Below are 144179 nucleotides of genomic sequence, written 5' to 3'. Positions count from 1 at the left end.
TAGGAATTAGAGTAACATGGCATAAGGGTAGATGGACATTACTATAACTGAGTTAATAATTATATTTTCATTCCTTATTACCAGACAATATAGGTCATGTATCTTTAACATTTATTTCAAAGCAGAGTTTGCATGCTCAGGTTATTCCTCTCGGCATGGGTGTGGGATGCCTGCTTTTGGTTGATTAGGAATGCAGCCCTGAGAGCTTTGGATGAATAGGAGGGGAAGATACAGAGACCATCTGTTGCTATTCCTGTAAAGGTAATTTCAACATGCATTCAGTCATCATCACGATAATAATAGTGCTTCATACATAGCCTTTTACATCATCAAATGTTTGTCTTTGTATTCCCTTCCATCCCAACCAGAGAGTAAGCATCACTCTCATACCACGCTGAATGCTTCCTTCACCATTTCCTTCGTCCAGAGTATACTTTCCTCTCCTCATAACTTAAGAAAGCTCCTGTGTTGAGGCTCTGTGAATAAGGAGGCATAAAACAGTCAAGTTCTGCTTGCCATGGAATAAGACAATGTAACAGAATTTATTACCCTGTATGTTGCTTTCTCCTATCTGCTGGTGGACTTCATCTTCTCCAAAGGTGATCACCGATGCAGCAACAAGAATTAGGAGCACCAACTGTAAAGGAAACTGGCCACAAAACAGAAGCTGTAAGATGCTGTATAAGAAACATGGTGCCCAGTGCATTTCTAGGGAAGACAAAGGTCTGCCCCCTAGAGGAATAAATATGCTAGGAACAAATCCATCAAAGACCCAGAGAGCACAAAAGTAATGGGCCAGAGGGGCTCAGGTACCAGGCTACACAGGTAGGAAACGGCAGGGCAAATACTGGCTGTTGGTTAGAGAGTGTCATTCATTCCACTTCTTGCATCAGGATACATGTAACCACACCGCACCACGGAGGGTACTAACTGATCACAACAGCAACGCATGTCAGTGAAAGTTTGCTCATGGTGAATGTTGTAGCATTAGTGTTATTGTCACCATCATCACCCCTTCCCATCCTCTTTCTTCCACACATATGGAGAAACACTGTGCCAGAGTTAAGATTAGCATAATGTTGGAGCTATCAAAAGCAGCTGAGCAGTTCCTGACAGACCACTTTCCTTGCTTTATTTAGAAGGGAAATAAGAAAGACATATACCACGACTTTATTGCAGAAGGATGAAAGATGCATATGGAGTGCCCCAAGGGAGGGTCCTATCCTTTCAAATGTTTCCCTTCACCCCTGATCTGCAGACAGAACTATTAATATCCATGGGAAGCCCCGAGCCCGCTCGTCCAGCCCAAGCAGCATCACCGTGTCCCTGGGAGCTGGGCTCTCACAACCTGGCTATGAAGGCAAAGAGCAAAACTCAGTGAGCATTAACACCAAAGGCTGCAGCACTATTTCCAACAGCTTAACCGACAGACCTTGGGATACTAACGCAAAAGACATCTTACAGATGCAAAATGAAGGATACAGATGATGGCACTATATAGCCTGCCTCCCACACAGAGTATCTTTCCTTCACATATTCCCGGAAACTCATCTGTATGTTTTTTAAAATGCTGGCTGTCCTATCATCACATATGCTTTTAGCAACTCTAATGCTTTGGATTTTACAGACCTTTCATTTTTTCCAGGTCTTCCAGAGGAAAGTTTTCACATGGCCAATTTTGATAGTTTAGAATGGAAGAGAACTGCTGTGTACTTGAGACTTAAATGAAATAATTACTCTTTTCTGTATTATTTTCAGTACAAAAAGACATATGTATTAATCTGAAGCCTTCCTCTAAATTAGGAATTTCTAATACCTACTCCTAGTTAATCTACTGAGTAAGTTTGAAGGTATGGAAAAAAAGTAAACTGGTTAAAACACCAGACACTTTGCAAGGTAAATACAGTGGCTTTTTTTTTTTTTTAAACTGTACCTAAATGACGATGCAATGAGTTCTTTACTCAGGCATAGCATCATGCTGATCATATTCGAGTGAGGCAAACTTGCCATCTAACACGTGTCAAATATCCCAGCTTCCACTGTTAATTACAACATGAGATTCAGTAACTTCAGGGAAAAAATGTCAACGCAACTTTGGATGGGGGCAGGGGGAGCAAAGCACCATGCGCGGTCACTAAACATCAGAACCTACACACTGCTTATGCAAGACAAAAGTTCCACTAGCTGCTGTCCAAAAAATACTTGCTCTCAGAAGTATCTGTGGATAAGTATTATAAAACCTATTAACAGAGCCAACTTTGAAGTTCTATTTTTTAATGTCAGCGCCTCTTCTAAACCAAGAAAATGTGGCTGCTCTAAGAAAAATAGTTGATCATTTCACACAATGAAATATTAATTCTTTACTTATAGATCCTCTTAACTTTCACTTACAAACTGTTTTAATGTAGAATTGTCAGGAATTTGTGAAAATAATGTGTAGTGACAGGTCTAGGATTAAGCTCTTCTCACATGGTTAGAATGGCTAAATTTGACTGTAAATTGCTTTTAAAGAGCAAAGCATATACTCTAAGCCCTCTCATGCCTCCTACAAACTGACATCAACAAGGCAGCTGGGACAAGTGTATGCTAGTAATTCATCTTAATTATTTGTCAGCAAAGCTGTCCTAATAGGATGTGTCTTTCATTCTGATTAAAATGACCCTCTGAAATCTGGTCCTCATAGAAAGCTGACAAGCAGAGGTAAAAGTTGAACCTTCTGGCACTTCTAATTTTGTCTCTGGAAACTGAAAGAGTGCTTCTGAATAGTCTTACAAAACCATTTCTTCTGTTTGTATTGTTTGTATTTCTCAACTTATGCATCATGAAGAACCTGTTGATACCTCTTCAGTGATCAACAATGATACATATTAAACTTTGTTCCCTGTGACATTCATTTTACTTTTGATTTTATGTCCCCCATAGCATGGTATCTTCTATTACTTGAATCTGTCAATAATTCAGTACTGTAGTTAGATAAATTATTATTATATATATTTTTACATATAGCTATGAATATGACAAACACTTCTCATGACATCTGGTAGGTTTTAATCTTGTGCATTTTGTAAGGTATGAACTGATAGGGTATATCATGTTGTCCCAAGACTTAGGTACACTACACTCTTGAATACAAGTTTTTAATCATGCTGCACTGCCATGAGATTTCTTTAGAACTCTCATTTTTTAAATGTCCTAGGACTTATCATTTGATGGGATGAGTACATAAACAAAGCTGACATTTACTGATAGGATACAACATCACAGATTTGATATTAAAGTTGTTAGACAGCATTTTAGAAGTCTTTTAATTGAGATTTTCTCCTAAGACTATAACATTTCACTTTATGATACCAGTTACACATGAAATGCAATTTCAGCATTACAGTTCCAGATGAAGTTGTACGTGCAATTAGAAGACCTGGACAGTATCTTCAGGGCTTTTATATTAGGTATCAGATACACTAAAAGGTGCATCAAGGAAAGAAAGAACCCCAAATTGGAGAGGCAGCTGGGGAAGGGGCCACTGTCAGTAGGAAGACAATAACTGAGCAAATATTAACACTACCTGGAAAATATGCAACAATGAATTTCCTGCTTTTCAGCTAGCTCTCCCAGATTGTTACAGAGGAAAAGTAGGTTGTAGCACTTCAGTTAGCTCAGATGAAAAAAGAAAGAAAATACACAAATATTTTGGTGGTTTATCCAAAGTTGTTTCTCTATTTTTTGGGGGGGAATGGGAGGGTAATTTCACTTCTGCTCCACTTAAAACAATGGGAGAGTTGGGGGATGCTCCAAGACAATGCGATACATATCCCTGTCAGCATCCACCTTAAAAATAAAAATGATTAGATAAAATACAATGCCTTAGATTTTAACTGTCTTGGCACACAGAGGATAATGATTAGTAAGGTTTTGAATACCAATTCACTACTGGGTGTGGGGAGATATGGGTGCGAAAAGTCAAAAAAGAAAGCTCAGGTATCAGCCTACATAGAATTGGGCTTCTGAGATAGATCAGTTAAAGACTGTTTCAAATGTTTATTCCCCCCTTCCTATTTCTGTGCTAAGAAGTTCTGCTGTTTTCTCTAATGTTCAAGACAGTTCCCTGACCAGTGTGTCAACTTTGAGTCAGTCAGATAGAAGTGCTCCGTGAATATCAAATACCAAAAGGCCTCAGACTCATCTCCATGTTAGATACTGATGCGCGGAACCCCTCAGAATCCGACTCTGTATGCCTTGACCCCACACAGGCAATAGTAATATCTTGCCACTCTTTCACATTAGTGCAGCTTTCCCTGAAAAAGAACTGAGCTCTAAGGCTGTAGTTTTACATACACTGTGCAGCACAAACTGGGATTACTGCCAGAAAGCAAAGGAAGAAATAAATCCTTCCCTCTCCTCCAGCTACATGTTCCAGTCCCCATTCTGCCCCCTCCCTTGTGGCCAGCACAAGCCTTTTATGATCTGAGCTGAAATACTGCAAAAATAAAAACAAACAGTTTTAAGTAGGAAAAAGGGTGTTCAACTACTTTTGGTCAGAGATGCACCAATGAAGGGAAAAGGCTGGGAACACGCAGCCAAGGTGGAAGCAAAAGTGGTGCTACAACCTTCAACACAAACAACACACAAAACTGTGAAGCAGAGCACATGAAGAATCAAGCAGAAAGGTGTATGAAACTTCCTCTTCTGTATTTTTAATAAAGGCAGTATTCTGATATTATGCTGGATTTACATATCTGTTTGCATTTTTCCAGTCCTTAATGAGCACTAGGAACAGGTTTTGGATGATAAGAAGGGCGTGCAATGAAATGCTCTAACCCTGCATAACTTCCACTTATTTTGTCTGGCATCGGACATCAAAAACGATCCTGAATACTGTGCAATATGTTCATTGTCATAAATCACACCCAGACGCTTGGAGCAGTAAATCAATACTGTTCCTGTCTCCTGCAGAAGGGACAGGAGGCTTACATAACCTGCAGAGCGAAAGGGGAAACCTGCCAGCCTACTCTAAGCAGGTCTTCCAAACATGAGAGTAACGATCCCTGCAAGGGTCTGCACTCAGAAGGGGGGGTGGGTGGGAGAAAAAGAAAAAAAAGCTACTGCTCCTGACACCTCCCCCCTCCACAAAAATTTATTGTTTGTGGTATATAGCCGTCTTAGCACTGGCATCAACATCTTTGTTTCAAAGAAAAAGACAGGCAGCAGAAAGAAGTAGACCACAAAAGGGGCTTAGCAGAAGCCAGCATGTCCTACTCCAAAAGGCAAATGAAAAAAGAAAGAAAAAAGATTCTTTCCACCTCCACAGATAAACTCAAAAATAATTTGGGAAGAGCGCTTGTTCTTGGTAGCACAGTGACTCTGCAGAAATCAAGATCTACAAGGAGGGAAGAGACAAAGCAGGAAGGTCGACATTCTCTGAAGTACCCAGTCTGCCAAGAACCTTGCCAGTAAGCTACGTTTGTGCAAATTTGTTTTTCACACCAAGCTTTTCAAAAAAAGAAAAAAAAAACAGAACCCCCCCCCATCCCAGGTGATATTTAGCAACACTGAGGCAATTTTCAATTTAATTTTAATGTCAAATTACTTGGGGGAGGAGCCCCAAAAAACATAAAAGCTCAATTGTTTCTGTCAACACTTTTTAAATGCTTTATCATCATTGCTACTGATTTTTTTTGAATGTTTCTTCATTTTTATTAAAAAAAAAGAGACTTTCAAATATTAAAAATTGGCCAAAGGATAAGTGAAACAATTTAGTAAAGGTCTCACTTAACCCTGCTCCCCACCCCCAAATAAGCAAGATTGACTTCAAAATTGCCCAAGAGATTAAAAATCCATCATTATCCCGGCTCCAGCACAGATAGGCTGACATAACTTTCTTTCACCTTCCCGTCACAGAACAGCCCTAGGAACATCAATCTCTGACTTGTGTTAGCAAGAAAGAGGTAGGTGCCTAACACCAGAAATACAAAAACAAAAATGTCCTTAGCATTTGGAGACCTGAATTTTAGGAGAAATATTAGTTCCCAGAGCTTAGCATATGAGGGCCAGAGACATTTCGTGTTTACTTCAGAACAAAAGATGATAAAGCACGAAGAGGACAAGAAGACCTTTTCATCAAATAGAATGAGCCACACTGGAGTTAGAAAATCAGTTTTCTGTCCTTGGCTCTACCACTCAAGCATCCTGGGAATTTGGGCAAGTTGTTTGAATTTCTGTTTGCTTCTGTTTCCCCACTCCCCCTCCCCACCACCAAAAAAAAAAAAAAAAAAAAAAAAGAGAGAGACAGACATGATACTTACCTCCCTGGACAAAATGATTCAAGATGAACAGATGAAAAACTCTGTAAAAGGTATTATAAGATTTTCTGCATTTTGCCTAAGATCCAGAGTCTTAAAACCTTCTGTAATTCACAGCTCAGTGAATTATTCTGAAACATAAAAGTCTGGATGAAAATATTTGCATTTAGATACATTTAACCTTACATTAAAACCAAAAGATGAATAATACTTTAATGCTCCTGTCATATTTATTAGCTCTGCTCAAGGTGAGTGAAAGCTCTTGGGAACAGCAGTGCCAGACCTTCTCCCCTTCCCCCATTCACTTTTTTTTTTCCTCTTCTTAAACTGCAGGAGTTCAGTTCTAGCACTATTTTTTCATACTACTTTTTTTTCTTTCCCTCCTGGCACAAAAATCAGAATGCAGCAAAGACATAAGGGATGAAGGAAGAAAGAAATAAGACTGACTACTAAATTAACTGTATAAAGAGTGAAAGGGACACAAAACTGGTAGTTTGAAGATATATTGTGATCTATTCTGCCATAAGCCTCTATGTCATTTCAATCCAAAGCTTCACCCCTGGAATTCAGGCTAACCATTGCTTATATTTCTGTTTTGATGGTATATAAAGCAGATCAGGTACTTTTCAGAGACATAAATATTGAAGGGACAATCAATTGTCCCTTTGGCCTTAAGAATCAAAAAAAAGAAAAGAGAGCGCGCGCGTGCTGACTAACCAACATTTTGCAGAGCATGAATTACAATACCGTGCAAGAAAACGTACAGTGCTGCCGCATCAGAATTCTTCCTGGACACTGGTGGAGACACGTGTGACAAGTGATTCCACCAGCTCCAAGAATCTCAGAATGAAAAAGTGTCTCCGTCTCAGTCTAATACTGCAGTATTATACTAGTTATCACTGCTAAACTCTTTCTGCAGTAAAGAAACCAAATATCTGTGTGATATCAACATCCAGACAAACATTTCTGTTGGGAATTGTGCATGTTTGCTGATACAGCAAATGAAAATACTTGAAACTGGAACCCACTTGCTCACATTGCTGAATATCCATGTACAGGATGTTGGCAATCCATCTCTGTATTTCTGCTGGTACAGGTACAAGCTGTATATATAATTTTCTGAATGTTGAAAGGAAGCTTACGTATCTTAAAAAAGCTATATCATAAAAGGCACTGAAAAACAACCTATAGAGAAGTAGACAGGTATGTAGGTTGACTTTATTTGCCTTCATAGGTCTCAGAAAATATTCTAAGAAAAACAGTCTGCTTATTCCATAAGACTTAACTGAATCTTCATCCAGGTTTTCTGCACGTCAGTACGACAGAAGGGAAGGAGAAAGAGCAAGAGAAACATTTAGGAGATTATATGACATTGCCTCATTTGTCGGTGACAGCCCTATTAAGGAGAAGGGGGTAGAAGTATAGAAGAGAAACATCATCAAGACAGGGAAGAAGGGAAGCAAAAAGAGAAAGAACTGTGGAGGGAGAGGAAGGAATAGCACACTGCATCAGCATGGGAAAAGAGCAAAGAAAACGCACCAGCAGCACAGATTGTCTCCGTTGGCTGCAGTCTGTCCAGGTCTTACACCTCATTTACCTTCTAAAATGCCTTTGTAATGGATATTTCCTTTTCTTCTATAGCTCCATGATGACAGATGCAGAGTACTGCTAAGACAATGTCTACACTAAAATACATGGTTATTACAAAAGATCTTTTAGGAGAAACGCAGCTATGAGAGGTTTTCTGCTGGTAGGTGATAACAGCATACTCATTTTAAATGAAGCGTTGCCTGCCTGTAACTTAAGTATTCCTCATTCTTTCGTCATGTTCCTCTCCTGTTTACTCTATTAGAGACATTCTTAGTTTCACAGCATGAATCATACCATGAAAGCGATTTTCCTGGGGTCCCATTCCTGACTGCACAGAACATACAGCCTTCCACTGAAAATTTCTCTGACCACCAACTATAATGTACTAACATCCATTAAGAGTAATTTATATGCTTGTATTAGTATCGTAATCAAGGCTAACCCAGCCAGTAATTTTACTACTGCTATTGCTAATCTACCTAACAGCCTGGAGTACTACCTTTCATCAAAAAGTACCCTCTGCCTCCAGTCTATTATCAAAAATGACTAATGACCAAATGCCTAACACTTACTATTGAGATGCACTCTTAAATGTTGCTCATCACCAGCAGACTTTCCTCAGGCTGCTCATCATCCTTCCTGAATCCTTCCCACCATCTCCCTTGGTGGAAGGTATATCTTCCCCAGATCTGTCAGTACAACCTCACCCAGAGTCACTTCTTAACATGATTGTTCCAGAATTACTTAGAGTTTTTCTAATCTGAATCATTTTGAGAAAATCATGTTAGAGAACAATTATCTGTTCAGTCATGGAAGCAGATCCGACAGGGCAAAATCCTCTTAACCTGCCTAAAATGAAGCCAGAGCCTCATGTCCAACTGCGGCCTCACTAACCGTAGTAACCTTCTACATGAACTCACCCTTGTCCTCTGCAGGACAAGGTGAAAAAAGACTCTTGTACTAGCAGGTATTTTTGTATGATGGACAACAGGCATTTAACTTATGTACCCACATTAGGAGCCTGGGTTCCCTATGAAATCTGTAGAGCTCTCATAGGACAATTCAGGAGCAATTGTCTGTATAGGAAACCTAACTTCAGCGTCTGATACTCTAGTACGAGTACCCACTATAATACACATTTTAGTAGCAGCATGATTTCACCTTAAAACTTAAGCAGTAGACAGTAAGTGTTGTATTGAACCAGAATTGGTATGGAAAAAAATGATGACAATTAAAATGATACTGGATTTTATAAATCATACAAACATAACAAAACATTTGTCATAGAGCTTAACCTTGACTATACGCATTCAAAGCTGTTAAGGAGCATAAACAAAATTTATCATTGCAACTGTGCTGCACATCTATTGTTTAATGCAGCAGAATTCAGAGCTTACTGTTTAGTGGGAACATTTGTTTGGACAGCTTCCCGAACTACATCTCAGTGAAGAGTCACATTTGAAGGAAATACATTCCTGGAAAAATTTTAAGGTTCATTTCTTTTCTGGACAAAAAACCCAGAAGTTTAAAAAATCACCAAGATGATCAAAAATCACTCTGAGGTGTGAAACCTTTTTCAGCTCAGAACGCTATTTATATTTAAAAGCCTCTGCTGCAATGGCATGTGCAAATAAAACAAAACAGGTGAGGCTTGGCAGGTGAGATTCACTTTGGCTGTTATGTAATAAATAGCTACTCTGCTCTCAGTTATGCTGCTTGAAAACCAGATCAACTCAATAGACCAACAATGCTTCAGGCCAGTACATGCATCCTGGCATGTACTGGTACAACAGGAACGGGGAGGAGAAAGAGCAAAAAGAGATACAGAGAGATGGCCAAATGACATCAAATGACTCAATGCCAGTTCTGTCCCTCCTCCACTGAGCAAATTGCTAGCAGGAAGCCAACTGCACAAGTTGTCTTAGCCAATTTCTCTAGCATAGTGTTCGTTATAGTTAAGAGTTTCTTGAAATACAAAATGGAAGACATTTAAGCCCCTTTTTCTATAGGAAGCAGCTCTGTCAAACATATCACAAGGAAAACCCTGCCCTGAGTACTCCAGAATGACTTATTCCAAGTTTGCCTACCCCAATCTTACATATCATTTATTCCATCTGTATTTCAAGGAGTGAGACAAAAAAAACCAAAACCTAAAAACCTAAAAAGTGGACCAAAAACCCTTCAGAGGTTACCACCCCTTCCCATATCCTTTTTAAGAGGATGAAACATATCTGTCAGTTTTATTACCGCTTCCTTTAAATATAATACAGTTCTACATTTTGAGTTACATTATCCTTGATTTCAAGGGTGAGGACGTCAGGGTTTCTTTTTACATTTTAAAATCTACACATGGACATCTCTGTGAATCCAGCTAACATAAAGATGGATTTTCGGGGAAGAGAAATCAATCTTATACTTTTAAAAATCTTAGAGATCCACCAAATATTTTGCAGCACAACATTCTCATTTACATCCGAGACATAATACATAAGCAGGATCCAAAAAAACATTGAGGCCTTATATGTGATCTTCTTCTCTTGAGCAGAGGCCATTTTTTCACGGTATTTTTGTACCCTTGAAGGTTACCTTTTACAGATGCTAAAAGGTAGGGAAAAGGAGAAGGGTTTCCTTCCCCCCCCCCCAAAAAAAAAAACCAAAAAACCCTTACACCTCTTGCCTCTGTTCCCTGAAGGGTGTGAATAAGAAAAAAGTCCAATAACAAGAAGGAGCAGAATTTACAGAGAGGATGTAATGACAATGAAGAGGCTGCTAAGAGGGTCAAAGGTTATGTGCACAGCAACCCTTAAAAATAATGGGTATTAAAATCTTCAGATATTAATCCAACCTGTGACCCTTGTCACCAGTTAAAATATCAGAAGGTATTGCAACATTAACCACCAGACATTTCAGAACAGTTCAAACAGCCCATGCGAGTCTCATTAAACCTGCCCCCAAATCTGTCACCCAGTACAGAAAAATAAGATGGGAAAATTCAGCATGACTCAAAAGTAAAAGGTAGGTGGGATGAGAATACTTACACTGGCATTTATTATGGAAGAAGATTATTATAATCAGACCCAGCAAACAATCATCTCTCAATCTGTATAGGGATGAGCTTTCATTTTCAGCATGCTAAACTTCTACTGCCAAGAAAGCCTCACAGCCTGAAGGGTATTTCATGGCCTTTTTGTTTCAAGTGCCATCAGCAATGGGTGTACGTATGCACTCTCCCCTGTGATTTGGTTCTAGTTGCTTTGTGTTTTGTTGTTCTCCTTGTCTAAACTGAAGGTCTCAGACTGTTTGTATAAAGAAACGAACATCAACAAAGAGCTAGTTAATTTGAACAGAAACCATCAAACACCTGTGCTTATTTACAGTTACACAGGCAGAGTACACAGCCCTTGCATTGCTTTACTCATGAGTCATTCGGAGAAAGATTGTAAGAAGTGAGAACAATACTGGCATAAATTAGACACCAATGTATTAAACAGGGCCAGTGTCAGCAGTTTTTTTAGAATTCAAAGCAGTAATCCCAGCCAGAAGCAGATACTACAAGACCATGCCCTGCACTGAGTTGCAAGCTGATTATCAGACTTCCAACATGATAAGCAGAATACTTGAACTACACTAAAGAAGGTGCCACAGCCCTACCCAATTCACACAGATACTATAGAAATACTGACCTGCTGAAAGAGAAAGAAAGCAAATAAGCTGCAGGTTATGCTAGCCTTCCTCCCAGCGCTCCTATACTTTCTTTTTTTTTATTAGTCTCCTCCTCTTACACAGCTACCTTCGTGCTAGCTTTGTAGTACTGAATACTGATGACACAATATCCAGTGCATCTCCAATCTTTCCCTTTTATTTGGGTACTTAATGTCTGATACATACCCTTCCAAGATTAGTTCATTTTTGGACAAACTAGGTATTTCAGCCTTGGCTTTGCTCTTCTCTGATATTAAATAATAATGTGTGCAGTTCCATTTGGGAGTACAAAGATGTTAGCAGCTATACTTTACCATTCAGAGTTCATGAATGCAGAAAAATAATATAACAAATGACTGAAACTGGACAAGTTGCTCCAAAAGGCTCCAAAAGTTATAATGAATGTGTTACAGAACAAGTTTTGCAACAAAACTAGTCTTCAAATTACAGCATTTGTCTTGAAAATTGTATTTCTTTGATGGGAGAAAATTATTCCAAAAATTACTCTTCTAAAAGTATGATGTTTAAAAAAAAAAAAAAGTGGCACTTAAATATTTTTCCTTGTAAATCCTGGCCCCGTTCAATTTCCTAATGGATAGTATCTTTGTGTCATTGGTTTCAATGACAGCAGCAGGCCATTACAGTGCTAAAAGAAAATGCCTATAGTCCTCATACTGACCTTCAGCACTTATCTTCTTCACTCATGCTTATGAGCTCTTACAGGCTAGAATATCTTCTTTTAAAGATGAACATTTCTTTAAGTCAGGAAATACTGTTAACTACTACCTCTTGACTTTCTCCCTTTGAGGAAGACAAAATTAAATCTCTCCAAATGCACGGAACTGTCCTTCCTGTTAAGTTTATTTGATTACTAGGAAACCTTAGATCCAAAGGATGTAAAAGAGATGAAAAGCAACATTAGCTGATGTGTATCAAATCCACTCCACTTATATCAAGCAGTTCTGAAAAGTTATTAGTGCTCTGCTGTGGAAAGAATACAGGCTGCTTCTACAACATCCTTTCATTATTCACTGACAAAATTCATGCCTTTACAGTGTAATATAGTCCAGGCACAGACAAAACAAATATTGGGGGGGTAGATATTTTTTAGACAGAATGTAATTTAAGCAGTGACACCAATTTAGTATTGACTGCTTCTGATTGAACTTAGTCACTTCATTACTAAAATAAAGGAGCTACTATACTTAAAAAAAACCAGATATATTTCACAAGAAAAATGTGAAAAAACTTACCGAGACTGGCTCTTCTAACGAGATTTTAAAATGCGACAGGAAATTCATTTAAATTAAGATATAATGATTCTGAAGCTGCCACTGCTCCATAAAAGAGACATCTATCATAAGGAAGGGATCTTTTTGGTTAACTAATGCAATCTCAGAGTCTAGCATCAGGGAGTCCACATAATACTTTCCATACTGCTAAATTTTGACACCTGCTGAGCTTGCCACAGTACCTCATTAGATAAACTCTGCTACTGTCTGACTGTCCATAATATCAAAAAGTATTTCCTAAGCTGAACTTGATCTCTTTTAAACTCAACCAATGGTTCCTCAGTGTATTTTTAGTATCAGGTTTAACATACTTTTGTCGTTTGTTAGGTTTTTGCCTTCCAGTTGTTTTTATGCAGATATATAAGTCCCTCCTTTACAAAACTGAAGGGCACTTCCAGCTTTCAGCCAGAGATGAGAAGTGCTGCGTTCTCACCTCCTGGCCTAATCGGAAGTGGAACTGGTAGGCACACAAGATTGGCTGTAAGTGCCTATATATCGTGCACCATCTTTATCCATGCTTCTCCTCAATACTCCCATCAGTCAGATCAGTTAGTAGTTCTGCTATACTTTGGCCTACAAATACACATAGCAATCCCTTAGAAAATTTTAAGGGAACATTGATTCGACTGAAGGAATTCACTGTGCCACTTACTGTAAGTTCTCCTTCTGGCACACGCCCTTGCAACTTTTCCCGCTGTTTTGCTCCTTTCTGCACCATTCAGCAAAGAAGCTCCAACTGAGACTGTGCCAGGTGATGCAATACCTATAGTGGAAGAAGCAGGTAGCTGTATGACTGTATCTTAGGAACTCTCAGCTATGCAGGGACCAAGACAGTCCTGGCAAAGATTTAAACAGTCCAGGAAGCTGTCTCTGATGGGCAGCTCCTCAATCCACATCCCAGAAGGTTCCAGTGATGGAGCACAAACTCCACTGAGCACACAGCACCAGTGCATTTCAGATCCCAATACTCATGAAGTGTCATGGATGAGGCACCGCACTCTGCTGCCTTTGCAGTGCTAGTCCTAGCATGGGCTCATCTCGCAATGGATTGAAAAAATGCTCCTGCTACCTAAAATGTTACCCTGTTCAGATGAACACCTTCATGGGTTTCTCTGCACTTTATATCACAAAATATACTACACGTCTTCTGCTAACTGCCAGATCTACACATCCAGCCTAGGATTTGAAAGTCAAAGCATGTTAATCGGCAATACTAAGGTACTTTAAATAGGGCTAGACTGCCACCTGGAAACCTGACTGCTTTCAATGGCAACCCTGAAGAGACTAGTAAATGTTCAGTTGATCATGTGTGACACAGAACCAAATCCAAGTCCCCTCCTCACCTCCGCCCCAAGCCAGGACTCCAAACACTCCCCAGAAAAAGTACTATTGAACCACCATGCAAATTTCATAGTTCACTTCTACATGCTCTCTAAATACTGCTGAGACTCAAGTTACCGTGTCGCTTAATGAACCCTGTACTTGAAGCACTGACTGTGCTACAGAGCATGCTCTCTGCACCAACACCTGATCACGTCAGTCAGCGCCCGACCTGGGCCAAACCGCCACGTGCCAGCGCCCGGGTAATTCCTGCATTTCACCACATCCACTAACAGCTGAGAGGTACAATTCTAATTTCTAAAACTGCTACTAAGCTTTAATTAACAGAAAATTGGAGTCTTCATATTTCAGGTGCTATGGAAATGTCTAAAAGGTCAAGTAAAAGCTTTACCTCTTCATTTGCTTGGATGAAATCTAAGCAAGAAAAAGGATTATCAAATTAAAAAATTAGTAACTATCAAAATAGTGTTATTTTCTATAGACTAGGGACTCAATTTTTTTTTTATGGTGGCAGATAAAACACATACAAGATTGGTTTACTATGCTATCTGGTAATATATGGAAATTTAATTCATCTGTTGTAATTGCTCTTTCACTTTACTATATATTTAGCTGTCCTATTCATTTATAAGCTGATGAAATATTATCCAAACATAGAATGCTACTTTGGTAGATGTTTTGGCTAAATAGCTAAGGATATTGTAGCACAGAAACATATCATATATCCTGTTTACTACAGCAGAAAGACAAAATTACTGGTCCTGGAATTTCAGTTAGCTGGAATTCCTGTGTTCAGGAATTTTCCCATGGCTGTTTCTAACACGGAGGGAGGTTTGAAAGACAGCCTTCAGCAAGCTAGCCATACGTTCTTCTGCTCTTTGTTCCTCTCAAGTCTGAGACTTTGGCACAAGAGGTTAAAGTATCTCCACAGTACTACTGCAAAGATGAAACTTGAAGGGAAATGCAAGAATCAAAAATAGAACACACTGATTTCACGAATTTGAGAAAATGCAAATTCTTCACTGACTTGCCCAGTATTTAGTTGGCAGTTCTATGCCTTCAGCCATGTTCTTTAAGAACAGCTGTTAATGGCATGCACACAGGGATACTGCAGAAAATTAATAAGAATCAACCAAAGAAGCAAATGTGAAGTGGCAAAGTGGCTTTTTTTTTTTTCTAAATGGCATCAAACTAATGTGTGAACTCTCTCATTCAGAATTAAAGTAGCTTTAATCCACTTCCAAATTTCAACTAAATTCTGAGGAAAGTGCATGCACATGAATTTATTAGAAGTTTAATAACCCAATTGCACCCTCACACTATTTGGTAATTTGCCTAAGCAAATTAATGCAGTCAAGACCAACGATTCGCAATCTTCCCTCACTTGCTGGATATGGCATTCTTCAAGCTCTCGCAAACTCAGGTTCAAATACATTCAGTGCTGTGCTCAAAGTTACACACTGCAGGCAGAAGCCAAAGTCTGTTCTGAGACACTCCAGACAGAATAGTATCAATTCTTTGTAATAACAATTCTCTGAAACCACAAATAAGACTTAGCCAGGCAAGAAGATGGCACTTCTTTAACATATTTTTCTCCCTTGCATGCTTTCATTATGGACCAGCTGTGGTGCGTGATCTTTCTGAAGTATTTCATACATGCAATGTAGTTCACCTTTTTCAGGAACTGTACAGCTATTAATGCTGAGGCCAGCAACAGAGAAATAGAAATCAGGTGCGCACTTCACCCTGTGGGTCAAGCCAAATCTAGAGCATGCAGAGTCCGCAAAACAACAGTTTCATTGATTCTAAATTATCTGTATTCTAGAATTTCAAACACAGTTGTCTAATTCTAAAGTAAAATAGTCATTCTTAGAATAAAACAAATCTTAGTTGCTTAGCTTATGCACTATACATTGATTTTGAAACCAAATAATAGCATATTTTGAGTCATACTCTCTAAAAACAGGACTGAATATGAGGTCATAATTCTTAAAAAGATTCATAATTTGCAATCTGCATATTCAGATCAGATACTACAACACTGAAATGGGCAAGAAAACTGGAAATAGTTAGGGATCTAAAGACACAGCATCAACTGTTTCGCCCACAAAGTAATGGTGAATGCAACATCTATTCAGCTCAAAATTTAGTTACTCTGTAAGTCATATAATAAATGACTCTGTTCTTTAAGAAAGCAACAAACTAAAAGATCTAAGGTGAACCAAGTCCCATTCCTAACTACCTAGCTATACAGTTTGGTACTTCCCACAGGATAAGTTTGGGATCATGATACATCCAAGCCTCCCAAGGAGCTGTGCATTGACACACAACCTGAAGCAGGGAACATTGTAGAAAACTGGACTATTTTCAGTCTGTTATATTCTTATACTGCTAAGGAACTCTGTTCATGGACAAAGAGCCCAATATGCTAGATATTGCACAAACAAGATTTTTATTTTTATTTTTTTAAGAAAGTACAATCTAAGAGAAGACAAGAAGCAGATGATCAGGGGAGATCAGTAAGACAACTAAATGCTTAGTTTAATAAGCAGCGCTCTCAGCTCACTAAGAAAATGGTGCTTTTTTTTGTAGGCATCCTGACAGAGAACTTAAGATTGGATTTAAAGTGTGATAATGAGGTAGCTTTGCAGCTAATTATAGGGAGTATCTTCCAAGCATAACAGGCACCCTGGGAGAAAACATAAAGGTGCTTGTTTAAAAATGAAGTGAAAATAGAAACTAGCAGCACCAGCCAACAGGATCATTCAAAACTGAATGAAATATGGTAGGCAGAAAAGTAGACAGCCTGAAGGGCCTTCAAAGGGACAACTAACTTGTATGCAATGAAATTCAGCTGGGGGAGGGAATCAGGAAGAAGATTCAGGAAGGTTGGTACCACCAAGAAAATAAAGGAATTGTTTCAGCTGTGCAAAATTCCCCCAAAGTACTGTGTAACTTTTCCCTCCACATGTATCTCTTCTTAAAGAAGCTTACAAAGGAGAGAGAATCATGAGTCACTCACTCTATCTGAGTCAAATCTTTATGATATAAGATAGAGATAAACGGATGAAGGTAGAAAGCAAAGAATTCTCTTCCTGCCGCTAATGATGTTTGTTAGGATCCTGGAACAGTTCATGGAGCTGCAGACTCCAAAACGCACTTCTACACTCTCCTGGTTTGACAGGATATGTTTAAAAGAAGAAAAAAAAAAAAGTGAGAAAACTTAGTCAGACATTAATTCCTCCAAATTTCTATAGCAGCTGAAAGCCAAGACAATAGCAATAGCCGTAGTTTTCATTCCTGTAGCACTTCTGTTGCAACAAGAACAATATATCGATATATTGTAGTAGAAAATTTGTGTGTTGAGTTGCAATGTGAACTGCAAGAGTAAGGAACCTGAGCTAAAGGCATGTGGTAAAGAGCTCCTTACAAAAGAAGTGCTACAAGCTGAGACCTTAACAATTAATACCTTATCCAAATTCCAACTAAGGTGTAGCCTAAGTCTACACTGGGACAATATCTAGCACTCAAAATCTTCAAAAACACCAAATTGTCCTCAAGTAATCAATTAACTTACTTAGGGCTTGGGGGAAGGTTGTTGAGTTTGTGTGGGGGGGGGTTGGTTTTTTTTTTTTTTGCATCATTCAAATTAATTGAAACTACTATTTTAATTAGTTTCCATTACTATTTTTATGTTTTGCTTTCCCCAAGCCCTGTGGAACTGATGTAAGAAATACTCAGGGTACCAAGGGCAGACACAACCCTGATCCACATGAAGGGGTAGAGGGCAGAGATTACATCTGCAATCACATCATGGGACAGGGCAGTCTGCGCCCACTTCCCAAGAAATTCATGTCTGAGGAAAAATATTTAAAAAACAACAACAAAAAACACTATTCTCTCTGGATCTTGCCTCTGCAAGAATGATTGCTCAGATTACCTTTGGTTTTTCCAGCCAAGAAACTGGACACGGACTACCTAAAAACTTTCAATGGATGGACAGTGATAAGATAAGGAAAAATAACACCAAAACAAACTACATTAACAATCATATTTTACATTACCCTTGGCAAATCGTCTAGGAGCCATGCCTCCAGATGAGAAAAAACAAAAAAGTCTTATTAATTAATGTTATCAGTAGAACATTCTTATCTTAATGCCAGAAGATTTCAGGACATGATATTTTTAAAAGAAATTAATTACTCCTTAAGCACCCAGAGGAAATTAAGAGGTACCAAGAATTTCAGTCCTGCCAGCCTGGTGAAAAATCAATGGCCACAGTATTATCTCTAGCTTATCAACTCTCAGGAAAACACTCACAGGGGTACTTTTTTCTCATATGTTGATCCACAGTTTCTAAATGTAACCAGTCTGAAAGTACCTATGCTGGAGTCTTAATTGCTTTGCTTCAAAACTGACAAAAGATCTGGAAGCTTCCTGTTCCTAAAATTTTGCCAGAAATTCTTTGGCAGTGATGGGCTGGACGAGAAGTGAACGACTGATCGCCATTATTGCTAAAATAAAAAAGTGCTATTTTTATATTTAAGCTAATTTTTAACCTAATCTCTCTTTGGTGGACTTCCAAATTCTTAACAATTTCATTTTGGATTTTATATTCAGTTTATTCTCATGATGCTTTATTTTACTCTCAACTTTCTAGAAGAAGAGCTAAAAACCACAAACACCCTGAAACTTTGGAAAATACACATTCAAATACATGTGCAATTATTAATCCATGAAGTAAATGTGTAATCAGGGTTGTGCTTTGTTAAACTCTATCCATTTTAACAGGGTAACGAGGACACTTGCAAGTGAAAAGCCCAAAATAGAGAAAGGGAGCTTTTAGAAGGTATTTACTCTCTAGGGTTTAGCTAGTTAAGCCTATAGGGAATAATCCCAAACACTCAAGATAGTGCTAAACTGCCCTCTGGAACAGCCTCCTTCTCTCAACACTGATTACAGATGCTTATAGAGTGGGGCAGGTGAATAATCCCAACTGTGCCAATTTTTCCATATGTAATTCCTGAGCCAGAGGTGTTTTGAGTTGGACATTCACATTTCTCTATTTCCATGTTGAAGATATGCTTCTATGACTAAAATAATTTGGATTTAATGAGAGCATCTAAATTCACCTCCTATCTGTGCTGGAAGTGATTATCTTCAAACACATGTAATAAACCATAACTAAACATAGAGAGACTGACTTATAGCTTTGTTGACATTCCTTTTCTTTGTCACCCAAGATGAAGATGAAGGCATGGCCCATCTTTGTGTGGTTCTTTGCACAGTTTTCTGCTACTTCTGCATTGCTGCAAAATGCACACTATGAGTTTCAAATATCTTTGTTTTCTCCATTATAGAATCTCAGCAGTTAGGAAAATACAACAGAACCACTGAATACTTCCCATTCTGCTTCTTGGACACATTCTAGCTGCTTTGCATTGTTGTAACTTGCAACTCATAACGGGACCGCCTGAAATTTCCTCTTTTGTAGGGAGAATCTTTCAGTGGTAGAAAGTTACTGTTGGCAATAGACATCTAGGGTTGCGCAAATAATGGATTTTTTATTTCACAGCCAGTGGGGAAACATATATAAAGTAGATATCCACATATTTCATTCTTCTAGATTCCAGCTGGGTCCCACTTAATACATGTTTCTGTGAAGCAGCATGACTTGGGAGCCTCCACTGATGCAATTACCTTATTGCCTGGGGATAGGGCATTTTCCACAGCAGTAAAGGATGTAAACACAAATTCTCTCAAGACAGATGAAAGAATTCAACTTGTTTTCTGGCTGCATGTTTTATCCGCTGGATACACAAAGGGCAGCACTGTCATTGGGCACTTTCTCCAAGGACTGTTGTCGCGTGAAAGGGAGGGACGGAAGGCCCTTCCTTATCTTTATAATTTACGTTTGCCTGCCAGAGCCCCCCTGTTTGAGGACTTACCCTGAGACAGTTTCGCAAAGTAAAAAGAATAAGATTTTATCAAAGCGACAGATACAACAGTTTCGGAATTGCCATTGATAAATGCACTTGCTGCTACAAATTTTCTTTCTATGAGCTCAAACTAACAATTAAGCGCTTTCAGTAATAATATATTTTCCCGGGTAATGTCCAACGTTTGTCGGAGGCACAAGTCTTACCAAAGAGGCGTCCCTGTTTGGGGGAGGGGAGAAGGAGGCTTGTTCGTCAGCAATCTCCAGTGAACAGGTCGGCGGTTCAATTTTCTTCCCTTCCAAAAACTTTAGTGAGCTGTCCTCTCTTTTCTAGTTGCTGAAGGTGGGATGTGGAAGTGCGGCAGTCATACTTCATTGGCCAGATTGCCATTTGCGCAGTTGTTGGGGGTATGCCCCCCCCCTTATTTACATATTGTTATGCAGCAAAGGGCATGATTTTTAATATGGTAAGCAGGGATAATGAGGCTAGGGGTACTACAGGTCAACAGTTAGTCTGTGAGCAGCAATTATTTTTTGGGATGCAACCCTTTGTGGTCACGGGTGGACCGTGATACCTCCATACCGTTCCCTCCTCCGCCGTGCAGCTGGAACAAACTGTCTGGCCTTCACCAGCTAGTTCGTTACTCATGTTGCAAAAGGGTGGTGTGCTCTGGCTGCCACGTACTGTTTTTCCCTTGTGCCCCCTTATCTTTCTCCCTGAATTCTCTCTTGTTCCCACAACTGTCCACTGAAGCTCTTCAGGTTTGCAAACAAATGGCCTACCCTGAACTTACAGCTGTACTAGTACAATAGTACAAGACAACAACATGAGAAACAGCCAAATCTTCCTCATATCAAAGAGAAAGTAACATCCATGCAGAAGGTCAGCCCTGACCTGCGGCTACACTAGCGAGATAACCTGAGAAATGGTGGAAGAAAGAAACATTATATAAAAAACAGAAGAACAGTACTAGCTTAATGGAATTGTTGGCCATGGTAAAAATTACCTGGGCAATCATTTCACAACACCAAATAAAGGTGTAAAATCATTATTTTGGAGGGGGTGAGGGCAGTAAAGGGGAAGAACTTGGGAGGGGAAAAAGTGAATATAATGGGTAGTAAATTCACACAGCCAGAATTGATCAGGATACCTGTCAAACAGTCGTGTGCTTGATCACCATGGCTTGGACAGGTCAATAAACTCGCTGCTTCCACCATACCTGCCTTTGACTTACTTCCATGGTCACAAGTGACCTGGCATGTTTTCCCCAGCATCAATGAGGGAATACTTGAAGCACTCTAACATCAACATGAGAATGCCTGGAGGGAACTACCTAATAACATAACCATCACCTCACCTTTCCTCTCTTAACAGAAAGTATTTGCAAAATTTGACAAAACCAGGTCAAATTCACCATGCTGCAAAAATTCCAGACCATGTTTTTAGCAAGCTTACTGTTCAACAGAAATAAAAACTGAACTGCTCTTCATACACTGGTCCTTTTATAATCCTCAGTGCATGGACCTTCTACTGGAAATACATAAGCTCTGTTATATAGAAAGTTCAGAAAGCTTACAAAAAGGATATTGTTTGCTACATTCCATAAAAAGAGAAGTACTTATGATGAGGGAGAAGAAATGGAGTGCCAATTACATGCTTAGCAGCAGGCCTGTCACAGACAACAGCACTGTTCTCAAAATATTGACACCAACTCCATCTCAAAAGGAAACATTTTCTACTAGGATAAGCACTCAGAAAAACCTAGAGACTTATCTAAATGTGACTATAACATTCAAAATGCCTGGGATCCACAAAAAGCAGGCTTTTAAATCTCAACTTGCTCTCCCATATGACCTTATTGCTTTCTTGGTTGGAGAAAATCTTTTGTCAAAATGATTTGATCTTTGCTGATTCTATATCTTTCTGATTTTAGCTAATAATTCTTTTTTTTTTCCTTCCAACAAGATAGTTTCCAGTTTGATGCACACTTTAGACTCATGTAAGTTTTGAAGTGCTTAAGTCAACGCTGTCAGCAAAAGCACTACCCGCAGCCTTTTGCATCTCCCTGTACAACTCCCTCTCTTCTTCTGGCACAAGCACTCAGAGAACAGGATCTAGAAGCTATTCTGGGGTAGTCTAAGTCAGTTAAGACATTCACCAGGTTATTTTTTAAATTCAGATCCATTGCTAGATCTCATCCATTGCACAGCCACACAAGTTCGTTCTTTATGCACAACGGAGGCGGCAGCACAGAGGTCCTTCTACTGCAGTGCCAGTTTATTATGTCAATCTGTGGGACATGAGAAGTTAAGAACTGAGAACTGCCCTAACTGTAAGACATTAGAAAAACAACAACAACAACCACCAACTGAATTGCTCTCAGAATTACACTCTATTTGAAACCTACTTTTATAGATTAAAGTGGTTTGTAGTAGTGATGCTTGGACAAAAGATTGAACTGCTTGTGACTGTTTGCTTAGTCTGCAGTTCTCTCTCCATTATAAAAGCCTTTTTTGCATGCAGATTTGCACAAAAGTCAGCAATGGCAAGTTTGCACCAATTCATTGCTGGTTACTTCTGACTGAGTAGCTGAATTTACTCCACTTTCAAGCTGAAATAATCTTAACTAAGGACAAATAGAAGCTTTCACTGCCTATATTAAAGTTTTGCATTAGTATAGCTACACCAGTGGCCAAAGCCAAAGCAAAGGGATGTTCAAGACATACACTTTAACTCAAACTGAAATCTGTTTTCTCTGTTAATCAAAGGCATTTCCGGCTTTTCTATTTATATTGCATCTAGGGATCTTTTCGACCTGATTTTTAAAGGTTTGGCAGGTGCAGTTTTACAGGGAAAAAGTGAACAGTACTTCAGGGGAAAGAACCAATCCTTGGAAACTCAGTTTCTTTCTAGAGATCTAAGTTTCACCTCAACTGTATCATCCTCACTTAGGAATAGTTTACAATAGAACCACTTTTAAAATTAAAAAAAAAATACAGCTTGGTTACATAATCAAACCAGAGGCTAAGCATTTTCTCAGCAAAGACGATGCAATTTGAATATATGACCTACTTCTTTATTTCAAATAGCTTAATCATATAGCGTACAAAAGAAAACACACACACAAAAAAGAATCCTCATAGCAGACTAAAACTCCAAAAGAATTTTTAAATGCTTTTATATTTTCTACTGTATCATGAAGAATATTACATGGAGAGACCATAAATGGTAGATTTCAGTTTATACAAACTTGCTCCAAAAGCTACAGATGATAACATTTTAAATGATCACAGATGAACAGAAGACCTCACCACTGGAATGTGTGTCAGGAAATATGGGAAGAATGCACAAGAATTTCCCATAGTACCTCTCTCTGGAAGATATGCTTCCTTATCTGATAAATATGTCTTAACAGTAGGGTAAACTTAATGAAATGCAATGCCATTTGCACAAACGAGTCTAGAAATCTCACTCCAAATGTGTGGGGTGAGTTTCCAGATCCCAGGCTTTGTGCAGCCTTTGCCATAAATCACAGCAGACCTGCAACCACGCTCATGTATGCACAGCTGCTATGTATACTTTGCACATGCTATGTGGACCTTTGGCTTTTTTCCTCTTTCAGTTGCTAGATACCATCTACAAGAACACTTATTTGAAAAGGAAATCGTTGTTCTTCAGATTCAGAGGCCTTATGGCTTCTTTCTCAGAGAAACAAAAAGGGTCCATCTCTCTGAACAGAAATAACAGTAACACTGCTCTGAGTAGGAGATGTCAACAGAGGAAAGACTTAAAATAAAAGGACAATTACTCAAGGGTGTAAAGAGAGGTGAGGGAAATATTCAATTAAATCCTGAGAGAGGACTTGGAACAGGCCGAATGTTAAGCACCTTAGTACTCCTCATCTGTGGTGGATCATGACACATTCATAAGAGTAGCCTCCCTTTTTATCACTGTACAAGATACACAGTCACAGGCATTTTCGTGCTCTACCACTACATCAGCAAAAATTCAAAGTATATGACTCCTTATGGAAGTATTAAAAATACAAAATCCCTCAAACACAACACTCCTTCTGTACTGTCAAACCACAGTTAAAACAAAGCTTATTCATCTGATTTTTTACAACAAAATAACTTTACAGAAAAAGATGCTATTTCATATATAGTGAAAAGGTTACTTTCCAATACCTTTAACTAAGGCATCATCTCTTCTAAGGCACCAACAGCATTGTGTATTAGAGCAGTGCAATGCCCCTCTTAACTTTTCGTCAAAAATGGTTATTAAATTTCTATTTTCAATCAAATACAGTTTTGACAGGTTTTTAGAATTTGCTTGTAGGCACTAACCTAAAGGAAGAAGTTTGCCTCCCACTCGAAGCAAATGCTGCAGCCTTTTACTAGCACGAATAAATGTTCTACTGAATAATGTCAACCATGACTCAGACTTGCTTCCTCCAAACAGAGATTTTAAGATTTGGTATTTGGGAAGCCAAGCTTTTCTCTGCAGTCATTAAGTTGGAAATTTCCTTCTTTTCCCCCTTCTTTCTTCCCCTCTGTTTGAAAGTTGAAAACCAATACTCTCACATCATCATTTCAGAAGGAGCTGGGCCTTTAAGAAAAAGATCAACTAAGACATACAATAAGGAAAAAAGGAAAAAAAGAAAGAGAAACACTAGCTGGCAGAAAACAAACCACAAGCTAGACAGCATTGTTTCTGTGACTAATATTTAAGCTCTGTTGCAGCTTTACAAAGCACAGTAACAACAAACCTGCAAGAATTACAGTATTAGTAACCTCAAAGAAGACATTGTTCATTGTGGAAGCATTACAGCAAGCTCTAGCCTTCGCAGCAAAACACTGCCAGTTCTGCCACGCTGAGCTGAAAGGGATTTCCATATTTTAAAAGACCCACGCGTGGAAAGTAAGCTATAATATTTGTTTGCCCTTTAAAGAACAAACATGCACACAGAAGAACAGGTTACATTAACACAGAAATAACCCAAAGGTTTACTTCCTAATTTTGGAATGCTTACTGGTCACACTTTTCCAACTGGAAACTAAAGTAGGGAAAGACACCTAAGAATCTGCCTAGAAAAGAAAAAAAGCCAATTTTCAGTCCTAGAGTTAGGAGTTCAAGTAGAGATAAGATATCAGTAATTCTAACTACTTGTTCAGTGCAAATCACATAAAAAGTCCACTGATTAGCTTTAGTTAGAATTAAAGCACCTTGCAGATGCAAAAATAAATACAGAAGAGCCCTTTTTTGCAGGTTCAGAATGCTGTTCCTCCAGGTGGGCTGGACTCAGCCCAGCTGACAGTATTGCTCAGTGTCATTAAAGAGATTATTTTCATTGGATCTTGGAAATGTAGGACAATCCACATAGTAGTGTCAGCTCTCTTAATCAAGGCCTTTCCAGAGAGTTGTCTGACACTATATATTTGCATCAGGTCAAAGCTCTCTCATATGCATGTTAGACAAAGTAAAGAGCATGCTGCACTTTCCCATCTTCTCTCAAAGTTTGAAAGGAAGCATTAAGAACCAGCCTAAGAGCCCTTTATCTGTCAAATAAAGATCAAAGATAGTTAAGGGCCTCTGGCACATAAAGATCAAGAATAGATAAGGTTCCCTGGCAAGGCTGATGGTGCTGTCTGTCCCCATCCAGCTCTAAAAAGGACTGCTATTAAAAAAAAAAAAAACTTGGAAAAGTTTGAATTCATTCCCTTTAAGATCCAGGAAGTTCACTATCTGTTTTTCCTGTCAATGATAACTTCTGCTCTTTCTTTTCTCTTATATTCTCTAATACTTGAATGAAAACATCCCTGCTGACTGTTCAGTAGCAGGCTACCAGCTTACATTAATAACAACGCTGCTCCCTCTGAAATTGTTGTATTCCTGTTAATTAAAAAACAAGCAGCTAAATGAAATAAGCAGGCAGACAAAACTCTAAATTATGTTTGCAGCCTGATCAAAACTCAGACTCACAGTCTGAATGTGTTTAGAGCTGATGTTTGAATCCATCTCCATGTGTGTGGATAACTGAGACCTGATCATAAATAAAGGAGTTGATCATAGGGAAACAAACAAACAAACAAAAGGCCCAACAAAAACAAAACCAGAAAACTTTAATTTCTACTGAACATTTGGACGACACTAGGAAAGAAACTGGAATGTCTCTAGAGACTGCAGTTTGCGGACTCTCTATTATAGTCTGCGATACCTAAACAGATGACATTGCTAGGCTGATTAGAAGTTACCCAGCTGAACATTTTGCTGTCAGAAAATGTGATTAGTGAAAAGTGAAATACAGTATAATTGACAATTTTTTTTCTAGGAAAAAATACTAGAAAAATGTTTTGTTTCATGCTAGAAAACGAGATTTATAAATGAAGTATTTAAGAGTAAAACATTTTGATTAACCCCCAGAAGTATGTTTAAGAATTGCATTCACAGAATTTTTTTTTCTATTATTCTATTTCAGAATAGAAAAAAAAACATGCGTTTTGATTATAAGGAAAAGTTTCATTCCTTCCCATACGAATACATCTCTCAATAACTAATATAGTATCCTCCTGTTTCTCATCCTTTAACAGGTGTTTTGGGAATCCCCAGATTCGCTGCCTCTTAAGAGATGTAGCTCCATGGAGCAATGAGAACTACTGAGCCTGCCAAGCCTCCAACAAGGACTGTATTTCAGATCTAAGACTCTCCATTTCAATGAATATTTTAAGTGGGGGGAAAAAAATAATCCATCAGTATCCAGACACTTGTGAAATACCTCATTTCACCATTTTTATGCTAATGAAAAGCACAGAGCAATTTCAGATCAGACTTGTTTCTTTATATAGAGCCAAGCACAAAATACAGGTGGTCTCCACCTAACTACATTTGGACAATTCTTCATTCCAAAACAGGAAAGTCACCTTCATTTGAAAGTATTATAGCTGTTGCTCAAAAAATGGATTAAAACCCACTCAACAACCAGTCTATATCAAAGTTGTGACTAACAGTGGTCCTCAGCACAGTGAAACAGTGCACAGAACTGATGATACCAGGCTAGGGGAGAAGAAAATTTAACTCCATTAATGAATTCCATTAAAGCTGATTGTAGTATCTGTTACTAACATCACCAAGACATCTACCACTGCTTTTCACTAAAGATGTTTCCTCGTTAAGTTTTAGCACTTCTAGCAAAAACTGTCTCTCACAGTACACTGAATGTTTGTCATTCCTCGAAGTTTCTTCTTTGGAAATAAATCATAGAAATCATTATATACTGCAAGACACATTGGCATCTGGACAACTTCTCTCTCTTCCTTTAGACTCACTGAAGCCCATTCAAAATTTCCTAAAAGCCACCGTTTTAGAGAGAATGTACTGAGAACTGTGGCTGAGGTACCCACATTTGAGTAAGAGGGTGCATATCAATAAAGGGCAGGATTGTACCAAAGTCAAGTAGAGAATACAAACCACACAGCAACGTTATGCTTTACACAGATTCAATGCCACTGGTTGTCACGGGCCTGTAATGGCACACCAGTTCAATTAGTGACACTCCAAATTTTCACTGTATATGCATTTCTTACGAAAAGGCTCTGTATTCATTTGAAATTTTTCCTCCTTTGTTTTTTCATCTCTCCCACTCTTGGTCATTCCCTTCTACCTCCATTCTAGAGCAGTGTTCAGAAGAAGACTCACTGAACATGGCTCGGAATTCAGATTTAAAAAGCTGGACTCTGTAAGATCCACTAGAGAAGCAGACACCATCTTTATGGCCAAAACCTTGGGAGTCAAATTTGGGCATGAGTTATAGAATTCTCAAGTATGCTGCAGTGTACTTTAACCATCACAATTCAAATTATTCATATGCTAATGCATTGTAAATTATTACAAAAACTAATTTACAGAGCAGATAAAGGTCATGCAACTATAGAGAAAATAGAAGCAAATGAGGAACATTTCATTCATTCTCAAAGACAAGAAAACTGCACAATATGGACTGTTCTTCAGAGATTAAGGTAAACATGTTTTCATTAAGCAGGTAAATACAGCAAAAAATGAAAATCAAACCTATTGTCTTGCCAGTTTTAAATGGTTTTCTTTTTTAATATCTTTTTTAATAAGGTCTTATTTAGACCTTATGAGCCTTTATTTATCTATCTATAGTTGAACTAATCACACAGTTCTCGGAAATGCTCATTTTTAGAAGTTTGGCACTTGGTGCCAGAATTACAAAGCTTTTTAGGTGTCTAAAAATACAGACGGGTACCTAGGTTTTGGTTTTCAATTCCTATCTAAAAAATAAAAAGTGAGAGCCCTTCTCAACTCTTTGGAATAAAATAAAACCAAGTAATTGACTTAGGCACCCATTTGTAAAAGATTATTCTAGTTTGTGGATAACAAACGGTGAAGCACCTTACTTGGAGCTGCCAGCAGGCAGCTAGGCTCTAGGAGAGAGTGGAGATTAAGATGAGATAACAGCCATCATTCTTTGCTCTGCATGGCTCTGTACTCAGCATGTGGGTTTCTTTGCGCCGCCTTTCGGAGGTACCTTGTTCCTTCCTTTTCCCTGCATACTTTTTAGGAGTTTTAAGAACCTCCTTCTAAATTCTGGATTCCGGTCCCCAAGCCAGATGGCTAAAAATCAGGCCCTGCAGTACCTAAGCTCTTATCAAACAATTCTTATTTCACAAAAACATCCTTTAACATGTCATCAGGGGATCTATATTTAGAAAGATAGAGAGGAAAGATCTGGCAACAAAAGAGACAGTACACATCAACATTTTGTGCATTAGAAGTGAAGCTACATCCTTCTTCATCACAAAAAGATCAGAGTCAATGATTTAACTATTTGTCCACAGGCAAAAATGATTAAATCATTGATGTGGACACTTCCTGTGTAAAATGATGGAACAGTTCACGTGGAGAGCATATGTATTTATCATGACTCAGTCAGGTTCCAAAAAAGGTATGTGGTGACATACACACCGCTACCAATGTCAAACAGTGAAGAACTTCTATAGCTTCTTCGGCAAAGCAAAAGAACAAAACAAACCAAGAAACCATGAGATAGCTAAAATACACTGAATAATAAATGTGAAAGGTTCACTTTATGCCTGTGAGATGCCATTTTGATGAATCTAACAAATCTTAAGTTTCAGAGGTGAACTGAAATGAACAGAAACACTGTACATGCCTGCAACATTGTTAGATTTTAAATGTTTCAAAGTGTTTTAGGGAATCACAAATGCTTAGGTTGCAGTGTCCAAATAAACTGAGCTTGAGAGGAAGTGAATCAAAACTGTTTTATAACATGTCTAGAGAACTCTCAAAGAGCCAGCAGTATACATAAAATTCAAATCACATTAACTCCTCTTAAAAACAGGGCTACACAACTGCAGCAAGATCCGTCTCCTAATCCAGTAACGAAGCTGCTGCCACAACGCCGCTGTTGCTTGCGAGGCAAGTGATGCCGCTGGAACAGGACGGCTTTCCTATCTGCAAGCCGACCTCTTGCACAAGCGCCCTCCCACCCACCTCTCCCGGGCCATGTATAGGCACATGGGCCATTTGCTGGTGACGGTCCACACGATAGCCCTCCCAAAGCTTTCAAATTACCATGTTCAATGCAATAATAAAAGAGGATGTTTCCAGTTAGTTCAAATTTAATATACTTATAGTATTCTGCTCCTGTAAAATTTAGAAGCATATAAATAACAAGCCATTATAGTGACAACTACAGAGTTTCTATGTTTACAGAAAACTGGCAGTTCATAAATATTAAAACGTGCTGTTAGCTACAAACTACAACATATAGATGCTATTTTTCCCTAAAGATAGGAGAATACTAACCATCACTGAAATAATTCATTATTTATAGACCTTTGAATTTTAAAGCCACATGACTGCGCTACAGTTTTTTCATTAAAATTCAAAAATGTATCTGTTTGTTATCCCTTTGATGAATGTGCTGAAGGCAATGGATCCTGTTAACTACTGCCGAGAGATTTCCCAATGATGTAGTGGTATTTGCCACTTTATCATCAATACAGTTTTTTAAATAAGCCCTAATATTGCCAAATAACCATCATGTAGCTTCATTAAAGTCAAAACATAGGGATCACAATTGGACATGGCAATTATGTATCTGTAATTTGCATCCAGCAAGTGTTACAATGGGGAGAAATATACTCTAAGGCAAACTACCCTTAAGGCTCATTATAGGGAACGTCTAATGTTTCCAGAATTAAAAAGGAACCCAGTCAAATTTGATATCTAGTCAAACTATGCTTTGAAAGTATTCTGACAGCTCCCAGAGTCCTTCAGCTAGTTTATATGACTTTTGCAGTCAGATTCTTTGCCCTTTCAATCTCACTGGGTACCACCCACCTTAAAAAAACAAAACAAAACAAAAAAACCTTTGTTTTCCTTCTTGTGATGCCATCTATCAGAAAGATCCTGATCACAAACACAAATAGACTAATAACAAATTACTGAAAGTAATCAAAACACCAAACTGAAAAATCAGGAATATTTTCTATAGTCAATCTCCCTGTGCTATAGTAAGTTTGGGTGTTATAACAGCAGCAGTGTGACTGTCCAGGAGTCTATTTTCTATCCAAGTTTTAGACGATTCTGACATGAGGTTTTTAAAATAGGAAGCTCGGGAGGAAAAAGTTGTTCTATCAAGGTTTGTTCAAAAAAGAATTTGTGATCTTATCTCAAAAATGGCTTCTCCATCAAACTCCAAGCAGAGTTTTCTTGAAAGATTTAATGGAGATCTAGAGATCAGGACCAGACTGGGAAAGACATGCTTCGAAAGTTTTATTGACTAGTAAATTATACACATCAGATCAGTCTAGCAGGCTTAAGCTGACTTCAAAGAGTTGCTAAATGACTAGCAGGGAGCTAAGCTACTAGATCCAAATTTTCCTCTCAGTAGATTCCCACTGCGCCTTCCCCTTTCCTCCTGTGTACAGAGGAACTTCTGAGGATTTTAACAAGCTGCATCTACGCTGTCCTGTTACAGTGCCCAGGTGTATCTTTCAAAGCCCAAATTTCCTGCCTGCCCACCCATGCTGTGCTGGCCTTGAACCTCACTCAGGGCATCATAAAAGCAGCCTTGTTAAAATACTGCAGAGGAGAAAGAAAGAGGGTGACCTCAGGAGCCTCCGGCACACAACCTCCATCAACCTGGATTCCTTAACATGCACTGCCCATATCCTTGGGCCTTGCTGTCCCCCCACTCCAATATGCGTCACCCTTCTTCAAATAGGCATGCCTGGCTGACCTGATGTTGCCACACCAGGAACAAAGCAGCTAGGAAGTCCACTGTATCCTATAAGAAACCTTGAAATTCAGTGCAAGCAGGTTATACATAAAGAGCTAGAGCCTGCCTCATTTCTACAGTGATGAGAGAGAGGTGCTTAGGTAATCTGGCCCCAGTGTCCAATTCCACGTCCTCCTGCTCACCAGCTTTCACACATGGCACCCCACTAGGCTGCAGCACTTCATCCAGCACTTAGCCAAGGGCTAACGCTATTGCGAAAACTGCCAAATAATCCAAGTCTGCCTAGCAACCAGCAGCATCCCACTGAACTGCCAGTTCAGCACATCTACTACCATTTTGTCTTTTATCAGCCTCTGAAACAGGATGCTCCGGCACTGCCCCTCTCTCTGGTCATTTCTGAACAGGCACCAATGTAGTCCACAGCCACTGTGCACAGCACTCAAGCACACAGTTTGGAATAAGCCTAACAGAAATAGGTATTATCCACATTATACAAATATTTCCTGTGATGGCCAGAACATATGTGCCAGCTCAGACCCATGAGATGACAAAAGCTCAAAGGGGATTCAAGAAGTAGATCAGTGGTTGGTGGGAACTGAGTACCCACCTGTTAAGGATGGAGCACTTCTGTGTATACGAATAGAAGGAACTTCAGGCTATTTGGGAAGTTTCAAGCAGAAAATAAGAAACTAGTGAGCTTAGGTGCCTCTAGCACTAAGCTTTTTTTGAGCAGGGTGTTTTAGTTGACAGATTTGGGTTTGCGTATCTAATGACCTCTGAAATTTTGGGGGGGAATCTGGCCCCACTGCTCCACAGGGTTCCTAAATCCCAAGAGCAGTATACTTCCCAGGTGGTCCTGTTCCTCATTACCAGGCCAAACATTTAGAAAATATAGTATGTTTTTTAGCACTAAGGATTTTCATAGACCAAATTCTAGAAAGAGTCAGAGTAGGTATAAAGGAAAGGGTAACAAGTTTCATGAGAATGATGAGTTTGAATCTGAGCATTCCACATTATTCCTGTCACTCACTGTAATTCCTTCTTCGCTTTTCTTAACAAACAGACGTACCAATGATCCACCAAACAAAGGAAACTTCAAATGTACAGTGTTGTGCTGTCTCCTGATACACTTCCATAAAACGCACAAATTCCCATCTGAACAGAAAGTATTCTGAAGGCACTCATTCCCCATGTGCTCAATTATGCCATTAAACACTGAACTATCACGTTTACAGGTGAAAGTTTCCAAAGCCTAACTCTTATAATTACAGCATTATGAAGAAAAGAAGGAAAGTTTCTATTGGTAAAATGCCACATTCAGTATCAGACACAAGTACAATCCGTGTAAAAACAATTACAAAGCCACTGCTCCGTAGCGAACATTTCTGAGGCCTTAACAGCCCACTGTTCAAAATAACTATCATCTCCATAAAAATACATGGCAAGACAGTTCCTAAAAATGAGGCAAAGGCGGCTGGGGAATGAAGATGGCATTGTCAGTGAACAGTGTAGACTTCCCTTTCCACTCCAAATGAGATTTTTTTCATAATAGGCTTTTAACACTTTTAAACATCCTTTTAAAATATACCGATCCAAGAACGGCACATTGATTGAAATATATTATCAAAGATACAGAAAGGAAACTAGAGCAATCACCAAAAAAGCCAAATAGAATGCTTTGCTGGTACATTACTGTGAGTATCAGATGGTTGAAGGAATGTCCATTTAATCTTAAATTTAAATTTCTTGGACACAGAAAGGTGAATTTTGTTTTTTTGGGTGACATTTCTTTTTCACTGAAGTTTTTGTCGGAAAATGAAAACGATTGTGCTTCCCTCTTGCATGGAAAGCACAACCTTAGCATGGAGAGAAGTGAAATGGCAGTGACAGCTGCACAGAGTCGTGCTGCTAAGTGTTGTGTCACACGCGGCATCCAGGAAACACCTCCACTACACAGCATGCATCCATGCCACGTAGCTTCCACTGTATTAACAATATCTACTTCCCTGTACACACTAGGAAAAGAGTGGGGAGAAAGGGAGCTCTTCAGGCTAAACAACAGGGAATCTTTCCTCCATATACAATTAGGATGAAGATAAAAGGATAGCTGTCACCAGCAGTTACTCCCCTGTTTCTTCACCTAGTATTTTTGTTAATTTAAAAAGGGTACCAGCAATGTTCTGTTACAAAGGAAAATCAGTTAGCTTCTGGCAAACAAATATGCCTGCCACAGAGGTGAAAATGCTTATTACTCCCTCAGCACATAGCTGAAACTTGGAAAATACTGCTTATAGAGAAACTCCTTTGTGGCAATATCTGAAGTATGGGTATCTTCAGAACTGCTTAGAATGGTCTTATCAAACCATCACCTTGTCAAAACTTGAATAGTTTCAGATTTTATAACAATCTTGAATCCGAGCCCAGGTTGTCAACAATTTTTTAACTCAATTGTGAGAGAATCTATACTTTGTTCAAATCTGGGCTGATTTCTGGAAATTTAGAGTTGAACCCAAAATTCAATGTCATTCAAAAAAAAAAGAAACACCTTTAGAAATACCAGAGAATCCATTACAGGGATCTGGAGGCAAAATCAGGAAGTTGAGGTGTATTCTAAAAGTACTTTGGGGGGAATTATCTCTAGCAAAATCTCTAGAATTCTGCATTATTTGAACCTATTACAGAAATATCACATGAACTAAAGCATTTTTAGTAGAGTTTTTTCACAACTCAAAATTCCAAGTGATCATGAAGCAATCGAGAAGAATTTGATCTTTTCTTCTTTTGGATTTTTCCAGAAATTAGCAGGAGTAAGGACAACTCATTTGAGGATGCACTAACTTCCACTAGATTAACTGCTCTACGTTAATTTCCCAAGATAACGCCATCCTGCAGTACAGAGACTTGAGCTATTCCATCACATTAGCTTCAATAGGATGCACTTCTCTCACTAGAGAGGAGGAGAGTGGAAGAGAGGCAGAACTAATGTAGACTAAGAGTGCTTCTTTCACATCATCCACTTTTAAGCACGTTAGAATTCCACAGATCCACATAGACCTCAAGAGAGCTACACATTCAGCGAACGCATTCTCTACCTTTCCAAAAGAAGGGGCTGCATGGGAAAAAGCCTCCATGTCCTAAGCGTTTTCATGTAATTCTGCTCATTACAGTTGGTGAAGTTCTCCTCCCTTTTACTTCTGCACAGGAGATAATGAGGCCCTTCAATAATGAGCATGGAGGAATCTGCCAGAATCTGAATTTGCATCGAACTGCAGCCAATAAAAAGATTTTCTTGCATAAAGGGCAACTGCTATAGAAAAATGTGTATATTACCAATGGCAATTGGTAATATACAAAGTTCCAAACAACAGTTCAGAGCACATTATCATTTAAAACTTTCAAAGGAATTTTGAGAATCAAAAGCAAGATCAGCCTGTAGAGCATGCCCAAGAGCCTGCAGTCAGTTAATGAAACATAGAGGAACCTCCGAATTACACTGCAGGATGAACCTGATGGCCTCAGCATCCTGTGGAAAAAAGGGTGCAACACATGCACTGCTCCACTGTTTTCTGGAGAGAAATACTCAAGATATTGAGTTAAATCCATAGCATATAAAATGCATTATATCAGGAAAATACTATTTTAGCAAGAAAGATCAAGTTATCTTCATATGAATTTATCCTTGCTAACTGTTTAGATCAGCAGCTGATTAAATCATAAGTCCATTTCCTCTAAATCAGATGCAAAGACAAAAACATGAGGACTGCAGAGTCTTTTCCCCTAACTGTGTGTCACCTCCTTTTAAGATCTCACAACATCTTGTAGTAGGATTCAGCACAAAATGGCTTAAGAATACACAAGCTGACATAACACTGACACAAGCTGAAACAGCACATTATATTAGATTTTCCTTTTTTTCTCCCTTATTTCTTGCAGATGTAGGCTTGAGCAAAGTAAGTTTCAATGTGTGCCTCCTCAATTGAGCTTTCTTAAGTTCAAGAACATTCAGAACAAGGATAGCAATCCTGAAGTCACCTCTGCTTTATTTAATTTCTAATTTATGCAGAACAAATAATTGGTTCTCTCAATCTCTCCATGCTAGCTAAAACAAAAAAATGTTGAGTTTTGCAAATCCTTACCAATTCCCACAATAAACTGTGACAACAGCAGAACTACAAACCTCAGATGCCAGAGATCAGTTAATATCAGTACAGACACCACAGTCTTCCCAAGGTTTTCCTAAGCATTTTTCCTAAGCATTTACCAGCATTTAATGAATGGTACCTGTATCCCCTGCACTCTGTGTCAGGTGCCCATATAGAATCCCAGACTCCAAGGATAGCTAACTTCTGGATTATAAAATGAGAGAGGAGGGCTGGGGAGGTACTAGCTACTCATTCTTGCCAAACATAGGAATTAATAATACTTTTCAAAAATAAAATTCTACCTGTACAACCACAGCGTAAATTTGCCAGCTTCTTATATCAGCTATTCATGCCTTCTCCTTGTGCTCAATTCTTTCACTCCTATTAGTTTGGTTTTTTTAAGTCTACTGAGACTATTACACTGAAAAAAGGAGAATCATCTTATAATTTAAGACATGTAAGTTGCTATGTTTTTGGAAATTGAATAGAATTTATTAGGGACATACATTTACCATTAGCTTCTGATCTTTCTGGAATTACCTATTTTTCAGAATACCATAATGAGAGTTTTAACAAAAACTGGTTCCTATATGCTTAGGCATTAATTCTTGTGAAATGGAAATCATCTTATCTAAAAGAGGATGAATAGCATGTAAGACATAATGAATTACCTTTGGTAGAAAAAGTTTCTTTCAAAAATATCAGGCAACCAAGATGCTTGCAATAGCATCTGCTCTCGCTTTTATGAATGGACTTTTCTATTGGGTTCATTTTTCTTTTTGCATTTCCTTTTTAGCACAGAGCCCAATCCAATACGGAAGTGACAGATCTCCTGCAGGATGATGAACATACTTCAACTTCCATTAAAACAAACATGAATTGAGGGGCTCCAGCACATCTTAGAGCCCATTCACATTCTTGCAGGATGAGTCCCATGCATATTATCAGCATTTCACTGCAAAAAATAATTGTGTAAAACGTTAAAAAGTTAAAAATAAGAGAGAAGTCTCAATGAAAAGCCTACATCTGATTTCTCTCAAGTCTGCACACAAGTCCAAATTTTGCAAATAGTCATGTCCTTCCAATGAATCTAAACAAACCCTTGACTAAATTCATGATATTTCAAAATCACTAGAAATGGGGGTGGGGGAAGGCAACGTGATGCACGTATACTGTGCTTTTTGTTTTCAGAGGACAAACAACAGGGGCTTTCTGAAAACTGGATCCTTTCAAAGTAAGTCAAATAGGACATGCAAAACCGATGCATGCAAGAAATAATAGGCACTATTGATATTTTTTCTTCTGGAGCTCAGGAAAAGAGCTTCAAAACCCAGAAAACTGAGTTGTACAATTGTACATCATCATTAAAAGCCAGTAAAGAACTCTAAGCTGGATACATGCATGCAAAACTAAAAGTAAAGCCAAGAAATGTTCCATAAAGAAAGCTGCATACTTCCTCAGCCCTTGTGAATGAAGGTAGCTTACAGTCTGCTTTGTAGCACAACGTAGTAGAATTGTAGCACAATCTAGTGAGCGCAATGCCTCTTTGGAGTTCAAAGTTATGGGTGTTCAGAAGCATAATTTTCAAAGTCACATTGCTTTGACTGTTCATATGTCTAAAGACTAATCAACTGTGTCAAGCTGACCATTAGGAAAAAACATTCATACAGATGACAAGATGACAGATGTTTTAACACAAATACAATGTCATCTTAAAAAAAAAGAGATATGACAGGTTTATGTTTCAATTAATTAGAGAAGTTTTAGAATACAATAATCATTTTCAAACCAATGAACCCTGTTAGACTAGGAGTACAGTATTTCTTGTTTTAAACAGCCATTCTACTCTCAAAAGCAAATGATCTAATAAGAAAGTATTACTTTTAAGCATTGCAATCTGTTCCCTTTCTGTATTCAACCTCTACTTACTGAAGTAAGGGTTTACTTCTATTACTATCATTTACTTTGAAAAGTCAGAGACTATAGGAAAGGGAGAACACAGAATTTCATTTCAAGTATTTTCGCAATCAGCAAAGTAAAATAATCTCCAACCATATAATCCTTAATACTAATGATACATAAAAAAGGAAGAGCTCAGCCTTTGAGATTCAAAACTGAATCGGCAAGTCTAACAAAAAGCTGAGCTAGTTACAATGTCAAAACCACAAATTCTATCTTAGAGCATAAGAACTGATACATTTGAGGGGAGAAAAACCTAGCAAGCAAGACTCCATATTTCCATTTCTTTTGCATCTTTTATCTAAAGGCTCAAGGCTTCACTTTCAGTAGTATTCACCTATTCCATATTTCACAAGTGTACCACATTTCACAAATGTAACTTGCCCCAAGGTCTAAGCTATGGCCTTAGAGAGTTTCAGGACAGCCCAGCAAGTGTGAGATTAAGCTGCTTCTCACTTGGTATTTAGAGTTTGGCACCATACTAGCATAAATTCATGCCATAAATTCCAGTGGTCTTCTAAGGATACATTATGGCACCAAGCAATTATCATAAGAAAGCCCTAGCTGCATCTTTTTCTTTGAATGCAGGAGCTAAGCCAATGTCCAGAAACCATTGGCATGGCTGAATAAAAGTCACGAGTACCTCAGGCAACTTTACACTGCTGTAAAGATGCAAGGGGAGAAGTATGCTATGGCTAGTGAAGTGCTAAATACATAACACAAAATTCCTAATATTGAGCACATTCTGTTTGGATTTTGTTACAAAAATGGATTAAATGTTTTTGCAGGCAATGAAACTGCAGTTTTCCAGCATGAAAAACTGCCATCACCTTTTGCCTGGGCAGGGAATATAAAACATAACAATTAAGTTTCATTTGTCGAAACTGATATAGAAGTCCCAGTATCGGTCTGTTGCAATACGTTAGAACGTAGCCTGAATCTATCAGCAGAACTAACTTCCTGATTAGTGTTTATTCACAGCTATCCAAAGTCACAGGAGCCTTGGAAGCGTAAGCATTCTGTCAGAAGCCTACTCAGAAGTTTGCACTGTTAAAGTCAAATTTGGTAAAGCTTTCCTTTTTCGGTTTGTCTTTATTTAACAATATGAGCTCCCAACAACCACACAAATGCAAAAAAAGAGCTGGGATGGGCACGTCCTTTCTCTTACATCCTCACACAATAGCAGGACACAAATTGAATTTCAGCACTACCTAATGGAATTTTTTCTTAAAAAAAAAAATAATAAACCTGAGATGTGATCCCAGCATCACCTCTCTCATGAACCAATGCACAAACTTGCAGAGCAGGAGAGTATAATCTGCACTATGTGAAGAGTGATGCAGTTTAAGTTTACTCCCACAGATCACCGGTGATCTACAAGAGTAATTCTTCATATTGACTTGTCACATACAGATGAGCCTAAGACAAAGGAAACCGTTTTTCCTTAATTAATCTACCAAAAATGTCCACCTTGTTTACTACAGTTGTTCCTGATTTTCCCCCACTAAGATTAGACTCTACCATACAAAGTTCATATCCATATATATGTATTACTCAAAGTTTGGGATATTTGTTCAGGTCTTAAGCCTGTACCTAAAAGAAAGAGAGACAAAGATATAGGATACAGCTTAGCTAGTACAAGTTTGTCTTGTGGTACTTAATGTTGTCATTTTAATCCTTCTGAAAAATGTTATATATTTCAGGGTCTGGAAAAGCCAACTGTAGAATCAATGTAAGTGATACTATTGCTAACTATGATTTTGCTAGTTCCCTAAATATATGTTTTCTCTGTGGAGTCTGGTATCCATGTAATAAACATATATTACTCAAGCACCATACAACAGAATATGTGAATATAATACACAATAATAATGACAATAACAACTACTTACATAGGTGTGTGTATATATATATATATATATATATATATATATAAAAATAAATCTTTAAAACCCTGTTTGCATTGTATAGTAGTTTCAAATAGTGGAAAGCAAAGATAACTTGATAACTTCCGCATACTGCAGCAGACCTGTGCTGAGACTCTCAGAAGGTCTCTTCTGAGAAATACAGAAGCAGAATATAGATGGAACACAATCAGAATATAAGAGATGATACCTTGTATAAGATGAAAAGTTCATAAAACTTCATATTGTGTCATCAATGAAAGCTTAGTGCTACAGAAAGAGTATAAGAAACAGTGCAAGCATAGTGTAATATTTCCTCTGAAGTATTTATTATCATTAGCAGTTATAGGACTTTCCTAAGTATAACATTTCCTCCAGATCATCATGTTTAATAATGCCCAACAGCTGTTCCTTCCTAAAATTCTCTAAACCCTTTAAACACATTTACAGCTTTTGGAATTTAGAACATCCTATGCCATTTGATGAATTCTAAAATTTAATTATGTACTGCATTAAAAAAAACTTCAAGTATTCAACTTGATAATTTCATAATTTTTGTGCTATGGAAAATAGTTAGCAATCTTTCCCTAGTCACTTTTTCTATGCTATTCACAATTTTACAGGTCTGTCACACAAATTCTTAGGTTCCCCCTTTTCTAGGCAGGGCAGCCTTAGTCTGTTCAGTCTCTGCTCAAGTAAAAACTATTCTGTACATCCCTTTGTCTAGTCTAGTTCTACTGTATGTTTTTTGGAGTTAAGTATAGTAAAGTATGGGGTCATACCATCTCCTTTCCAGCTCATTTATAAATATGTTAAGTAGCAAAAACTGAAGTATAAATGCATTAGAAGATTCTACTAGTTACCTCTATCCGCAGTGAAAGCTGACAATTTTTACCTCAGCTTCACTTCCTCTCTTTAAGTAACTATTCATCAATTTGAGAGCTGTCCACAACGGTTTGTGAAAAGATTTTTGAAGCATCTCAGCACACTGTAGCCAGCATACCGCTCTTACACACAGGCCAATCATGCTCATTAACACATCTGAAAAACTCTAGAAAAAAATCTATTAGATTGGTGAGGTATAGTTTTTCTTCAAAGGGGAAAAAAATCAAAATACCTTTTATAAACATGTTTATCCATGTTCATAATACATAATTATAATTCATTTTTTTCTACTACTATGCCCAGGGCAGTCAAACCTTCTGGTTTGTCCTTCCCTAGAGGTCTTTAAAAATGTACATCACTTTCATTTCTTAATTCTGAGATCACTGTAAGTAATAGATTTCACATTTTAGCTCAGTAATTTCATAACTGAGAGATACTTTAAGCTCTTGAGTGGACAGCCTTTGCCCTGGAGATCTGTAAATATTAATTTTAACTTTTTTTATTTTTTTGTGCATTACCTCTAAAATCTCTTTCAGTTACAGTTCAAAAGGAGTAGATCCTCAGACCCATCTCCTGTAAACAAAAGTTCCAATGCTGAGAACATACCTACACTGTCCTGTACCACAGGAGTGAATGTTAATGAGTCTAAATTTGGCTAGAATCACTGGAAAGAAAATAAGATCACGCTGCACCTTAGATTAGTACAGACTACACTTCAGCATCACATTACTTATCGGCTTGCAGTCTGTTCTCACAGATCCAACTGCTGGAGTATGCTATTAGATATTTAGACCTTCTGTAGGATTTTGGGGGGAAGAGACAGTATCTTCCCGTGTATCTACAGAAAGCACATTGCATCCCAGTGAGGCAAGCAAAATGACAAGAAGAATAATGTAACCAAAGCTTTTGTCCTCAGTTACAATGTAATTTCAGTTTAATATTAACTCACTCCAGTGGACTTTCTCTGAATTTTTATTGGTATAATTAAGACCAGTGTAGTAGCACTAAAAAAAAAATAATAAAAGATGGTCGCATTATGAATTCCAAATACTATGTATCTCAATAAATATATCTTTGTATTAAGATGATCATCACATATTTAAAATCAAAAGGACAAATAAACCCTGTATGCCAACTATCCATCCATCCATGTAAAATAATCTAGGCACTGCTTTAAAACCTAAATGCCTCTTCTTAATCCTGTAGTTAAAGTCACAACCAACTCTATAAATTACTCAGTATGTGCCATTGTTGGAAAGGTACTTGACTCTCAAGTTCTGCAAGAGTGTTTTCAAGATGCAGCTTTTGAAGCTTACAAGATAGAAATTATTCTTCGGCATTATGGGTTCCAAGATCTGCATCACAGAACCAGGGATGCAAGTGAAATTTAAGGTTTTCATTGGCTAATAAATACTAAATGTAGTATTTAGGCTCTACAGAAGAGAAAAAGAGCATTCAAAAAGATCTAACCCTTTATAAAGGAGAGGAAATACCTGTTTCCCCATCTGTAAATGAGGACATAAACACGTTAAAAGTGGGCTGTGTCTGTATTGGACACATACTGGTTTGGAGCAGTGTTGAAGCAAATCCCCTAATCATCCCCAATTTACCACTCAGTGACTTTGTCCACAGAGTGGATTTGGGTTGTACAAACAAGATACTTTTCAGAGGAAACTAAAGTGAGAGATTCTTCCAACCCCAATGAGATTGAAACAAATGACTGGCTCTTAGACAGCCTGGAACTACATACATGGTGAGGACACTTGGTCCAAAGGACAAGACTAAAATCTAGTCTGAAATAGAAATCCCCAGAGGCAATAAAGTGGAGATGTAGGAGCCTCAGCACCTACTTCTTTTCTTACCATTCTTATTGTACCAAATGACTAGCCAACATAGACAAAGCCTTACACAATCAGAGAGGTAGAGCTATGTAGAACTAACAAATTTCTGTACCAGTGCCTCATTCGAGCCATTATACTGCTGAAGATGTCAGTTAAAATACATTCTATTTTGCACAGAACCAGGGATAAGGAGGAAAGAAGGTGTCACGTGGAAGCTAATCCTTGAATGACCAATATAAATAAAATTTATAAACCTAATAGTAGTTGCAGTCTTTCTCCCTCCCAAGACCAAATTTTAAGGACAGATAGGAGATAGAGCTAGAATTTTGGCTGTGGCAAGAAGGTGAGGATAATCTGTGAAGTATATGTGCTACTTCCTTCTTCTCCTAATCCTTTGCATAGCAAGCAGTGCTAGCAGAGTGTTGTGCCCTCAGAGCATAATTATGTCAATACTCCTTTTGAATCACTACAGTTATACATCTTATACTACACAGAGCTCCACATAAACATTCAGCTGTTGCTTTTGCATAGACTCTGCAGTATGATCAAGATTCTTTGCTAGGAATTATTTTAAGGTACATCTGAAATTAATTTCAGCATTCAAAACAGACTGTTCCACAAATTTCTGAATCATTGCATTGAAAAACTGCATCCTTGTTCATGTTTGTGGGGTTTTTGCCATTACTGTTTATACTTTCCAATTCTGCCAATTAGATGTACTAAAAAAAGTCCTAATTTAAAATCCAATTGCTTTAATTCAATTGCGTCAACAGTCAAAAGATGTCTCAAAATTCTGGAGTCAGAGTTAACCAAGTTTAAGTATTTTTCAGACAACTGGCAGTGAATTAAGTAAATGTTCAACATTTTTATTTGCTTGTTTTGAACCCAGATAATCTTTTGTTCTTTTCAGTTGACTTGTCCTCTAGCACTCACAAATTGAAAAATAGGGATCAACATCATTAATATTCTTTGTACCTCAACTATATATTAACACATTTTTCTTACTGGGAGTACAGAATTTCTATATAAATCTTAAAGAGGATTATAAATATAGTAGCACATAATATTTCTGCAAGAGTTTTATCAGCCCTACAGGTGAATAAGGTGGAGTGAACGTGAATGACTTTTCAATTTTATTGTTGCATGGTATCATTGGCAATTTTTTAAAACTTTTTCTCCCTGCTACATTTTATTATGGAAATAGGTAATTAGAGTCAGATCTATGTCCCACTGTAGCATAAGCAAATTTTCCCACTAATATCAACAGGAATTGAACTGAGCCCTTCAAGAATAAGTTTGTATAAGAACAGTCTTTTTAAAGATTCTTCTAAATATCCTTCTGAACCATTCCTTATGTATTTATACTTAAATTCAGGGCTGAATCTGAAACCCTATTATCTTTTGTTAATTAGCATTTTAACCTCTGGGTGGCTTTTCTGAGTTGAATTATTTGGAACTTTCTTTCAGATTGGTACCTTTCACTAATTTTACAGCATTTAAAATGTTAAACCTATCTTGCCATGCTAGCTATAAATATGGTACTCTGACCACTGTACCAACTGTGAGCACTCAGGAATAGGACAGCAAGAACGAGAGGCAGAGTTTACACTCTCCCTACTCCTCTCTGGTTAAGAAATGTATCTAACACTGTATTTCCAGAGTTGTTTGTGCTTCTCAGCCTTAAAGTGTGAAATCTCCTTTTTACTGTCCTGAGAAACAGAAACAAATTCTCAACACTACAGTACTGTTCGACCTTCATGATGCTTCTCAGGAGCTGTTTTATGAATACATACAACAGAGAGAAGCTCTTTTTTTCCCTTTTCTTTCCTCCCCTACCTCCAATGGGTCAGATGTTAAAAGGCAATTCTGAATGACTCTTCCTATTGTACAGCTATGCTTTTTAGCGAAAGGAAAAGCATAAGCAGCTCACATAACAAAATCTATAAGGTTGGTGTCTCACTGACTTGCTTTACCACTAAATAGTGACAAAGGCTCTCCCTGTAGTTTTCTTGGACATTAAATTGACATCCAATACTTATATATAAATATGGAGAGACCAGAAATTAATGTAGAAAGAACAGTGAGCTGGAATGTCAGGAAGAATATATAAACTACATATAATGTGTGTCCCGAGTACTCCAGCACAATATAAACACAGGGTTAGTGGAAATAAAGACAACAGTCTTCAAAAGTTTTCCCTAGAGATCAATAATTTGTGAGCACAAAGGATATTAGTGTTCAGTGGATGCCGAGTTTGAGATTTATCATGCTCCAATGGGCAAAACAGACAAGGTTAACTCTTGGGATCTGGTCCAGAACATAAGAACTCTATGCTCCCTCTGCAATATACTGCCTTAACCAACAGTGTTTATGAGTGCGTTTCTTGTTAGTGTGTGAGCTCGACTCCTTTAACCTGAGAGCTAGAGGAATTGCCTCTGCCCACAATGCTGAGGCATGGCTATTTCAATGCTCTAAATATTAAAATCTACTGCTAAAATTACTCTGATATTTGTGAAGACAAAGCATCCTTGGAAGTGGTTGGCTCCATGCAGAGATCGAAGGATGGAGTTAGTAAAGACATCTGCAAAAGAACTTAACCTGAACATGAAGCCTCCCCCTCCACCAATAAGATTGCTAAGCACGGGGGCTATACAGATGCGACAGCTACTGTCCTTAAAATGCCATTCTTTATACCAACATTTATAGTATTTACTATTTGACATCACAGTGCTGTAAAACCCCTTCTGTTCATTAGAGACAGAAAGTGGAAGTTACACCACAGACAAAAAAGGATAACTTTCATGACAACAAGAGGAATCAGCATCTCAAAAGATATTTACAAGATTCGTTTCATCGTGGTGTGTGAGAATTCGTAACAAAATTAGTATTTCAGCATGTTTCCTGAAGACATGGGATGTCAGAAAACTGAGCAACTCTCCTCCCCTTTCCCCTTCTCTCCAAGGGCGGGGTGGGGAACAGGATAGGCTAAATGCATGCAGGAAGTGTGTCAGTCAGGAATTAAAACAACCCTCTTGAACACCTCAGTTGAAGCATTGTCCTTCCGAACTCAGTAAGTCCTGAATTGCAAGACAGTCCTTTACTACATGGCCTTCTCTTTATCAAGCGGAACAAAAGCAAAACTCACTTTGTTGCTGGTGTCGGAAATAGCAGCTCCTGTCAGTCATTAACAGGAGGCGCAGATACTAAAGAATAGGAACATGGCAAAGAAATAACACCAGGTCACAAATTGGAATGCCCTCTGCAAATCCTATTCAACTGATCAAGAGTGAAAAGGGTTAAAAGGAAAACTAATATTGTATAATGTCAGGACATTTTGTACTCTGAGTTCTTCCAGTATATTTGTGGCCATAGTTAAACTAAGAGTGCCTTTGTAAGTATTCTTCATTGCTGATAGTGTCCTTTTCTAGTGCTATTCAAATCCTTTAAGTTTTCATGGTTTGGCTAATCCTATTTCTTTTTAAATTGCATTAAGACCATTAAGACCCTTCATATGTATTATGGATAGTGAAAAGAATGAACACACACCTTGCAAAGACAGCAGAATGAGTCTCCCACATGAGGGGAGACAAGCTGGCTAGAATCCAGCACAGCAACATTTAACTTTGGTACACTGGTGAAAGACATGGTTAAAGGACTGGGTAGCCTCCAAAATACTTTCTAATGCCATTACTGCAGCTCTGGTTATACTAGGTTCCATCACCTGTCTAGGCAACAGACAATACCATTTTTCCAGTGTTTTGACATCAGGCATTATAAAAGTGCTTTACCAGCAAGAATATAAAACCTATCACACATTATTCTTGCTGATGACTAAAAATACTATAAAACACAGACTACTTGGTTTTATGGTGGATGTGCTAACAGGCTTCAACTACAGACATTTTTGCTTGCATTACCATAGTATCCAAATGCCATATACTGTTGCAAGTCGAATAGCTCTAATTCATTATTTTTATACCTAACAGTTTGTGTGACCAGAAAATCACTAGAGTTTGAAAGTAGGTATGCTGCATTCCACATTACAAGTTAAATTTTTAAATTACATTCAATGAACTTGAAATTATGTTTAACAACTTGTATAAGGTAGCTCACTGATAGCCCTGAAATCCTTTGCTCAGCTACAGGTCGGTACAACTGTTCTCCATAGTGACGTATCAAAACTTCTGAACCCTCATCTACATGCACTGCCTTCAGGACTTAATAGGTGCATCAGTCAGTGACCAGCTTGTTCTTGACAATTCTGCTGGGGCTGAAAAGAAGGACTGGAATTAGCACCATTTGGGATGATAAGCTTTTATAGTGAAGACATCTCTTCACCAAGAAATGGTCTGGTATCACTAACCCACTTCACAGTGGCCATTGAAGTTAACGTTCTCCACCTGCTAACATGTTAATTTATGGCCACTACTAGGACTGAATTTAATTGAGGAGTCTAACAATAAAAATAGCCACACTCCATTTCCAATCCTTAAACTGTCTAAATTACCCCTAGTACCTTTTCAGATGCAGTCTTTACTTTTGATAGGGCAAGTGGTGCATGTTGTTACTAAAACACACAACTGAATGATGTCAGTTCTTTCATATACACAGCTCTCTTGAATGCTCTGAAGTTTGAAGTTTCACCTGCTGAAAAATGCTAGCCTGTGTATACACAATTCGTGTACATAGTCCAACATGCTATTAAATTTTCAAGTACTGTGGAAAACTAGTTTTCCTAGAGATTGTTTTTCCCTCCCAGACCATGAAATTCTTGTGCGTAAATGTGTCCTCAGCATTTTCTGAGCCATGTAATGGATAGGTTTCTCACAGCTCTATTCAAAGCAATGTAACTTTTGTAGTTTTCAAGATTATAAACCTCTCCTTTGTACCACAAATCATCACAGAAAAGTTTAGTGTGATAGGCTGTGACAGACCTATGCTATTATCTCCTAAATCAGCAGCACTATTGCTTTCACTGTATAGCGCTATGCCTGCTAAGTTCAAATGATGATGACAAGATAAAGCGAGTTCTATCAATGGCATGCTTCATATCCCCCCCAGAAGAAACATCGTTAATACTTCACTAACACAAAAATAGAGTGCTTTTGGTATTTAAAAAAAAATACATTTTTCTTTTTTTTTCTTGCTTATGTTGCTTATAATTACTGCACAGGAAGACGTATTAGCTAAGAAAACAGCATCTGAAGTCACACTTGAAGTCACCACAGTTGTGTTCCTTCAATTTTAGAGATTATGATCCTCGAAATTACAGACAAGAATAATATAATAAGAATTGTAACATGGATAGTAAAACCACCCTGTATTCTAGTTCTCCATGGGTCCAACTCTTAGAGTGAAATAAATATTATTAATACAAAGAACAGTAAATCTTCAGAAGGCTTGGACTGGATCTTTTAAGCCAATTCCTGAACACTTAATTAAACAGAGAGTTAAGACATTCAGCACCTTGCAGAAGACATTCCATTTTTATCCTAAAAAGGTCAAACATTTTATTTCTAAACCAAAGCTAAAAATTTCTGGTGTTGAAAATTCTGGGGTTATGCATACATACTATAAACAAGCTTCTGAAGAAGAGAGATACAGTTACATGCAGAATAAACTGAATTTAGATTAACTAATGAAGACTATCCAGAAAAGACTGCCCCCAACTAGTAGATACAGTAATGACTGGGATTTGGATAACATGCAAAGCAATCAGTCCTCTAATTTACATGATCAATGCAACACAGATGAAACTGGAATTAGTTTATGGAACGATTACTTTCACCATCCTTTGAATTCAGCATGTCTGGAAAATGCTCACAATTTCAGGGTTCCTGGAAGAAACTATCGGTGAGACTTATAAATACCACTCATGGAATAAATTTTGCTGGCCTGGACATTAATTGTTTAGGATTTACAGGATCTGACTTTTCTCCTGAGAAACAGTGATGTGACTAAGTAGGCAAACAAACCAATGTGCTAATTAATGATCATATGTGTTGTTAATTTATAGCCTGATACCCAGTGTCGGGCTCTCACTGTAGGTAACAGAACACCTATCTCCTCTCCAAATTCAGGTTGCATAGTTGTATCTTATTTTTCCCAACCTTTACCATTTTAATAGTCTCCTGAAAGGAGAGAAAGCCCTACCTTCTAAAACAAAGTGAAGAGAGTGAGTTCTCTATTATTTTAAGTATACAACATAGTATGTATTTCAGTTTTACTTCCTTGTTATTGACTTGCTGGTCTAGAGTGAAGTGCGACAAAATAAATGAAATAGTCAGAAGTAGGGCATTCCTTGCAACAAAAAATCTCCACAGGAGGAAGACAGCAAGAACTGGGCCAACAGTTGAGAAGATGGTTTTCTTCAGAGGCAGGCAGAGTTACACTGCTGCCTTGAAAAAGTCTAGACACTAAAAATACATCTTGAAAAAAAGGAAGGAGGAGAGAATGATCAAAACATGGGTCTTTGACAGAGTGACCACTGAAAGTCTCAGGAGTACAGCTGACTTTCTCCCTCATGCACAGATGGTTACTGGGCTGACTGGAATTAGCTAAGAATTAAGATTAAGGTGTAAGTAAATAAAAGCATGCTAACAGCAATCAGAAATAGGGGTTAAATAATAAAGTCTGGTATAACCTCAGTGAATAAATAATATTTGCTTTGAAGATGTTTCAGTCACTTTAATCAGCTACTGGTCACCGGCTCCCAAAGGGGAAGGACATACAAATGCCTACCACTTTCATTAGCACAAAAGGCCAAATTGGAGGGTTATTTTCTAAACCTAACTTTAGTCCAAGAGGAATTATATTGTTTCACCTACAGAGATGAGATGGTGGCTAACCTGTCACCTGAAGGTTGCAATTAAGAAGAGGTGAAAAGGGAAGGGCACCGGCACTGTCATCGCAACAGCAACCTGCGTTAGCCTAGTAATCCAATCTAAAATGTACTGAACTAGAGGGTTACTTTATGAGAAAAATGCAGCTGAGTGTTGGAGAGAGTTCCCTGGTGAACAGAGGGGAGAGATAGCAGGTGCAATATGTACTCATATCACCAAGATAATGCAATCTTAATACAGCTAAGCTTCAAACTTCTCACCACAAAATTATTCTTTCAGGGCTTTCAATCCTTCAAGGATACTGTCTCACATCTTAAACAAATTGAATTGGCTATATTATTACTAAACCATCCAATGAGTTTACCTACTTCTACTGGCTGGCTGTAGGTACAGCTATCCCACCCATCCTTCCTTGACGCAATAGAAAGTCTGATGCATTACTGATCCCCTAGTATCTTTAATGCGCTTGTTGAAAAACAAACTATGAAGTGTATACTCAGGTAGGGCCTTACACCCACTCATCTCTTCAATTATATGAGCAATTACATATATAATCATCATATAATTGTCATTAAATTCCTTCTTACAAATTCCCAGTGACACAAAAGTGCTTCAGTTAGTAAAAATGAAGGAGGACTACACAAAAGTACAAACAGATCTGAACATTTCTGGGGCTGGGGCAACAGGATGGCAACTGCAATTTAACTTGGGTAAATTAAGGCAATCACACAGGCAAAAGTGATCTAAACTGCTCATTTTCACCAATGGAATCTGACTTGGTAGAGCATTTGGAGGAAAAGACTTCCAGTAGTTTGTATCGATAGCAGTGAAAATACCCAACACAGAAATTAGAGTCATTGAGGCTTAACTATCACTCCTAAAAAGCTCGTAAGATCTAAAACCAAGGCAAAAGCTTATCGGACTACTAGTTGTGGGTGAGCTCAATGCAGGAGAGTTGTAAATTTTTGGCCACTGCAATTTATTTACTCCTAGAGCATTACAAAATGGGATACAGTATATAGACAATGTTTACTTCTTAAGCTACAACACCAAGTAGAAGCCTGATATGATTAGTACCTTGCTCTATAAAAATTTCACTTCATTTATTTGAATTGCTGGAAACTGATTTATGGATGGTCTTGGTTCTCAGGAAAACAAAATGAAGCTGTCTAATCTAGATCTCCAAATACCTATGCCAAACAGAATAAAAGCGTGTGTCAAGCTTTTGTAGTCTGAATCACAAAAAACTAAGATCTCTACTCAGTGAAGAAAAAAAGACACATAGAAAAATGAGAAATTTATTTCAACCAAGAAAGTTCACGAAAAACCCTCACAAAGAACAAGACCCTAAGCAAAACAGCAAATTTATTACCATTTACTATGTAATGGATGGTTGGGCATGTAAAAACCTAGCAAACAAAAAAACATGTCTCAGTTATTACAACCATGAGGGGTGATTTAAAACCAAAGAATTTAAAGAATGGAGATGGTACAGGTTAGATCTCTGCACAGAGATGCAAGAGAAGGAAATTTGGTTATTTTTAAGTACCTTTTGCATCGCATTTCTGTTGTCATCTTTCATGTTTCCCCATCTTTCCTGTCACTTATATCTGCTTGTATGTATAGGAATTAACGCACTTTAATACGTGCTCAAACATCATCTCCCTTTTTATTAATATGGGAAATGAAGTGGAATGACAGTGATGTTCTTTGCACGCATATGTAAATATAGTTAATTTTTCCACCTTTTTTTTTCACCTATATACTGATAAGACTCATCTGCTGCACTCTATTAAAGGAAATATATTAAGACTTCATGAAGATTTACTAATGCAACAGAAGTTTGTCCATAGAGACACGTCATTTTCTCAAAAACTGAAACACAGTTCATCTTTAGTATTTTTCTGTCAGCATAATTTCATTTATCTCAGCAATTACCACAAGTCACAGTAGTGAAAATGAATAAAACCAGTACTACCCTGTATCAAGCTGAAATTCAGAGATGGAAAGCGGGGTGGGGGGAAAGGAAGAAGGGAATTTGTTCTAGAGATGATGAGTGCACTACTAGTCAAGTGTACAATTTTTTTTTTATCTGAAATTTATGGTTTCCATCTAACAATTTAAAAATTATTTTGTCTGCAAATCTAATTAAAAATGAGAATAAAATATTTCAAAGTACCTTGAATATGTTAAAGAACAAACAATACTCCAACAGGAACATACAAGATTCCAAAAAGCAGAGTTCATATTCCACATATTCCATCATCATATTATAGTGACGCGACTTTACAAGTTTTTATGAAAAAAGGGTTTTTTTTTCTTTTTTTTCCCTAAACTTTCAAGTATATGTATTAGCTTAAGAGTGGTTTAGACATAAAACAATAAAAAAAATGTTGAGAATGAAGTTTTGAAAGGCAGGAAGCTCCATTCAAGTCTTTGAAAAGTTTGTGTTAAACAGTAAGTTTTACAAACATTTTATGGTAATGATAGGCAGGCATAATTCCACAATGAATATATGGTATACACATGTCTAGGTATCACCTCTTAAAAAGGCAGCTCCTTTTCAACAGTGGCAACTTTGCAAACTCCATCTTACTGAAACAAACCAAGTCTGACACACCTTCACTTACCTCTGAAGGAACTTTTATTACTACGGAATAAGAGAGAGATTTCAGCCACATCTGACAAAAGTCACTAACAATGCTACTTCCATTTAAAGCAGCAGATGGTGATACCATAGATGAGAACACATTTGGCAGGACAAAGAGGCATCTGCCCAGCTGTTGAAGCCACATCATTTAGTGGCCTGCAAAATTCAGTTTGATTATGGGAAGTGAAATCAAAACAACTAAGGCCAGGGAACGTTCTGACTGCTGCACTTAATAAGTATGACAGCAATTCTGCCTGCCCAGAATTCTCACCCGTCTCCTAGAAGCTCCGTTCCCCCCCCCCCCAAGACACTGCTGCTTCTTTTGCAGTTTGCTTTGTAAAAGATGGGCTCAGTTGTTCATTCTGTCCTTTTATTTCCATTGCAGTAGTTTATGAAGGCTTCACTTTATAAGACCAACTTTGTTCCATATAGGCACCACGCTTGTACAGAGCTTCACTGTGCAACTTCTGTAATCTGTTGCCAGTATCGTCATCATGCCTGTGGCACTATGATATATAATTTTTCATTTAAGAGCTAGATTCAAAGCTCCATGAAATCAACAGAAGAGTTTTCTTATAGGACAGTAAAGCACGACCAAGTAACAGGATCAACGATCAAATTTCAGGAGTAACAGAAATAATTCCATACCTCCAGAGTTCCTTTATGCAGCATGTGAAATATTGCCTTTGACTAAGCTGTGGTTAATTTAATACAAAAATCATTACTTTTGTAAACAACAATTATCATTTAAAAGTAAAATTCAAACCTGTCCTATTTGCATACAATTATTACATGCATTCTAAAATGCCTTCTCTACATTAAAGAGGAAATACAGTTCTCACTGAGAGTATTTGCAGTTCTGTGAATACAAACCTAATGGAAGTTATAAGCACCACAACTCCAAACCTACATAAAAATGAACAGAAAGCCTCTGAAATCAGCAGTAAGATTTATTCACATGGAAGTTTGCCCCAAGAATCTCTCTTCAATAACAGCACCTTCCCTCTGATTGCCTGCCATCTCCCTCTCTTCCCTGCCCCTGCAAATAGCTCCTTTACTCCCCCCTAAACCTAAACCACTCCCTCTGCTCCAACAGGCTACCTGCTTCTGATAGTCTCCCTGGGTTGCTTGAAGATGAGGGTATGACAATACAGTACTAATAAAAAGTATCTTTAAGTACAGCTCTCCTTTGGTAAACAGCAAATCTTTTGCATGGTCATACACGTAGGGTCAAGTCCAAGCCCATTCCTGAAATATAAAGTATGGACAGGAAATTATAAATTCCCAGACATCATGCAGTTTTTATACTTTCAGATCTGTGTTAAAGTCCAATCTAGAAAAGACAACCACTGAGGGATTTACTTTTTATAGGCTAGACTGCTGCCTTTCCTTGTCAAAATCTCCTCGGCATACTTCATGAAGAAAGAATATAAGAATATCTTGCAATACTATTATGATTATGGCACATGCCTCAGTCTTCCTACTTTTTTGGTAACATTTTTAAGACAAATAACTGAGTTAACATTCTTATGCTAAGATTAAGATAAACATGTGGACATTTGCATGTCTTGTCTGATGTGATTTGCAGTCAGTCTTTAGAAACAGAATGAAACTCTCCCACTCATAAAAGCATACCTTGGCAGGGAATGAAACATTCCCCTCTTCCCACACAGGCACAACTGTACATTAACTTTTAAAATCAGGAACACTCCCTGCAACAAGGATCAAAGGAACCATGTGAAGAAAAGCGCAGAAAATGGAATGGAAGATATTCTTCATGGACTTCAGAGAGAAACATGGGTGTTTCATCAGTCAGACTTTACTTGGGCACTCCGCACAAACAATTCTGACTTTCTGTGATCCAGAACTGTAATTGCTGGTTTGGTTTTAGAAAAACTACTTTGCCTAGCTTTAATTCATCACTAGCTCTCTGACCTTCCTTAAGAAGTAGTCTCCACTGACCACTAGCAAAATCTATGTCGTCTGAAATGGAGACAAGCAAGGGTACTGACCTACAGACCCAGTCTCACAGCCGAAGGAGCCAGGGTAACGGAGGCTTCCTAAGAAGCTCTGCTAACACTGACTTCAGGAAATACTTGGAGAGGCTACATGAACGGCAGAAAATCCTCAGCAGAAATCTGCCACTCACAGATGGTCATATAATGACAAAACCTGAACCAGCGGCCAAATCAAATGGAGCTGAAGGTTCAGGCCATGCACACTTAACCTGATTTATCAGGCTTCCAAATCATAGATTTTTTCTGCTTCATCTTACACTACAGAATCTTAAAGTACCCAGCCAACTAAAAAAAAAAAAAAAAAAAAAAAGTCAAAACAGAAACAAAAAAAACAAAAGAAATCAACACACCCGGAAAACCAAACTACTAATCCATTCTATATTTTTCAGTTTTTGGAAAGCAGAAATAACTTAATTGCACAATCTACCAAACTGCATGATTTACTGGACACTTCATTATTTCATATAGATGCCTTTTCCCTTTTGTTCATGGGGTGCCTAAAATGCATAAATCCTCAGTGCCTATATGCATTCATTAGATAATGTAATACTAATCAGCCTTCTCACGAGCAACTAGAAACCTAGCTGCATTTCCAGGGTGAACACCCAATACTACGAAGTGAGAAATCAACACAGCTCACTAGAATATTCTGCAAGACAAATGCTGCTTCTACTCCTGCCTCCATGCACCTAGCTTAACACAAAGTAAGACATACCACCCTAGTGGAGAATGTCTCACCCAGAGTTGCAGCAGAGAACATACTGTACAAGCAGGCTAAAATGTCAACCCAGTCAGATATTTGATTGCATGTACTTGATAGAAGGAGCTCAATTTCCTGTGCAGCAAACAAGATATTCTCGACAAAGTTGAATATGCATTACAGTTGGCACAGATATGATAGCTTATTAAAATGAATCATAGTTTTACAATTTAAAATAGGAATATTCATAATTTGAATGCCAAAAACAGTATTGTACAGTTCTAGAAGAAATACTTCTTGAAAATAGCATGGCTAGAAATAGAATTATATAATATTTAGATTATATATAAAAGACAGACTTGATCAAAGACTGTTTCTGCACAAAATAATTTGTATCACACAGAAGAGGATCACAGTGCTGTGAAGCTAATGGTTTTAGTTGAAATTCTTTTCCTTAGCCTATACTAACAATGTGATAAGCTCTTCCTGGGATTCAAAGTGCCATGTATCAGGGAACCCCAAAAATTGAGCCATGCCTCACCTCCAGTCCAGGTGATGGAAGGCCTTTATCACCCATTTCACAAATCATGGCAGCTATCTCCTGCTACTCTGTACTGAATCCCAGCCTCCCAAGCTAGAGAAATTAGAAAAAAAGCTCATCTCAGGACTGAACACACAGCATGTGGATTCGGAGGTTTTCCTGCCTTAACACAGGACTGTGGGAAGAGAACAGAGTGGCTCCCTCATAAGCTAGACTCTTTCCAAAAATACAAGACCATTACAAAATAATAGGCCTTTAAAAATAACTTCTATTTTCGGTTTGTCTAAAGTTCTTTTTACAATTCCCCCTGCTCGTCCAGAGCATGTGAAACAATGATGGTACCATAACAGCTATATACTGAGCAATAAAATTTTGGTCTCCCATTGCAGGCATCTTGATGAGAGTCTTGAAAGAGATGAAAGTACATGCATTTGTATGAAGTGTATACACCTACTCGTAGTTTTCCCCAAAATCCCCACTGCTTGCTTTTCTGTCCTAAGCCAATAATATATGTGGGTCCCAATTCAACAGCAATGTATGCATACTCTATAGCCATATAAACTCCACATTCTTGTATCAGTTAATTTTTGTCTCAACCATCATCTGCAGCTCAATCAGCGAGCCAACATCAACCCTACCACTTCCCCTGCCTCTCGCCATTCCGTGTGAGAATACTTGCTTTTCCCTTACATTCTGCCCCATAGAGGTTTTTCATCCAGTTTTCATGCACTCATCTTACTCTTCTAGGTCTGACAAAAGGCAGCTTCAGGGTGTCTTTTACTATCCTGGGGTTTTCATGGGGAGGAACTTCAAAGTACTTACTTTCTCAGAGCTGTTACATGCCTAGAAGAAAGGGCTGGGGAAGAGTAAGGATTTGAAGGACAGACAGGAAGGAGAGAGAAAGGAGAACCGAAATTTTCAGAGCTGCTAAACCATTCCTGCTCTGGTCCAACAAAAGCTCTGGCACCTTCAGAGAAGAGAATCAAAGAACAGTTCCAGCTTTCTCAGTAGCTTGGATGAATGACTTCTCTTTCCCAATGGGCAGCTAGGTGAGGAATGCAGCCTCCTACAGCTTCAGACCCCTGCAAGAATCCTATGTTAAAGGCTACATCACGTTAATAAATTGGGATAGCTTGCCAAGTTCCCCTTCAAAGCACAAAGACAGGGACCAAACTCAGCAGATGAAGATCCCAAATTATAAAGATTGGTTAACCCACTTGCTCAAAAAGCTCTAGTAGTCAGGAATTTAGCAATATCTAAATTGTAATGCCCCTTTTGTGATATACCATACGGGTGGAAGAATACAACCCCAACCTAACAAACTAGTTGATTTTTTTATTGAGGTTTTCCACCACATTTTTGCTTCTGAGGCCTACTCCATTCCTCAAGGAGTTAACACTGAGCAGTTCATTCAGAAAAAGAGGCACACAGACATGCAAGCAGTATAAGTATTTCTCCACATTGAAGGTGGAAGATTCTTTCAGGTTAGAGCTTCAATACTCCAAACTCAGACTCCTCCTGATACAGGGTCACAAGCCAAAGCTCTGCAGTTTGCCACCAGGCAATGTTCACCATTCAGTGCCTAATGCCTTGAATACTTCAAGGAATCTATAACGAGGCAGAAAAGGGAGATGACAGACAGAGGGTCATCTTCAGCCACAAAGTATGTTCGTGTTGTAAGCACATGTCTGGAACCTGAGCTTAAATAATAACTTAAAGTTCTGTCCAGCCCCTAGAACAGCTTCGCCCTGACTTTCACAGATTCTCTGACTGCAAAGTAATTTTCATCTACTACTCAGTGATCCTAGGATGAAATTTGAATTGGAATATGTCTGTCCGTTGGGTACTTTTTGTTTGGAGGAGTTTTTTTGTTGTTTAGAGTTTTCTTCAAATAGCAAATATTTTTACTAAAATAATAAAGGCAAATACAAATATTAACTATATATAACATATAACGTATGAAATAATCAGTCGTATTTGACCTTTGTGGCACAGATTTACTTTCCATGTCCTTTTAAGGCTATTTCAATATGACCCTAGGGCAAATAACAATGAAAAGCTGGCCAGCAGGAAAATGCTTTCAGTGTCTGTCTTAGCATCACAGTCAAGAAATAGCTACACTGGCATCCTTGCCAACTAGATTCATATGTCAGCTGCTACTTGGATTATTGAGAAGCAACAGTCCAAAGAAGCCGTCCTAGAAAGGATTGCAAATTAGTGGATCCCCATTCTTCATTTCAAAAATACTTTGGAGTACAGCATGAAGAATCAACTGCAATTGAACTTGGGATATACCACTGCTCTACAGGCTTGGAGCAATGCAGCATCCACTTAGGTTTAATAGATAGCTCTCTTTAAAGAGTTAATCTGAATACCAAACACAGAAAAGCTTACTACTTATTACAGTTGTAGCGGCATTTCTGTATGAAGAAAGAGTGAAAACTACAAGATCTGTCCCACAGCTACAAATCCTCTTCCTAGTTCCAGCATACACAGGTAGCTCAGTTAATAGAGAAAAAGGAGGTGCAGGTTTCATTTCCGAACATGTTTACAACAACAGTTATAGGTCCATGTAAGCTCTTCCACTATGTCCTCAAAAGGCTGTTTAAGAGACAGGGCATGTTAGTTTTAAACCAAAACCAGCTTATGTTTGGTCAGTTTTGAGCACAGGCAGAGCAAGTCTGAGGACATCCATACGTTATACCTCTCATAGAGGATGGCAAAGAAAGGATTAGAGGAAGCAGTGCCGGCTCCTCTAGTCTTGCAACTCCCATCTCAATTCACTGCTTTTCTCCAGTCCTTTTTAGGTTCCCAAAGATGTTATTTCAGACCTGAGTTCTTACTAACAAGTGATATGTACAACCCTCACCTGATCTCTTCAGATTTTAACTTTCACTTCCTGTCCTCCTCCACATCCCGTTTCTACATAGTGAAATCATGTCAATTCCACTGCAGAAGACTTTTGCACTCCTACAGTCCAGAAGCTAGGATGTACACCTTATAAAGGTTAAGATACTTATTTGAGACGAACTGATCTTACTACCACTAACACGTATACAGTATTCCAAATCAGGTTTACTGAAATTGTTGCGAATAAACGAAAAACAGCTCCACTCCACACTGGAAAGTGAGAGTGAACGTTCTGGGACAAAATCCAGCAAAGGCACCTTCTAAACTAATAGTGTTATAACACAATGTATTAGAGAGTTGCACAGAAAAGTAAATACTCTACACAATTAAGACACAAAATATTCAGACAGCATTTGTCTCAGTATTTAAAGATCAAAGATAAAATTATTTCAGACAGGATGATTCTTTTCCAAACAACGTGCTTAAGACTGTAAAAATGTCCATTTCAGTTAAGATACTGGTACTGGCTTTTGAACATCACAAGTTTGTTAATTTTATGTAAAGCAAAATAAAATTATATTCTCAATGGACTCCAGCAAATTAAATGAAAAGATTTCCAGCAGCTAATTTGAAAAGGGATATCATTAAAGCACTGTGTTGAATCTTATCTGTAGCTACCACTTAAACTTCTAGTCACGACACATTCATTCAAAACAAAATAGCAGATTGTAATGTGGGCTGATATCTGAAGGCATTTCATAAGCATATTCATGTTGAAGTCTAAATTTTACATGATCATTAGAGAGATTACCTTTGAACTAGTTACAAAACCGTTTTTTCTTCTTTGTTCTGTCTCTGAACAAGCACATGGCATTTCAAAGTTTAGTATGATTTTTCTTCCCTTTACTTCATTGACTCGTTAGCTAAAATAAGACACAACACAAAACTGGAGATCATTTTCTCTTCTAATGGGGGGTGGGGGTCAAACCACTCAAATTACACAGCTTTCAAATTCACTGCCCCAAAAGCCAGGTTATTATCATAACAATTACTTCCACCCTTTTTTTGTTGCGCTAGGACTATGATTTTCCTCTGCCTGGTTGTATCCTGGATTGATGCTTCAATATGTTGTTAGATGAAAAATTTGCTTTGACACTGTCACTACATCTTAAGCTAGAAAATGAATGTGGTTCTTAATCAGAACAGACAAAAGTACTGTACCGTTTGATGAAAATTACAATTTCTAACTGGCTCTGTGTAAACCGTTCTAACCTAATGCCAAGCCCTTGATGATAAGTGCTGCTAGGAAACATTATTGGGCAGCTCTATGCATGCAGACGGTTAATTATGACTTCAGTGGAGAACAGTTCACGAGATTATGTACAGTTACATTGCAATTAACTCTTGTTTATCATTTCTTACATATCTGCAATGTTAGCCTATGTGTGGAGCATAGATACTTTGCAAATCATTTTTAGCTTCTCTGCTCAGATGGGCCAAAACCTATGAGGATTTGTATGCCTTTTCTTTTTAATAGGAAAAAGGAAATAAATCATGTTCAGTTTACAACCAAGCCTCCCTCTGTCTCTGGTGCTTGCTTTCATGATTCCATATATAAAAATCAGCTAGATCTCTGCATACTATAGCCACCTGCTGAAATTTCAACACCAAAATAAGATCTATAATTGGATATACAAAAACAGAAGCTCTGAAATTACAGCACAACGGGCCCAAAATTTGCAGCAGGGATAGTGGAATTCTGCAGCAGTGTTTATAAGAGGCTGTCAGCAGTTGTACACCCACAGAATCTACTATTAGCAGTAAAAAAAAAGAAAGAAAAAAAAAGCCCACGTACACAGCCTCCTACTTTCAGCAGCTCTAATTTTCATCGCCCTTGTGTGAGCTCTTCCCTGTCTTCTCCCGCAAAAGGAGTGTGTAGGCTCCGTGCTGTACAGAGGGAATGCACAGGGCATCACCATTTTTTCATAGCATATGCAGGAGTTTAGAAGGAAGGAGAGACAAGAACATTTAATTCTTCACAGCTTCCTTAAAATAAGGCTGAAAAATACTGTGACTTCTAGAGTGAAAACATCATTTTTAGTTAACTTCTTTTTAATTAAAACATTTACATTTATTAATGTTTTGAATTCTCATATAATTCTATGGCAATTAAAATCTACAAGCAAGGCACAGATAGAACATTCTAGTCTATTCTTCATGCACAATCTTAGTCTGTAGCTTTATTTACACCTGAGCACATTAGCATTTTGTTTCATATCTCCCACTGAAGTAGCAACCCTGACATAGCTCCTGGTACAGAAATAACAGCAGAAGTGCAAGGACAGAGTCCTAGGACTGTATCCACTCATCAACTAGGTTCAGCCAAATCAGGGTTCAACGATACAACGGTTAGAATATTAGCGGCTACTTTGCTTTAGTGATCCCCAGTTGCCACAACATACAGGAGCTTTAAACCCACTGGGAAACAAAAGGAAATACTCTCATTGCTAAGGTATCTCATGGCACGGAGCTGGCATGTCATGGCACACTGCTTTTGATGCTGGGGAGGTGTCCAAAGCTCAGCTGTGTCCTAGTCCTTCTCCAGGGCTGCTCCAGGTGGCCTCCAGATTCTACATGTGAGAGCAAACTTGACAATGCACCAGCATATATTTGGGATCCAGTCCAAGATCTCAGAGAAAACTTTGCTTTCCTCTACTCCAAATGCTGATGCTGAGCAGAGAATTGAGACTGCAGCATCTACAGAGTAGTACATTGACCATGAAGATCTTGATCCAACTCAGAATAGGGATACAAAACTAATCCAGACTCTCTTGAACTTAAAGCCCTAATAGAGAACACTGCATATAGATTTTCTTTATTCTCTTTGCTCTTTGAGAAAAAGGTGCTAGAGTTTTCCTTCACTTGCTGTTCACCAAAAAGATTTCACAAGTCAGAGACCTTGACTTGTTCTGCTAAAAGTAATTGGCAACAGGCTTCTGTCATGAACCCTCACACTTTATTTGCAGAGGTGGGCCAGCAAGACATCAGCTACCAAGCTGCCAGCTTTAACCAACTGACAGCAACTGTGCCAGCAGCCCCAGACACCCACGCGAGTTTTCAGCTGACCTAGAGTACAACCTCCTTTTCTCATTGGCTGCCTTTCCTCAGGAGGCAGAAAAAACAGCCAAAAACAGTCTGCTGATCAAGTGAGGTAGATCTGGGCATCGTATGAATGCTTCCCCTTGGACTCACCAGGAGGTGCTGGCCACCATTTTCACAAGGACTGACAGTAGCTCTGACCTCTAGAAAACAGACAATGCTCTGGGCTTCTTGCCCTTTATCTCTGGCCTCCAAGAGAAGTAATGGCCTGTAGTTCCATATGTCTTTTCCTATAGGACAAGGAACATACAAGATCAGGAAGGCCAGCTAAATTGAGGGAGGATTGGGAGAATAAAGGCAGACAATAGAGGCAAGGAAAAAGAATTAATTACATTTTCAGGACCTGAATGAAGCTGTAAGATGCACACTGCAAGGCAACATGTCATACGAGCCTCTGTCCTATCACTTCAGCTGTGTGGTCCAGAGAGGGCTCCTAAAACAAGGGTCAAGAGCACTTCACAGTGTGAACCTGACAGCAATGCTAGCTAACACTCAGACACAGTAACACTCATTCACAAAATGAAGAAACTCAGAGTTCAAAAATGGATGAAACTCCATTTTACATTGTAAGCATATACAACTTAAGTATGAAGTCCATAATGTTCTGTCTTTGAATTCAGGGGTTGACAATGCTATCATTAACATTGGCTTGCGAGTCTTTCAGAGTGTTGTGGTACTGAACGTCATTTTAACTCGGGATTTGTAGCACAGCAGGTGTGTTCTAGGACAAGAAAGTGGAACTTCCATATAAAAAGAATGGCTGTTTGGGGCCCAGGCAAGAGAATATTTACTTCCTACACCACATTCTTCGAAAGAATCTGGTCCTCTGCTTCTGCGGCCTGCTTTCTGAATGCCACAATACTTTCCTCAAATCTTAAGTTGGACAAAACATAGAAAAGTCAGCTCTAACAAGCTTATCAAATTACCATTTTTTTGTTCACTTAGTAGCACTTAGTATATTTCTCACACATCTTCAGCCATGGTAGCTTTTATATTATTTATATGGAAGTTTGAGCCTGTACTGTTTCCTTACCTTTGCATCAACCAGAGAGCACATGCTGTCAGTTACCACAGCTCACAGAGTACTTTTTAAGTTACAGCAGCTGTCTGAATAATTTATGAATCCTAATATCTTAGCAGTAGTGATTAAACTTAAAAAATGTCCTTTTTTCCAATTCTATGCAAACCAAAGTATTATCACCCCCATGTATCAAAAAAAGATAAATTGGCTTAGAGATCTATTACATTGTATCTTTATGCTTTCTCTTGTTTTGGCTCTCATTCTACCCATTCAGTATGTCAGAGGGACAACCACCATTGCTCACTAGGCAGGGCTGATTGAGAAAGGTGAATTTGCTACCAGCACAATTTCCAACACATGCATGCCCAGCTTTGGCCCACCTGTTCTCCCTCCCCTTCCACCCTCCAAACTTGTGACACAGTACTGTCCATTCCCCAGCAGTGTGCCCACCATGATATTTGTGCTTCCCAGCCCCACCTGAGCACTCCTCCTTTCCACCCCTCTGTGGCCCAGTTGTTCAGTCCTCAACCTGTTTCACCTAGCTAATCTTACCTTCGTTCTTCATAAATGCCCTAGCCATGGGCATGGCATAAATATGATGGCATAAATGCCATCAGACCAATTAGCCCAGAACCCTGTCCTTCAGAGTGACATTAGGAGATGCTATTTAGAAAGAACATGCAAGCCTGCCATTTTCTGCAATCCACCCCAGCATCTGCAAGTGTTGTATGAAGGATGTGAGAGGATACAACGCTGCCTAATTCTTCAGTATCCATTTATGGACCTGTCTCTACTTGAGCTAATCTAATCCCTTTTCAAATCTGCTGATACTGTCACAATCTCCTTACAGCAGCAAATTATTTCAGAAAATTCTCAACCGATTCCAAGACATTCTTGTGTCGTAATTGCTTGTTCCGAGTTTGGCACTATGTAGGGATAGTGTAATTATTTTTTACATAGATACATTAACTCACATTTATCTATTCTGAAGCTCGATCTACCACCTTCCTCCTCCTTCTTACCTCCCACCCCTGAGTTTTGTAAGGTCCTTCTAGAGTTCCTCACCATCAGCATATCATTTGACTTCCCAAACAAGTTTAGCATTATCTGCAACCATTGGAGGTTTCACTGTTTACTCCTTCTCTGAGTCACTGACAGTGATGTTACATAAAATTGATTCCAGCATTGATCCCTGAAGATCCCTCTCCTGTTTCTTTTTCAACTTGAAAAGTGACTACTATTACAGTCTACCACTTGCTTCTTGGCCTTTAAGCAACTTTCATTTCACAAAATAACCTTTTCCCCAGCCCTGCGACAACTTACTTTCTGTAATAATCTTTGTTGTGAAACCTGTTCACATGAGTCTTTGCTGTTTCTTTCATCCTGGAAAATGGGATGGGGAACTGCTACAGACTTTCTTCTCCTCACTTAGAATGACCACGATACTCAGGTTTCCTCTGCATCCCCTCTGTCACTCAACTTCCTTGACCAAGTGAAGCATGGAGGAACAAAGTAACCAGGCTGTTGCTTCCAAGGGAACAGTGATATTCGTAAGGGCAGGAAACCAAACTCTTAAGATACTTGCCTCTATCTGCTCTTGTGGGAATGTTACAATGTTGCTAGGAATAGGTGTCATCTTTCTCTCATAGCAACTTTGATCATTGGCTCCATTTCAGGAGATGCAAATAGCACAGGCAGACAAACTGAAACATTTATTCCCAGTGTGATTGGAACCTCTTCTCCTATTATGATAAAACTAGCATCAACTAGTACTGATGTACCAGAAAGTACTTATAAGAGCTGGCAACACAACCTACAGATGAAATCAGTGTCACCCTGTGAGGGCACACATGACCATCGCACAGACTGCTCAAGGAGTCCTGTCAAAAAGTTCTGTTCTTTCAGGGAGTAATTTTTAGGAAGATTAGCCAGGCAGGTGCAGCTCTGCACCACATGCAACAGAACTGAATGCTGTAGTGCCCTGTGGAAAAATGACTCATAGAAAAGGAAAAAGGCATTTGGGTCAGCATTTATTGAAAACTAGTAGGTGGAGAACTTTTTTGTACTGAGAACTTGTTAAGCTGGAGGAGCAGCAAACAAGGGTTTTTTCCCCATAATCCTGTGCCTATAAGGACATATTCCACTCCTATCTGATCCCTTTCAGAGAGGAATGGTCCGGCTTTGTCAAGAGGAAGTGCATATGTCATTGAGACAAATATATTTCTTTATTAAATGAATTCCTGTATGTAAGACCTATTCCATTTAAGCTCAGAGGGAACCATACTATGCCAATGGCATTTGTTTACTTTTTGATCTACTAAAGAAAAACTATATGCACACTATCCTGAATGCATCTGATTATTCTTGATAGTGTTATCAGTGAGATGATGAAATGGCAGAATTCTTTGTAAAACAAACGCTTGGAAAAAAAAATGTAAAAGTGAAAGAACCGTGATGTTTACTTTCTTAAAGAAATTATGTTAGAGCCTTGTGAATAGTGGTTCTTTTCTTCACTGCTCCTTTCTTATCAGTCATTTCACCCCTTTGTTGTGTTTGTCTGTTAACCCCAGCTGTGATGTGCACTTGCTGCTTGACTAGCTAAATGACCTCAGTTATAATAGCTATGGATGGGGGAAAAAAGGTCAGGAGTTTACAGCACGTGGCCCTCTTTCTGAAATGACAGCTTCAGTTTGCCTGGAGCCAGTGGTTCACATACATACAACATATGATTACTCTTTAAAGAATTAAAACATTATCCTTGAGAAACAAGAAAAAAGAATACATTTAAAACTGGGAAGGAGCTATTTCTATGAGACAATCGCTGCTTTCAGGTCCCACTGGGAAACAAGAGAAGTTTCACCTCCCCATAACTGGAATCGCTCAGAGAAGCGGATGCTAAGCACCTTGTACACTAAGTCCTACTTGTCCAGTCTGCTATACTATATTCTAGTCCAGTGTCTTCAGCTTACCTCACTGCGCCCAGCCCCTACAGCACCTGAAACTGCCCGACTACCAGGCCAATGTTATACTACATCTCATTTCCTTTGAGTCATATTTTTTATATCTCTAATAATGCCCATTTGGGTGAAAGGTGCTTTGTACTCCAGCAGTTCAATGAAATTTAAGATTGTAACAAAACTTGCTACGATGCATCAGATTTGATATTCATAACAAAGTGTTTAACAGGAACATTATTATTTATGGAGAAAAATGGTTCTGAAAATAAACTCCTACGCATGTTTAATGTCTTCTTCCCTTTATTTTTACTCTAGGTAGCAGGAAGGACTTAGAAAAACAACACAACCCAAAACAACGAAAAATGACTTGATATTTTCTAATGACTAACTCCATGCAAAACTGCTTTTTTTTCCATTTTCAGTTCAAGAGTTCTTCAACCTACTGTATATCAATAGATAAAACACGACAAAAATGTTCATTCAGAAGGAATCTTAAATTAAATTCCAATCTAATAAAGGCCATTTGTCTTCTCTATGACTCACATCCAAGAATGAAGAAAATACAATGTAGATTCTCTTTGTCACAACCCCTTTTTCATTTCTTATTTGCTAACGTATATCAGATTATTGAATTTTGGAAAATGATGATGAGAAGATTTGGTAAGTGCTTCACCCTCAAAGCTTTAATTATTATTTTTTTAATTATTATATTTGAATATGCTTGAGTTTCAAATAAAGTTGAAGTATTTAAGAGGTGAAACGGCATAATTAAAATTAACTGAAAGATGCCTGCACAGCCCAGTTGAGGCCGTTTTTCACTTTATACCCCCAAACAGTAATGATGTGCCTACAGGTTACCACAGGAACTACAGAAAATTCTCTCACTTAGAACAAGGCAGATTTGGAGGGATACGGAGTATCACATTGCTTTTAAGAGGAGATACACACCCAGATCATGAGCCTTGATCCCTAGTCCACCACAGAGAAATGCCCCCCAACACTTTAGGACACAGTGGAACTGTGGAGCATGAGCTCCTTGGATTTGGGACAGGCAATACTTTCTTTGGCTGTGAATCAACATGGGAACCAGAGTTCATTTCACATACATGTTGCTGATTTTTAGGACCACAGAACGAGCATCATGTTGGAACTCAGAACTTTTCTACATTAACAGGAGTGTCAGCAGAGTCATACTTATGAGTGGCACCTCTATTGCTGCTGGTGCACATTAATGCTTTCTGTTTACATGAGAAAAACCAGGCTTGTTCAGACATCCTGTTTACAATCTGTAAAAGCCCACAGCCATCCTTTAGAAACTAACATCTGGTAACAACTGCTAACTTCTTTCTGCTGTTCAACCTAAGTGCAGCCTGCAATGCACTGAGTAGAGATTTTAAACTATATATTTTCATGATAAGTAAAAGGAAAAAGCAAACAACTAGTGTGACACACTAGAAAATGCCACACTTCAAACTCCTCAAACATGATTAGACAACATTTAAAAGCTAAGAGTTAGATTTAGGTCCGTGTGACAATGGCTTCTGCTCTCTAAATCCATAGGTTATTACTCTAGTGGATGGACTGGATTTTGCTAAGGGAATTCCCTCAGTTAGTAAGTACCTCTTCAAATATAGGCACTAGCAGTCAAGAGCAAAACCTGCATGAGTTATTCTAGCCAGACACATCAGCTCAATTTTGGTTGATCCTCACCTGTAATTTACAGCTACTCTCCTTTTTTAAAAGTCTTGAAAGGAATAAGCAGGATAAGTGTGACTTCCCTTCCCCACAATGTAAATAAGCAGATTAAAAAAGACTTCAATAAGTTTTTTTTTTTCTTCCCCCCCCCCAGAAGCAGAGAGGTTAGCAATTAATTGTGGAAATGCCTCACAAAACACTGCACTGTCACCAAAGAAAAACAAAACACTTGTATTTATCACAGATGTTATCATAAAGTTTGACGATGTATTTTGGGTTATTCTTGACTAGGCCCAATGCTGATTTCTAGAGTTCACACCACCATGGTACTCATTTAGCTAGATAAACATGCCAGCTTTGATCAGTGTATACACATGTTTATATATATTCATGTACTCACACATTCACACACATGTATGTGCCCTCATGTGCATGTTATACAAGAAAAACATGAGGAATTGGTAGGGGGAAGCTCAGTACAATCATTCACTTCGGTATGGAAACTACCATGTAAAAGGACTGTCTCAATCAGTTGGGAGCATGACTTCTTTGGTTTGTAAACAAGGTATTTACAAAAACTAATACAGTTTACAAAAGCAAATATCGTTGGCATATTAGAAATATGTCACTTAAGAATAATTACTTAATTTGTGAGATACCTTAATGTATACAAGGTGTCTTCAGTTAATTTAACTTGGAAAACTGAGAAGTGCAGTTAGGCCTAGCACAAAGTTTTCAAAATCAACTCAGTAATGAAACATGGATAAATTTACACATTTATCAATATGGAACTTAACCCACTCAACACTTATATTAGTTAAACACGCAGCTGACATGTGCCTTTCCTATGAATATTGGTGGATCAGAGGGGAAACACTGTTATGGTCAATACTACGGCAGATGACTTTGACCGGCAAATCAAGTTCTAGACATGAGCTCTACCTGCAGTACTGCTTTCTGCTGCATCCTGTGACATATCACATATCTTTTTGCCACAGTGTCCCCAGAAGGTAAACACTCACTCACCTCAAAGTATTGTGACAATCAGTTTATAAGCCTCATATACCTAGACAGCATCAATGTAGAGGAAGACATTCAGCACTTTGCAATTATGTGGTGATCCTTGCAGGATCAAACCTAACTGTAAAGCTCTTTGAAGACCATATACTTACTGACTAAATGTAGTCTACTTGAGGGCAAAATTTCCCTTTAAAAGCTTTAAAAAAAACCCAAAACTATTTCATATATTTATTAGTCAAATCATCATCTGTGCCACTCATTTACAGACTAGCAATGAAGATCTGACCTCCAGATTTTCAAACTATACTAAAACTAGAGTCAGAGCAAATAATGAAGAATAATACAATTGGATTCCAAAGGATTTGGATCATTTAGGTAATTAGGCCAGCAGATGGCAAATGCAGTTCAGTGCTGAAAAATGTAAAATAATTGGTCTGGGAATATGTGCTAAATGGAACAGTCATATAGCATGCTGATTAAGAAAAAGGATTATTTGTGGAGAAAAAAAAATTAAACCATGCAGGCTTGCATACAAAAAAAAGAAAAAGGAGACAGAGAGAAAAGCTATGACAACATATCAGCAAATGAATAAAATATAAAAAGAAAATGATAGAAGGTATTGGTTAGCTCCTATGAGGCATAATATATGTGAACTATTTTTATGATCAAGAGATTCAAGCAGGAAGTGATTTAATTAGGTAACAAGAACAACTACTATGAAAATGCAAGTATAAGCAGAAGCATTCAGCACCTTACAGGATGTGTTTGGCATCACACAGCATCAAATCCAAAGTCAGTAAAGTTGTCTGAAGATCAAGTACACTAGGATAAAACTAAGGCCTTTTGAAGTTTAAAACCAAAAGCCAAAACAAGCCTGGATAAAGCAAGAAACACTAACCTACCTGATTAATAATCAATGTCTCAATGTAGAAGTGACTCAGGGAGACTTCTTAGTCTCCCTGTTGGAATTACTGGGTTTTGTGTATGAGACCAAAATGCAAGTTCCTGGTCTGAACTAGGCAGACCAAGGACTTGGGACTTTAGTCTCTCTAAACACAACTCTAATCACTGCATTATTAGCTATTCTAGAGCAAGCCTCTCAAATCTGTCCTAAAGTTAAGGTCCCTTTTCTAATACAAATTTCATCAAAACTAATATGATCTTATAAAAGGTTGAAAATGTTGTTTTTGTAAAGACTGCAACAAGAAATTGATCCTTTGAAAAATTCACAACCAGCTACACTAATTATATACATCATAGGTGACCATGGCACATTATTTTTTATGTAGATGTAGATGTACTGGTTCTAAGTACTGTATTATCCAAATAAGATAAAACACAGCAAATGGTGACAATAACAAAGAGTAGGCGGTAATTGGATAAGGGATGCAGCTGTGAAAAATCATTGCAGGGTTGTCATTTCTGGTACAAACCGTTACTTTTAAGAAGTAATACAATACAGATGTGAAGACTAAGCTAAAAGAAAGATTTGTGGAGCACTGAGTAGTAGGCACTGGTACACTTAAAGGATGTTATCACATACAACCAACGACATTCTAGGACAATGTGAGTTATGAGGAAAAATGCAGGCAGCCAGGGCCCATTTTCATTGAAAAAGATGACAGAGAGATGTGACAAAATGGAGATTTTTGGAACTACCTACTGTTGTTACAGAGTTATATTTTTCACACTGGCAAAAAGAAAAATTTTTAATAAAATCAATCCTGTTTGTGCCATCAGATTTATTTGGAGCTCCATACAATGGGAGCAGGATTCATGTCCAAAACTTCAAAGTTACAAAACAAGAACCAAAACTTAAAAATTACAATATAACAAGTGATGTGCAAAGTTCCTGCATATACTAGGAAATAAATACTGATATACATCACTGAAAGTCTCAAAAAAACCATAGCTTATCAAAGGCTGTAGTGAATTCTTCATCAATGGAAAAATTGATGAGTATGACAAGATATCTGCGAATCTACACAGGGTGATTTGATTGCTGTTTTTTTAAGTGTGCTTATTTAAAACAGAAGAAAACAACAGAAGGGCTATAAAGAGCAGACAGGTGGGATTAAGATAACAATAAATATTAAAAAGCACATTCCTAATCCTAAAATATCTTTTGTTCTTATAAAAGAACTCCAACATTCTTCCCTTACACTAATAATTCCCGTTTTCATCTTAACCCGGTAACTTTATTTTGTACTTGAGCTATCATATGAAAGTGCTTTGAGTGCTTTTCTCTGATTGCACTGGCAGAGTTATATGAACCATTACCTATCATTACCTTTATTTCAAACCTGTCACTTCTTCCTCTTTGTAGCCAACAAGCTGTAAGGGGAAAAAATGCAGTCCCTATCAGAATAAAATCACCCACACAAAAATGAGCTGAAAGGAACATGTGAACAAAGAAGGAGGAAGGATGAAGAAAGGGAGAGATGAGAGTCTTGACAAATCTGCTCTCTCTGTGCAAAGGACATTCTACACTCCTGCTATAAAAAATAATAATAATCAAAAAACCCCTAAAACACAATGCACACTGGAGCTGGCTTCTGCCCATGATTCTCCTTTCTCCTGCCATGCCTTGTACTTAAAATACCTCAAACATTCCACAAATATTATGCAAATAAAAATAATATTGATACCACTGCCTCACGCATGGAAAAACGTACATAACTGGAGCTTAAGTGCACAAGACAAGGTGCATTTCCCTGAAAGCTGTGCATCTCTTATGAGGTGCTTTTCAGTAAACCCTTCATGAGCCACACAATGGGTTGTGAGCCATTAATGTTAATTAGATGGCCCCTCTAACTCTAGTGCTGCCAGTGACACGTTAATGACCTCAAAATACACTTGTATTTGGAACTTTTTTCCCCCCCGGGTGCGTGCTAGGCTGCCTTACCTCTGTAAAGCTGTGGCATGCTCCAGCTGCTGCTGCACATGTATGGAATGCCATTCCCACATGCAGTAACATGCACTGTTAGCCAAACACTGAAGGAAATTAACCATTATACAGAGCACTGCAGATAAAGCTCAGAGGCTAAAACATGCCAGTAAGCCTTGCTGTGTCCGCTTGAAACGCTCAAAGAAGCTGTGTGCATTTGCAGATTGATGGGGGTACTGACAGACAGACCATCATGAAGGCGGCCAACTTAATGCAGCAGAAACTTTCCAGAAGCTTGTTTAATCACATTCAATGCATAAGGTTAGCAAGTCTATTCCTTAACATCTAAAACAAAACAAAAACAAAAAACAAAAGCAAAACAAAAAAACAGTCAAATTCACCCCAGTGTAACACCCTAGAGCTAATGCCACAAACCATGGTATTCCACCATCTCTCAGTAAGCACTTTATTAGGAGGTGAAGAAATACAAAGGATCGGTTATCCATGTACTCTAGCAGTGTAATGGAAGCCACCAGAAATAACCAGAGGAAATAATGTAATGAACTGGCAAACAGACAGTTGAATTCACTATTATTCCTCATTTGGCCATTAAACCTCTACAGACCAATCTGAGAACTCACATACTTTTTCCACCCTAGCATATAAATGTAAGAAAAAGAAATCCAGCAAAGGCAAAGAATAACATGCAAGTAGCCTTTGAAAGCCAATGCCTCTTGAAAATACTAGAGTATTCAATTGAATTGATTGACAACAAATGCCCAAGTTTAGTAGAGAGTCTGACAACTTTTATCTCCAAAGCTATCCAAAACAAAGAAGATGAAAATATTGGGGATGTGTGTTAAGAATGAAGCCAGAGCGTCTGCCCTGATAGGCATGTTATTGGGCAGCTGTAGGGAACTGTAAAGAGTTGGTTGAAGGAACCTGTTAAAGAACATGAACAGAGGGAAACCTTACAAGACTTAGCAACAAAGAGGATACGCAAACAGTGGCAGAACACAGACAGGGATAGCTGAGTCCAGCTGATACCTTAAAGACCCTCTGATGGCACAGAAAAAGAGTTCAGATTCAGAAGCAGATTTCCCATCTTGTTTTGAAAAGATTTATACCCATGCTTTACAGTCCACATACATGCTGCTTCTGGGCTATGACTTATTAATACCTCAAATAGCAAAACATAATCTGCAAACCTACAAAAATCTTTTTCCTCAAGGTTGCTTGTTGCTTATAGGATCTCTTCTGTCCTGCCATTTCCTTTGAATGATCTAGTGCAGTTAAAATACAAGGTTCAAATCAGTTTAAACTTGTCCTTTTAGTGTGGTTTTAGTAGAGGTAAAGAAGTTTCCACTTTTTTCCCCCCCAGGATCTAGCTAATGGCAGTCAACAGTGCTAGGATGTGGGGAGATTTCCGTGACAAGGATAGGGAGAAGCTCAAAGATAAGATGTTCCAAGAGCACAGATGGTGCTCTTGAGAGAGATGGTGCAAGAAAAATCCTGAAGGATTAGAGAAAATAGTAGCTAAAAGCAGAGAAAAGTTATGATGATGGCAGTATATATTTCTAGGAGCTAATATGCAGCTTGTCACACACCCCTAAAAAATCACAAGTTAGTATGAGAACTAGAATGCAATAATGACATTGTGCATTTCACCCAAAACAGAATTCAAATTTGAATTTTATTTTCATTTCAATACATGAATATGTTCATTGAAGGCTACAGGACTCTGCTCTGACTACAAAAGATGCATATAAGTTGCATAAAGATGCATATAAGATGCATTAAAAAAACCCAACACACCTATTTCAGTGCTTGGATCCAAAAGTAATCAGTGAGAGTCAGAGAAAAATACACCCACTCAGGCAGGAAGGAAAAGACCTTGAAGAAAAGAGAATGAGGAAAGAGGAGAGGGAGAGAAAGCAGATCCCAAAAGCAGGAAGAAGTCTGCAAACTGCACTACAATGACAACATTGTAATTTGCTCATATTGGCTTTGTTACAACATGTGAAACACTGTTCAGATACAGTTATAGCAAAATGCATCCTGCTATAAATAAAGGAAATCTTTAATTTCCACAGGAAAAGGTCAAAACACAGCAAACACATCAAGCCATTGTCTGTTGGACTACATACAGTCAGAATATATCAAGTCTTATTACCACTATTACTTCATTTGAATTACAACAGCACCTATAGCCCAGTGGGCAACTTCCAATGATTCCATCAGTGCTTCAGAGGATTCCGAACCTAAGGCAGTGCACACAAGAGGGATGGAAGAATATTAAAGCTCGCCCTTTCAAAAAGCGAGTATCGGCTTTCTCCACTAGCACTCCAACTAGCCAAAAAATAAGAAATACCTAGTCCATGATTTATATTATTCCAACCTTGGGGAAAATCTATTATCTATTCATAAATGCTTCCCTCTAAAGAGCAGCATATGGGGGAATGAGAACTGACTCAAATTCTAATAAGGTCCCACTGAATAGATTTGCACTCCCATCATGTGCAGTACCATGAGTGGTCATGGAACTTAAACATCTGATACACACATATCTAATGTGCTCAGACTAAAGAAGAGCAAGAGACTAATCAGCAGGCAGGGAATATGCTTTCCAGAAGGGCTCCATTTCATGGGGCTCCACTAAGTGGACATCTGCAGCTGCAACACACACTTGCACGTTCTCTTGTAGTCTGCAAAATGGGAAAGATAATGCTGGCTGACAGATAGCAATCACACTAACTGCTTCTGGCATTTGTGCTCATACAGAAGGAGAGATGTTAAAATACTGCCCTGCAAATGAAATTGAAAGCCCAAAATGTGCTGGGATGCAAGCAAGTTTTATGAGCATTTCCTTCAGTGCACAACATTTGAGAATTATGTACTAAGCCTTTCCAAATTTGACTTGAGAGTTGGACAGGACCAAAAATCCTGAAAATGTGTATAAAGAACCTGAACTCTTTAGAGGAGAGGAGTCCAACTGTCATGGCATTCCTTTCCTTCTTTCTTTCACTTTAATGGCCTTTATATGCATATCATTTAAAGACACTACTTTAGCAGAGTTCCTAGTGAGGGCAGGGAGCACAAGTTATGCACATGATGCTTCTCTGCTACACCATGAATTTACAGCTGGAACGCTAGGTGAGAATAAACATCAGTCAGATGGAATTAACTTCTCTTCTGCAGTCTCTGTTCTCTGGGAGCTTTTCAGAGGCAGTATGCAAACAAGCAGCTTATGGATGGAAAAGAAAGCCATAGTCATAAATATTGTCCCTGGTATTGTTTGTGTTACCATGGTGCCTGAGCAACACAAGCCATTCTGTTAAGCACTATACGAACAAAGGAAAAAAAAAAAAAAAGTCCAGTGCACCACAAAGCACTATCACAACTTAAATACAAGACAGCAGATGGCAAAAGAGAGGAAAATACAAGAAAATAATGGGATAATATTGGCCAGAACGAAGAGTGGTGATCTCAGCATAAGAGCAGCCTATCTGTCAATAAACTTTTGTAAACACCACCGTAGAAGAAAGTTTTTAGAAGGGATTTGAAGGAGGATGATTGGCAGCTCTGTGCCTGTTAATGAGAAAAAGCATAAAAGAAAAGTGTTTAAAATTTTAAATGGGTTATGGCGTTTGGCAACTGGAGGCAGGAATAAACATTTTAATAATGCTAGAGATGCGATAGGTGGGAGAGAATAAAGAGCCTTGAAAACAGATACCTTACATTTAATGTGACAGATTAGATGGAGCTAGCTGATGGAGTCAAGGAAAAGTCACAATGGTCAAAATGAGAGCTAAGGAAATCGTATTTAGAGTAGCAATTATCATTGACATGAATGGGTCAAAATTGCATTGCCAAAGCTAGGAAAAAGGATGCTGGCATAATCAAGGGATATGAGAGAAAGAAGTATGAGAATGGCTGGCAGGGAAAGCTAAGGGTTCTATTTTAGCTATTTTGAGCTTCAGCAGGTGCACAGACAGACCCAAGGAGATAGCAGATAGACCAAGATCTTAGTTTGATCACAGAAGCAGTAAAAGACTTCTGGATCTCATCAGCATAGGGAAGGCATACGCACTTATCTTTACAAATTAGATCTTCAGAAGATGAGATTCTGAGAGAGAACAGAAGGCCAGAAAGAGCGAAGCCTTTACAGACTATGGATGTGATTTGGGATGATCAAACAGACCGAAGTAGCACTAAGATTCAGGAAGCCCAAGAAAAAGAGTTCAGCGTATTCTATGTACTACATAAAAGCTATGACAACAAACATGGGAAACAAAATACCAGTTGTTGATCCTGAGCCTTATCATTTCTGTGTGTGTGTGTGTGTGTGTATATATACACATGTGAGCACATATGCATGTGTGTTAAAATTTAGAGAGAAACTAGAACCTCAACTAACAGATTGCTAACTCTTGACTGACAAGGGAATCTAGTAACCATATGGGGAAAGAGCACAAGCCTGACCAAACCAAAGACTGGAGACAATGCACACAGCTTGTCAATATTTAAACTACATTTTCTAAACAGATTAGTAAAGAAAAACAAACACAGGAAAGTCTCTAGTGTCACTTGCCAGCTTCCTACATCCTAGATCTCTTAGCTGGGCTTTATGCCAAGACAGTTTTTAGTAGATTGATTCCTCTAGACAAAAGAAATAAATTCATGCTTATCCTATTGGACCTCACAATGACATTTACTACCAGCCATCACTACTCTCATATCTTCTAGAAAACTGCAGGGCTGAATGGAGATGCCTGAAATATTTTGAGATCTTTCAATTCACATGAACCCAGGCATCCACCATGAGCTGCTGCTTCTCCACTTCTAACACCCTCACCTGAAGGGTATCACAAAGTTTACTCCTTTCCCACACCCTGTTAAGAATCTGTGTTAAACCCTACCGAACAATTGTCTTTTATGCTAAAGGCTAGTGACATGGTATAACTCAAAACCCTACCAACCTGCAGACATCATCAGGTTTTTTTTCATATTTTTTCTGTCATAAAAATGAATCTGTTTTCAAATTTTTAAATGACTGATGAAAATCATCACATAGATGAAGATGATGGGGAGAGATACAAGACACAGCAATGATGAAAAAAAAAATCTGTTTTCTTTGGAAGTTCCCAGAATACTGAGTACCTCAGTTGTCAGATAATTAAAATCTCTCAGGCAATCTCATGGACTTTGCATTACAAACCCAATATAACTGGACAATACAGAAAAGGCTGAAGACTTGATGCTTTTTTCCCCTTAGTCTTCACAGGCAGACTCTGCTCACAGATCTCTTTTTGTATCAGAATAGTTTGGGAAGGAGAAGTGTAGCCAGCAGTGGTGGAGCAACAAGTTATGACTTCTTATGGAAGTCGGATGTTTTCAAGCTCACAGGACTAAGTGGAACACACTTAAAGGGGCTGAAAGACTCAGCTGATTGATAGTAGTAATACCAGTGTTACCATTAACGAAAATTCAGTGTGATCAGGTCACAGATGACTCAGAAAAGGCAAGCATCAGGCTGATCTTAAGAAAAATAAGGAGGAGGACCCAAAGAACAGTCTCATTTGAAGCCATGGAAATCACGGAGCACATTGTCTTGGAATCCATTTCCAAACACACAAAGAACAAGAAAGTAATGAGGAAAAATCAGCTCTGAATTATTAAGGGTAAAACATGCTTAGCCAACCCGATTGTCTGCTATGATCAAATGACTTGCTAGGTGGAGAAGGAGAGAGTGGTGAATGTAATCTATCTAGATTTTAGTACTGTTTTTGAAAGATGAGAAAGTATGGGCTGGAAGAACAGACTGCTAGGTAGGCTGAAAATAGGCTGGACTGCTGGGCTCAGAGTACTGTTCAATGTACCAGACCAGCTCAGCATCTGGCTGGATGTCAGAAATGAGCAGGGTATGCCAAGGATTCACACTGGATCCATAGTATTCAACAACACTTGGGCAATAACAGTGAGAATCCAGAAAAGTTTTTCACCTGGAGTGGAATAAACCATGCACCAGTACACGCTGGAAACTAACTGGGCTGAGTTTCAGCCCTGCTAAAAAGAACTTGATGGACATAGCAGACACCAAGCTGAACACGAGCCAAAAGCATTCACTCACTATGAGTAAGGTAAACTACACACTGGAGTGCACTAGAAGGAGCAAGGCCAGCAGACCAAGGGGAGTTCTCATCCCCTTCTACTTGGTGCTGGTGAAGCATCAGGCATCTCTGCCCAGTTCCAGTTCAAGGCTAATATGGAGAATTTGAGAACATCTAGTGGATGAGCCACAGTGGAGGGCCACAGATATAGTCATGGGCTTAGAGCACATGATTTACAGGGAGTGGCTGAGGGAACCGGGCTTCTGTAGTTAGTGAAGAGGAGGCTAAAGGATGTTAGAAGGGATACAAACATAACAATCCACACTCTTCTTGGTAGTAACTGATGATATAACAAGCTTCTGTGGCTTCAGAGCTTCCAACATGACATTAGGAGAAAACTTTCTGACTATGAAGGTAGGTAGTGCAGCACAGTAACAGGTTACCCAGAGAGTATGTGGAATCTCCATTGCTGGCAAAGTTTCAAGAGTAGGCCCAACAAAGCCATGGTCGATCTGTTCAAGTGTTGGTAATAGCTCCTCTTCCGGCAGAATGTTGTACTAGAGGATGTCCCAAGATCCCTTCCAACCAACACTTCTACATTTCTGTGAAATAGATGTCAAATAATCATGCCAATAAAGCACAAATCTGCTTGTGCCACTCAAGAGCTTTTTGTAGTTCAAGCAGCTTCTTTGGAGTTCTTGACAGCACATTGCAAATTAGTGTCTTAAAGATGCTTAATTTATGCCAGAGGATCAACACATTCCCCAGGCAACCCTCCCTGCACCCAACAAAGTGTAGACAGCTAATATAAAAGTCACTTTTGCCTCCCTCCTTTTTGTCGATGCAGAACTTTGCCCTGCTGAATCTAACGAACAGGCAAAATATCTCCAATTGTTTACAAAGAAATTAACAGGAAATACAGTATAAACTCCATCTGCACAAGGCCTCCAAAAATTTGTGCTGATTTACCCTGAAGACTTTTTTGTGTAGGTGATGATAGGAAACAGGGGTAGAGATCAAAGTAGAGAGTGTATGTTTCCCTTTCTATATATCTAGTACCCTGTGAAGTTGCCACAAAAGGGGTTTTGCAGTCCTGAATAGACATTGCACAGCATTTGAAAGCCAGGCTCTTCATTCTGTGCTTCCTTCCAGCCCAGACCTATAAGTTCACCACTCAGAGAAGAAAAAAGCCAAGACCCTCTACATGCAGCTGCTCTATATGTCTGTAGTAAAACTGCCAACATCTTAACTCTCATGTAAACAGCTGTGTATTTCAGTTCTTTCTCCCATAGGCATAATAAGTATTATTAAGACTAGGGCAGGCAGCAGATTTTTAGAAGGCACTAGATATATCAATGGTAAGTTTGAATAGATTTTTAGCTTGCCGCAGTAAGGCACTAAAATATAATAGCCTCTTAACTGACACATTGTTATCAGTCTTATTATGACTTTCTTCATGCCTGTCAGTGGATTATGGTAATTTTTTTTTAGTCACAGATCTAATCAAAGTAGAAGACTGAGCTACTGACAGACCAGGAGAGATATAACTGCTCACATACTATCACAAAATTTTAACACAGACAGGAACTTCAGCATCTCTCCTCCCCCTCTCTCTTCTTAGCAAAACTAAGCAACTTTTGGAACAACAGGTTCCCTTTCTACATCAAACAAAGGAAACAAAGCCCAGTGCTTTCCCTCAAATAAATACAGCATTCAGTATAGGCAACATTCTTCTAGAAAGCTGGTACGGTAAGAGGACCTTACAGGTTTGCTTGATATTGCCTACTGCCATTTAGAAACGGTCTTGTGATCACTACTGTAAACTAATCTTAAAATCTACCTGTCCAAAACACTTGCTCTGTTTATTTCTGAGGATTTGGTCAAATCAAACCATTACATACCATAGCAAAAAGCTCAAAGTAAGGTTGAAATACCACTTTTTCATTCAAGCAAGCAAGCTGCGTTTACCGCAGTCTCCAAAGTCCCAATGGACAGCTTTGTGCAGGCATTACACAGTGGCTCAGAGCAGCCAGGACTGCAAACACGTGCTCAGTGTGTGCAGTGTGTGTGAACAGGCATACATCACATGCAATGGATACAATCACACTGCAGTTCTTTGGCTGTATCACACCTGGGTGAATTTTCTGTTTTCCTCAAGCTTTGTGGGGTCCTATAAAAGTAGATAAAAGTACACAGAAGAGTCCAGCATGCTACAGCTATATCTTACAGAGCATAAAACGGTAGCATTTTAAAACAGGAGTTCTATTGTAATTCCTACTGAACCTGTAAGGGGGGCAGATTAACCACTGTGAAAGCTGAATTTATGCATTGAGCTTGACAGTAGACAAAACATTACATTAAAGCAGTTCACATCAGCTCTCCTATAAGACTGAGAAAGTGGAGGAACTTTCGCTTTCCATTCTGTTCGGGACCACCTTGTGTGCCAGCTGCAGTGGTGGTCAGTGTCCCAATGCATCTCTTATAAAGTGCACTGTGACCAGTAACATGTTTCATATTGGCTACTGAAAAACGAGATCATATTAATCACAGCTGATTAATCACCCCTAGAAAAAAAGGACTGACTGAAGAATGTAAGACTGAAATACTGCCTACCAGACTACCTACTGAACACTAACCTGATAGATGGTAAAGAAACCAAATGAACCCAGATAGCAGACCGGTAGCCATGTATTATCTCACCAGCATTCACTGTCACCAATAGCGCAAGAGAAAAAGTGAGCAAATTAAACAGCAATACAGGAAAATAACATGCCCTACTGCCTAAGACAACAACAGCAAGTTCTTGATGAAGTTAGTAGGAATGTTGCCATAGCATGGACTTTGATCATATGCCCTTTTTGTATAAAAATATGTTGTTAATGTCCTGAAGCCTGATCTGATGGTGAGGGACATTTCTTCAATAAAATAATTTATTTTGTTCTAATGAATAGGTAGGATATCAGAATGCTCAGAAGTACACTATCTAGCATTGTAAAAGTGTATCTAATAAAGAACATATGCACGAAGCAAGAGCAGCCTTTCCTGAACACAGCAGTATCATAGCCTGTGAAGTTGTCTCTTACATTTGACTATTCGAAGACTTTTGCTTCTCCTTTCCCCACTTGTTTTTATTCTGCATCAGTTAGACTGCTACAAAGGCTGTGTTCACAAACAAGTCTGGGCAAGTGAGCTAAGGATTTAATCTTGACATAAAATAATATAAACATGTACTACATGTAGACATGTAGTTTAAGTGCTGCCTGATAGCATATTCACATTATTTGCAATGGTGCAAATCATACCCAAAGAATTTCTTTATACAGGAAGGAAAACATTTAAAAATCCAAACTTGTTTTCTATGGTGTGCAAGATGAGAAAAGTTTCATTTTTTCAAAATCTGTTTAAATTCTTGGCTACTTAAATGACCATTGTATTATTAGTCAAGTGCAAAAGCAACAATAAGAATTCCCAGTGCTTCATGGGTCACAATATTGGATCCAAAGCCTATTAATGCAAAGGTGAAGTATTATCTTCTCATTGACTTCAAAGGATTTTGGCTCAAGACCATAGCAAAGGGCATGAAGTGAAACATTGCAAAAACGCTTGATATAAACTAAAACACTTCAAGATTAAAGAGAAATTATTATGACACTGGATGTTCAGCAATTACTGGTTATCAATCTAACACTGTAGGATTTAATGCTATTTTCTACAGCTCCTATTCTACAATGAACTGGGGTTATCTGTAATAAAAATTCCAGTAAGACATTTCACCCTGTTTTTGCAAATCCTTAATCTTTCCTCTGTTTTTGTTGGTCTTCCCCATCATCCCTCCTTTTTAACAGCATAACAATTTTGGAATCTGCTGAATCAAGCTTAGACACAAGCAAGTCAAAAGGTAACTTGAGGGCAGAAAGCACTGAATCAAGTGGAATCTGAACTATTTTCCAAATAAGAGTGATATGCTGTTGACTTTTGCAGCTCAGTGAAAGGCACTGCTAACAGTACAACAATGGGATTTGAATTACACAGATAAACAAGTACCTTCTATTAAAATCTGTCCATTTATGAGTCTCAGAATTTATGCTATTCTCTGGACCTGACCTGTTAATTTCATTTACATATCCTGAAGCACATACTGGGGGCAAAAAGGGTTTTTAACAAATTATAAAAGTGGGAATTCTTCAAACCTTCAAAACAATGTTTAAATGAAACTTTTACAGGCATTATTAGTATTTCACTAATTATTATCATGTAGAAATTTTCACCTGATCTTTGTTCCTACCTGCTGAGAAAGGCAATAAAAAAGGAACCATAGAAAACTTCTGTAAAGACAGGTCTTACAAAGAAGGTAGACTCTCATCTCTAGATGCGCTTCTCTGGAGTTAAGATGTGTGTTGTTCAACAACCACTTATCACTAAAGTATCTGCTTCATTCAGGAACCAAATTCTAACTTATCAGCACTACATAACATGAATTCTAAGTAGTGTTAATGAAAGTCTCTTAAAAGTACAATTTCCAATAAGTCAGCAATAGGCTCTGGTGGTTTTTTGTTTGTTTTTTTAATGTTCCTTGTAAATAGGAAAACCTATTCCAACTGGAAGATACATCTTCGAAACTCATATCAATACTCACCTTTTGTTAATGCAATAAAACTCCATCTAATTAATGTATGATAGTAATAAATTTGTGTTATTGATACTAGAGATTAGTAGATGCACAGCAGTGATGGGTAAGGTATCAATATAAGAAAGCATTACTCTTCTAAACAAAAGCCATGCCAAATGCCAAAATTATGAAGTACTGAGATCTGGGATTGCCAGGAATGCTCTAGTCTTATGTGCCACACTATACCACATACTGCTTGTATGTTCTGTTCTGGTCACACTGTCCCCACATCTTTTAATGACCTTCTTCAGCCATGCACTTCAATCCATTTGTTTTCATGGGCTAAAGTACAATGGGATGCCAGCCAGACTGACTGGCAAGGAAGTACTACTACTGCTTAACAATGCAGTAAAAATAACAATATTTTAAATCCACTTTCCCTGTGAGGTATTCTCTTCCTTCCTAGAGGTAGGCTTCCTGCAGGCATCTGCTCATTTATGTCCTGGAAGGTTTAGCTGACTGCATAGCATATACTTCTGGATGATATTTCTCATCATTACAGCAAGAAAAACTTCTGAGTGAAAAACTCATTGTAAACTGTCCCCTTTAAGGATAAATGGTCACATTTTAACATCTTTTAAATTCCCTGAAACAGAAACTTACTTTGCCCTCTCCTCTGCTGCTATCCCATAGTATTCTGCTTGTAAAACTGGCACAGAATAGGCAATCCACTTCATGCTGATTTGGGTCCAGTAAAGGAATAAAAGCTAACAGAAGGAGCTGAGTGGTGAGAGGCCTATGAATGAAATCTGGATTCCCTGATATCAAGTGTGGTTTCACTGATGCCTTCAGGGGATCCAGGATTCACTCTTAAGGTTTTTTTGGGGGCTTTTTTCAAGATTCAAGAACACGGATTATTCAGCTTTGAAGGCCACAAGACAGAAATGGCACTAGAGAGAGGTTTTTCTTTCTATTGTTTTCCCTGTACAATGCACCTAAAATAACAAGTATCATATGCTACTTATTGGAATTGAATCAATTATATCAGATTGCTATGTTGTGTTCAAATACATGAAGCCCAATAATGAGCATTTGCTTTATTGTTCATCCTTTTCAGAAAACAGAGTCTTGCGGGAAAGAGATGATCAAAATAGAACACTATGTTACAGCCTGTGTGAAGGGCTTCTGCTCCAAAAACAGTAAGTTCAACTGTCTCTCATTGTGGGGGAATCCCTTGCCAACATAGGCTACTGCTGATTAGTGAGCAAATACAGAATGAACCACCTGTACACCACACAACAAAATTCTGTACATTATCACTTTTAAAGATCCCAGTGTATCAGGCCACAGATAGTGCTTAAAAAACACAAACCCACACACTAGGGCAACTTATTGCATTTCACCTCAATTATGCAACAATATATGCAAATCACAGTCACTGAATCTCATGACAGCAATAGTTCTTTTACACCAAATCCACAGGATTGCAGTAACAGTAAAAGTAAATATTAATTCATGTCATAGTCTCATGACCCTGCATCACCATCTCTGAGCTGAGGAGCAGCTGAACAGTAAGAAGCCAAGATATCACACATCTTAGTCCCTAGGGAGTAGGTCTCAACAGCTTTTTGGAGGCCAAGGATGCTGATAGAAATGCCTACATCACTGAAAAAGCCTCTTAAGTCTTGGGCAGTTCCAAGACTCCTGTGACAGCTGGCACAACTTCAGCCTCTTAAGGTTCTTTAAAACTCCATACTTCAAAAGAAGAGCAAGTCTTCAATCCCTTCTTTCCAAAGCTGATCCCCTGTACAAACAATGTCTATGCTATGGCCTGGCAGGAGATCACCTTCTTTCCAACTATATTTACTAGGCTGCACCAAGATGGTTTCTCAGTAATTTTGGGTAGAGGAGGTCATACAGCTATTTATCATATGCAGATTAAGTGCCCCAGACAGACAGACAGATCTTGCTTTCCTACACAAATTCCAACCCATTACAGAGTCTTCTTCCCTAGTCATTTCCATCTGTTTGTTGCTGTTTTCAAATACAAAGGATTGATCCTCCCTAAAGCAACTCCTTACACACATGCATATTCTGATGTTCAAATTTATACTCAGATTTGAATCCTACAAGGAATCATTACAAAAATGAAATGTCAGAAAAATTATTATCTAGAAAAGAACAAAATTCTAACAGACTAGTTTGGCACCTACAGGAATAAACGATTGACCCATATTGTGGAAATTTTGTGATCACCACCTCTGACTGCAAGACCAGTGCAAATTTGCAAAGGCAGATTTTCAAAACAAATCTCCTCTTCCAACTTAATTCAGAGGAGGAAAAAAGAAAAAACACTGTTCTGAAAAAAAACCACAATCATCTTAATGTGCCACGGAGGAGTCAAATGGACTAAGAAAAGCATTAAATTTCAGAAAATCCTCTAGAGAAGACTGAGATCCCATCTGATTTTTTAATTCTTGTCATTAAAAAAAATTGTTTCTGTATTGAAACCATTTTCTCTAACAGCCAAGGGACTGGAAACTTTCTTCTCTCAAACAGAACTGTTAGCCTGTTAAAAAAGACTGTATGTAATTTCAAATAGTAATTGAAACACATTAGGATCACAAGCTCCCACACTTACGCAGGAATAATCAACTGCTCAAGTACACAATGGAGAACAGCTGGCTAGATATCAGTTCTGCAGGAAGAATCTAGTGATTACATTGGATCACAAACATGAATGCAGTAATATATTTGTTTCAATACCATTAGAAATGCAGATGTTCTGTTTGTAGGCATAAACATAAATATAGGCTGAAAAGTCAGTGAAGGCACTTCTGCTCTGTTCTGCACAGTCAGCATGTGAGGCCTCAGCCAAGTTATGGATTCACATCTGGGCACCACATTTCACAAAAAACACAGACCATCTGGAGAGAGTCCACAGAAGAATGACAAGAATGATCAGGGATCTCAAAAATATCAGGTATAAGGAAAGACAGAAACAGGACAATTTAGCTTAAAGAGAAGACCACCAAATGGAAATGTAGTAAGAGTCTTGCTGGATTATAAAGGGCTGCTGCAAAGAGGAAGGGAGTAATTTGTTCTGCCTGTCCACTGGGGACTTGCTGCCTTACCTGCAGCAAGAAAGATTTGTGTTAGATATTAGGAAAAATTTTCCATTAGTAAAGATAGCAAAGGACTGAAATAAGTTGCCTGTGATATAGGAAATCTCTACTGTTGGAGGTGCTTAAGAATGTTAGACCTGTCAGGAACAACATCAGTGTAAGTTGATCCTGTTTTAGAACACAGCACAGACTCAGAGAACTTCTTGTGATCCAAGAGTATTTCTTGATACTCTCCATATTCTCTTTCTTTTCAAAATTTTTTGTAGCACGTAACTGTTGTTCTTTTCAGTCCATCTCCACTTGCTGATCTAGGATAGCCTAAGTGCTCATTCACACGCTACAACTAGTGTGTGCAGAACTGTGAGGCTTGAGAAATACCGAAAAACAATGCTTAATATTAAATTGAAAAACCTTTAAAAATCCTATAGAAAATACATGAATTTGTGGGAAGAAAGTAGTCTAAAGGAATAAAGTAATAACTTACGAAGTGTGATCCACTGTAAGACTTCTTTGGGGCTGGTAAAGGCTTGAGAAGCTTCTTGTTAAACCAAAACTACGCATTATTGCAGCTGAAAAGCAATACATCAAAGTTGTCAAGTTATCCAGTGTACTGCGCTTCATTTCTCGCTTTCAAAAAATTTGAAAGCCTATGTATATTCTAGAAAGACATACTATCATCTGGCACCTGACACACATTCATGCACATACTAATTGTGTTTAGGAGCTGAAATAAAGGTAATTAAGAAACAAAGTTCAAAAATGACAAAGAAAGAACACAGTAATATTTGCCTGCCTTATCCTTCTCTGTGTTCACTTGCTGAGTAATCACAGCGCACTAAACAAAAAAATCTTATTCTCTCTTCTCAGAAACATTTAAGAATCTTTTTTCCATCCCTTACACATGGATTAGCAACAACTGTATTATTTGTGGGAGAAGGAGGTGGTAGATAAAAGGGAGTTAACGAAAAGGGGTTATTAATGGACAGCATAGCAGCATTCATGAGTATGAGGCAAATGGGGCAGATACTTTGCTAATGGATAAAAGAATTATTCAAAGTGTTGCACACTGGTAGGAAGTCTCTGGGGTTTTTCTCTTTATAAAAATAGCTGTTGTAGCACTGTACTGATTAAACTCTTAGCTTCATTCTGTTATTTATTTGCCAGTAGAAACGGACAACCAACAGGATGCCTACAGGCTCCAGTAGGTATGACCATAATGAAATTTGATGCAACTACACAGGACAAAGTTAATCAATATTATAGTTAGATTGCCACTTACGATTATTTTACTTAAAAACCTTGCAACACTATATTTTAAGCTTTTCTTATCTTTTTAATATTGGAAGATGTATGTGTGCAGTTGAGTGAACAGTCCCAATTAATATGAAATCTTACAGGCCTATTTGTGCAAGCATGGAATTACCCAGGTTAGAAAAGGCTGCAGGTTTAGGACTGAAATATTCTTGCTCAAACTTTGAGATAAATTCTGCAATGAGATAACAATTCACAATGAACTGTGCTACCAGCATTTGGGACTTCATCTACTCTTGTTGGGAAAGAGTCAAACATATCCATAAGGAACAGTAATTTACATCTCAATCTCACTGAATTCAAAGGATGAGCATGCCATTTGTTTTGCCTGCCTGTGCCAACCCACAGTAGAAGCAATTAGCTTATTCCACCGCTGGAGCAAACATACAAGCAGCACAAGTGGAATCCTACACAGGATAGCAAAATCATGCCTATACCTCAGCTAGCCCTTCTCAATTCCAGCATACTAGCACAAACCTGCTCTCTGTGTTAAAACGCCAGAGCATGAATACACGCCTCAATTTCTTCTGCAGACGACCTGATGGTACCTCTGGTTTATGGGTGAGAAAACAGCTATGGTAAAAGTTGTCTGGCCCCAAGACTTGGTAGCAGAGGTGACAGAGAATAGAACACATGCCCATACCTCAGTTGCCCTAGTTCAGACTATTGTTTGGTGACAGTATTCAGACTGGGTCAGACTGTATGAGGTCATTTACTTCCCTCTGGCATAATTATGCAAGAATGGGTAGGGCACTCACTTTCCTTACGCTAAGGAGTTCCCAAATTCACAAAGTTGTGGTTGAATAAACCACATCCCTCTGCTGCTTGCATTTGCCCTCCATTACCATTCCAACCCAGCTGAATGGCTTGCAATCCACTGTTAGGCTAGCACTGAACTGTCCAAATACATAAATTATATCCCCCCACACACACTTAAAAACCCTAGAGAATTTTTTTTTCCTGCATTTAAATCAATGTACCACCCATTACATGGGCAGTGAATCCAGCCCAGAGTGTTTGCCTATGGTAGTGAGTATATAACTAATGAACTGAAGATTAGGTCGTTAAATAGTAGCACAATGACATGAGATATAAAGTACTATGAGAGTACTAACCTCTACTAATGATACATTCAAGAAATTTGGGAATGAGCTCTGAAACTGAAGGTCAAAACATCTTTGAATCTAGATATCAAAACAAATATGCAATTCATTCATCACTAGCATGCAATACACAATTACTGTACTAAATCTCCAGTAAGTGCTGTGACAAGTCAGTAGTCCAGCAAGACCCAGCCTAAAGACCCAGGCAAAAGACATCAGGTGTTGCATTTGCCCATTTGCTACTAGATAGGAAAGCAGGTGCAATCCACTCATGAAAACCTCTACCCACTGAACAGACTTTCTGGACAGGATACCAGACTAAATTGCATCAGTTTTATACAGCTGAAATGCCACTGACCTCATTAGACTGTTCTTTGATTTAAACCAGCATCGATGAAAACCAAGGTGTTAGAGCTTTGATTGTACCAGAATTTTGCTGGCTGCCTCTGATTTTTGGAAGGAAAACATTCAGCCACTTTGCTGACATGTAGGACTGTTGAGAAGCAGTTTGACTTTTGCTATAATTTAGAATAGCACCAGACTGGCTTTAAATTACATTTTGATGTAATGGTACTTAACCAGTTTTTCCCGAAGCCATGCATTGCCAACACTTGGTGAAACACTAGCAATACTTTATTTCTTCAGTCAAACCCTTACTTGCCTCTTCAGCTTTCTCACACCAACTGTGAGACAATCTGCCTAAGACTGAACTACCTGAATATTCTTTTCTATCTGGAAAATCCTCAGAGGTTTAATGTTCTTTTAAAGGCCCCCAAAATACTGCCTTGTGCATCTTTAACGCTGCTGTCATTGAGATGCAAACCAAGCGGGGTTTTGTTTGTTTGTTTTGCTTTTCTCAGAATGAAGTTTAGGGAGCTTTCCTGCTTCAGCTATGGGTAATTATGCTAAAGCTGTAAGGTTTTTTGTTTTTGTTTTTGTTTTTTTAATCAAGAGTCAGGAACACCATGCCTCTCCTGAGTGAGCTGTCATGTTATCTGCACCAAACCAGATGTTAACTTAGAGGTGTACCCTGGAACACTGTGCTTACTGCAGATATTTTCTCACATACAGAAGCATAAGATAGTGATATGATGCAAGAGGGAACAATATGAATTTATAATGATCTAAACCCAGACCTACTGTAACTGTGCTGAAAAAAGTGGAAACAATGCTGTAAAATCCAGGTGGAAGATTTATATTACTATTATCCTCTAGATGATTCCTACAGTTGGATAAAGAAAGCAAATATATAAAGTGATTTTCAGCCATCGCTTACTAAAATTAATTTCAGAGACCTAGCACAGAGGACAAATACTGAAGGTCAGATTTTTTTGGTTTAATGAGTAGGTAGATAAATAGCATTTGTCAAGTCATGTTCACAAAGGCACTTAAATAGCAGTATGCGAGATGGACATAAGAAACTTAGCAGGAGCCATAGGTGAGACTGGGTTTCTTGACCTCCTCAGCCACTTGACAAGTTACAGTGGAGGGTCTTTCTCTAGCCTGCAGAGCTTCTGGGCAAGTCAAGCTGAACAGAGTCTGGCAAAGAGAAGCACTGCTGCTTACACCTCAGTTTCTAGGAGGCACTTGCTGCAACTTGGTGATAAAGCTGCTGGGCTTACCTGCCTATCCTATAAGTCAGAGTCATGTTCAAAACTCCCAGCTGTCTTTCCCAACACATGCTTTTCTGGTCTGGACTGCCTCCTTCTTTCATGTTAGTGACTCCCTGCCATGCCATGCAAGGAGAGCTGGGCATTTGCTGGGTTCAAACAGGTGCCACTGAGGTCAATGGAAGATTTCTAGGATAGATATGAAATTAATCCAACTATGTGTGGTGGATGATACAGTCCAGTATCTCAGTCCCTGTCTAAAACCTGCTGTCAAGATGCATTTATAGTTTAAGTTTCAAAACAGACAAAGGAAGTGAGAGAACTCAGGAGTACTTTGAGTCTTGGCCAGAAACAGTCAATCAGTACCATAGACTGTACGTGCGTCTACATGTATTTGAGCAGAATGAGTAGGGGCTAAACCAATGTCTCTCTCAAGCCGGGGAGGTAGGCTTGCAAGAAAAAAAAAAATCTAAAATCATTAGTCTAGGTTTTCTGTCACGTCTGTGCTCAACATGTTTCTTTCCCTCCTCAGAGGAATTTAGAACAGCAACCTACAAACTTTTGTGTCAGTGGCAAACAATTATAAAGGTTCAGCTAGGTTCTGACCTGGTCCCATTACCATAAGAGACATTTCTGTGCAAGAGAAAAAGAGGACAGATGATAAAGAGGAAACTCTAGCTGCCATCACTGTTGTTTATCTTGTTGAACTCATCTCACTAACATCAGGGCAGATCACATAAATTACCTGCCCTGGGCCTAGTGAGTTTGGCCCCTTGAGTTTTCATGTTTGGTATAATCACCAACTTGATAAATTGTGTGGCAGTCACTCATGCACTGCTCATTCAGAGGATAAATACAGGATAGTTAGGTTTTTTATTTATTTATTTTGCTCCTAGAGGCCAAAGTCTATGTATATTATTAGTTCATTCCTAAAACCAACACCGGACTGACTGAGGCAAGTTACAGGTGCCCTGGAACCTTTTGAATAGTCATGGTATGCTCCTGACCTGGTTTATTTCCACTTCTTTCAGCAATGGTGAATCAACAAGTTTCATTATCAACTGCAAATACTGGTGCCATCCTCTGATCTCAAAGATTGGACAGTCCATACTTCCTTCATAATCATTTACTTTATAACATTTCTGCAAAGTTTGTGTTAGTTTGTAGTTCTGTCTCTTCTGATTCTAAGGTACATTTTGATATTTGGTAATCCATTTAAAGTCCCAGCTTTGCAAGTCAGGCGATTTCATGAGAAAACACTACTCCTTAACGTAATTTTAAATGTTAACTTTTCACGTTAAAGTGAATTTAAAGAAAAGTTGAGAATATGAATTTTAATGGCTTAAAAAATAAAAGCCAGGTAATTAATAAACCATTAGTTACTATTTCTAAAAAGAAAAAAAAACAAAAACAAAAAAACCCACACAAATCAGTTTTGTGATCTGGAGTGGGTGCAGGGGGTTTGAATTGTCAACACTGAGAACTATTTCAATTAATTCACTTTGCATTGATTTGGATCAGTACTTAAGTGTGTAACAGAAAAATCAAGACTGGACATCTAAGTGAATACAGCAAGCTTGTGAAAAGAAGCTTTGAATGAATAGCTTAACTGGACACCTGCAAAATTAACTTGTCAGAAGTAATTACTCTATATGTGATAAACCTGGAAATGTTTCATATCAACCACAATTTAAAATAGTATTTATGCTATTTCTTGGCATTTAAAGATATATTCATAATGTGCTATTTACTATGCTACTACTGTGCATTTTCAAGTCTCTCAAGAACCCTTTGGTCCAAGGAGACAACAGATTCATTTTGTGTTCAGTTCACAAGAGGTTTAGCAGATACAATCTACACTTTTCATTGGAATTTTCTCATTATTCTTTCTCATATTTCTTCTCCATAAGTCTGAGTAAAATCTTCCTGACTAAATGTATGTCTTTGCTTTCTGCGTATAACAAAATGAATTTTAAAAATAAATGACTATTAAAACTGGAACACATTCAGTGAATGGGAAAGATCAAGTATATGTGACCACAAACTGGGGAAGCAAGACTGTGTAATTACAAGTCATCAGAATTTGCACAGTAACTACCACAGAACACAGATGGTAGATTACCCCTTTTTCATTGAGGGAGTAAACTACTTCGCATTACCTAATGCTATACACACACATACAGATTTACAACGGAGTATGTCCAGACCTAAACACCTCAGAGCACATCTTGTTGTACTGCTCCTATCCTTTGTCTTTTCTTGTCACTGAAAGATTTTCAGTAGTAGTATTTAATTTCTGTCCATTTGTTTTGTGTTCCCCCCCCCCCCAATTAATGCTCAATTCCACGTTTTAGAACAATTTAAGAAAGCAGACATGATTCAGGGAACAGGGCTCCAAGAGGAGGTTAAATCTTTTCCTCTCAGGACCTAAGAGAAATAGTAAGCTTTGTGTGATTCTTACAGTGGTATTAAAATGCTTCCTGACCTAGACAGTTCCTGTCTAATACCATGAGATAGTAGATCTAAATTGGGAAAAGGAAATCTCTTGATACACAGATGTATGTCTTTCATCCATGCATAAGAGAGCTGCATATCTATTCAAAACAGTGTCTCACTGAATTTCCATCTCAGTAACACAGGAAGTAGTAATCCAAAGCATGCCCTTGATGCCAGATACACCACAGAGCCTTCCAATACACAGTTGCTACTGCACTCCTGGCCTAGCATGAAGGTTCTTCTGTACATCCATTATCACAAAAACATATGAATTGTCTAGTGACTGGTAAAGTACCACTTCTCACAGTGATACTGCCCTGATGAAAAATTGCTTTCTATGCAATCACCTCACTTACATGTGCTCTAATCTACACAGTAGCAGAAAAAGATAGAAAAGAGAGATCAAAAGTATTGCTAGAACAAAAGCCAGCAATGCCATCTCATCATTACTACTACTCAGGCTACTATGGTGAGCATCAGGAGGAGAAAGAGAGAAAATATTACTGGAATAGATAGAAAGTGGTGCTACCATACTACATGTGCCAATAGTTAGAGAAGAAAGAGGAAAAGAAGGCCATATAGCAAAGTCAGAAAGGTTGGTCTTTAGAATCCCGAAGGCAAAGACATTATCTCAATTATCTAACACACGCTAACTCTTTAGATTTTGCTTTAGCAGCAGTTTTGGGATCAATCCCACACACTTTATTCATGCAAACACTTGCTGAGGTCTTGAAAGTTTTGTTTGAACAAGGCCTGCAGAATCAGCCTTCTGACACAGTGCAACTACACTGTGTTGTTGCTGGCTTGCACTGAATTCCTTGTACATATTGCTACACTGGACAAAACAAAGGAAATATAAACTTCAAGGATTATTCAGTTTATTAAAACTTAATGAGCCATTGCTCCAGAATGTGCAAAGCAAGCAATATCTTTTACATTCTGGCTTCAGACTGCGATTTACTAATCAGTTACTGAAGATGAAGCACCTCAGTCCCACAGCAGTTATTGATTGATAGGTTAATAAAAGCTTCTACAGAGAGAATCTCACTTCCATAATTGGAAGTTTAGGGGCAAATCTGAGATGATGTAAACAAACAAATAAACAAAAAGCACATTCTTCTCTTTCCTTTTAAAATAATAATAAAAGAGGCATTCTACTGTCAATATATTTTATACACTGGCATACAGCTTTAACATTGCTGCTGTTCACAAGACGGTACAATAATTTATACTTTTTGTAAAGATTAAAAATGAAAAACAGATGCACTTTTATGCAGTATGTACAAAACACCACCCCAACAGTATTTAATGAAGTCAAATTATCACACAGAAAACCTGGCACCTAAGTCATCAGTTCAAAACAAAATAAAAGGAGTTCTGGGCAGAATGTTTTTGTCATCTCTTTTACTAGTCAGCAGTGTATATAGATCCCTTACTAGTGGGCAGCAGTTCACATCAGTCAGAATGAACTGGTGGTGTCGTGGAATGCCCGAGGACAGAATAAACTACACAAGACAAAATACTTGATTCAATTTTGGAAACAACCATTTCCGTTAGGACACTACACACGCAAGTAACAAAGCAAGAAAGCTTGTGCTGCTTTTGTGTGTTCCGAGCTGTTTCTTACTTAAATGCACTCATTCCTCCAGGTTGTCCCAACATGACTCTGTTCACAAGCACTCAGTTCATGCAAGTAAACAACATCTTTACTGCATTTACAAGGCCCATGAAGAAGTCATGATCAGAATTCAAAAGCAACGAGCCATTTTGAATCTGCAAAAAAAACCCGAGTCCCTCCACCTAAGCTACTAAATAGTGCTACTGAATTTCTTCTGCATTTCATTTATCACTTTGGTATGATAATATTCAGGTTTTACACAGGAATAAGATTTATTCCTATATAAATATATTCAAGTTGTGAAATGAATGAGTAATTTCAAGGGCATTCTCTTTTCATTCTCAGGAGGAAGCCCAGTACACATTTTTTGATTTCAATATCAGAAAAGTTACCAAACACATAGGTATGGCATAAGTAGAGTACAGAGGAGGAAGGGGGTGGCGGGGGGGGAACACAACAACATTCTTGCTGCCTACTAGAAAGAAAAGAAAAAAAAAGGAGAACATAAATCGGATATTGTTTCAGCTGCCAGAGGCACTATGAAGAGCTGAGGAGAGAAGTGCTACTATATAAGTAATAAAAGTAAAATTTTTAAAGGATGTCCAAGAGTAAAGACATCTATATCCAGCAGGATAAGGGTTTCAACCAGAGTTCTTTGAGTCCACTTGGGCAATGCATAAGGCAACATATAGCTGTTTACATTTGAGGGCAAAGAAAATACAGAGTCCTGAAAAAAAATAAAGCCCTTAAAAAAAAAAAATCACACCTGAGCAAGTGAAACAGAGGTCCATGTTGCTGCATGGAAAAATGGTGAGACAGAGCTGTCTCGCTTCAGGATCTGGAACTTTATTCAAACTGTTTGAGCATTTATCTTTAGTATTTTCCCTCTTTTTCCTTCATTTACATTATTGCAGTAAAAGCACAACAAAGATTAATCAGAAAGTTTCACCTGGTCTTCAGAAAATTAAAAGCAATTCTTGCTGCTAAAACAAGAAAGGCAGCCCAAAGCAGCACTGTGACAAGTCTCTGGAGTATCATTTTCTTTTAAAATGTAACCTCTTCAACTTGTCTGCAACCTATAAATAATCCACATTTTAAAAAGAAATCCCTCTCTGAAAAGCAGCACCCTGATGGGATTTAACACTTGAGACTATTTTTAAAGTGTTTTTGATTAAAAAATTAATTTTAGACTAAACTAATGTCATTATTATAAACGGGCTTACTCTGAGTATTATGTTGCTTGACAACTCCTTCAAACAGTTCCTTGACTTATTTCATGACAGAGAAAGTCAATAATAATTGAAGGTTTTGCTGATTATTAATGTCATCTCTTAGTCAGGGAAAACACTTTGATGTGCATTCATGATTTGAATGTTTGACTAAAATTTTTGCTCTTTAACAAACTTAGCACCGTCTTTGTGTCTATTTTTTTGCTGGGGTGGGGTTGTCAGCTGGAATCTTATAACTGCGTACATGTAACTGAAGCCATAAATATTTTAAAAGGATACCAGAATGGACAATCTATATTTCAAGTGCTGTTTGGAAGGTATGGTTTGTCTAAAACTAAATACTTTCAAGAAGCTGCAAGATTATGTCATGCTACCTTCAGAAACCAAAAGAGATTAGGATTTAGTCTTGTGCCTTGTACAACAGCTTTTAGCTCCTTCCATTACATCCAAGGGTCAAGGGAGAAAGTTCTTGACTAGTATTGCGTTATGTGAAACCATACGCTGCTGAAATCTTATATCCCTGACCTTATATATAAAGTCATAGATAGTCTGAAACAAGAGTTGTAACAAGAGTTGTTGCGCTTAATTTAGGAAATAACAGGCCTCAGACATAACAGCTCTTTGAAACTTCAGCGAAAACTGCAAAACAGAATACACAAAAATGAAATGCAAAAAAAAAAAAAGAGAGAGAGACAGGAATAAGTTAGTCTCTTCCACCTCTGCATATTTTTTCCTCTACTCCACCTAATAAAGAACAAGGAAGAATAAAGCGAAAACAGAGGTTGAGAAGACATTTTTAAATGTCATCGTTTTTACGCAGATGCCAAAACAATTAAAGCAAATATACCAGTAAATTTTAAGATCAGCTGAAAGGCTATCAATCATTTTCTTCTGTGTGCTCCATCATAGGCAGTACATATGCAAGATCTGTAAAATAAATTTATATTTTTTTCTCTAATTTGGACACTTTAGCCAAGTCTCTGCTGTTTCCAAATGTAGCTCCCATTGCTTGAAAAAGATAGCATTAAAATCCCCAAACAATACAACATATTCCCTACAAAACTGAATAGCACCTAAACATAAACCTGATACATTTCCTGAATTACAGCTCAGATATTTAGAAAACTGAGTACATTGTAATGGGACCAAAACAAAGGGAGCAATCATCCCAGAAGTAAATGACAGATTTCCAACCAAAGGAAATGAATGGCTGGGTGGCTAGAAACTACCAAAGGTAGTACAGGCTCACAATGTGAAATTTCTAATAACATAGTCAAGAAAGGACACCAATAGAGCACAGGGATACTGAAAAAAACTCTTACACCTACAGTATCTGAGTATCACTTCAGAAAAAGAAGAGTTTAATTGACTGGACACTAGGATTAGCAGTAGCACCTACCATAAGGCAAAACCCGTAGTACTGAATTCCCTCAAACAAATGCTGCCTTTGCTTCAGAGTCCCCCCGTCATAGTAAGCCCAGTAGCTACTCTGCCCCCAGCTCACTGCCCATAAACACAAGGTGGGCACTCTCTCCCAAGCGAGGCACTAGGTTCCAAGATTGCCAGCACCTGATTCAGATCACAGGTGCAGACACCAACTCATTGCAGCACTACAGGGCAATTACCAAGGGTGAGAATGAGTCTACTCTGAAAAGGTAAGGCTCAAGTACAAAATACACTACTTCTCCTTATCTGAAGATCAATACAGTACAGCCTTAGTACAAGTGGTTTTAATGGCTGAACCAAAGACTTAGATACTCTCCTACAATATGGCCTCAGAGGAATAGCGAATTCACTTTCTACATTTTTTTAGTATCTCTATATTATTATGTATTTCTGTTACTGTAGAATAGAATTTGATTACACATATATATTTATTGTGGTGTTCTTTTCCTAGTTGAGTCTGATCCTTTTTTGTAAATCACGAGTAATACTACTTTTATGGAATAAAATAAAATGTCATTACCTATCCGACAATAGAAATTGATGCCATTTTGTACATTAACATACTTCAGTGCAAAAGTCTGCAAACCATGAGGCCTTTCATATCACTCATCTATCACAGAATGAAGGCAAGCATTCACATGGTCAGCAGATCATACAAGGCAGCTATATTATCTCCCCAAATGCTTCCTCCTGTGTTCAAGAAAAATATCCTTTTTCTTTCTGCAAAATCAGAGGCTTTTTTTTTTTTTTTTTTTTGCCATCTCCCACAGCTGGTAGCTACATGAGTTGGACCATCAGTCCAGGCTGACATAGAAAATCATTGCCCTTATTAGTTGAAAGTTGCAGAAAAAAAAAAGTATTTCCCTCTTTACACCTGTAGAGGAAAAAAGGCTTTCATGGTGTACAGGTGATGCTAGGGACCTAGAAGTTTGAAAACATCCTTTACCACAGTTTGTTTCCAAACTTAATAATCCTCTTCATTACTCTTTCCTGGAGGTCAATAATAATAATAATTTGATAGACTACAGATCTACTCTTCTAAAAGCCACACCCTCCATTTCAAAATCTAACCAAGGTTCCTGCCTGCTCCTTATTTCACATGCTGAAATAAGACACTGCAGGCAGCCTGAGAGATATCTAACAAACACCTCGGTCTGAATACCCCATTCCCTGCTATACCAAAAGGAGATCTCACAGTCCACAAAAGGACTAAGTATGCATGCTAAACATAGCTTGCAAGAAAGCAGAATTTAGAGCTCAAGCCCTATAAATTGAAATTCAGATAGATCTTCTTTCAAATAAGTGGGACAGATCGCATGTTTATGGCTTAAACAATATGTTGTTGGGCTTTTGTCCTCTACAAAGTTCCAATTTCCTCTCAGACATTGGTTAAATTCCTATAGTAATAAGAAACTCAGACTCACAGCAAACTGTCCCCTGGGTCTACCCTCTCTAAGACAGAAGTCTACATAGTTAGTACTGAACTACCATTGTGCAAGTCTTCATACAGTACTGGAGATATTTTGCTATTTCAAGCCACAGCAGGATCTATAAACACACTAGAAAGTGGATGCTGCTGCCCAGCGTACATAAGGAACAAATAAGCAGCCTTTTCTATCTCAAAGTAAGCTGCTGGGAAAGGCAATTATTCCCTGCTTGTCTGTGATTGATCAGCTTCCTGTATATGGATGTGCAAGCTTTCATTTATTACCTACTTGGTCACCAGCACACAGCTGCAAAGAAAAGGGGCTTTTTAATGGAATTTTTTCTGGGAAGGGTATTAAAATAGTGTGGAAATGATTTAAATCACAAGCAATGTCACTTTTCAATCTTCTTCTGTAAGTAAGACGGGACCCATACAGCTGAAAGTTCCTGGGGAATAGCGTGGGATGTGGAAAGGGGCTTTCAACCCTTCTATGCCTTCTGCTCCATTTTTAAATAGTATGCACAAAGGGCAGAAGCCTATGCAACCAAGGCAGAGTAAGACTTTAAGTAACATGATTTTAATATTCATAAGGTGTTAACTTCTTAGTGATTATTTATGAAATCTTCTATTACATCAGGATAACAGGCCTAGAAAAAAAGTACTATAATCCAAAACTTACCATTTTTACACCAGTACAAACATTTTAGAGTCATATTCAGAAGCCATCCTCACAGCTGGGCTGATATGATCTGCCGATCCCTACAAATTATCAAATAATAATTAAAGCCAGCATTCATGGTTGGCAATTATTAAAGGAATTAATTTGTTGCAGAAATAACAATAATATACTAAAGTTTCAGCCTGAAATGCATTCTTCTTAGCAATACATTGCATGGGCCTAAGTCCAAAAGACCACAGGGTTTTCCTCATATCAGAATTATCACAAAATCATACACCCACTCCATTGGGTTAAAGATTGCTATACAGGCTTTTCACTAGGGTGTTTGATTAGTCTGAGAGCTCCCTGATAGGAGAGGAAAAGAGACACACTGATGTTCTTTCATTCTCCAAAGAGCGTCTCAGATGGACCTATGGCCAGTTCTTCTTTACAACAAAGAAATTTTGTCCTGATCATCCTCTTAGGTACAGGAAGGGGTATTCTGCAGGGAAGGGAATACCATAAACTGCAATCCTTAAATTACATTGTTCAAGTAACTGCAGATCAGTATCTGCTACAAATATCTCTCAACTGGTTCTTCTTACAGAGGAACCTCTCGTTACTTTAACTCATTTAAAATATAAATATATGTTAGAAAATTAAAAGTATGAAACAAGTGTTACAGAACATTTTCTTAATTGGGTAAATTACCTTCTACACGATTCTGAACCCCTCAGCATCCCACATTTGAGTTTGAGACAAGAGGGTATAAAGGTTGTAAGACAGTGCTTATGTGCACCACTGTCCTCTGCTGGAAGAAATCAGTCTTACTCATATGTTTGTGACTGATTAGCTTCTATTAGTAGTAGCTGACATAAAGCAAAGATGACATAAGCAACAGCAAACGTACATTCCCATTTAAGCTCCACAGGCCTGTGGTTTAGGACAGAAGGTTGTTAATTCTATTGTCTGTGCAATGTAGCTGTGTAAACAGCATCTGAGATGTTTGCATATATCCTGGACAGTGATCTTTATTACCATGTATTTGTACTGCAGTAACACCTCCGGGCCCTGCAGAGATTAGACCTCACTGCTCTATGTACACAGAGTTAAGATCCAAGACTGCAACCGAACAGTACCATGTTAGTAGCAGAAAACAAGACAGACAAAGACAGGTGATTTTAGATGCCCAAGACTGGCAAAACACCATCTACAAAATACAAGCTGGTTTTGTATCAGTGTGACACCAACAGAAAACCATAGAGAACCCCTTGGAGAACCTGAGGGTAAGGCATTTTAAACAACAGCTAATGCAGAGACACAAAATCAGCATCTCTCACTCCAGTGCTTCTAGGATGACCATTAATGTTCTCAGGACAGGCACAGAACCTGTAGAAACAAGTATCACAGGCTCCTGAAACCCCTTCAAACTACAGCGCAGCAGCTTTGCCTGTGACACTGCCACATCCTTCTGTACAAGGGGAAGCTCTGCCCCAGAGGGAGCTAAGCAAGGGAGCCGGGCCTGCGCCCGCCCAGCCACGGGCCACCGCGGCACAGCGCCGAGAGGGCAGGAACGACTTTTCCACAGCGACGGCAGGGCACAAACCCCCCACGTTCACCACAGGCTGGGCAGAGCTGCTCCTCACCCAGCCCCTGGAGAAGGAGGGGAGGCGCGAGCCTACGGCTGGCTCCGCGCCTCTACCCTGCGGAGCGGCAACGCCGTTCACCCACCCTTCGCCTCGCCAGCAACTACTGCGCCATGAGCGAGGCCCTCCGCACGCGCCCGCCGCCGCCATCATCAGCCGGCGCGAGGAGGTTCGGTTCGCCCCGCCCCTCCCCACCAACGGCTGGCTCGCGTCGGGGAGGGGCGGAGCCAAGGCGAGCAGCACCACCACCCCGGCCCTCCCTCGGTCTGGCGGGACTTGTAGTTTTCCTTCCCGTGCCTCCGCGCAGCGTTCCCTCGTGCCGGACTACATTTCCCAGGGGGCGCTGCGGCAGCGGCTCGGCTGGTAGCGAGGCAAAATGGCGGCGGCGGCGGCGGCGGCGGCGCGGGGGTGTGAGCGGGTCTGGCGCCGGGCGTGGTGGCGCGGCGCCGCGGATGCCTTCCCCGCCCCTGCTCGGGCCGTCGCCTGTAACGCGAGAGGCGGGGCGGCGCCGGCGGGGGAGAGCGGGTACGGTGCCGGGACGGTGCGGGGAGAGGGGCTGCCGGCCGCTGGTAGGGAGGCTCCCGCCCGCAGCGCGGAGCCGGGCGGCGGCGGCCGTTTGGGGCCTGCAGGGTCGGTTACTGTGTCACAAGCACGTCCCGGGGCGGGAGCGGCCGGGGCCCGTTTTAAATAACCCCCTTGTGAAGGGAATGAGGCTTGAGGGTAGCCGGCAACACGCTCTCAGCGTGCATATATCTCCCTCCCCCCCCCCCAAAAAAAAAAAAAAAAAAGATTAAATGGTAGTAGTGTATTCACAGTGCGGCTGTGTGCCTTTGGACACGTTTGTCTCTGATAAGGTTCCCGTACAGTGCAAGCGATTTAAAAAGTGTTAGCATTCATGTATAAGGAATATAAACAGCCCTTGCACCAAGGACTGCACAAATGCTCGTAAATATTTTTTCGAGGGCAATTCTGGCTTAAAGGAAACTTTCTTATCTAGCGGAGAAATGTGAAACTTTGACAACGCTGCCTAGAACTGAGCATTTTATTCCCGCTGCAGCTGAAAAAGAGTTATGGCCTGTGCCGAGTTCTCATGTTCTCCATTTGTCAAGATTCAGGTTTCTCTGCACAATTGATCATCAAAGTAAAATTATGTAGACACCAGCAGAAGTTTGCTTCTTTAGATTGATTCTTGGAGACAGAAATAAAAATAAACTTTAAGCAAGCATGGCAAGAAACTCTAGGTTTCTCATCAGGCCTGCAAGTGGAACTCAGGGACGGTTTGAGGTACATACCTTAGTATGTGAATGTAAGTCAGCACACTGATGAAGTGAAGCTTGATGCAATTCTTAAAGCCAAGGTGTGAGGGGGGTGCATTTCTAAAGAATGTAAGAAAGAATGGGAGGAATGGGCCTGCAAAATTAAAAAAAAATAAAATCCTGAGATACCTTTATGAATAACTGAAAATACCAGAGAAAATAATGGGATTTGTAAACTGAATATTGTACTAAGCAAAATTAAATACAGAATAATCTGATGTGTTTTATTGTCACTCTTAACTAAGATCAGAAATCAAAATGTTAAATAGGTGGTTTAAATATCCACTATCTTGCTCTAGCGCTAAAAAGAGATACTGCAAACAGAAGGTTGTGCAAGAACTTATGGGTTGTTCTCTTTTCTACCTTCTTGAGTGCTTTGATCGTTGATGAAGTGCTATAACACTGACATCATACTTGTTTCAGATTTAGTTTACTATTTAGAGAAGTGTGAGCTTTTTACATTGGTCAGAGTTGTTTCAGGCCTATTGCAGGGAAAAAACACTGAGTTTGCACTTCATTTTACACTTCAAAGTTTTTTTTCCCAGCCATAAAAATAGATACTTGCTTCTTTTTATAATGAAAACTGATACTCCAAGTTGAAAGATTTATTTTTTTATTAGTCTGGTCCACATTTATCTTGTCTAAGAAAGCATCAGTATGCTTTGTAGTGAATTGATAAGCAGCCTCTTATTGTCTTTGCAAATTTAGCCCCCCAGTCCTGCAAACACTTGCATTTGTAGATTACTGTATTAACGAGAGGTGTCCAAGTTATTAATACATATGGTAATACGTGGTTTGTTTAATTGAAAGCATTGGAATCAGGATTGGCTCCTTAGGATCCGTAGTCTGAAACATAGCTGAAAAGCTTTTGTTTTTTGTTTTAATAAAAAATGTAAAAGCTCATTTAAACATCTGAAATTTACTCTTTTATGATAATATCATTCTTTGTAAAGGAACAATATAAATCTGCATCACTAGTTTGGTGTTTGTAGGGATGTCCTCAGCTGTTGGAGGACAGAGAACCAAAATCTTGGCAGTGTATTATGTTCACCTTTGGAAGGAGCACTGTACTTGATATATTTGTTTAATGCTTTTCCATAGCTCACTTATCTGCCATAGCTATCTGGGTACTTATATTGCTGAAGTATCCTGTCATAGAAATGTGATTTCATCACTGAAATATTATTTGTGCCACTTCATTTGTACAAGGCCAGATAATTACCTGCAGAAACTGTCAAGCAATTCATACCGTAAAGGTGACCCTTTTCTCTTGTCCTTACAAAGGTTATGGATGTGAGAATTGCAATTACTTTTCAGATGATATGGAGAAGCTTTATTCTGTTCAGTATGTTCAGAGAGCAGTAGCTCTCTAGTTGAAATGGTGATTTGTGTATTATCAGATTACTAATGTTTATGCTAATATGCTACTAACATTGCTCTGGAGAGCCACCTTTCCCAGCATGCAAGTGACTAGCTGACAGAGAATACATAATTTATTATGCCACCTGTCTGTTGGAGATTTATCAAACTACATGAGAAGTAATTGATATTTATGATGATTTTGTGATTTTCATGGAGTACTAAATTAGGGTTCATCAAGCGAACAAGTTGCCTCATTGATTTCTATAAGATTTCTCATGTAAGAAAGAGTTAAAAGTTTCAGACCATTATGTTTTCTTACGGCATTCTCTCCTATTTAACAAAGACACTTTGCCACGTATTTTCCCTGTGTATACATTGTGGATTAGTTTCTGGTCTCCAGTACTGTAGCACAACTTCTGCCATGACTGTAGATGGATTTACAACTCAATTTGCAATTTTTCTTTATAATTACAATTTTTTTTGTTAAAAAGGAAGAGTTTTTTAACTCTTGTATCTTTCAGGTGATTATAGATGTTAACATGTCATTTGTACTTTAACTATATTTCCCTTTTCCTTTTTCAGTCTTGCTTCCTGGGTACCAGTTGTGGGTCTGGAAATTCATGTGCAAATTAGTTCCAACTCAAAACTTTTCTCTGGTTCCCAAGTCCAGTTTGCAGCACCTCCTAACTCCTTGGTATCTTTCTTTGATGCTTCTTTACCAGGAACCTTACCAGTAAGTTATGTATCAATTTAATTTATGTCAGATTTTATGTCAATCATTTAGTTCAACAGATGACTTTGAGTGCAGTTCTAATAGTTTGTTCTTCCTAAGATTTGGCTGTAGAAGTGCTTTTATGTATTTTTCTGTTTGTTGATTGTGTGATAACATGAGATGCCTAGTATTATTTCTTTTCAGTTTACCCTCTCCTTAGTTATCACTACAGATATTTGATATCTTCTGCTAAGGATAAAAATAAGGAGTGTCTCTTCTACATATTGAATGACTAGCAGTATTTCTCTCAGACCAGAGTTGGGTGTATTTGGTTAGTATGCCACACAGGAAATTCCTTAAATATGAGAAGGTACTTAAAATCATATGAGAGAAGAACATCTTAGATTTCCAAGTGGCCATTTGATGTTACTTTGCCATATGCGTGTTTATGTAGCTGTCATTTGCCATTTGGAATGTCTCACTACGGAGTTGCTTGGTTTCCTAAGTAGAAGCTCTCCGATTTAGGAAAGAGTCAACCATTCCTATTTACAGTGTAACATAATTAGAAAAAAAAAGAAGAAGAAATATATGTGAAATTTTGCAGACTAATAAGTTGCAATAGCATGCTAGCACTTAGCAATGAGAATTTATTAATGGCTGCATAATAAATTTTTAAAGATATAGTTTAATTAATTAAAATTGTTTGTTGTTTGTGTTGGCCAGGACAGTGCTTCCATAGAATTCTCTGGAAACCTAACATGTTTAATATAAAAATAATGGTTAGAAAGTATAACAGGCACTCCTACTCTGCAGTGAAAATAAACATTGAATAGACTTAATGTTGCATTGTGGAACAAGCATGCGGAGACTATAATGGGGTCAAATTATTTAATGCGAGTGTGCTTTCCTGAATACATTTATTAGAGGTGAGATTTGGATTCCAGTTTCAGATGTACTTTTTTAGTCTATTTGAAGCATTTCTTTTCTTCACCATAATGTAGCCTTAAATAGTATTCTGAAATTGGAAATTAACTCATGGCTAGATTTCTAGGGGCTTGGTGTATGCCATGTGATGCTTAAAAAGAGAAATAGTTTGATATGTTCATTCTGTATTTGCAGAGATATTGAAACTTAATGAAGTAGAGTTTAGATGCTGATAGAATTTGGATTTGACTCTGGTCTCAGCGTCAATTCAGGGCTGATTTTCGGATCTAATTATATAGAAATATTGAAAACTCTCCAGAGAGAATGGGAATCTCATGCAATCATTTGGTTTTAGAAGAATGTAGTTAGACTTGAACAGGGAAAATGAGTTCCTTTTGATTGGGGGTAGGTCCTGGAGTTAATAATCACAAAATTTAAACTTAAAGGTTTCACGATTCTGGTTTTAGGTCTTCTACTTAACATTTTGGTAATGCACAGAAATCCTAATAAATTGTCTAATGCTTATCTTCACTCAAGTTGAAAATCTGCTCAAGAAAGAATAAAAATGAGTATTTATGGAGAGTTTCATTTTTATAGACATTACTATTTGTCCAGGGTTTGTTTTGGTTTTCTTTCCTCTGTTACAGTGCTTTACAAATGAGGCTTGGTATGGCCTTTGTGAGAATGTCCCAAAATACTCTGCTTTGGCAGAGAAGGTAACTGCACCTGATAAGCCAAAGTCGGATGGTTAAGTTAATTGAAAAGTAGTGATCCCATGTTCGCTTCTACCAGCTGCTTCTATCTACACAAAGAGAAGATTTTTAGCATGGCAGTAGTTGTGAAAATAGGGTTGAAAGTGAATGCTACAAAATGCATGCTCTTGCATGACAGAATGTGATACAGAATCTTGTCTTTAGTCATGGCTTTATTTTCCCATAGCACTTGAAAATTAATGCAGACCAATGTTTTTTCTGGCAGCAAACAGGTGGGCTTATTAGCTTAAAATAACAATGTGTTTGTATATGATAGTAATATCTGAAGTAGAAGAAATGGATGGATTTCGGTAGATTTCGAAAATTTTTAAATATTGGTTAAAAAAATAAAATAAAATCTTAAGATTATTGCCTACTAAGTCTATGTAGAAGGTAAATACTTGGCCTTTCCTTTAAACTCTGCTTTACTGAGGAATGAAAAAATAGGAACAAAGTTTTAACAGTACTGAAGAATGCAGTATTTGTGCTATCTGTAACAGAGAATAGCTGGTGTTATAAGTGTCTTTCTGAGAACTATAGTGACAGTTTTCAGGGTCACAGGGATTTAAATTTACTGTGGGACCACAAGATGGTTGTGATGGAGAACCATGCTAGGATTGCCACTTTCCTGTAATGATTTGCAGTGGGACCAGAGAGAATGGTGCTAACAGGAGCTTTTCCGGTTGTTACACATTTCTGTGCCACTAGTGAGTGTGGGCATGATCCTTTACTGTTGCTGTGCTCTGCACAGGAGAGGGGAAAATAGAAGAATCTACTTGCCCCTTCTCCATCTTTCCTTTTTATATTTTCTTCCTGTATTATAGTATAGCATATTTTATGCTTCTTCTTCAAGCAGGACCATCACAAACAGCATGAGTGTCACAGCCATTTCACTATGCCACTCTCATAATGTACCTCTGAGAGACAGCTACATGCAAGAACAGCCATGCAGGTGCACTCCTTTTTTAAATGAGGTAGAGAGAAAGATAGCTGTGGCAAAGCTTTGATTAAAAAAAAGCAGATTTAGAAGTAGTGGGACTGAAGGGCACATACCATGCTGCTGTACAGACTTCATTTTCATGCCCAGTGCCTGTTAGACGTAATAGAACCCCCCACCAGTAGAACATGTAGCATCTTACTCAAATTATTGTAAGGATCTCCTTTTTTTTTCTACTAGATATGAGCCCTCAGAATTTTATGAACTGTGCAAAGGTATATTTTTTTACTTGGTAGAGAGACTTGCCAGTGAACTTAGCTTGCTGTCTTTAGAAAACCTGACATGAAGAAAGTATTAAGCTACATGTTGGCAGCGTATAGTGCAGCATAGGTAACTGTAGATTGACGTAAAATTCTTCTGAGGATCCATAAAGATCCCACTTACAGTCTGATTTACCCTGTTTGAGAATTATGAAAATCTTTATAAAGATTTATAAAGATGAGACTGGGCTCACAGAAAGCAAATCCAGCTATTCTCATGATTGAGGTGTCTGACTAAAGGTTAATAATAGCTCAGCCACTGAAATAAGATGGTAGATCTAGTAGCTGAAACCTTTGTTGTCTGTGTTACTGGAAGGGTGATCCAGTTTCTTTGTAGGCAAGTGTGCTAAGAAGTAATCTAGGATTTACATAACCAAGGTTTAAATTAATACAGATTTGAATGAATGTTAGCCATACAGTCTTTAAGGATTTTGAAATCATTGACACCTTCTCATGCATTTAAACTTCATTCTCTTCACAGTGTGAACTGTGTCTCTTCTATCTTTTTTTAAGATAGAGTTTTCAAAAGACTTGGTAATAATCAAGCTCTGTTTCCAGTGAAGAAAAGATAAATTTCTTCTGACCTCAGAAGAAAAAGCGTTAAGTTCGTATTGAGCACTGCTGTAGAACTTCATGTGAGATGCTAGATATTATTTGAATATGTAATTTTTTCCTGTTCCATTAGACATCCTTGAGAGCCTGAGAACATTGAGGCTGCATCCATCCTTGGCAATAGCATATACCTTGCATATTTCCAGATATCCTGAGTGATAAATTATCGGACTCCCTGGTGAATTTGGGATGTGTTTAATATCCAGGATTTACCTGATGCATTTGCTTTCAAAGGCACTGAGAGCTTTGTGTGTGATTTTGGTGGATCTATCTTTCATCTATACATGTTGGAATGGAAACAGCATTTGAGACTAAAATTTATACTTTACACTTCAAACTAGATTTTTGATAGCTGGCACCTGTTAAATCTGGTGATTGCAACAGCTGTTTTGCCAGCTTGTGACTTCGGTTTTGTTTTGACATTCCTACTGGCATGCATATGAATTTACTCCTTTCTTTGTACTTTGCTTTCAGAAACCCTGCTTCTTAGCTTGCCTTTTGATAACAATCCTTTAAACTGCACACACCTTTCTTGAGGACTTGGACAGTCTTCTGATCTTTGTATGCATATTGGTTGAGCTGCTGTAATCTAAATCTTCTTTTCTTTTTGGAAACCACATAATGCTTAGGTTGTTGTATCCTTCAGCACCTCTTCTCAAAAGATATTAGTGGCAGTGCCAGAAGGAGAGAAGGTGAGAGTATCTTTGTTTTAAACCATTTGCTTAATTCTAGGTTCACTTTAACTGTTTGTAATTTCTTTCAATATAACTGTGATAATTGTACACTAAAGAAAAAAGAGATGTTTTCTTAGAAACTGATCGTACTTATCAGATGGTATTTGTTGCAATCCTTTCTCTCCTGACAATAGTAGGGTTTGTGACACACATCACATCATCAGTGGTTAATAGCTGTCTGTTGCTCACAGTGTCCCATCTTGCTGGACTTGCAAAGTATGTTTGTCCCAGAAAAGAAGCCTCTAAAGAGAAAATCCCATATAGTTTTGAAAAAAAGAGAGAAGAGAAATATACTTTCAAACCATTGTTCTCTGGGAAGGCCCTGGCAGTTCATAGACTCTTGAATTTCTGAGTGAATGATGGATTAGAGCCTGCCTAAATAATGGCATCAGTTCAGCACCGTTGTCATGGTCAGGAAGAGTCTTTGAAAGATAAGGGAGGCCTGCTTCAGGTGATTTTCAGAGCTGGGTTATGGGCTTTTTTCCCCCCATTATATTTCTTCCTCTTTCATAGGAACCTTCACAGCCTGAGATTACATGTAGAACTACTCTCCTTCATCAGGACCTGTGCTGCCAGTAGGTTTAGATGTTAGGGGTAAGAATCAAACTGTGGTCCCAAGCCTCTGGTGAGGCTTGAACAAATGGCTGATGCTAGGTGAGCTGTTTAAAAATTTGGCCAACATTTTCCCTTGGCTTTGTTGTAAACACTTTCTTAATCCTACTGAAGATGAAACTACAGAAAACTTTGTTTTTTGCAAAGAAATGTTATACCTCCCCAGTTACTGCAGCTGCTTAGGTCAACTTTATTTCATACTTCCAACTATAATGCCATTTTTCTGGAGACACTTCTGCTCTTGTGCTTTGAAGTGTTTGATGACTCTTGTCAATGCTCTTCTCTCAAACATTGAAGGTGTCCCTTGCAACTGTTTTCTCTTACTTTTTGCTGTGTCTCATTTATTTGTGAGAAGTTGAAACATTCATTCTGCATGTTTTAATCTTTTTGTCAAGACTAACAATTTCTTTAGGGCTTTGTCTCCTTAGCACCTCAGAAACTGCTCTACCTATTGAGCTTTCTTCCTTTTTGTTGTTGTTGGCTTTCCCTCATTCATGCGTAACAGGTCCCTCTGGCTGATGTAAACTTGCCAGTTAGAACTGCATTGAATTGATAAACATCTTACTATCACCTCTTTCAGTAGATCCTTCAGTGCATCAGTGATGTTATCTATGTATTTTCTCTTATCTCCTTTTGTGTGGGTTTTTTTTAGTGCCTTTGCTCTATGCAGTTTTATTTTCCTACATCTTTGTGGGGAGTGGGCATTTGCAGTGTCTTGTTTCCTTTCTTTCACATAGTTCTGCTACCACAGTTATTGTGGCATCTTTGATACTGTTGGGCAGCAAGACCATTACATGACAACAACACAGATCAATGACCCATCATCCAGGATTCAATATGAAATTGCTGCTGAAAAGCACACTAGCCTTTTGCAAATAGTATTTCTTAGTGTGCTGGGGATTATCTTTTTGTTAAGTTTGAACCATGGGTGGGTGTTTTTGAGACAAATTATTATTGCTTCTGTTATCAGTTATTTTGTATGCTTTGGTAACTTTGAATTTGATTTAAATTTTCTCCCAATATGCAGACAATCAGTCTGGTTCCAGGTATCTCACTTTGGGGAACTCCAAGGTAGTATACATATGTATGTGTATGCAAATAGTGTTCTGTGAAGCAAGAATTTCTGTAACAAGTACGGTTCTACCAATTTTTTTACCATTTTGACTTTGCAAAATGACATCTTGCTTCTTCATTCTTTTTATTAACAATTTTTTCTTTGAAGACTTTTAGCATTAAAAAGTGTTTAGGAAACTCTGTCCAACAGTAATGACAGATAATTGTAGACTGGGTTTTTGTTTTCTTCATGATTAGTTGTCTCATGTATAATGTTGCATAACCGTCAATTTTACATATTTTTTTTGAAACTTATGTTGGTGCAGTTAGGCTGTAATTTGTTCCTGGGGTAAAAATAATTTCTTTCATTGTATTCTTCTCTCTGATTACCAGCCACCTTGCCACCTCAAAAATATTATGCCTGTATTTTGATTTTGATAGGGGTTATGTAAGCTTCTGCCATGGGTGTTTTATTAGTTACACATGCAATTTTTGCCATTGAAACCATTGTTTTATATACAGAAACATTACTCTTGCAATTGCACTACCAGCTAATACTTTCTGAACCCTTTGACCAGGTTCAGCCAAATTTGTCTCAAAAATATTAAGTTTATAGAGGTTTTTGTGACTATACTAGCAAACATATATTAAGGGGAAACTCAAATTAGCAATTGAGTCTCTGCTCCCCTTTCTCCACTGCTGTCAGCTTTATTTGGGCTGCTACCATTCAGGTATTTGTGACATTTTATACTCACTTTGGGATCTGCTGTATCAGTCTCATCCTGCTAGTATTTAGATGAAATGGGGAAAAGGTGAAAGGAATCATGGGGGAGAGACTGTTGAGGTCACTGCCTAGCTGAAACAAACTAGGACAATTATTTATAGGAAGTTAGTCTTCATTAGTTCTGCTGTTCCAGAACGACTTACTTGCCTTTTAAGAAGAAATTTTAGTTTCCTTTCTTAATAGCTTTTTGCAAGACTTGTTGCATTATGTGGCCTATTGTTTGTCTAAATAAGTATCTTGTCTCTCTGTGTGATAGACTACTTCCATTTTATTTGTTCCCAGTTTGCATGTGGTGCTTTCTTAAGAGATCTAGGTCAGGAAGATCACCCTGGAGGGAAAGATGGCACGTTTTCTGGTGAGCAAATGAGCATGCTTCAGGACACTACAAATGGGGGAAAAAGGGACAAGGGAGTTGCAGCAAAGGGCTGGGAGCTTTCATTGTACATAAAGATTGCAACAAGGAGCAGAGAGCAGATAGCCAAGATTCAGAAATGATGGAAAATGACAGCCACTGTGTATCAAAGGTGAGAATTTGTTGCAACTCAGAAAACCACTGAGCTGACCAGTACCAAGCCTACAAGCAGAGTCATCTGCAAGCATGAAGTGGGCAGCAGTTGGTTTATAAACCCTGTCTATTTTCTGTCCTACGTACTTTGAATTTTCTCTAAGAAAAGCAGTCTAGGTTACATTGAAGAAGCCAAATTTTATTCATGTTTAAAAGCCTTTTTTAGCCTTTTTGGGGATCTCACTGTAGGAAAAAGGTCTGAGAATGTCAATTTCAAAGCTCTGGTTGACTTTAGATTTGATCACACTCCCTAACTTAGGGTTTAGCTATTGCTCAGTCCTCTCCCTCCAGAACCAATGAACTGTTTTCACGGCATCTCCCTGGGTCAGATAGCATTAGCAATATTTTAGATTTCAACAGGCGTTAGAGAGGAAACATCGTTAGGACAGGTGAAGAAAAGGCATGTATGTGGCAGACTCAGAAGACAATACTGTCAACAGGGAGGGCACGGATGTTAGGGAGATACTGGACTTTATGAAGGTAACACCACAGAAACGTGGTGTTTGATTCTGGATGTCATGAGCTATTAGATATCCATTGCTTCGTTCGGTCTTCCCTGTCAGTTCTCCTGCTTGGAACCGGCTCTGCATGACAGAAGTTTGTTTGGTTTTAGCCACTGGTAATGGGTGTCAGGCCCAAAGATCACTGGTTCAGGGCAATGCCACTGATCAGCTGCCTCACTCAGAAAATACATTTTTTCCATTTAGACCCTTGTGCCCTTTGACCATGCAGTGGTCTGAATGGATTTTTTTGTGTGTGTTTTTTTAGTATACCCTGTCTCAAAGGACCAAGAAACCCAGAAGTTAGGCAATAGTTAAACAGCTGTGAATCTGGTGATACCATCCAGTTTTTGTACCCCCCAAGGTCAGAATTTCTCACAGCTGCTGGTGAATTTATTTGGTCTTCACTGCCACTGGAAGATGCTTCCTCCTATTCTAAGCCTTGTGATACAAGCTCTCAAACTAGGTCTTCAATTTAAAGACAGTATGCCCAGTTATCTTTTTGGATACACATGGAAGTAATGTATTTGGGAGCTGGGCACTGTTAAGATGTCCGAGTTCTCTGGTTTTAAGATACACCTTGAGTGTGAGTGCATCACTGAAATCCAACTTTGCCAACAGACAAGGTAAAGGATACTAATTTGTTTTGTGTAGCAGGATGTATCTTCAGAACCAGATTGCAGAAAGATGAAGTTAGAAAATATATTAAGATTCTATTTAACAAAAAAAGAAAAGATCTTCCTTGGCTGCTTCAGCTTCTCAGTAGCCATTTCATTCTCTTTCTATTAATTTAAGATCTTCATTTAAAATGACTGCTGCTGCTTCCGCTGCCCTCCCCCCATTTCTTTAGGGATAAGAACATAATGCTCATCTTAGGGCAGGAAGTATGCTATGGAGCAGATGCTCTACTGAAATGCAGGAGACCTAGACTGAAGTTACTCTTCTTTTTAAACTTCCCCTGCAGTTAGAGACTTTATTTTTTGGAACATGTGGGCTCTTTGCAGGCCAAATGAACAATAAGGTTGGGATTTGCTTGTTCTTTTTTAAAATTTTTACTGTATGCCTAGAGGGAGGGGTCTGATTCTAGACCTGTTGAAATAAGTGGGTCATTTGGGATATGGTTAGCCCTTAATTTATTTTAATGTTCATCCTGAAAGTCATATTTACAAGATAGTTGTGGCCTTCTGTGTGGGTAGGCAAACGCCAAGGAAGAACTCTGCATTGAAGTATTCATCTGCAGTGTCAGAGTGAAGAGTCGCAATCACATTTAGACCGAGTAGATGTGGGAGCAATTTTGAGGTTTAACTTATGAATGAACTTCAAAGAACCATATATTAGAGCAAGTTGGGACTTTTAACACAGCAGAATGATAAGACTGAATATATCCATTAGTGGAAGCAAATAAAAATTAGAGGGATATGCAGTAGGAGAACCTGGAAATATGATTAGATATATCTGTTGAGGTTTCTAAAGATTACTGCTTCGTCTACAGAGAGCTGGCTAAATACATTGCACTAGTTCCTACTTCCAGCTGTTACTCTGGATGAAAAGCAGATAAAATTAAATATTTCCTAGATAAATAGTCCTGTAGTTAATTACAAGATGGTGATTTCTTCATGATTATAAATAGGAATGAAGGTCTTCTTGGGATAGCCAATTAATATGGAATTATTTTATTAAAATGTGTGACCTGGAATCAAAGAATTTTAAAATTTCTAGGGAGTGGCTCTGATTTTACAATGTTTAATACAAGAAATACACTGTTCCATAACTTAGGACACCAAGGTGCCACTGCCATAATAAATATTTTTTAAAAGAGCAACAAAAATAAACTTTTTCCAGGAAAGTGATTTAGATTATTCTTTTTTTTTCACTCATCCTGTGTAATATTCATTAGCAAAACAAGGAGGCACGTACTTGTTCTCTTAATATGTAAAAATGATTGTTTACTAAATATAGAAGCATGTATCTTCACCTAAAAAGAAACCAACTTTCTTTAATGTATTAATACAATGAGTAAACCTGTTGTTTAAAAAAACCCAACATGTTACAAATTGACTTTTGCTGGGAATTTATGCTGTTGAAGGTATTGTGTACAGTCTTGTATAGCTGTTGAATAGCCTTGTATTTAAAATTAAGATCTTCACTAAACTGACCTTGCAACTAAAGATGATAAATTTGTAAAAGGAATCTTTCCACTTGTGGAGAAGATGTAAAGAACAGATGAGTATCAGAAAAAGAGAGATCTTTGATGGATTGTTCTTTCATTCCTTTGGCTCTCAGTTACCGTGGTGCTCTAGCAAGATAACGGAGTTACATGGGAAATGATGCTGGTGGTGGGATGCCACTGTGAAGGATTTTCATGGATTTCTAGTACAAACAATTAAGATTTTCTCTTGTGATATCTTTCTTGGAATTTCTTGAAATAAATACCTATGAGAGATGTCTCCATTTTAGAAGACCAGAAATATTTAAGAAGGCTTTCTAGACTCTTGTGTTTTGTCCGTAGCTATTCCAGGAACTACATAGCGTTCTTTCAAGGCCAGCACTTTGCTAACATACCAGACTGGCAGCTTGTCAGTTCAAGCCAGTAATTTAAATCTTTGGTGCTAGTCAAAGCTGTCAACTTAATAACAGCTTACTACATAAACAAGCTGGGAGGACTTATTCTAGGTCATTAGTATGGGAAGTTTCATGTACTGAATTGATGTTTGTCACTGCAGATTATTTGAAAAGCTAGACTTGTTCCAAGGAAAAGCAGTAGTTTGCCTAACCATCTCTGCTTTATGTGCACAGCTTTGATCATAAAATACTGGAACAGGTAGTAGTAAATTAGTCACTTTGGAAATGGAGAAAAATTAAGCAGATAAGTTTTGATTTTTAAGGAAGTAGAGGGTCATCAGATTTTTTTTAGAGTCAAACAGGGGAAGGGAAGCAGATTGACATGGTAGACATCTCAATATGGCACTGTGGAAAAGATTCAATTTGCAATGTCTTTTATCGCCACAGAGGTCAATAAAGAAATAGCACAGAAGGTTTTGCTAGTGCATGAGTAATGATCCATATACAATGATTGGGCTACTATGATCCAATCCATTGGGGACACATATGCATCACATTAATCTAAATGCTTAGTAGTACTGCAGAGAAAATAATCAATACTTCACTTTTTTTATACCAGTTTTTCCCCACAGCTAGCAAAATGGCTCACCAGCAGTAGTGCAGAAGCTCACTAATGTAAAATTTATTGTGGGGATTATTTTCTTCACCCTGAAACATCTCTTAGGCTGATGAGTAAAATATACCCTACCTTGTTTGAAATAAAAGCAGAAGAGCAAGTGGTCAAAGGTGGTAATTGTTGTGCAGTCACTAGCAAAACTCCACATGTGATTGCCAAAGCTGTTGTGAGACTCTGACTGCAACTGGTAGCTTGGGTTTTACCTTGTTCTCAGATTCAGAAACAGTCATAATCCCTTCACCATCGGGAAACATTTACCCACTGCTGCTCTTCCACGTGGGCGCTAATGACACCAAGGGCAAACTGGAGACCATCAAGCAGGATTTCAGAGCTCTGGGGATGGTGGTCAAGGGTCTGGGAGCCCAGGTCATCTTCTCCTCAATCCTGCCAGTGAGGGGGATCGATGAGAGGAGGAGGAGACGGACTTTCCAAATTAACAGCTGGCTGCGCTGCTGATGTTGGCAACAGGGTTTTGGTTTCTATGACCATGGGACCCTGTTTGAAGATCGACAACTGCTTGGGAGAGATGGGATCCACCTCACAAGTCAGAGCACGTGTGTCTTTGCCAGCAGGTTGGCCAAGCTGGTAAGGAGGACTTTAAACTAGGAAGGATGGGGGAAGGGGAGAGTTATAGTGCCAGGGTAGTTGGCAGGACGCGAGGCAACAGGCACAAACTGAAACACAGACAATTCCATCTGAACATGAGGAAACACTTTTTCACTGTGAGGGTGACAGAGCACTGGAACAGGTTGCCCAGAGAGGTTGTGGAGTCTTCTTCTCTGGAGATATTCAAAACCCGCCTGGATGCAATCCTGTGCAATGTGCTCTAGGTGACCTTGCTTGAGCAGGGGGGTTGGACTAGATGATCTCCAGAGGTCCCTTCCAACCTCAGCAATTCTGTGATTCTGTAATATTGGGCATTCGTTCACTGCTTTGATGCGGTGGTGTTCTGAGTCTACCCAGTCCTTACAGAGCCTTAATGGGTTTTGGTGATGACCTGTTAAAAGGGCTTGACTGGCATATACCTCCCTAACTTGTAAAGCTGAATAGGCTTGTGCCGTAAGGCTTTAGAAGGAAGAAACATTGCTTATGTAGTTAGAAATGTTATGATATTTTACACATTCAACAGCTGGACTAACATTATGATAAGCTTCCTTAAACAGTTTAAAAAAAAAAAAAAAGCATTTGTACTGTCTGGAGGATAAATGCTATTTTCAGCATGTAATTGCTGAAAACAGAATCATGTGCTAGGTAATGAACTGCAGCTATGACACTAAAATAAATTAATATTTTGAAGTTGCCTGTTTTACTTTAGCTTACAGTCACGACTAATTGGGTTCATTTTGCTGCAGGTCAGTGTTTCTAGGGGAAATCGTTCTTTCTTTCCTCTTTCAAAATTTGCTTTATACGTCTTTTAAAATTTTTGATAAATATAATCTGCCCCAACAGGGCTGTGTTATAGGTAGACATATATAGTTAGATGTGTTCTAGTTAGCTCTGTATAGTTACACTAAAGATCTGAAGCAATTTTTAAGTTTCTGTAATATGAAGAATTTCTGTTATTTTTCAGTGCAATTTTGATTTCTCAAATAGTAGAGGACTAAAGCAGAGAGTCCTTTTGCAGTGAAGAATTAGGTGATGGGAAAAGTACAGCTGCTCATTCTGTTCTCAGAAGTCAGGCTGGTGTGTCTGAAAAGTAAATACTCAGAAATAGTGAAGAAAATAATACTTAAGATCTACACTTTCATTTTCTGCTGAATGTAGATGAAGTCTTCTAAATTCCTGTACCTGATGTGCCCCTTTAATGGTCCTGGTGGAAATTGACTTCTTGGCAGCTATACAGAGCAAAATAAGATGGATAAAATTGTGCTCTTGTTTCAAAACACAGTAAATGTGAGCAGGTCAGAGTTATATTAAGGCAAATTCAGTCTTTTTTTTTCCAGTTTTATCAATTTAATGTTAATTGAACCAACTGTTAAATTAGTGAGAGTACATTTGAAAAAAAGCGTTAACTTTGGGACCCTGCTTGTTAGTTCTTTTTGGAATGGAATTATTTTTCTCCTCAGAAACCTGAGCCTGCTGGGAAGGTAGAACGGTGTAGCACTGAGAGTGCTGGGTTCACAGGGAGAATTGCAGCCCCAATTCAACCCCTTCATTTCTTCACAAAGGCCTTGCTGGGTCTTCAGATCATGTGGCATTCTGCAAGAACCTTATGCCCATGGGTTCCTTGGGTCCTGCAAATGCATGTGTGCTTGCAGCCATGGGATTAATTGATGTCTCTGGTTCTGCTTTAGCAAAGCATGTAAATGTGCTTAATTTCATCCTTGTTCAGCAAAGCGCAGAAATCTGTGTGTAAATTCTCATGAATTCAGTGTAGGTACAGGTGTTCTGAAGTGTTCTACTGAAATGGCACCCCAGTCCCTAACTCAGACTGCCTGTGTTCCCAGTGAGGTGACAGCTGGATACAAGTCAATTATCATTTGCTGTGATTTGTCATTTGTATATCTTTGAGGGTGCAAGCGTACTGGGGTATTCACAAAAGTAGCAAGCCAGAAGAGTGCACACCTCCTTCTGTGGCATGACAGAATGTTTTTTTCATCTTAAAACTTTGCAGATTTTTAGCTACCACTGCCTTAGTGATGAATAAGAACTACCCACACAAGGAAAGAGATATAATGTCTGCTGAAGGCGAGCAAAATTGAGTATACGCTCCATATAAGGCAGCATGTGGGATGTGCATTTGTTACATACTGAGTATTTGAGCAAAATCATGTGTCATGTTTCCTTAGGTTCTCAACAGGAGATGTGTAGAAGCAGCAGTGATGACAGGCCTGGCACTCAACTGCAGCATAAACAAGAAGTCCTTGTTTGACAGAAAACACTATTTCTATGCAGATCTGCCTGTAAGTATGCAGTATAGCTGGTCCCTTTACAGCTGTAGGAAAGGTCAAGTCTGGAGTATGGATGGCAATAGGGGATGAGTGAAGAGATGCTTATTCTGTTTTCAGTCTGCTCGCTCCAACAGGATGCTGCGCTGTGCTCTGATGAATAGACAGCTGTACCCTGGTGCTCACTGATTGAATATGATTGCTCTGATTGCTGACTCCTTGCTTAGCTGCACGATTCCAGTGGCTTAATGTAATTGAATTGGGAACTGGAGCTGCTCTGCCCCTTAAGTTTTCCATTCCTGGCATTTAGTACTAATTGTCTGTTAGGGTAAAAGCAGTCTGGTCATAGTCCTTCATTTAAAATGAATGTATAACAAACACAGGTTTCAAAGGTATAAATGTAATAGTGTGTTTTTGCTGTGATTAAGGACCTAAAAATATTTAATTTCCCTTTAAAACTTGCCCAGTCAGGAGTTCCAGTAAATTTAAAAGTGACTCTTTGTATGGTTTGTTGGTAGCTTTCTTGTTTGGAAGAAAGTATCACTGAAAGTTGAATGCATTTTACTTCACTTGGTGTGGATGTAAGAATGGTGAAATCAGTTAAGAACCTGACTTCTGTAATTACAACAGGATGTAGCAGAGTTTGAGCCTTTTTTCTGTTTTAATGACGTTAAACCTTTCTAATTATAAACATGCATTTTTTTTCTGTCAGTGTGTTTGTTCTGATTGTTGTTCAACTTAACGCTATCCCATCAAAGAGAGGAACACTAGTTTTAGTTCCTCTCATTTTTGGGGTGAAGATCTGATGACTGCTTTAAAAGAAAATAAATCTGTTTCTATTTTATCTGAGAAAGATCAAGCATGCTAGTTTATCCTCTCTTCAGGTGAGATGTCTCAGATATTCAGAGAAGCAGAGTGGGAGATTTCTGAGGTTTCAAATCAATGTGTAAAGGTTCTGTTATTAACCAGACTACCTTCTCTCCCGCTGTTTGTTCTAGCATTGGAAATACTTTCAAGTCACCTAGAACACATATATTCAAATACATTTGATTCCCACCTTGGAAAGAGAATGGTATTACAGTTGTCCACTTGAGATCTGGATCTCAGAGGAGATCTGGGTACTGTTTTCTTCTTTGTCGGGAACCCATGACTCTTAGCTTCCCTTCTGTGAAGTTGACATAATTGCTAATTTTGCTTGCAGGGATACTTGATTAATATTTGTGAGCCATCAAGAGTTCTTATTGTTGGGGGTTCTGTAAGTACTTCAGTAGTGAGCTATTAGGAATGTGAAACACACCACTTTAAATTATTAGTGCTTTCTTTTAATTGCAATACTATCTCAAGGGTAATTTCCAGACCTGAAGGAGAAAAAATCTGAAATAGCAAGAAATAAACACAACTTTCAGAATTCCTTTATACATCATAAAGAAACACCAAAATCATCACAGATCTGTTTGCAAGCTGCCTCTGGTGGTTCTATTAAACTGAGAACAATGTCAGATTTTCTTCTTATGATTTCTCCCACTAATAAACTACTGCATAGAAACTGTATTGAAGAATGTTGCCATATGAAAGAAATCCCACCCATTTGTTTAGAGGAAGAGAGTGAGGTGAAAGAGGGTGTGCGCACACCATGTGCTGCTATTGCCTGCTGACATGCACTGCAGAATCCTCTGGTCAGATGCGCGTGGAAATTTGGGTCAAGGAGATACTGACACATTTTATTAGCTTGAAACATGTAATTCTGGTTTTCTAGTGGCTGGCTTCTGTTGTTTGAAACACTGTCAATAAACTGCCCAGCCTGCATTTCACAGTGAAACGGTCTAGTCAGGAACCCTGTAATAATATGCAGAGTTTAGGCTAATGAGCTGTATAGAACAGATAAAATAAATCCTACTCTTAAGGTTATTTGACGATGAGATTATTGTTAGTCCTGAAAATGGGGCATTGGATGGTAAATGGGATTCTTGTTATTTATTGTCACTCACTATTTGAGGCTTTAAAAAAATCATTTTATTGAGAAACTGTAGGAGGTGGGAAAAGCTGTGTGCTTAGCATAAACTGTATAGAGTCAGTTATTTTATTTTTATTATAGTGATTATGGCTACAAGGTCAAGCACTTCATCGTCTATATAAACTGAGCTGTTCACTGTGCCAGATCGTTGCGCTCCATCCCACCACACTGTCACCCTCTCCAGACTTTTGAGTAACATCCTTCCTCCTTGCAAAACAAACAAATACTCCTCCCAATTCATTAAAATCAGGCAGGTTTTTTTTAGTTCTCACCACTGAGCTTTCTAGCAAGGAGGAAGAGATGGGGACTCTACCTCAACAGAGTAAATTATTCACTCCTATATTCTTAGGTCAGTGCAGTGATTCCAGTACTTTGTCACTGCCAGCCTTTTGTCTGACTGGCAGCTTCCTCCTTCAGTGGAGCCCCAAGTCTGCTATGGTATTTATCAGCTGTGTGCCTTATGTGGGGTTGCCGTGTCTAGCTTGTAAATTGCTGCATTAATGAAACTGAGCTTTCTCATTTTCTTGATTTTTTTTTTTTTTCCTTCCACCTTCCTCCCTTTCCCCTCTGCCTAACAAATAGGTGCTGAACAGGTAGAGAGGGAGAGTCAGCCTGAGAGGAAGATGAGTGATAGTCCAGGCTTGGGGGTGAGGGTAGGGTTAGTGTCTTCAGACAAGATATAACATGATCACAGAATCCCAGGCCTGGAAGAACCTCTTTTAGTCCGTTTCCTGCCCCAAGACAGTATCAGCAAAACTTATGTCATCTGTGGCAAGTGTTTGTGCAGTTGGTTATTGATCATTTCTGCATTAGTATAGTATCTCTATACTTGCCCTTATTGAGGAGGGCTCTCCTTTTTTTCCCAGACCTACAACTTGTCACAGTTACTTTGAATTCTAGTCCCATCTTCAAGTTTGTTTCCCTTCCAGTGAAGCAGTAAAGCTTGTGAATTTGCTTGTGCGTGCGTTCTATCCCCTCACTTAGGTCACTGTGGAAAATGTTGCATCCTCCATATTGTTCTTAGTCTCTAGTATCTGCATTTGACTGTGCTGCTGCTTTCTGTAAAGTGAATATTTTATTTGACTATACAGCTAATTTTGTTGACAGGCTGGCTATCAAATCACTCAGCAAAGAGTTCCTATTGCGGTGAATGGGAGTCTGTCATACAGTCTCTGCATAGACAACAAAATGAGCCAGATGGTGACCAAAACCGTGAGGATTAAGCAAATCCAGTTGGAGCAAGACAGTGGAAAGAGTCTCCATGATGACGCAAGGAGCCAGACTCTTGTTGACTTGAATAGAGCTGGTAGGCTTGGATTATCTTCCTATTTTTTCCTCCTTTCTGTGTAAGATGAGTCTTTAAAGGTAGATGGGTGACAGGGAACATGTAGAAAATTAAAACAACCTGATGTTTCTTTCTCTGAAAATCAAAACACATCAAAATGACCATTACGTTTGCAGCAGGGGAACGTTTGCATTTTTTTAATGGCCAGTGGGCCTTTCTCATGGTTGTTGGCTGATGGCATTTGGCAATAGCAAGTTAGAAATCTGTTGGCTCCAGTTCCCAAAAACTGTCAGTCACACACAGCCACTCAGCCCAGAGAGCTATTTAAGCTCTTGCCACTGTAAGCACTGTTTAAAAAAAATATATATCACAGACTCCTAATGAAGCAAGTTTGTGTGTAGAAGGAGTAGCTGTTGGAATCGTCACTGCATGAGTCAGACATTTCTTTTAATTGCTATCTTTGAAATAGAAAAAGCTCTCTTTAAACTGTAACCTACATGAATCAAGTTAGTACCCAACACAGGCAGTAACCTGGATGGCGTAGCCTATCTGAGACACAGTGATCCAGTGTTCATTGCTCATATTCTCTGAAAACTGGGTCCTGAAACTAAATGCTAGAGTACATCTGTTTATAGTTCTGTCTGTTCCAAAATTAGTTTAAGAAAAATCAATTTGAATCTGAAATCAGACTGACTTTATAGGAGTTCTCTGAAAGAAAGGCAGAGGAGTGTTTCCTTCTGTTCTGCATGTCATCAAGGGCTGGAGGAATGTCCGCAGTTTGCCTGTTCCTTTAAAAAATAAAAGGGGGAAAAGGTTTTGTAGCAATCTGCAGCTTGGCCCATTGTGACAGTTACTAAATAATACATGGGTTTTATTTTTTTCAAAAAAAGCCCAAGTGCTTTCATGTGTTTAGCCAGTTGCACTCTAATATGCCAAGATCAAAAGCTCTTGTTGGAAATCTCTTGTCTCTTTTGCTGATAGGAGTCGGCCTCATGGAGGTTGTCACGGAGCCTGATATGTGCTGTGGGGAAGAAGCAGCTGCAGCAGTCAGAGAGCTTCAGCTTATTCTTCAAACACTTGGGAGCAGCCAGGCAATCATGGCAGGTATGGAAGGGGGGAAGGGCACTCTCCCTTGTCACCTGTAATTCTCTGCATTTCCAGGAGTTTTGCAGCTTCTGCTTATTTTGCTCTACAGTTGCTTAACACAGCCTTTTCTTGCTGCTGCTTTTTAAATCCTCAGAGCCTGTCCTCATGTCTGCCATGCTTCAGGTGTCCTTATGGGCCTGCCTTCCTCTGCAGAGCTTTGCAGTGTTAGATTTTATGTCACCTAACACTGATTTTCAGGATAAATTAATAGGCAGGAATGAACATCCAGTTCTTGTGGTGTTTCTCCCTGTCTGTCCTCATCTTGCTTGCCACAGAGCTGCAGCACAGAAGCTCTGTAGTGATGATTAGTTATAGAATATGAAAGTTATGGGCCAGAGTCAGTGAGAGCATGGATCGTGTTGTAAGCTGTGTGACAGGTCTCAGTTGGTCACAAGATGGGTGTAAGCAGTAAATCTGTATTGGTGTCAGGGATGAGACAGAGTAAATGACAACCCATGGTGGATCTGGGTACTGGGATTTATTTAAGAACCAGTGATATTAGAGATTTTACTTGATTATTTCACACACTCCCTCCCTGACCCCCAGCATTATGTTTGCTAGGTCTCAACTTCCTTTCCCAGTAGGGAGATCGCTGCTGGGCTGGGGAGATCAGGCAGAAAGTCATGTCAGTTCGTGCTCCACAGCTGCTTGCAGATACCAGTCTTGGGCGTTACTGGCTAGGGTCCCTGGGCTTCCCCCAGCATTCATCTCTATGCATCTCTCTGATCTTCAGGATCTTTCCCCACTTCCAGGATCCCTCCTCCAGTTAAAATCTTCACCTTCTTTCTGAGACCGCTTCTTCTTTTTGGGAAGCCCTTCCTTTGACACCAGCTCTTCTCTCTGGAACCATAAGACCCCAGCTTTCCTAATCTAAATAGTCTGCAGAAGCACAATGTGTGATCAGCTTTCTATTTGGTGGTTCTCTCCCTCTCTTTTTGTTAATTGGAGGATTCGGGATGTGCACTTTTGCTTAGTCCTAGTGTTATCAAAATTTACAACCAGCTCATGGTTGCAGCTAGCAAGTAGCAGGCTTCTGCTTGAGAATTCAAAAGTACAGTTTTGGTCATTCATCCTCAGACACATATACACCCGAATATGTGCTGCCTGTTAGTGTTCATAGTTTAAGCTATTTTTTTGCCTATGATGGTTGGCCTTACTGATCTAGCAACAAATTCAGGCCGTAGTATAAGTGGATGCATCTCCTAGAGAGCTGAGTTAGAGCAGCCCATGTATCACCCAAGACTAATGTGACCCAAGAAATGTTGGCTAGGGATTTGAATCTAATTTAATGTAGCGGGGGAGGTAATAATTGCTGGACATTATATACGTTGACACAGTGCCTTGCCCTGCCTGCTTCTTCTGTCTGAATCTTTTCTCATGCTAGTTTTGCACACATCAGATGGGGGATGGTAGTTAAAATTAAGCACCCATTTTGCGCACTTCTTCACAGGCCTTGGTAGACATACTCGTATATCATCATTTATCACTGCTGAATTTGGCCTTAAGAGTTCTGTTGGAATTGCACTATGGTATCTTTTGATACAATGAGATTTCTGACTTTAAAGGAGAACTCCAGCACTGGAAATATTTTCCCTCCAGTATAGTTGGCTTTAAAAGTGTTTGGATTTTTTTTCCAAGTGGTGTTTTTAAGAGCTTTCTACTGTGGTTTTCTCTCACCATAATTACTTGTTTTCAAATAAGGGCTTTACTTGCTCTCATTTTACCTTCATTCTACTTGTGTGTTCAGTGAATAGAAACACCCAGTTTTATCAGCTCTTATTTCATTAACAACAGACAAATGAAAACATGATTTCATTGCAAAATGATTAAGTGGGAAAAGGAGCTGGACTTACAGGGAAAAAGCCTTTTTAAGAACATGTGGTGCCTGGCTCTCCTTTCACTTATGGTTGATTAACTTCATTGTCTTGTCACATTGACACCTGCATCCAAGTAGAAGCAGGTCGTGTCTCAAAATGAAGCAGGGACAAGACAAGAATATTCCTCTGTTGGAACAAGTACTCGTTTCACCCCAAAGAATGAGCCCATGCAAAACATTTCTCTTGAAAGAGATGTTGGGTCATTCCAGCACCTTTGTCCTTCATTTACATGTCTGGCAAGACTCTGTGAAGACAGAAAATTAATGTGCTGACATCCAGCCTACTTTTACAGAGTGTACCAAGTCCTCTCTAGTCAATTTACATCCATTGACCTGAATGGGTTCTAAACTGTAGACTTCTTTGCAGGTTTAACACTGAGCTGTTTTGCATTTTCTTTAGTAGTGCTATTGCATAGAAACATCACGTGTTTTGTTTCTTTTTATCTGTATTTGAAATTAAACAACAAAGAGGAAGTCTCAAAATGTTCTCTGTGCAATATGGGAAAAATGATGTGTCTTTTATAGTGTAACCTCTCACGTTTCTTTTTTCGCCTCGGTTGACTAACAGTGGTAAACTTCTCTCCTTAGAAGGGATGTCTTTAGAGGGACAAAACTTGTATGGATAAAATTCTGAGTTACTTGTGGTTGAGTCATTAGCCCATTTTTGGACTAAAAGTGTAGGATTTTTTTATGTGTAACTTTGTATTTGGTTTCAATTTTCGGCAGCCAGGGAAATTTCTTTGGGGAAAAGATTGCAGTTACTTGAAACAGAGGGAAAAAATTACAAAAAATCCACTGTTTCTGACATTTTGTCCTTGAGCTGTAAATTCCCAAGGACACCTTAGTAAATCTGTTCAACATAACTGTAAGCTTTTGTGTTCCATGCTAGGGTTGTATATATCCATCAAATTGTTATTCCAAAAGGTGTTTTTGCGCTGTTTTTAGAGGAATGGAAGCTTTCAGTCCATCACTTTAAATGACTTGTCTAATTCTGCCCTTTCTTTAAGGGCTGTGAATCACAAACTCTTCTCACTATATGGCTTAGAGGATCTGCCCTTTACTGCACTATACAGTTTTCTCAGAGGAATGATGAGCAGTAATATTTAAAAAGGGTGGTAATCCCAGAAAATTTTGAATGATTGGATCAGAGGTTTGAAGTGGAATCACAAACAGAAAGCTATTATGAGATGATTGTTACTAATTTCTGAACATATGGAAGTCCACTATTAATGCTCTGCACATAGTATGCAGTTTATTAATGCATGCCAAGGTTTTCATTCTAGTGTACAGGGCAGACTATTTTGTTGATGAGGTTTCCTTTTACAGAGGGTCAGCTGAGAGTGGATGCCAATGTTTCTGTGCATCACCCTGGAGAGCCTTACGGAGTGAGGACTGAAGTGAAGAATATCAATAGCGTACGATTCCTGGCAAAAGCAGTAGGTAAATGATGGTAACTTCATTACTGGAGCACTGTAAAAGTTTTATGTGGTCTCAGTAAGTGAAATATGTCAGGGCCCTGAGTGCACTAATAGGTCTTAATTGCCCTGACTACTTTCACCTGGAACTCCCACCCATGCACTCTGCCCATGAGTCCAGGAGTCCCATTTATACTCAGGCCTGAACTTGGCCTGAACTACATCATAGGTGTGCCTGTTTCCAGTCCTGTCTCCTGATGGACCTTGGACCTACACTGTAGTTTTGTGTCCAGTCCTGTTGCTGGCCACATCTCCTGCTGCTTCTGACTGGACTCCCTGGATGGACCCTGGATCTGATGCACCCCCTCACCCTGACTGAGACTGTTGATGGACCCTGTTACTAGCACACAGCTCAGCCCATGACGTTCAGGCCCTGTGTGACTGCCCCCAGTCAGTGAGGGCACTGCTTGTGCTGTGGCCCTCCTTGGCTCCTGGCTTGTCCCCCTTTGTGGAACAGCCCTGCTCTTGCTGCTCCCTGACAAAATATATCTTGGTATGGGTTACTCCAGGGGTAGCCGCCATGTTAGACTGCAGTTTTCTTGCAGAGGTGACCCTATGCCTGCAAGAAAGCATGTTTAGCTCTGATCTATATGATCAGTAGCTCTGTGTCCTCAGATGAAGCTGATTGCTTTCAGCTGAGTACAATAGATGATGTGTGTGAAGTTCAGAGAGCATGCAGCTGCAGCTTGGGTGTGAGCAAGAAAGGATGATTATTACTTCTCCAAAACAAAACTGACATGAAGGAGATGAAAATTCTCATTCCAAATACTGTACTCAGCCAGATGATAGGAAGGTCACTAGGAATGTGGGGCTTGGCTGCAATGCTTGGGAGAAACATTTTCTGTTTAAAGAGAATGAAAGAAGATGAGGAGAACATGCAAAAGAAATAGTGCTGGAGAGAAAGACAGTGACTCATAATTCTGCCTGTAACTACTGCTGTTGATTTCATTAAGGTTAAAACAACAAACTTTTCCATTATTACATAGCAGTGAAAAAGGAAATAGTCAAGTGTATAAAAGCTAAGAGTGCAGTATAACTAGCTTATTCTTTTTCTTTTGTTGCTGTCAGACTATGAAATACAGAGGCAAATTGAAGAACTTGAAAATGGAGGAACAATTCTGAATGAAACAAGATCCTTTGATTCCAAGCTTGGGTGAGCTCTTATTTTAGAAGAATATTGGTAATAGCAGCTTTAGAATGCCAGGGATATGAAGTGACATGATCAGGAGAGATAACATGGGATCACTCAAGTTCATTCTTTTAAAGCTAATGTTCACAAGCATGGTCCTATCACAGATAGTAATTTATTCTTAAGGTTGAGGCTTTCACACAGCATGTCGCGTGCAGAGTTCTTGCTCTGCAGTCTATATGGACAAGACAGGCAAATAGTGGGAGGGGAAATGGACACAGAGAAGTGAAGTGACTTCCCTATAGACCCATAGTGTCAAGAGATTGGCAGATTTGGGAGCAGACCTAGAATTAGGCCACAGCAGCTCTCCATGTGTACATGTGGTGGTCTCGTAGATATAGCAAACTTCTGAAAAGAAAATTAAATTCATCTGAATTCTGTGATTTTTTTTTTCCCTTCATTAAAATGTCCAGTGAGGATTAGTGGGAAAGGCTGTACAATAGTGCCCCAGATGCACTCACTTTGTAGCCTCAGAACTAGCAGACATGTTTTACTTACTTTACCAAGTGAACATCTGGAACTAATGATAAATGCTACATCAAGCAATGTTTGGGTGAAAATGACTGCCCTCTTACATACACACTTTCTTTGAAGTGGCTGGAGGAAGCTCTCCTTATCTTTATAAGGTGACGTTTTTGCTTTGTGTTTTTGCCAGAAAACTCATTCTGTAGCGTACCACATACCATGTCTTACATATGTTGTTTTATTTTAGGTGCACTGTACCAATGAGAGATAAAGAAGGAAAACAGGATTATAGGTAATTTTTTTAAAAATGAAGTTAATATTTCAAGAACTGAGATCTTATTTCATCTCTTGCATGTAGACATGAGCATGTGAAGTCCATCAATATAGTATGTATAGTACTATAGTATAGTATACTATAGTATAGTATAGTATGTATTAGAAGTGTACCTTCCACTGGAAATCGGTGCTAGTCCAAGCAGTTCAGATCTGCAACTGTGTCTCATTCTGCTAAAGTCCATAGATCTTTCCCACACACTACAGCTGGAGTGCATTAGCTCAGAGTGGATAAGTTGAAGGTTTGTTTTGTGATCAGTAGACGTGTATTCTTAGGAGTGCCCTGACATAATAGGAACACAGGAATATTCAGTTAGTAGACCATGCCTCTTTATGTTTAAATTCTGTGATTGTAGGCACTGTTTGAAAATCCTAGCTACTGTTGAAGGGTGTCAGTACTCACAGGCAGGTGTCTACCTTAAGATCTGCCTAGACCTACTTAAGATATTATCCTGCTAAGAACTTCCTGCCTTTCACTAGTGTGAGATGACAGCCATCACCATTTGATTGCTTACATGGTTTGCATGAGTACTCTTTAATCTGCTTTCAGCAAAGTCAGCCAGGCTCAATCAAACAGTAACTAGCCACCCAAGAAGGAGCTATCCAGAGAGGAAGGGGACCAGGCATGGTGACTGTCAGGTGGCAGTGCTGCTGGGAGCAAGTATTGGGACAGCACTGCAAAGCAGAAATTTAGGGAGCTGACAGCTGCTGAGTGCCCTGGAACAGGAGGTAGCCACGGTGGTGTCTGGATGGGGAAGAGTCAGCAGCTCAGTGACTGTCAAGGGCTCTGGGCTCCTCTTCTCCAGGCTCCCCTTCTCCTGCTCTGGGCATGCCTGCCTTCTTCCCTAGTCGGGGCCATCTTAGCACTGATCCAGACAGTGGTTCCCTGGTCTTGCATCTCAGAGACAGTCTTCCTGTTGCTCCCCACTCTCCACCAGAATTCATTTCCTAGCTAGAGAACAGTAGCTCTGCAGGAGGAACTTTTAGAGCCTCTTAACTTTGCCATATCTGTGTTCCTGGTAAACCAATGTATATTCTACCACTGATCTGATCAGAGCAGAGCAAGGATTTTGGAAAGAACTCACAGACTTTAAATCTGCTTTTCAAATTAGCATTTGTAGAAATGTAGCAGAAAAGGCAGTGGCCATTTTAAGAATTCCTTAATGTGATAGTGGCAGGCCTGACATTTATTTAACAAGATTAATTTGAGCAAATGTTTAAAAAAAACAAAATTCAGAAGAACTTAGGCAAGACTGGTGAGTCTGAGATATTTCAAATGAAGACCTGAAAGATTATGATAATCAGTATTAAACTGTTTTTCTGATTTTTTGTAACTTACTGCTGCACATTATACATTTAACTTAAAATTCCTATTTAGGAAGATTTGAAATAAAAGTTACTACAGTAAGCATAGAGTGTGCCCAAATATCCTTTATTCTGATATTTATGAAACCCTTATTTGATCATGTAAGAGTGAGGTTTCTGCTTCAATTGCAAAGCTATTTGAGTAGTTTGAATTGGCCTTCTCTTTAAGGGAGCCTTTTGTTCTGTGATGGCACCCTGCTAAGCACAGTAACTTTGCTTTTAGCACAGCATGAGGTTTTATCAAGATTTGTGAGGTTAGGATGGAAAGATTGCAACCTGCACGGATCACTCCTGGCAGTTGGCTGCCGATCTTAGTTTCTTCCTGCCAGTCTACTCCCCTTGCTGTCCAGATCCACAATTCATGCTCCATGTCAAAAGAAATAGATTGTTTCCACATCTTTTTTTATTATTATTAATTTGGGTGCATTGTTGTTTTAATTGCACGTTTTCTGTTATTGGCTCTTTAACAATCAGTGGCAGATAAAGAAAAAAGGAGCTTTGCAGCAGATTTATTCCTTGGTTTTGAGCTTCTGACTAAAAGTAATTATAAAGGAGTTTTTCTTCATTTTCACTAGGTTCATGCCAGAGCCAAACCTTCCTCCATTGATTCTGTATGATGCTAAATCTTTGCCAGTTAATATGAACCATCAGCAAGTGGTAAATATTGATTGGATTCGAGAGAGACTTCCTGACCTCCCCAGTGTGAAGAGAGCAAAGCTTGTTGAACTGTATGGGATTCTTCCTGAACACAGCTTCACCTTATTGGTAGGTCTATTGATCAAGTGCTAAAATAAACCAAGAAACTTCAAAGTTTCACTGTTTTTGAAAACATTCACAAATGTCATATTAACCAGCTGTCAGCACTCATGGATTTTTTTAGTTGGAAATATGTCTACCACATTGCCTACTTTGTACCTTGGAGCCATATACATAGAATGGTGGGGAAAAAAAGAAACTACACTGTGTGCCTAGAAGAAGCATTTCCTAAGCAAAGTGCAGGCAAGTAACTGTTACTTAATATTGATCTTGCCTGTCTGCACATGGACAAAGCAGTAACTGACTGCAGCAAATGTACAACTTCCTGCTGACAAATCCTTGTCTGCAAGCACAGGCTCTTCTTGTCTTTGGGTTGGGTACAAGGCTGGGCCCGTTGTCAGTATATAACAAATTGATAGACATCTTTTCCTGACTGCAGAAGGAAAACCTGTAGTTTAAATCTTTCAGCTTCATGTGCCCCAAACAATCTGGTTTCTACATTATTCTGAAACACCCAGACTTAGTCAAATATAAAAACACAAAATGGCTGTAAAACATCAACTTTGACCTCAAAATGCAGTTTACAGGGGATAGGTTCAGAAGAGGGCATGGGAAAGGAAAGGATGTAACAAATGTGATGTAAATGAGGAAATGGCAGCAAAATCTCATAACTTCCAAAATTATTCAAAAGAACTTTCAGCCTCTTAAATACTAACTGCAGTATCTCTGCCAGTGATAACTCTGTGTGGGCATTAGTGTATCCACCTGTTGTTAAACACTTCACCTAGCCAGCTAACCTGGGGCAGTGTCCTCCTTTGGTTACCTCTGTGATCAGTGGAGACAGAAAAAGAAAGACTTCTTCAGCATAAGATTCAGAGCAGAACCTTAAGTACTTTAAGTTGTCCCCTGGAGGAGTTTCTTTCCTTTGACTATAAATGCAGGGAGAGTAGTGCATCTGACTTAGCTACCTAATATCCCTCCTTTGTATGTCTGTATTTTAATACACTTCTGCAGAAGGTGGTTCTACAGAAAAAAGTGATTCTTTTTCTGAAGAAAGCTGTTAGGAAAACTGCTTTTGTGGTGTTGTGCCGTTTTAGGGAGTTGCAGATCTTTTACTGTTTGTTGGGCAGATGTGTTATAAGCCTCATCAGTCATGAGGCTGCAGTGATAGCACTGAGAGGTGTCAAGTAGACAGCAGTATTTTACCTTTTATTTCATTATGAAAATTGCAAAAAGTGATTTAGCAGCCCTCTCCATGCATGCATTTTCTTCACATCAACAAATTTCTTACATATAAAAATAAAAAAGCTCAGAAGAGCAGATAGATCCAGCACCCCTTTCTTTGACCTTTTTTTCTTCTTCTCCCCACCTCCTTTCACTTGACATCAACCTACTTCTTGCCCTGTCTCAGTCTTGTATCAATGGCTTCCACTGTGCATTTTCTGCCCTCTCTAGCAACTAGCCCCATATATTTGCCTCAGCAACTCCCCTTTCTTTCCAGCTCTTCTCTGAATTCTTTTACTGCCTTTTCTTCTTCTCTCTTTAATTTCTTCCTTTTTGTAACATGTAAGATAATGAGCAGGCTCCAAGCAGAAATTTGGGATACAGCTTGTAATAAGATACTGCATTTATTTGAATGCATGAGATGAACTAGTTCTTCGTTGTGGGTCTTCTGTTATGGTGCATTAGGATGTCAGCATGTATACTCTCCATAAAAGTTGCTTGCCTGTTCACTGGGAGACTAGTTAACCTTAATTCATCTGAAAATGGTACGTCCATTGCTGTGTTAAGCTTACCTCAGAAGTTACAGAAGATTGCTGATAGGGCCAGATGCACAAATCTAATGAGCACTCTTTCAGGTTAGGGTGCCCAGGAGTGCTCATTAAATAAATGGCAGTGGTAGAGGAATCTCTCTAAAATGCAAAATCTCTATTCTGTGCCAACTTGTTAAAGAAAAGATTATGCACCAAAGTTACATTGAAACAATGCCATACTTCAAAATGCAAGTTAGTTTCCTAGCTTGCTTCATTATGCCAAATGTATACAATAACTGCCTGTATGTACTGCAATATTGAGAATGACAGCCATGAGACTTCTGCTTTGCCTAATTACAAGATGAGCTGAAATGGAAGGAGAGCTTTAACTGTGAATATCTTTATATCTCAGATTTCTTAAGTGTAAACAGCTAGATTTTTGATAGTTTTACATAAATTGCAATAATAAATGAAGATTATGATTTTCTTCTTGCAAAATCCTACTTACTCATAGAGATACCATTCTTTGAGCCAGGTGGACTCCATAGTTTTGGGGGACTTGATTTATGCATGCAATTTCTACTTTGCTGTGTAAATTGTTAGGCTGTCAAATACTGTTCTTCAGTCAAGAAGGATCTCTGAGAACTTTGCTAGGTATGGTGGTGTAGTATTTTGTCTTACGTCCTATTGAGACAAACCCAAAAATTTGTTGACGTAGACATTAATGTGACATTTTGTTTTCAAAAAGCATGTTGAAGTCCAAAGAGGCTCAGCCAAAAAATAGATCAGTTGTCAAAATACAGCATTAGAAAAGACTGGACTCATCACTTGCTTTCTTGTCTGAATTTCAGGTCTTCTTCCTGCACATTTACTATATGTGTGCTTACTTTGATAACAGTGGCAGTTGCACTTGAGCTCTGGCTTATTTTTTTGGTGGAACAATTACATTTGTGAGCCCTTTGAACACTCGGAAGAGGGATGCTGTAAAAGAAGTCTTTGACCATTTTGTTTATGGCATGCCATTCACACATACATTGGTATGCAGGTGAATTTATGCTTATTTTTGCAACCTAAATCATTTCATAAGAAGCTACATGAAAAAATTAGAACTGTCTTTCATTGACTGCTCTGCTTGTCTGCTTTAATAGGCTAAATATTCTGTTTTTTTCCCTGACAATCTGGCACATTTTTGCTGCAGTTGTTACCTCAGAATCAGTTGTTGTGGGAACTGTGATGGTGAAAATGGGAAGAAGAAAGCAGAAAATGAGATTTTATTTGTGAACAATGATAGAGCTTTCATCTTCAGTCTTTTGGGAAGCATCATTGGTCTTTAAAAGCACAGGTTTGCATTACAGACCAAATGTCTCTAAAGATGACATCCATGGTATGTTCTAAAATAGTGTATTGTTTTAAAATGGTTAAAAAAACATCTGAAATCACTCAGCCACTACTTTTTTGACATCTCAGTACTATTAAATGATCATTTTAAACCATGTTTAAGAAAGAAATTTGCATCTGGTTGACATATTGTATGCCAGATTTCATGCCAATGAGATTCTAATGAGCAAGTTGCAATGTATTTGGCGTGCAATGAGAGCACCAAGTGGCCCTCCATCACAAACACAGTGCTGTAATTCCAGAATTCTGTTTTCCCTTCTATGAAGATTAAAATATGTTATTCAGAATTAAGTGAGGCAGTCAGTTAACGTTCCTGTAAACCAGAATGTTATGGCTTGCAGTGGTTTTCAGCTCAGATCTGTCACAAGGGACAGGTTTGCGTGTGTGTGTGTTAACTCTTCATAACCTATGATGTAGAAATACAGAAGCAGAAATACCTAGTGTGGACAGAACGCAGGAAACTGGTGATGCTTAGATTAGTAGGGAAGGATGTAAGCTAAGATTTTGATGATTTTTTTTTTTAAATGAGGGATGGTAGAGGTAGAGCTGCCCCCTGGTTATTTTTCCCTAAGCTTAACAAGGTCCTTTCTCTTTTGAGTGAGAGTCATTGAAATTAATTTGGTACTTTTAGTGAATTTGGCCTGAGAAAAGTTGACCAAAATGCACAGCGGATTAAAGTCAACTTAAAGCAGTACAGAGTATCTAGAGATTGAAGATAATCAAGTTATTCCTGCAATTTTTTATATGACAAGAAAATAAGGAAAATGTTTCTTTTCTGTCACTCATTCTGATGTTTTGACATTCTGCCTTATTCATTTCAGTCTAGCATTGCTGGGTTTTCCTACTCTTTGGCTACAGAAAGTGACAGTCACTTATAAAAAAACAAAGGATTTGGGGGAAATATGTCCATTTTCACGTGCAGAAGTAGCAAGTATGGGGTTCAGTGTCTGCTAGCATATGTAAGTCTACCCTCTAATTGAGAGTTCCTGGCCTTATGTCCTCTTGCACCCTGGAAATCATCTGATTAAAATATGAGGACTGAGTATGTTTGTCCTTGATTTTCAAAGGTCTGGCAGCAGGGTCAGAGCTGTAACTGCAGCCAGGCTGCTGCTATCCAGCAATCTGAATGTGCTCGCTGCTAGAGATAAGCTCCCTAGCATACACATGGTAAAAGTGTTGGACGTGCTGCATCTGAGCTATGTAGTCTGCATTCAGACATGTGGCAATTGCAGACATTGGCTTTGTGTGCATTATGTTGTAGCTAGACCTGTTCTGTGTAGTGTTTGTAAAAACCCTCTGCAGCACTTGTAAAAAGAACAAATAAAAAGAACCAGCAGTAGCAGTTGTTCACTTCTTTTCCTAACTGAACTGGACAGGTATTTTTATGGAAGTGAACCCACTGTTTTAATAGTCTGTTTGTTTATAATAATGAAACCTGAGGTAAATTAGAAAAAGTACAATATTTAGTAATTTATCATTTGAATAATTCCACTTAACACACACACAATTGTTAATCAAGTTCAGTGTACTGTGATAACCACATCACTCCTTTGCTGTTTTAAAGTCAATTTTGTTCTTCTAATATATTTAGATTTTATATTATTTGGTTATTAAGTTACTGCTAATTAAATTTGAAAGAACACTGGAAAGGAAGGGAAGTATGTGTATGTGTATTACGTACATAAGTAGGGGGAGTTACTGGAATTACCTGGGTTCACAGAGGACCTCAGTGGCTAACCTAGGCTAAGAACTTAGATTCTTTGCTCATGGTCTCAAGGTAAAGGTGAAGGGCCTGAGTGTTGTCTCACCAGTTTTACAGCACATCAACCCTTTAATCTCAGCACACTTTGTTTTATTTTACAGTTTTAATGGAGAGCAGAAGTAGTCTGCAGTCTTCTCAAAAGCCATACATCATTACCAATGAAAGAAGAAAACGTGGTATCTAGAGCTGTTGGAACTTTGTGTGTGAAAGTTTTGAGGAGAAAAGTCTGAGATTCTGTATTTTACAGTGACAGATTGACTTTAAAGACAAGGGCAAATGAGACTGTTTTGACGGGTGTATTTGAGTGGAAAAGTCAGGCTTTGGTTTGGCGTGTACCTGCATTCTGTTTGCTCAGAAGTGGTCACAGTGATCTGGCTGTAATCAGTATGTGCTTGGAAAATGTTTTCGCTGTGATGACAGTACACTTAGATAATTCATTGGCTGACTCTAACCTACTGCCTCTCACAACTCTGGAGAACGGCTTGCCCTCCTGTGCATTTGTGCCATTGAATGCAGAAGCCCAGTGGCGCACTGGGTTTGGATTCCTCCTTGAAAAGGTAGGAAGTGTCGTTTAATATCTCTTCAGCCTGCAGCAGACCTCATGAGTTGTGTGCTACAGTTAAAGATCCATCATTGCTTTGATAACAAACAGTACAGCATTCATCAGACTGTGCAGTATCTGTTCTTCTTAAAACAATCCCAGATTTCACTTAGGCTATAAATTGAATCCCCTACTGTCGTACCTTCTGAGCATTCAGTGTGCTGTGGAAAACCTCACACAGTTTCTGTGGAAAAAGTAGAAAAATAAAACCCCACTTCTTACAGTATGAACTTTCCATATCATTCAAGAATGAACTCTAAGCTAATCTTATTCCATCAATCCAAAAAAAAGAGGTGATTGCAAGATCAAAAATGAAATACCTGTAGATAGTTTCAGGAAAAATCTTTTCTTGATAAAAGATAGCATAACAGCTTGTTAGATGGGAGCATTATACTTTCTAGCATTATATGTATTTTCTAAAATACAAGAGAAGATGGGGCAGCTTCTCCCCAGATGCTAATTTTAGGGAGGAGTTAAGAGAAAAAAAGATTGTTCCTTTCCTGGAAGTTGCCTTAAAACACGGAGACAGGCTGACAGATAAGCTGTACGAATGTGTTCTAGACATAATGGTTTCCTTGCAGTTACCTTAATAAAATTACCCCAAAGTCTTTGTGACTTTGCAATGAATTCCTCAAATCAAGTTTACTTTAGCACTGTGTATTTATACTCTGAATATAATGTGTAATGAAAGTAATCATGCTTTTACTTCACTATCTTTGATGCATTTAACTTTTCTTAAACAGAATGAAGACGGATTAGCAGAATACTTTGAAAATGTGATAAAACAGACGCAGATGAAGCCAAAGAAAGTGATCGGCTGGATTCTAAATGACCTGCTCAGTTACTTAAAGCAGCATGCCCTTACAGTGAAGGACAGGTAAGGCTTTCTGATTACCACAATGGTAAAGCAAAACTGTTCCTTTTCTCACATATCATGAATAGTATCTTGTCACTCCTTTGCTCACTTTGCTTTAATTATTATCTGTGAAGTTTGTTACTCCAGGGAAAACTATTTAGGCCTTGACAGTGTTGTGATGAATGAAGTTAACCAAATGCCTTCCAGAGGAGAGGACCATTTACTTAAGAGTAGTAATCAGTGGCTTTCCTTCTTTGAAATATGACAATGGTAAGAAATAATCAGGCAATCAAAAACAGACTTTAGAAGTTGAATATAGTGTATCATGAGGAAGGATACTAGCTTGTCATGCTAAACAGTGTGAGCTTTAGGCAAACAACAGTAGCCTGGATATATTATTTATCCTTTATGTTCTGAGGTAACTTTTACCCCTTCTTCTGTAGCCCAGTCAGTTCTTTTCTCCTGGCTGACCTTCTGAACCTTCTAGAAAGAAGAGAAATTTCTTCATCAGCAGCCAAACAAGTAAGTACCTTTTCGATTTAACTGTGCTTTGAATGTGTGGCTGCTTACTCTATTTATGTAGCAATTTTTTAAACAGCATGGACCAGTACATTGGTTGCTTTAAAAAGTAAATTATTTAGAATGTTGATAAAGGATAAATTTTATATCTATACTATATATGTATAATAGATGATAATGCCTCATGCGCATATAGTCTTACAGATATATCTGTATATTCAGCGTTAAAAGGGGTCATAAACCAAATACTAGATTTAAGCAATGAGAACTGAAGTCAGTTAAACAAATCCTGCTTCCAAACAGGCTGGACACTAGATCTCAGGTTGGTAGTTAAGAGAGTCCTGAGTGAGAGGTCAGTAGGAATTAATCCATGATTTGCAGTTAGACTGAGAGTTTCAGCTACTAGATACTGTGGCATACTAGGTGTTACATTCCCCAATGTTAGCATATGGAAAAGGATATAGTTCCCCTGGGCATACTCACAAAAAGAGGTCTGCTTTGGCATACCGCTTGAGTCAAAAATGGAGCCGTCTGACCTTTCTTTGATTTTCTTCTGGCTCCTTTGAGCAACTGCTATCTTTGACCTCTTAAGCAAGTATTGTGGGTAAAGCCAATTTTGCCCCCTTTTAAAATATCATCTTGCTTAGGGACAGTCTGAAAAATCATCATGAGACACATTTGTGTATGAAATTGTGAGCTGCTTATGATAAGTGAGGTGAGTGCTCTGTGTATATAGACACTATTTTGAGTTTTTTTGTGATAGGGAATAATCTGTCATTCAAATTCTTGCAGGCTCATTTTATGCGGAATGCACTGTCCTTTCAGATTAATTAATATCATTTAGATAAGTACATTAGATGACTGTTGCATCTCAGGTGGTCATCAGTGAAATTGTTAATGAAGATATTTAACTTACCTTGTGTGGTTTCAAGCTTTTAACACTCTGAAGTATAGAGGGCAGGTCCACCTCTCTAGCACATATGCACATATTGATTCAGTCCAAGTACAGCTTTGGAATAGCACTGGGGTCAGTTCACTTTTTGCATGATTATAAACCAGGTGTAAGAATTGTAAATGTGGCTGTTCACCTTACTTGGAGGCACTTGCACTTAAACTTCCTGATTTTCTTTTTTTTTTTTTGGAGGTGCTCGTGGTTCTTAATTAAGTTGGTCTTGTGATTGCTTTGCTTCTCTGAATAGCCAGCTGCTTGTTACAGGCACCATAAATATGGATTTAAATGTCTAACTTCGGGCATATGCGTTTGGAAATTTTGGATTAGAAATGTAAAAGCTTCAGAAAGGACATAAAATATTAATAGCAAGTGCATTGGGATGCACAGCAATTTTGTGCCTGCAGGTTATGGAGCACCCATCAGTTTGGTGTCTGCATTTGAGAGAGAAACTTCATAACTCCATTCTTAACTCTCAGCTTCCTTGTGGAGGTAGAGACAGGGTATTAATGCTCTTTTAAAGGAGATTTTTGCCTTGTAATACATTTGTATGCCAGCACTTCTGAGAGGTTATGAAACATCAGGAATTTCAGAGAGGCATCTCTTGTTTAATTACTGACTCCTTGTAATGTGCATGTTCTTTATGTTCTGAAATTGGACACAGAGTAATAACAGTAGTGGTTGCCATCACTGAGTGATGCTATCAAACTGCAGGAACCTTGCCACATTTAGAAAAGTATTTTGGTTGCCTAGATGTCAGAAGAATAACAAATGTTTATAACAGTTCTCAGCAGCAGGCACGGATACTGGATGGCCTGAGGGCAGAAGGGGCTATATATACACGACAGCAGATGAATTGCAGCACTTGGGGTGGAGGAGAATGAACTGCAGTGGTAGAGACAGATCCAACAAGAAATGATGGAAGGGTTTGATTGGGTGAGCTCACAGACATGCATGCGCATACATAGTCACTGCAGGAAGCTGTTAACAGTTTAAATTTTTTAACAGGTTTGTGTTCAGTCTCTGCTGAATAAGGCATTAAAACCAGATAGATGAAAGCTGTGAGTGCTGATTATAAGCACAGAACATTGTATAGTAGTGTGTATATGCCAAGGAGAGGGCACTGTGTGCTTACATAATTACCACTTAGGTAATTACAGAGCTCCCGTCCAACTTGCCATCAAATACAGCATCCTACTCCAGAGGTTTCCAAAGTGGTTTCAGACTGACATGGCTGTGCAAAGTGGAGCAGCTCCCAGCTCTGCCTGTGTGCGAGGCTGTGGGGTGAGCGTGTCCCGGATCCGGGCAGGCTGCACAGACACGTGCTGTGCCCCCGCTCCAAGAGGCCCCGTTTGGAAGTCTGCCTGTTTGGGGCCTCCTGGTGCTACTGACCAGGGTGCGAGAATAGGGCTGAGCCTGGGTTGACAGGGCCGTATGCCTCAGATGGGATCTCAGTCCTCATTTGCAGGGTGGGCAGTGACTACATCCATGGCGTAAGGGCCCTGCTTTTGAGGTATGGCATTGTAGGAGGAGGGTGGTTTCTGGTCTAGGGAAGCAGAAACTTACCCCTTCTGCTGACAGCCACGCTTGAGCAACCCAGCGTGGAAACCCTTGTCACGCGCTCATCAGGGAGCTAGTGCAGGGTGCGGAAGAGACCAGACCCCAAGTCGAGTTTGTTTATGCAGTTGTGTAGGTCATCCACATAGGAATGCTTTGAGAGACCCATTTGGCCCCCCTACGTACAAGCAGATACCAAGGAGATAAGTACAGTACACAAACCTAAACAGAACCATCTGCTTTGACAATTATGGCTGTACCATCTGGAGCGCTGGACCCGGCCTGCCACTTGCTTTTGTCAGAGGCTGAGGGACAACTGCCAGACATCAAGGCTTTCCATCACTGGAAGGGAGAGATGCCCACAGGCCTGGCTCAAGCGGTAGTGCCTGCTGCTTCCCTCCCACCTTTGGCAGCAAACCACTGTAGATAGAGTTTCCAGTTGGAGCCGTTCTCAGGCACAGCAGTTAGCTGGCATGTTCACCAGTTGCAAAATGTTTGATATGATGCCTGTGGCAGCCAGACGTTAAGTCCTGATTAATTCATCTTGACCAGTGAATGGTTTGCTGCTATGCCTGCGTAGGTTGAGACAGCAGAACATCATTAAAATCTAATCACGCTCAGGCAAGAATCAATAGTAGCAACTATTGAGATTTCAGTGATGGAAATGAGGCTTGAGATTCTCCTTTTGGCTCTGGAGACTTCAGAATTTGATCCCACTATTCTGGTGCAGGCAGTTTGTGTAAATGAGTTGAAATCATTTTTTAAACTGCTTTCTTTAGATTTGTACTCCCTGCCAAGTAGAGAAACACATTTTTAAAAGCACATCTTTGACAGGACTTGGCCACATCTCTTTCTGCTTTCCTACATACCTGTAAACAAGCACAGTCCTTGATAACATTGTTGCTCTACTAGCTAGTGGATATGTTTGTTACCAGATTGAAAAGCACCCGTGATGCAGATGTCGCAGGGAAAATCTGGTACCTTCAAGGTTTCTAATGGGCAAGCATTTCTCTCTGCCAGGAGACGTTTGGCATAGGAGGAGCAGGGACTCTGAGCTGGATCTCTGATTGTCAAGCTGTCCTGCCCCTGATCTAAGTCAGCCTGATGTATGAGGTGCTGCTGAGTAACTCTGCCATGGCTGGCTGCTTAGCTTTTGTTTGTTGCAGTTTCCCCTCCCACAGCATCCTGCCTGAATACTTACCAGTCCTAAAAATGACTTCTGCCTTTTTCCCTGAAAGCGATATGACTTGTTTGTTGGCCAGTCTCTGATTTGTGCAGTGCTTCAGGCGCTCCAGGGTGTTTTGCTGTGGGCTGTGTTGTGCAAAGAGGAGGCAGCTCCTTCTGAGGGCTGCTGTGTCGCCCCAGTGCCTCAGGAGGCCTCGAGGACAGAGAGCTCCTGCCTGGTCCCTTGGGGAGGGAGTGGCTGGGGGCTGGCTGTGCAGTCAGGCGATGGAGTGGGACAGAAGAAAGGCAAGCAGCAGCAGACAGGTTGAATCTCTTTTGGATGTATTTGTTTCTAGGGTATTTCAGGTAGTTCTGGTGTGATGATTTTCAAGTACTGTACTAAAAGGAAGGGCTTGTAGAAGATGTCTTATATTGCATTGATTTTAGATATAAACAGCTTAAAGCTTCACTTATAGTGGTTGTAATTCTGACTACTTATCAGTAACTCTAATATTGTGATCTCTCTTTCTGCCCTTCACCCTCTTACAGAGAATGCACAAGATATAGCCTTTGCAGTACGGCTGTGTGTCATTACCCTCTCTTGAAGTCTCTAGCAGAGCAATACGATCTCATAAAAAGCTTTGGGGGTACAGCAGGCAAACAGATCTATCTCCTTGCAGGAGCAGTGTCAATACATGATTCTTAAATACCTGCTGTAGCTATAAAATTGTTTCACTGAAGGTCTTTTGTACCAGAAGATTCTGGTGTGTTGAAGAACGTTGCTGGGATAGTTAAATACCATCCCACATGCTTCATTTTTCCTAAGTTGTCTTGCTGCCCTGCTAATTATTTAACATGCAGTTTGAATGCCCCTTCTTCTCTCCCCTTCCCTGCCTCCTCTTCATCCTACAGTAAGTACTTAATGCTGAATTTTTGACATGACATCCATTTCTAGACCAGTACACAGCGATGGCCCAAACATACAATTACATCTTCAGTGCAAGATCAAGCACGAGCAGCTGTTTCAATAAGAGTTTTCTTTCTCTCCTCCTACCTTTCTGAAATAAGAGCAGAGGGAATACAGAAAATGACTGCCCCAGAAAATTGTTTTTTTATAAATGTTCTCCTCTTTCAGGTTTGTTCTAGGGCAATAGCCCTGCTGCAGCACAGGAAAACACACTAACATTAACTAGTAATTATTCCAGAGGCATAGGTTTAGCCAGCATTCATGTACCTGGAGGTAATACAAAGATGAGCTGGAGCTGCTGCATAGATTCTGCTTGGCACTATTTTTCTTCTGCTTTGTCCTATGCATCCTCATTACAGCTTGCTGATGAGGATTGGTAATGGGATGTGTTAGCTGGGATTGGACTTGGTACAATGGTCAGCTAATCGTCAGTTCCTGTGTGGAGACATTTGTCATGGAAATGCATTTTCTTACTGTTCTCAGGCAGTTCTTGTGAATAATGTGAGACGAGCGCCAGTCCTGCCTGAGAAACAGCTTTGCAGTCAGTGACTGCCATTGCGTTTCCCCCGCTGCCGGCGAGGGAGGAGCAGCAGCTCCATGCAGTTTGCGCAGTATGCGCCATCGTAAAGCAGGCACAGCAAGGTGCACCGGGGTTACGCTAGGCAAACTTTTTTGAACAGCTATCACTGCTGGTAGCAGGCAGCTCTGAGGGCTGTGGTAGGCTGCAGCGCACCATTTGTGAACCATTAATCTGCTCTTAGGCAGTATGTGAAAATATATTGCTTCATTTCAGGCAGCAGTAATAGAGGGAGGACAAAAGAGCTCTTTCTGTGAAGCATGGGATTAAGTCTTGGGTTTGTTCACATTTAGACCACCTGCTCTTGCTGTTACTAAAATCTGACTTCTTAGTTCAGGAACTGAAATACTGCATGTAAATGACATTGATATGTAAAGACACTGACCATTGCTACTCACTGTGATTTTTCAGGTGCTTGAGGAATTGTGGAAGGGGGAAGGGAAGACACCTCTCAAAATTGTTAAAGAAAAGAAACTTGAACTGATCCAGGATCAAAAAGAGCTTGAACAAATCTGCCAGTCGGTGATTGATAGACAAGAAGATGAGGTGATTATGATGGTGCTGGGAAGCTTGGGCACTCTGGTAGTCTGTGGCACTAAAAAGGGGATTTAGATGGCCTTTTTTTCCCCCCTTTTGATTGGTATTTGAGCTCTAGAGCCAGTATAGGAGTTATTTCATGTTTTTATAGAGCTGCTGCTCAGTTTTCATTGGGGTCTTTTTTTCTCCTTTCATATTTTACTAAGTGTTTTTTTGGAAATTGGAGCATACACAAAATGAATAGCAGAAGAAATTACCAGTCTGGCTAGTGTGCCAAGTCATTCTGAAAGACCATAAAAAATTATTGTAAGAAAGCAAAAGTGTGGAGGTCTTTTCCTCTTCAGCTGTGCAGTGTACTGCCAGTAACCTGACCTGGCCACTTGGATAAACATAACTCTGATTTTTGTGTCATCTCTTGTGATGTTAGGGCAACAGTGTTAGACTGTTCTGAATATGAAGACTGAGGTTATCTACCAGCAAAGTGTATATTAGTTATGGAATTAGAGACAGTAACAGAACTGGCGAGGCAAGAGTTTCACTTACATCTCTCTTTCCCATGTTGCCTTTGGTAACACCCGTGTCCCTGACTCCCTTCACTGCTGAAGGGACGAGGCCAGCTGGCTCTGCAGCGTGACAGGGTCTGTGCGGTGGGAGGAGGGACTGACATGGCAGCAGCTTTGGGGGTCTTGAGCTCTGCTGCTCCTGGGCTGTTGCAGCAGTGTAAATGCCACAGGGGGGAAGACATGGGGTTGGCTCGTCCCCGTCTCCTTTGAGGGACCTGCAGCAGCCTGTCATTCTAACAAGCTCTGAGCCAGGAAAAGGAAGAAAAGCCTGTTGAGTGTGCAGGGGAGGAGTGGGAAGGAATCTAGATGGTGTCTAACATCTGCTTTAAAAAATAAAATGGAAACAAGCGCATATACATTCTCTGGAGCAAAAATGTAAAAGCAGGAGTGAATAGCTTACTTTTAATATAAACATTGTCTAGATACATTTGCCATTTGGAAAAAAAGCATTAACATCTTTTGAGAACAATACCACCCACCCCAGATCTCATTGGGGGGTGCTAACAGCTCTGCAAGAGCTTTTGATAAAGAAAATGAGCTTGCAGTAGGTTGGCCTGACCTCCATCAGACTGACTCATTTGCAGAGGCTGATAAAAGTGCTTCTGTATTTTCAGCCTAGTACTGAAGCACAAGTGTGGATAGAAAGAACATTAGAACTGATTGGGAAGTGCAGAAGCTGAAGGTCCATAACTACACTCCCATTTCAATAATAATGCCTTCTCTGCAAATTTAATTCCTCTCTGTTTTCCAGTGTTTCAGTCAAGCTGAATGCAGTAAAATGGCCTCACTTTACAACTTTTTTCAGGTGATCTTTCACTAAGGCAAAAGCTGTTTTGAAGGCCTGTAATTCAGTGCTTTAAATTGCTAAGAGAGCTTACCTTACAAAACAAAGTTAGCTGAGTACTTGCCAGGAAAGAAAAGGTATGCCTTGCTGTTTGATGGTATCCTTTTCTTTAAAATGAATTAACTCACAAACAGTTGCTTAAACCAACACTGAGCAATTTATGAAAATGCAATATCTAGCCTGTATGGTACTCTTCCCCATGTAGGTGATTTCTAGCAGATAAGGAGTAATGAGTCCTTTCCATATTGAGACATTACAGATAAAATTTCAAACTGCCAATAATTCAGATATGGTAATGAGTAGTAATATTTGCATTTGTGCATGCTATCGCCGTAGTTGATGGTTCATGTGTTATCAGTCCTCCTACCCTTACTATCTGTGAATATGACCTCCTGTTTAATTGAAGCTATCGTGTTTTGCCCGGTAACTCTGCCAGTGCAGAGAATGTCCTCCCTGCCACACAAACAAGACGAGGGCCAGAAGTCTGTGTTCCACCAGTGGCATCTCCTTTAGAAATACTTGAAAGTGAGTTTCTGACTCTGCCCCGCAAACCCCCCCCCCCAATGTTTTTACTTCGCTTTTAAATATGGCCCCTGATATTTTGCAGGTGATTGATTGATTGTGAATCAAACACTGGCTCTCTGATAAGTCATATTTCTCATGAGTAAGTTAATTGCTTTGTTACAGAGAATTCCTTGCTTAGAGGAAATACCATGATGATACAGAAATACCTAAGTCTTCACCTGAAGGACATCACAAATGTTATCAAATAAGTTGTCATTCAATGCCAATTATTCGTTATAACTGACCAGTACATTGAGTCAAAAACATGATATTGGGGGAAAAAAAGTCCATCTCATTTTTCTGGCTCTTTTCCAGGGAGTCACTGTTTGACTTTCAGAAACTGTTTAAATCCAAAAGTATTTTCTTGACTTTTCCAATAAAAGCAAATCTATTAGTTGTAAGCCCTGCTGCTGTAGAGAGTTGCTGTTGTCTCATGGGAGCGGAGCAGGAGCTGCACAGACCTACTGCAAAATTGAAGGCAGTTTTTGTAAATAATAACCCCAAAACATGGTATTCTACAACTGTGGTGCAAAGGACAAAAATATTCATACCTAGGCTGTGAATGAGTGAAGATGTCCATTTTTCCCCGTAACAGTGATGTCTGTCTCTTGCTTTTAAAGGTTATGGCAATAAAAGTAGGAAATCAAAAAGTTCTAAATAAGTTAATTGGACTGGTTCAAAGAGCAACACGAGGACGATCCAATCCTGTTCTGGTGAAGCAAATACTGGAGAAGAAGCTGTCAGAATAACTGCACAAATGCCTACAGAAGGTGTCATTTGCTTCGTTCTCTCCCGTTCGGTTCTGTTCACTGCAAATGAACTTCGGTGACTTAGCATGAAACAGGATTATTTTCCCCACATCGGTTATTCTTCCAAGAGTATTAAATTCTGGCCTTCCCTGGATGCATCTGCCAAAGGCAGGACAAAAATCAAGAAGCATTTGGAGCAAAAGAATAGAAGATGATACAGACAGTCATCTCTGTCTCCACTTTGGTGGGGCATTCAGAAATGCCATTTCCGCCTAAGTGGGGGGAACAACTTCCCAGGGCAGTCCGTGAGTATACAGACAACTTACTTAAGTTATACTGGTCAGTTTTGTAATAAAGCAAGTGTAAACTCAGCTTTTCTAGCTTCCTTTTGTGAGAAGGGAAATTCACAGATCTTGAATGTGAAATCTAGTGGTGTACACTAATAACTCGCTGTTAAATACCCAGCTGTAGTTAAAAATGGTCACACACACCTCCATGCTTGGCAGAAGGGAAAAAGTATGCAATCCCATCATCTGTCCTGGTTTGTGACAGAGATGGAGAAAGGACAGGGTCACTGGCTGCTTAAGTAAGTGCCTGAGGCTAATGCCACAAGATGCAAGTGCCCACATCCAAAAATTAGATTGTCAAACTTTTTGCTTGCCTTCTCTTTGTAGGTGCCCAGATGCACGCCTCGGAT

The 144179-nt window shown here is 38.9% G+C and overlaps 1 protein-coding gene and 1 long non-coding RNA gene across 3 annotated transcripts; one reads left to right on the top strand and one right to left on the bottom strand.

Annotated features, from left to right (window-relative positions):
- Positions 1-84855: 84855 nt before the first annotated feature.
- LOC106491987 (uncharacterized) lies at positions 84856-99048 on the bottom strand. Its single transcript, XR_001293878.2, has 3 exons — positions 98994-99048; positions 97284-97363; positions 84856-84934 (listed from the first exon to the last, which is right to left on the bottom strand). It is a non-coding gene; the product is annotated as an uncharacterized lncRNA (long non-coding RNA).
- Positions 99049-99284: 236 nt separating this feature from the next.
- GATB (glutamyl-tRNA amidotransferase subunit B) lies at positions 99285-143853 on the top strand. Of its 2 annotated transcripts, XM_067297815.1 has the most exons (13): positions 99285-99433; positions 102169-102319; positions 116119-116232; positions 119339-119537; positions 120498-120620; positions 123865-123978; positions 125082-125166; positions 125915-125959; positions 127941-128130; positions 134380-134513; positions 134936-135014; positions 140637-140771; positions 143354-143853. In XM_067297815.1, exons 1-13 carry the CDS (start codon positions 99285-99287, stop codon positions 143480-143482), a joined length of 1647 nt encoding a protein of 548 aa, XP_067153916.1. In that variant the 3' UTR covers positions 143483-143853. The 2 variants fall into 2 exon arrangements, with proteins under 2 accessions (XP_067153916.1, XP_067153917.1); XM_067297816.1 differs by lacking the exon at positions 140637-140771.
- The last annotated feature ends 326 nt before the right edge of the window (positions 143854-144179 follow it).

The sequence above is a fragment of the Apteryx mantelli genome, chromosome 5 (assembly GCF_036417845.1).
Source record: "Apteryx mantelli isolate bAptMan1 chromosome 5, bAptMan1.hap1, whole genome shotgun sequence".
Classification (NCBI taxonomy): Eukaryota; Metazoa; Chordata; class Aves; order Apterygiformes; family Apterygidae; genus Apteryx; species Apteryx mantelli.
Note: the sequence above shows the minus strand (reverse complement) of the source record. Positions and strands in the feature narration are given on the sequence as shown.

What these genes read in the sequence shown, in the direction of transcription:
- GATB (XM_067297815.1), top strand. Translation starts at nt 99,285, where the DNA reads ATGGCGGCGGCGGCGGCGGCGGCGGCGCGGGGGTGTGAGCGGGTCTGG. An exon ending in TGTTGACTTGAATAGAGCTG is followed by an intron (nt 119,538 to 120,497) that starts GTAGGCTTGGAT and finishes TTTTGCTGATAG; the next exon opens with GAGTCGGCCTCATGGAGGTT. An exon ending in CTTCATCAGCAGCCAAACAA is followed by an intron (nt 135,015 to 140,636) that starts GTAAGTACCTTT and finishes GTGATTTTTCAG; the next exon opens with GTGCTTGAGGAATTGTGGAA.